Raw genomic sequence first — 126,545 nt, forward strand, 5'->3', positions numbered from 1 at the left:
TTATTTTTTTTTTTTAATTGTACCGAGCAGAGATGATGTCCTTATATAATCCCTGCCTCAAACCTGTTCACCTTTCACGGCTCAAATTAACTCCATGACCTTTCAAATATATCCTCGGTGGAGCATTATTTGATCAATAAATATTATCTTGGGTGGTGTGCATGTTGTATTTTCCTTCCAGGACCGAATTACATACAGATGTTTTTTTAACATTGAACTGTTGTTTAAAATATTGTGTTTTTACAAACTTCCATCTCTATTTTTTGTATAAACAGCACATTTTCAGCACAGTTCCATATTTTCCTTCCAAGTATTAATGTCCTTAAACCAACACATTTTCTTTTTTATAAATATCTACAGTTGAAGGACAGAGGTCTGTTCTTATGTCACTTCACATCTTCTTTCCATACAATCTTCTTTCAGCTGCTAAATATCGTTTCAATTCAATCCTCATTTTGAAGCATTTAATATGACTGATACTTACGTAGTAGGTCATTTTTTTGTTCCGGTCCTTTTGTTTACCCTCCATTCTTTCTGAAGGCTACTGCCTTTGAAATAACGTATCAATGTACAAATATACAGTCTTCCTGAATATATGCAAAACAAAGATATCAAATGAGTAGAACGTGCGCAAGTGTGCTACAAGTTTCCAATGACAAGCAATTTGTCCATACCAAATGTAAAAATATACTGAGCAATATGACAATTTTGTCTTGACTTTCGCAATATTTTACATTTATTTTTGTACAGATTCCTTGAACATTTATGACGATGCTGTATAAAATCACACTTACCTTATGCTTTTCCTTTTTAAACATTTTCTGGTAATTTGGTTGAAATTTACTTAAAATTAGAACATGAACAACTGTGAAATCCAGTCTTAAAGGTGAGTCATTAAAAGGCCCAATATTTTTAGCGGTGCTTCACAGCATCTTTTTTCTTTTTCTTTTTGCAAAATGCTGATTATATAGGATAGTCATGTCTCAGTGGTATAAATAACACTGGCTAATATCAAGCAAATCTGAGATGAAGTTCTGCAGGAGGTAGTTATGTGATAAATGAGGACTTGCAGTGAATAACAACACTTCATATGAAGTAAGACCTGAAAGTTCAAGCTTTTCATATGTTGAAATTATTTCCTCTAATAGTTTGATATTCATTTTCACACAGCACAAGAACTGAGAGGAAATTTATATTTTTTTTCTTCTCACATTTGCAATGCCAGAAACGCAAAAAAAAAAAGTATCTTTCCCAGCCTGATAAGGAGATTAGCTAATTACATTTTTTAAAATATATTAAATATTCTATCAGGGGAAAAAATGCATTGTGCTTTATGAAGTTAAATCAATTAATTTAATATATTCTATATGTTGGAAAGTAGTTACTGTAAATGAAAAAAAAAAAGCGCTATCAATAATCTGTATATAATCAATCCATCCATGTATAGTGTATAGTGTTTCAAAATTGGGGACTTTGCCACCAAATTTAGCGACTTTCTCATTGTTGCTGTGACATTTATCTTTTTTTTTTGTGACAAGGAGCTATTTTGGGGATATTTAAACACATTTATTGATTTATGTTTGATTTTCTTAAAATTAATTAGCAAAGGGAGTGTGTGTGTGTTTGGCAGACATTATGTCATTTGTAACGTTTTTTCTGTTCCCTCATTATCATTCCTCGTGTAAATTGAGCTGAAATCACAGCACAGCCATTGTCTTTAACTTATGTTCTTTTGTCAGATGATGTCTTGTTTATAAATCAGAAATCTTAGCACCATCTTATCAGTGCAGAGCAGCAAGCAGCAGATTGAAAGTAACTGCATAAAATCTTGGGTCGCATTGTCTGACAACAGAAACATAAAAATATGTCAATGAGCACAGTTTTTTGGCTGTATTAAAATAGGTTGTATAAAAAGCAAATTAATGTAAAGGATTGATACGACGTGATGTCACACATATGCTTATTAGCGCATTAGGTCTTCTTGAGATATTTAGCGACTTTTCAAGCAGGCTTTATAGGCATTTGGCGACCCCGGTGTCAAAGAGGTCTCAACTTTGTGTTCAGCCGAACTCTGCTGAACAATGATGGTGCTTCCTGAAACAATCCTGAGGCCCTGTGTGGAGAAACATGGCAGAGCAGGGTGTTTGAAGCTTTGCGGTGGGATGTGTTGGATTTGAGAGGAATATTAGAGGGATTGGGAACTAATGGGAGGGCAGAGTTTGGGAGCGTTCAACAATCCCACAGGATTCCGATTGATGGGGCCGGATTTGATTCATCTGCCCCAAGTATCGATTTGTTTCTGCTGTACAATTTTACAGCTCTCATCATGTTCTGTCTGGTTCCTTCCGTATTTCATTTTCACTGATTCTGTAAGACATTGCTCTGCTGAGCACAATTTCATCTCCAGCATTTTCTGACATCTAAAACTAGTTCTTTCTTTGATCAATTCACCGTGGTGGGAATATATATCCTCCCACTCCAGCAAACAACAGAAAGGGGACATTTATTTCTAAACAGTGACAAAGTAAAGGAAGGATTTATCTGCCAAATCTCATTTGTCTTTTACCTTGCGTTGGCACCTAGGTCTTAAGAGAGGTACATTTATCAAAAACAAAAGTAGCTTTCCCAGGTTTTTACTTTAAAAGTGTGATTTAAAACAGTTGTGATGCAGTCGACAGACAAGGTATAATTCACAAAACACTAATGTTTGACGCGCAAACTTACAAGTAGTTGACAGAAGAGTAGGCATGCACCTTTTTACCTTTTACCAATATTGTAAGGAAGACCAGTACCAATATAACGTTTAAGTTACTAATATGGATACTTCAGGCACAAAGATGTACATTTTAGCTTTACCTATATAGCGTATGACCCTACTGACAGCTCTGTACCATTTTTTCTGAGAGTGGCCTATTTTAATTTCAATTTCAGAACTCCTTTATTACTTCCTCATTTGTAAGTCGCTTGGATAAAAGTGTCTCCTGTATGAATACATGTAAATAAAATGCAAGCCTTATGAAGGGTGTGACAAGAATAGTAGGGGTTTTAAAATGGGTAGAATTGTGAAAATGGCAAAAATGGCAACCTACAGTGACCAACTAATGGAACTAATGTGAAGTGCACTGTGTTCCAAGTGTTAGTTCTGGCCAGAGCAGCAGTGCAGAGGTGCAGAACAAAAGATGCATTAGTAGTCTAGACTTTTGAGATATAAGCATCTAAAGTAAGGTCTAAAACGGAATGTTTCAAAAGCATATATAAATATATTTTTGCAAAATGTAAAAAAAAAGAAAAGAAAAGAAGGCTATAGTCCAGATATGTATTCTAATAAAACCCATTAAAAACAGAGTGCACATACAGTATATAGTATATATATATATATATATATATATGCACATCAACACAGGTGGCTGAATGTTTGGCTGTGACAGTAAAAACAGTAATATTGTGAAAAGCTGTTTTCGATTTGAATAAACTTTAAAATGTCATTTATTCCTGGATTGCAAAGTTGAATTTTCAGCAGCCGATACCGCAGTCTTCAGAGTCACATTATCCTTTAGAAATTATTCTAATATGCTAATGTCCTGCTCATACATTCACAATAATATATAATAGTTATTATATACTATTCATTAATAATAACAAGAGCAACCCAAACAGAAATGTATGCTTTTATTACAAAGATATAATTTAATTAAATATATTATATATACACAAAAATATATAAAATATGTTTAATATTGTAACAAAAAACACACACTTACAGAGATATTAAACTCATATTAAACTTACAACAAGAAAACAAATCTAAATAAATTATATGTTAAGATACAAATAAATGTATAAAGATTGTTCTTAGAAATTTAGGCTGCATGGCCTTACAGAATCAGCATTCATAGTCAAAAGTAAGCCAAAGCATAATTTGCTGTTTATTACTCTTTTGGATCAATAAAGAAAGGCGCCAGTTGGTAAATGAGGCTATAGTTGTTAGAGCTTTTGAGGGGTGTGAGGATTACAGCAGTAAGAAAAAAAAAAGACGAGTGTTCGGCCAACCCGTCTCCTTATGTTTCAAGAGGTAAGCTATCAATATTTCCTCCATCTAACTTGGTCACGGTGCAGAGAACATGCAGGTTTAGAGTTGCAGATGAAGCCATTATTGAAAAAGATCCAGACCAGCTTTGGAATGTCAGAATGTCCTATCCGAGTTGTTAGCATATTCCCTAGTGGGGTTGGCAGGGATCAGTTAATGAACAGGCTGCCGTGGCACTCTAAGTATTGACAACCTCTGGTCCAGCGGGGAAACTCTCAGTTGTTAGTCTGAGTGTGTGTTGTTGATCTTTTGTTTGAACACAGTGTAACAAAAAAATTAAATAAAAAATAAACTGCAGATGGTCCTGAGCCGGGGGTTAAATAGGATTTCAGTAAAGCTCGAGACCGCAGATTGGAGTTATGGCTCCTTTTCTGGGATGAGCTACACGGCTGAGTGGAGGTCTGAGGTAATGTTCTATTCATCAACTATGTTATTTGCTTTTGACTCCGCTATTAGATGCATTATTTACTTGAAGGTCAAGACATTTACAACTGTTGCCCTACATCAAACATTACGCTGTCTTTGAAGGATGAATACTAAAATCTCCACAGGAGGACTTCATTATATTTATTTGAAATATAACAGCCGTGAACTCAATATGGGAACATGCTCTGCGATGGCATTCCCTGTTCATCATTAAAACAATGGATACTAAGGCAAAGCGTGAAACAAAGTAGCTGTAACCTTTTTATCTTAAAGCAAAATTATAATGGCTCTTTCCAAATCTGGCGAGCATTTCATAGGCGCTCTCTAAATAACAGTTCTGTTTTACATTGCAGTCAGCAGATCATACACATTATCTATGATGTTCATTACCTCTACTGCTATAGGTCAGGCCTTTTTTAGTAGGGATACTTCAAATCGATTGGAATCTGACTTGAATTTCTGTATCCTAATGAATGCAAATTAGCTTAAGAAAGCAATTACTTGATTAAAGATTCGGGTTGTAAACTCTCAAATAGCACCACATGAATTTTCAGAATTAGCTTTTTGCTTCAATCTCTCTCCTTTGACACAAATTGTGCTCCTGCGGTAAAACTGGCTATTTTTGCATGTAAACGCTATTTGAACAAGTGTCACACTGTTCGGTAGATTGTAAACAACACGATTTTTATACGTTTGTGCATTACTGAGGGGTGTTGTAATTTCTCACGCAATAGCAGACTGAATAATGCTGTAGTTATTTAGAAACCTTGGGCACTGTGATTCGCAATGAGATTTATTAAATGGATATTCCTGGTTAAATTTGACTTAAGATCAATGGACAGTATGTGAGGCGTACGGTTGATAACCACAGAATATATCGCTGATTCATCCCTCAGTTTGAAAATAATAAAATACTTGCAAAACAAAGAAAATCTGACAGAGAAGTTGGCAGCAGGATGAATCATACTTGTGCATGTAAGATCATGTAACACATAAGACAATAAGACATAAGATACACACTGCACATAAGGCCCTGCAAGACAGCAGTAGATCACTTAACAATCCTGTCTTGGCAAAGATTTATCTAATTTTTAAATTGACAGCATTGGCTTTCGCAGTGCTTCATATTCAGATAACATAACACTGACACTGGATTGAAGTGAGATAACTAATCAAAAATTATTACTATTTACAGTAAAACTCCACGTGTAGGAATTATGTCAGCAAATTCTACTTGAAAAGCAACTCAACAATTGCATAAAAATTTCAAAAGCATTTTTGATGTAGAACTTTTGTAAATCCTTTACAAAAACACAAACTTCATATTTCTGGACCACAGCATTTATTACTGTTCAGTTGTTGTTTTTACAAACTAAAGGATGATTCAAAGTTATTTACCGTGGTGACTGAGCCTTGGGGGTAAATCAAAGCGGTCAATTTTTAACCAGGATATTCCTTTGAAGGCCTAATGGTTAGAGAGTCGGACTCGTAATCCAAAAGTTGCGGGTTCGAGTCTCAGGCCGAAAGGGATTGTAGGTGGGGGGAGTGAATGTCCAGCGCTCTCTCCACCCTCAATACCACGACTGAGGTGCCCTTGAGCAAGGCACTGAACCCCCAAGTGCTCCCCGGGTGCCGCAGCATAAATGGCTGCCCACTGCTCCGGGTGTTTGTTCACGGCGTGTGTGTGCACTTTGGATGGGTTAAATGCAGAGCACAAATTCCGAGTATGGGTCACCATACTTGGCAGTATGTCACTTCACTTAAGAAAACCAACCATTGGGTTGGAGGTCATAACTAAAAATAAAATGTATAATTTCGGCACCACTTTTCCTAAACACTCTTGCACCTCCCATTGGTTGCTCAAATAGACAGTCCTGTCCCCAAACTCACATCACTGGTTGAACCAATGTTGCTGATTTTTTATTTATTTTTATTTTTTTAACAAACTGAGGAACGAGTGAAAGTCATTTTCTGTGGTAAATTGTAAAAGTGATACATTTTTAACCAGCCTTTCCGAATTTTAGGCCAAATGCCTTGTCACATTCCTTTGGCGTTTTGGGCAAGAAATCCCAATGTGAGCAAACCTGAATTTGCTAATTTATTAATGGGGAGAGGATACGTCTGATTGGCTAAAAACGTGTAAGTCAATCCCTAGCAATCCCCAGGTTGCTGAAGAAATGCATGCTATATATATTTAAAAAAATCAACTTGACAGCACCTTTCAGAGAACCAAAGCAAGATTTGAGAGTCCACCAATGGGTTGGAGGTCATAAATAGATATGAAGTATATAATTTCGGCTCCAACTTCCTAAAAACTCTCGCACCTGCCATCGGTTGCTAAAACAGATTGTCCTCTCCCCAAACTAACATTACTGGTTGAAACAATGTTGCAGCATTGGGCCAGTAGGGATGTTTAGAAAGCACTAAGGTCATTACATCACAAAAGCTTCAAGACCTTCTGCCCTTGTTTCTTTTGTTCTTTCCACCCTTTCTGCTCTCGTTTCTTTATTCCTTGCGCCTATCTCCTGTCTCTCCTCTCTGAAGTCTTAAAGCCAGAGCCGCAGCTTGATGAATGAGCCTGTAGAAGCCGCATACGTCTCCAGACAGCCTCCAATCTGCATTGCGCGACAGTGAGAGAACGCGCTGGCTCTTCCACACGGTGAGCGATTCAAGCTGCCACAGCTCAAAAGTGATGAGAGCTTTTAAGAGTTATGACTCACATTAAATATAGACCCATAATATTCGCTAGGAGCCTCTTTGAAACTGTAATTTTGCAGGAAAGTTGCAAATGAAGGGTTATGATGAAACTGGCAGGTGAGTACAGTGCTCCATCAAGTCTCAGAGCCAGGGACGACTGATAGAGCAGTTCCCAGGCTCGCTGCCCTCCATTAAAATTCATTACGCACTTGCCTATAAGTGACAAGAGGAGCGCAACTCAAGGTCACTTTTTTAAAACAGCGATTAACAATACGACAAGATGCGTGTCTTGAAAACATATTTCAAGATCCACATATTTTACCGTCCACATCTCTCCACGTCTTCCTTGTAAATTTGAAATATTAATACAAATTATTTTTAAATATTTGCCATTTGTAATATGCCCATAAAAATTTTAATAAAGTGTATAAAAAAAAATATTAAAAAAATCCAAGACAATTTTCCAAGAATATGCAATATTGTTTTCAGTAATTTAAATAAGGCTGAAATAAATATTAGATGAAAAATTTAAACTTGAAAAACTTTGAGTGTTTTGGAGAGTACCCAAAGTAATCAGCGTTGTTTACGCTCAAAGCACGCACATGAATGTATTTGGCATAATCAGCGTTGTTTACGCTTAGGGTAAAGCGTGCGACTGCGTTGCGATACTCTCCAAAATGACGGAAGACAGTAACTCAGGGGAGAATAATTGTTGAATACAGTCGTTATTTTTGTTTTCGTTGCGCACAATAGGTATTCTCGTAGCTTCGCAAAGTTGAAGTTGAGCCACTGATTTTTACTTTTTTTTTTTAAGTTGTTGAGCCACTGATGTCCCATCGAATGTTGTACCGATGTCCTTACTACTTTTCTGGACCTGGGAACATTACAGTTGCGTTGCTGTCTATGGATGATCAGAGACTCCATCAAAAAATTCTTAATTTGTGTTCCGAAGATGAACGAAGGTCTTACGGGTTTGGAACGACATGTGGGTGAGTGAATAATTAATGACAGATTTTTCATTTTGGGGTGAACTAACCCTTTAAATACATATTATATATACATATATATTTATTTAAAGGGTTATTCATTATTTTTGAGCAAAAAAATGCAATGCAAAGATTTCAGAATAAAGAAACAATTTTGTGTGTGATTTATGCTTACTGTATTGAAAAAAAAAATGCTAAAGGTTAGGAAAAATAAACTTTGTAACTTTGTAAACGTCTTACTATTTTGCAGAATTTAAAATGGGAATGTAAAATGAAACATGTTGTGTTCACAAAGCGACCCCAGAGACCCCAAAACAAACTGGCCAGAAGCTGACAGAAACTATAAGGGAGTTTGTGAAATCAGCATGAATCTGTCAATGTACATTTGCAAGCTTTCATTTCTCATCCACACTGTCAAACCGCTGATGCGGCACGATGCAAGTCATTTGCATAAAGCAAACAGTAAAAACAAGTACTCTTGCAAGCCTTAATTTGTACAGCGTCCTAACATTTGATCTTCCTACAGTACATGATGTGCACCTGGGTAAAGACAACATGTCCACTTTCTTGTGTCACTTTATCTAGAAAGCATCAGCCAAGAACATCAATGTAATGTAAATGTGATGTCAAACCCACAGTTCACATCAATCCACTTAGCGGCACCACTAGTAGCTTTGAGGGAGAGGCCAGTAAATTAACATGCTGCGTGAATCAGGTGGAAATTGACTTTCAATGCCCAGAGTGACGGCTTTTATGTTAGCACCAAGACCAGCTTTTTCTCACATTCCTTGACAATGACGTTTTAAATATGCACTCTGTCAATCAGGAACCATTAGCATTCATTAAAGAGAGCAGGACAGACCACAACATGGCCTGAATGAAATGTTCTTTGCAGTGGACTATTATTTCTAACCCTGGTCATCTGCCGCATGCTTCCATAAGCATATGCTTGTGTACAGCGTCATCACTCAACCTGCCTGATGCAGGACAGTGATAAAGAAGGCACTCGTGACTGTAGCGCTGAAAGGAACAGATAACGTTGTAGGATATGGACATAAATGTATGCACTAATCTGCCTCCACTTGTTTTTGTTCCTTCATGCCAGGGTTTAAGAGCTGCCCATCAATCCTGGTCGCTCCTCCTCTTGATTTAAACAGAATAACAACTTATTTGAGGTGGTCTTATAATGTATTCACTGTTCTGTGGTGTCAGATGGAGAATAAAGATGTCTCTGTGATTTGCAGTCTTTCTGTCAGGAGGGAGAATGAGTAAGAGAGAGAAAGGCCGATGAAAGTAGGTTGAAGTCTATACTGTGAGCACAAAGTGAATTTAGACACTTAATATACACAAAAATGTATTAATGTCATTGCATTCGATCTATCAAGTGGAATCTGAAAGCAAATGATGCTGGAGCTTTTCTCCGAGCTAACTTCACTTTTTAAAGTCATTTTTGCATTTACTCGAACCCATCTGGTCTCAAGGTGATTTTTTATTTTTTATTTATTGGATGCATGCAGTCAGTTCCCCTCAAATTCACACAGGTGACCTAGCAGAAACCACAGGTGTTCGTCATATTAAATATGGATGTGTTCCACTAACGTTTGACAAGCACAAAGTGTCTTGATTTTGAACAGTACATATATTTTATTTTAGAATTTCAAACTCAACAAACTTCTCTTCATTAAATATTTTACGTAAAAAAACAAAAAACAAAAAAAACAACAATGATTGTGCTATCTCATAATACATGCATTCAAATGACAAAAATAAATAAATAAATCAGCCAAGTGGCAATAACATTCATACATTTTTAAATGTGGAATTATACCGCAAAAATGACTTTTTAATGAGTTGTTGTACTTTCCCAAAAAATTATTATTAGATAAATTTAGTTGACCAAAACTGAATTAGTTATCAGTGAAGTAAGACAAAATACACTTGTAAAACAAGTCTTGATATAATATGCAGTGTAAGTAATGCTATTTTGTTTCAATGATTTGTAAATGGTTCAAGTGGAAAATTAGACAGGATATAAATAAATCAATATTTGTCTGTTTGCTTACAGCATACTGTAGTGTCCAAATAACATTAAAGCCAGTATAGAACTGTAGTTTGACAACTGCATTAATCTAATATATTTTCCAATTCAAGTTGTTGTCAAAACTACATTTAGTGTGAGCAGTCTGCCTGTGTACACACACACTTTTATTAAAATATTGTTAGTTGGTTCTTTTCACTTTCAGCAATACACTTACCTCATCTACTCTTTCCACACATCACTTACTGAAACTGAAATTAATTACATGATAATGCACTTTGAATGAATGCTGTGATGCTCATTTTGTGTAATCAAAGGAATTGCAGTTAAACTAGTAAGCATGCATGTTTCCTTGAGATTTGAATGATCACATACTGTATGTCAAGTCAAGTTTATTTATACAGCATCTTTCAATTCATATAATTTCATAGCAGCTTTATAGAAAATGTCTATCAATGCTACAGTGACCTTGGGGCCTAATGAACAGGGAATCCTGCATTAAATCAAGGAATTTCCTATACTTTCTTTAAGCCCTGGTGAGCAGCCACAGGTGACTGTGACTTACAAATATACATGCAAGTTGATTCATACTTTCTCTACTGATATAAAGAGATGAAGTACATCTATTTGTATGAATGTAAACAGTCTCTGCAAGGCCAAAATTGGACACAGCCCAGCTGGTGACAGATTGACATATTAGCCTAGCTAGCTAATTAATCAAGTGATATTTGGTATCAGCAGATAATAGTGTCTGCTTGGTCAATTAACAGAAGACTGAGCACCTATAATATAATATTTTCTCAGAAAGTTCTGCATTCTTTTAGATGAGGGTAATTCTAAATAGAACAGGAAGTCTTAAACCCTCATAGGAAGCCGTGACTGCGTAATGAATGTGAGAATCTACATCCAACTTCATCGGCACCATTGGCTTTTATATTTTGTTCAAATGTAAAATACATCAAAGAGATTTCAAGCACTGCAGAGAGGTGTAGTATTAATCACTGTGGACGTACTGTGGGGATAGAAGGAAAGAGAACAATAGAGAGAGAATATTACCCGCCTTCAGTGATGAGGGACTCTTCCTGCTCAGAGAAAGATGGGGGGTAATGCCTCTGATGACTGTTGTTCCTATGAGTATGCCAAATAAACCGACAAGCCATCAATTCATTTATCAAAAGACAGTCTCAGGAGGCTATTTAACCACAAACAGATGCGACACACACGTCAGGGTATTGTTTTACAGCTAAATGGGAAGGACGGAAGGAAAGACAAAATAAAAGTGAAGGAAGACAGAAAATAAGGAGGAACGGAAGCACAAAAGAAAACAAGGAAATAAATGGATAGAAAGGAAGGATAAATATAAAGAAGGAAGGATGGAAAGGAATCAAGAGAGAAAGGAAGAAAGGAAAGAAGGGACATAAAGGTAAAGGAGAAGAGGAAGGAAATAAAAAAAAGAAGATAGAAGAGAAGGGTGGGAGGAAGGAGAGAAGGAAGAAGGGAAAAAAAGGAAGGAAGGAAGGAGACAAAAGAGGGAAGGAAATAAGGATGAATGGAAGGAAGGAAGGAAAGAAAGAAAGAAAAGGATGAAGAAGGAAGAAGGAAAATAAAGGTAAGGGAAAAGGGGAAGGAAGTAAAAAAAGAAGATAGATCAGAAGGGTGGGAGGAAGAAGAGAAGGAGGAATGGGAATGAAAGAAGGAAGGAAGGAAGGAAGGAAAAAAGGAAGGAGACAAAAGAGGGAAGGACATAAGGAAGAATGGAAGGAAAGAAAGCAAAGAAAGAAAAAATAAGGAAGGAAGGAAAATAAAGGTGAAGGAAATTAAAAAAGAAGAAGATAGACGAGAAGGGTGGGAGGAAGGAGAGAACAAAGAATGGGAATGAAGGAAGTAAGGAAGGAAGGAAGGAGACAAAATAATTAAGCAAGGAAGGAAGGAAGGAAGGAAGGAAATCAAGGGCGGGGGAAGGAAAATAGAAAGGGGATTAAGTAGGAAGAAGATAGCAAAAAAGGGAGAAGAAGGAAATAAATAAGTAAAGGGATGAAGAAGGAAGAAGAGGAAGGGAAAATATTGGAAAAGATAGCAAAGAAGGGAAGAAGGAAATAAAAGGGTAGGGAAGGAAAAGAGAAAGGGGACAAAGCAGGAAGAAGATAGCAAACAAGGAGGGAAAGAAGGAAGGAAGGAAAGGATGAAGAAAGAAGAAGAGGAATGAAATAAAGATGGAAGTAGATAGGAAAGAAGGAATAAAGGAAGGAAATACAGAAGGACAGAGGCAAATGAAGGAAATAATCCAGGAAGGAAAGAAGAGAGCAAATAATGAAATAAGCAATGAAGAAAGGAATAAAATAAGGAAAGGAAATGAAAGGAAAGGAAAGGAAAGGAAAGGAAGAAAAGACAGAAGTAAGGAAGGAAACAAGAGAGAAGAAAATAAGGAAACAAGCAAAGGTGGGAAAGACAAGAAGGAAAAAAAAACTATATTTCCATTTTGCCAATCCAGGATCAGGTCTGGTGTAGCCTATAGTAATAAAGGTGACTTTAATTCTATGTGGTTTTTGAATAGAAGTGTTGCCCAGCGTCTGGGCTCTGATCTTTAGGCCTGACCTCCTGTGAAGATGATGGATGGGTGAAGTCCTACACTGATCGCTGCATATCCATCAACTAAAGGCTCCCTTGATGAATTAATATGTCCTCTATCAACAGTGCATCTCCTCATGAGGTATTGTCCATCCGTGTGAAATGAAGTCCATGAAGAATATCGCATGGCAAGATGGATTAACTAGCAACTTGATTTAGTCAGCAATCATGTTCAAAACCATCATCAATTTTTCTTCAAGGAAGAGAAAAGCTGCAGCGATTCACAACTCCAGAGATAGAAAAGGACCCTAAAGAGGGCTGGATCAGTCTCTGTGAAAAAGATTATTAGCAGACACTGCAAGGTTTAAATTGATGAGAGGAAATATGAGTGTTCCACACCAAAAAAAAAAAAAAGAGTACATATGGAGCCTCTTTGTGGATTCACATTTATTTTAAGAAGTTTTTGAAGTTGCACTGGTTGAGAGTTTCTTGGCCTATCATGGGTTGGCAACAATGATTTGAATATAAAAGGGAATCAAGATGACTAGGGAACATTTATTTTTATTTTTTGGTGATAAATATTGCAACATAAAAAGAAAAACATGAATTTTCACCAGAATACTTGAATATTTTTAAAGAATTAATTATTCTAGAATGATTGGGGTGATTTTGATTGAGGGGAGTGAATCTGCAAAATAAAAAAAATAAATAAAACCTCACAAATTTTTGATTTTGTGAGTTTTTAATGCAACCCATCCTTTTAAGTAATTTTTAACCCATGGGGAAGTCGTGGCCTAATGGTTAGAGAGTCGGACTCGTAATCCAAAGGTTGCGGGTTCGAGTCTCCGGCCGGCAGGGATTGTAGGTGGGGGGAGTGAATGTCCAGCGCTCTCTTCACCCTCAATACCACGACTGAGGTGCCCTTGAGCAAGGCACCGAACCCCCAACTGCTCCCCGGGCACCGCAGCATAAATGGCTGCCCACTGCTCCGTGTGTGTGTTCACGGTGTGTGTGTGTGTGTGTGTTCACTGCTGTGTGTGTGCACGTTGGATGGGTTAAATGCAGAGCACAAATTCCGAGTATCGGTCACCATACTTGGCAGTATGTCACTTCACTTTTAGACAATAAAGTGAAAAAATAAATAATAAATAACAATCTCTTCACTTGAGTTATTATTGGCCACATTACCACTGTAAATAATAATAATAATAATAATTTAGTAATTATTTTATAAAATTATTAAAATAAGAAACATAATAATAATATTGTATTGTAAAAAAAATTGTCTTTCTGTCCATCTCACATTTTCAAGCTAGCCTATTTGTGTAAATAAAGATTTTAGAGAGAGATCAAAAACAGCTGTGGACTTAAAGGGGTTAAAGGGGTTGATATGATTCTTTACAGTCTTAATTAAAAGTCTATAACATACTTTGGTTAAAATTTCTCAATGGTAGTGTAAAAAACACCCTTTCAAACCTGTCAAAATCAGCTCTGTTTTTAGCAAGCCATTATAGTCCATGTTGCTTTAAATGCTAATGAGCTCTGCTGACCCCACCCCTATTTTCCATGGTGTGACGAGCAGACTGTAAACTACAGCCGCGAAACTGGCTAACTAGTACATTATTAGGAAAGGTAATTTGCAAAGATTCATAAAAAAAACCCTTATACGCCTTCTGTAGGTGAGGCTGGATCACGAATGATTCACGTGAACATAGACTCATTTAGACAGACTGGGGATCGGTGCATTCACTTCAAAGCGAAAGTAACGTTAATCCTCTGCGTCTTCAGCGGCTCAGATGTAGGGAGTAAATGACGACTGCTATATTCATTATTACATCCAGCAAAAAAGCACCTCAATCGCTTAATCGGAGACATCTTGTCTTCCCCTGCACCGGAGTCGACACAATGATGGACTGATGACAGCTCACTCAGGGCGGATCTAAGGTAAGGCGGTCTTGTCAATCAACTATCGTGGGAGGGGCCTGTACAGAACTATATCATTCTGACATGAATCTCAGAACAGCCTGATTTGATAAAGGGGATTTTAAAATAGGGATGAAAAAAAAAAACACTGGGTGGATTTTTATCATTATAGGATGGATGGAAGGTACACACACTGCCAACACACATTTATGTTTAAACAACTTGAAAAGGGAATTTTGCATCCGATGACCCCTTTGATAACATATGCAGTCTTGGCCTGTGATGTATCTCAGTCTCATTCCCTTTCAAGTCCAATAATTTTCTGACCCTCTTCGCTGTCTTTATCAACAAAATCCCAAAAGTAAAATAAGATTATGACCATATATAGTGACAAGCGGACGAGTGCTTTCTATCTGTACAGGGAGCACGGCATCACCAACACATCACGGGATGCCAATTACCACCGCCAGACACTTTCAACTTTAATGTTACCATGTACTGCTCAAAAAGCTTTTTTTCCTCGCTCTCTCAAAATAGTGGTTTGTTTTAATGGCTCATACAGCCACATGATTACAGCACAATTCCAGTTGGGAAAAGCCTTTAATAACAGAGGCACTATTTTACTCCGCACCTTGCCATCTCCCACCTACTAGAATTCAGCAGACACATCCATTCCCAGATTGCATGATTGATTGCTTTCTCTAAATGACCCACATAGGTCAGCCTGTAATGGACTGGCCTCCTACACAGAGAAGGGGTGCAATCTCTGGCCTTATCCCTGTGCCAGCTCACCTCACACCTTCATGAACATCCAAATCCAATTCTGTAAGCGACGGTGCTTCCAGAGTCTGAGTGACATTTTCACCCTCCTACTCCACACACATCTGAAGGAAAAATTGAAAAGCAATTTTAATGCATAAAACGATTTGCACATTGTAATTCGGGCCAATCCTATTAAATATGTCACAGTGTAGTTGGAGGGTCTGTAGTCCAGACTTTCAAATATTCATCTCAGTAAGATTGCAATGCAGTAACTGTTCTGTTGGGGGCTATTCTCAAAGTATATTATTTAAAATTTATATCACTGAAATATATATTTTTTCTTGCAACAATAGAGACATTTTTTGCTCCTTTTTATAGTGTGAAGGCTTAAGCACCATTGAACAACACAAATGTGACCCTGGACCACAAAAAAACAGTCTTAAGTCGCTGGGGTATATTTGTAGCAATAGCCAAAAATACATTGTATGGGTCAAAATTATAAATTATTTTATGTAAAAAATCATTAGGATATTAAGTAAAGATCATGTTCCATGAAGATATTTTGTAAATTGCTTACCGTAAATATATCAAAACTTCATTTTTGATTAGTAATATGCATTGCTTAGAACTTCATTTGGACAACAAACGGAAGTACCGAGTCAGTAGGCTTTTTAATATTAAAACACCCAGGATACGCACACGAAATGGGCATTTTAAACGATAAACTGACACAAAGACATTTGAATATGTGTATATGGTCCTCCTTCCGCACATTTGTAAACACTGACTCGGTACTTCCACCTAAGTCAACCGTGACCTTTTCCACGTCATTGCGTATTACGTGACGTCATGAACGCGCATCACAGAACAGAGCAAGACGAGCATTTGTGCTTATAAAACTTAAACTTTTTTATTTATTTTTTAAATGACCGATCGTTTCACTAGATAAGACCCTTATTCATCGTCTGGTATCGTTTAAAGCCCTTTGAAGCTGCACTGAAACTGTCATTTGGACCTTGAACCGTTTGGGTCCCAATGAAGTCCATTATATGGAGAAATGTTTTCATCAAAAACCTTAATTTCTTTTTGACTGAAGAAAGAAAGAAAGACATGGACATCTTGGATGACATGGGGGTGAGTAAATTATCAGCAAAAGTTTTTTTAAAAGTGAACTAATCCTTTAAGACTGGTTTTGTGGTCCAGGGTCACAAATATGACTTATTTGTCATTCATTAAATACTATTTGATTACAATATTTGAAAACATCATAAAGGTTAATTAACCAAAGTATGCACCATCATTTCACAAAATAAATCATTTAGGATCTAGCCGACTTGTAAACTTCACGTAAGATCAGCAGTTTGAACTGTGACCAAAGCTTGAAAATGCCACCAAAATAAATGCATTTAATTAATGAGAGATTTCCTACAGCAAGCTGGGACTGATAAACTTGAAGCCATTGAAAGACCTTCATGAATATGCATTATGTGCAAATGTGTGGCAAGATCAAGAAGTAACCTTTAACACTGAGCTTTAAATCATCATCAATATTTTTACCAACACCTATCATATCTGCTGCAGGTTGAGAACAAACAGCTTACTTAGTATTAATGCATGCAAATTAATGCTTTGTTTATTCATCTTGGAAGGCTTCTGGGCGTATACATTGTATCACTTGATAGACTTTATATTTCATGCATGAAAAAAAAGAGACAAAAGCAATTGGAATGATTTGTTTGGTTTCCTAAAACTGACTAACCCTGAAGTTGACCAACTCAACAGACACCATACATGCAGCAATGCAACTTAACGACTGTCTGAACGCTATGAAAGTCACTGTTTTACCTCGTCCAAGTGCGTTTTGGCACATGTCAGCCAAGCTATGAAAAGTATCAAAGAGAAAAAAGAAAGAAACAAAATGAAAAAGCCAACATTTATTCTGCCTGGGGTTTCATCTTTTTTTTTTTAACAATCAGGACTTTTGGGGAAGTGGAAAGAATGTCTTCTAGTAATAGGCTTATAAGGTTGACAATGTCAATTTATTCACAGAAACCAATGTTTCTATAAGTCTTCTCCCTCTGAGCTCTAATTATAGTGTTTTGATGCTATTTTCATGGCCCTTGACATGCACTTAAAAAGCTTTTATTTTTGCAGCCCGGGAAAGCATCTCTGGAGTCAAAAGAACAAAACATCTCTCCTTTGTTTCTTGCCTGTTTTGCCGAATTGTCTAATCTTTCACACTTTTCTAATGAAAAACAAATTTTCATACAAATTTTGGCTTGCTGAGAGTATTTTTGTGTTGCCTATTTTCTGAGATCTGCTGTGCTGTCTCAAAGTACGGTCCTTTTCAAAATGCATTAAATATCATGCACATAATACAGCTGCTTGCTTAAAAAACAAATATGAATTACTGTATTCTCCAAAAAGTTAAGAACTCTACAACAATCACTGATTATTCTTGTTGCTCTTGATTCTCATGATTCATCAAAGAATTTGGCATCAACATCTTACTCATTCATAAAGACGCATCTCTTTCAGGTTTCCGCATATAAACAACAGAACACTGACAGAGTGAAAGCTTGATATCCCAATAATGAGTTGTTGCCTTTGATCAGTTTCTGTCATCATTTACAAGTTATTATTCCACCTTTTTGACCCCAAATGAAATTGCCAGGAAACAAAAAGCGCCTCTCAAACCGCAGGGGGAAAACAGCAGCGAGAGCATCATCACGTTTTTTGACACTTACATTACAGCTCTGGCAGAACATTCCTAGCTTCCATGAGATCCAGATTCATTTGTAAGGGAAATGCGCATTGCAATCACATCATAACAAAGCTCATTTTGAATTTGTATGGATGTAACAATATAAAAGACTAGAGGAATGGTTATTATCCCCTGCATACCTATATGGTTTGATTACACTCTTTTGCGTATCACATAATCAGGAAGGGAATATAGTTGGCCACTTAAAATTGTACACTTAGATGCATTGATGCAACAATAACAAGACAACATTTGAATTCTAAGCTTGTCCGATATAGCATCGTAAAATAAGTTAGACCAGTGAGAAAATGGAAGCATCATCAAAGTGAAGACAGACAAATATTAAAGGTTAAATAAAGGCCTTGAGAGTCTCATCTGAACTATACGCACTGACTGAACCTATGGCGGCCTGTTATTGATCCTTTACAGCTTTAACTAGAGGAATGAAAGGGATGAGGCAATAAAAACAGCAACAGACTTAAAGTAAGCGTAAATAAGTCAAATACTGCAGTTGCACACTAGATAGTCTCAGTTCTTGTGCCCAATACATTATATTCTACATTTATGCATTTGGTAGAATCTTTGAGAAAGAAACTTAAAAATGCATTCAAAGTACACTCTAAAAAAATATGGTTCATTAAAGGTTCTTTACATGCAGTAATGGTTTTATTTAGAACCATGGCATTCTGAAGAACCATTTTATGCCGAAATGGTTCTTTGTTAGAATTTAGGGTTCTGTGCTGCCGCCCTTTTGTTTTTCAAATCTGTAACAGCCAAAGCACTTCATTACTGATTTTCTGGAGTTCAGTGATCCAACTACACAGACTTTCAACACACTCTCAACAGGTAAATTATTTAATTCTTCAATTTAAATACAAATTTAACTTTAAAATTGTAACCGGTTTCCAAACAAAAATGTTCTTATCTTTTTTTTTTAGTTTTCGGTCATATATAGCCAAAGTGTGTGCAGCTCTGCTAAGCTTTGGAAACTTCTCTCCTCTCCTCCACTAAGTAAACAATGACATGACAATGTATTTATAATTCATTTTGTTAGACTTTTTAAATTATTACTTTGGTTTATGTATAAACATACCCAGTTACAAAAAAAAAAATTAAAACTATCCCATCTTCAGGAGAAACCCCCTGCTCTCCCCCCACTCACCATCATGAACAGCACTGTGACTGCAGTGGAGTCATTCAGATTCCTGGGCACCACCATCTCTCAGGACCTGAAGTGGGATATTCACATTGACTCCATTGTGAAAAAGGCCCAACAGAGGTTGTACTTTCTTCGCCAGCTGAGGAAGTTCAACCTGCCACAGGACTTACTGAAACTGTTCTACTCTGCCATTATTGAATCCATCCTCTGCACTTCTATAACTGTCTGGTTCAGCTCAGCTACCAAATCTGACCTCAGAAGACTACGGAGGGTAGTCCGGACTGCTGAGCGAATCATTGGTACAACCCTCCCCACTCTCCAAGAACTGTACTTATCCAGAGTGAGCAAAAGGGCTGGTAAAATCACTCTGGACGCTCACATCCAGCACACGCCCTGCTTGAACTGTTACCGTCTGGTCGACGCTACAGAGCTCTGAGCACCATAACGACCAGACACAGGAACAGTTTCTTCCCTCAGGCAATCCATCTCATGAACACTCAACAATAAACGTGGAACACACAACTAATACATTATCCATTCACCACACTCACTTATTTAATTTTTATTTTTCTAATTTCTAATTTTTAATTTGCACATACTTGACCTGTACATACATAGTTGTCTATATTATATATTATGTTTTTTTTTTGTTTTTTTTGCTGCTCTGCACATTGGTTATTGGGTATTTGTTGTTATTTAGTTTTTATTATCTGTGTCCTGTCCTGTTGCTGTCTTTCTCTTGCACTGTGGAGCTTCTGTCACTATAACAAATTCCTTGTATGTGTAAACCAATAAAGCCAATAAAGCTCATTCTCATTCTCATAACTTTTTATCACTTTTTTCTTTTAAGATTGTGAAGGACTCACATACTGTCCATTTTTGCTTTTGGCCTTCATTGACATAATTGTTTTTACATAAACACATGAACACACTGTAACTCTAAACTCAATTGTGTATATCAGATGTATCACATCCTACAACCTCATCACCTGCAGAGAAAAATCACCACTTAATCACACCAAACTAGTAGACTTAAAGGCATCATATTGATTGAAATGTCTTCATCACATCTATTTTTTTTGTTCTTATTTTGTGTTTTACATCTTTATGTATTTATTCATGTTCATTGTCAATTGTCATTCATTGATGTATTCAGCTAATAACTGTTGTTATGAGCACTGACGATTTTTCATATCAATAAAAACATACTTAATTCACACATGCTGCTGTGTGGTTATTGTTGTTGTTGTTTCAATGTGAAACCCTAACCGAGGCTACACTCTAAGATGCATCATTACTGATTTTCTGGACTGTACACAGACTGTCAACACTCTCAACAGGCAAGTTATTCCTCTCTTAAAATGCCTATAAATTATAACTTTCAAATGCTAATTGTTTTTTCTATGTCTTTTCTCAGAGAACATGTACGTGTGACCAGCTCTATTCAGTTAAGGATATTCTCCTCTTCTTCACTAAGTAAGTAACAAAGATATTGAATTTATGATCCATTTTGTTAGATATTTTTATTACTAGGGTTTATGCATAAACATACCCATGCTATCCCATGACTTTATATTACTTTTTCCTTTTAACATTGTGAAGTGCTCACATACTACTTTTGGCCTTCATAAAAAAAAAAAAAAATCACATAAACAAATGAAAGGGGACACATTGTATATCTAAACTCAATTGTGCATTTCAGATGCTACAACCTCATCATATGCAGAGAGAAACTGCCATTCAATCACACCAAAATACAGATAATGATTAACTTAAAGGCATCATAGAGGATTGTGAAGATATGTTACAAGCTGAAGAACCCTTTTCTGGTACTGTTTAGATCCATTTTTCTTAAGAGTGAAGTTCATGCATTATCCGAGAATCAGACTCATGACCTTGGTGTTGGTCGAACAAAGCTCAAAGCTGTTTGAACTATAGGGATGCCCTTGAGACTTATGGAAAAAGAAAACTAAATCATGTATAAGGTATGGGGTTAATAGGGTTATGCATATGCTCAAACTTACTGAATTGATCAAAAGTGACAGTAAAAAAACACATTAAATGCTTTCAAAAATGTTCAAAATGTTGTTCTTTTGAACTTTCTATTCATCAAGGGGTCCTGAAAAAATTAATAAATTAAACATCAATCAGGTTTCCACAAAAATAGCAGCACAGCAATTCAACATTAATTATTAATGTTGTATTAATTTATTCAACATTAATAATCATAATGCTTCTCGAGCACCAAATGAGCATATTGAAGATTTGTAAATGATCACGTGAGACTGAAGACAGTAATAATCTTTGCCATCAGAGATGTATAAATAGCTATATAAATTGTTTTAAATTGAAAGAATAATTTTATATTACAGTTATTATATATTATATCAAATCAACACAGCCTTCATGAGCATAACAAGGGACATCTTTCAAAAACATTAAAATCTTACACACTCCAAACTTTTCCAAATTTCATTTGGACTATTATCTGTGAAAAACACAGAGAGAAACCGTGGTAAATTATGTAAAGAATAGCTAGATTTCTGTCTGTCAGGACTAATTCAAATTCTGCAGAAGATCTGTGATTAAAGCAAATAGTGAGTTTAGAAGGTATTATTGATGCAAGCATCCCACCACGCCTGTGAATGAGGCGTTTTTAAAAAAAAACACACTCACCATTAGGAGCGATACATATCGGCTCTACGTTAATGAGCATGTACGCAACGGGTGCACGCTCAATCAAACCCTTCTACCACAGTTGCTTTTAGTGACTTTGAACAGATACTTGATAAACTACAAAAACAAATGATGTCTGTAAACAACTCAATGCTGATTTTGGCTCATCGATAAGAGGAAAACACACAAGCAGTGAGTAGCGCCAAAGGACCTTGACACCGATGATTGAAAACGCGGCCGTGCTCGTACGTGGTGAGAAAACTTTGTTTTTTTTCTTCTTTGTCTTGCATCTTAACTTGCTGAGAGAACCAGCGTGAGATTGTCTGAAATAAATGATCCGTATTTTCCATCAGAGGCATCTCCACACCGTGGACAGATGGTCGGGGACGTACGTGTCTCCGGTAGTAGCGTCAGATTATTTTTTATTTGAAAAGGCATGGTGCAAACAGATGTAAGTTATCAAGATTATGTCTCTGTATTGAGACGTCTCCCGAAGAATAAAAGGGTTTTTGATGTGGTTTCAAACAGACTCTTTTTATCGAGATGGAACCACAAGTGGTTGTCAAAACAATGATTTTTCCTGTTGGGTGAATGAAAGAGGGAATAAATAAATAGATATAAAAATAAATAAATTAGTGCACAAATTGCCTATTTGAAATGATAATGACTGAGATGAGGCTATTGAGGTTGTAGCCAATATCTCCGTGATATCAGGGTCTTGGCAAATGCGAGCAGACCATTATGAACCCTGTCCAAATGCTCTCTGCATGCAGTGAACAAATTTCTCCTTGGGAGATAATTACAGAGATTAATCTTGTGTTTCCAGGCCGCTCCAAAATCAGTTTGTCATGCTTACCCAAGACTGTCTTCCAGCCAGCAGCCACTTCAGCCAGAAGACTTCCCCTCCTTTGAGGCATGGCCGGGCACCTGTCCTTGGAGATGTCAAAGGAACGAATCTCAGAACTGATTTAAAGTCTCTTACTTGACTTGGAGACTGACAGTTCAATCATTGGAGAGGTTTCAGAGAAAGGTTCTGGGTCTGGTGGAGTCTGACTGCAGTCCCCTCTTTTTGTTGTTATACCATATGGTGCCAAATGGCGCTTGAGTACAGAACTACAGAACAGTTCATCAATACGTAATTGACTGGCCGAGAGTCAGTCTCCCTGTGAAAGTGAGCAATCGGCAAAGAGTCCTACTGCTACCAGAGAGAATATTTTGACTGCCTGCTCTGCCAAATGCTTTCTGAGGAAAGTAATTTTCTCCATTGACTTTCATTGTTGTCGTGGATGCATTTGGATTACCGTTCGGCTCTATTGGCGTGTCACGACTGAGGTAACACTTGACATAACGAAAGGTCTTCTGGCAAGGGAGGACGTCTTGTAGATCGAAACGATTGAACCAGCCAAACAATAATAATAAAAACAAAACTTTTCAAACTGAGCGAGCGTTTGAGCATTTCTAGACATACCTTGCATATCTAGGTACCACTCTCTCTCTCTCTCTCCCTCCAGACAGAAATTGTACGTCAGCGGCAAATAATTTATTATAAGAAATTGTTGGATCCATCCGGAGTGGAAATGACACGGCGTATAATACAAGCAATTATGCCGTGAATGAAGCGTACTTTTTGCATTGTGTCAGAGGAAGATCTTTTGTTTTGTGGAGAGGATTTGGTCTGCATGTCAATAAGCTTACGGCCAGATCTTGTTTGTAAGAGCCTCAATTTGTTTTCTATCAGCTCAGATATAGTCAAAGGCCAGTTAGAGAAATCACACAAAATAGGCTCATAGGTATTGAAGATTGAGAAATCTCACAGACCTTTTTTTCTTTCAGACCTTGAAACTGCATTTTGCATTATTTGATATATGGGCCAATGATGAAAAGAGGTTTTCAAGCATCAAACCAATGAAAGTTTAATAGAGTTTTATTTTTTATTCCATATATTAGAATGTGTCTTATTTTCAGAGCAGCATATAATGACTATAATATTTATTTATTTAATTTATTTATTTTTTATCAGAAGATGCCTACTAAAATGTAATTCAATGTAACAATAGTTTATATAGCAAAAACATCTTGTCACAAATATTTAGAGCAATAATCATTAGATGTCATAAGTACATGGTCAGAATAAGTATGCTGTTTCATTCGACACTTTATTTTCACAAAATTAAAATAAATAAATAAAAAAACAAAGAAATAAAATAAATAAAGACTTAATTTGCATATAGTATGCTTTCTATGTATATAAAATCACTTTTGTTCATTTAATTTGATGCGGACACCAGAATGGGACGTCTCGTCTTTGACCCATATACAGACACATACGTGTTATTTTCGGTACTCACTTTAATTTTAGTTATATTTTCAACAATCTTGTTCTGTGTTTTTGTCATTATTATTATTATTATTTAAATACGCTGTCTTATAACATTTTAATGAATTATATTTATTAATTTGAGTTATTGTGTAAACAAAAATGAGAAATGTTAGCTATGATAAAATAAAATAAAAGTTTTACATTATTATTATTTTGTGTGTGTGTTACGAATCCTGGCCATGCACTTCAGTTTACTCACCACCAGAGGTCACCCGTTCACCACAGTGACTATTTTCACTCACAAGCACATTGGACTCCATTTCCCACCATCCATTGCACTCCCTAATCACGCACAGCTGTTCTCAATTATCACACCCACACCTGATCACCACTTCACAATCACCACCACTCTACTTAAGCCTGGGACTTGCTCTTGCTCACCGCCGAGTATTGTTAGCCTAGTCTGCATACAAAGCGTTTCTTTAGTAGTCTTGTCTGGTTTATCTTGCCGTGTCTGACCCTGCCCGTGTTTTTGGATTATTCTCTCTGCCTTGCCCTGTCTGGATTTGGTACGCCGATCGTTGACCTACGCTTCCTCCACGGATTGCTCTGTCTTGCCTCTGCCATACCTGTTTGCTGTCTCTCGACCCTGCCTGTATGACCACGTCTTTTAATAAAGCTTCGCAAATGGATCCGCACGTCTCACGTCTCGTCACTCCCGTAACAGAGTGTGTGTGTGTGTGTGTGTGTGTGTGTGTGTGTTTTATGGTTTTAATTTTAGTTAACAGGGTTAACAATAACCCTTACTGTTATTGCTGATATATGTGGTATTTTTATATACTATTTAAAAATTGCTCCTGAAGTAAACATACATGACCGAAGGGCCAGTTTACATCCTTACAATAAAATTCCAACAACCTATATTGCATATCCTATTAGTGTCCAGCTGACTAGACTAAACACAGAATATTTGCTAAAGCCTATGTACTTGCAGAGTGTTGATTCTGGACCCTGCATAAATTATTGTTGCTGCTTCTGTTTATCATGCAGATATTAAAGGGCTCATATCCTCATCTATTAGCCAAATCAGGTATCCTATTGGGGGATTCTACACAAACAAAGGCTTCTTTTGTTTCCCATGCTAAAACATAAAAAGGAATCATTCAAAGCAGATCCAATTAAAATGTTGACTTGATCTTCACAGAATGTAGCCGTACACCAATACATCTGGCAATCTACCCTCGTTGTGTGCTGTTCCTGTTGTTTTGAATTGAAAACCCAATGCTGTACAGTGTCATACAGACTTCTGAGAATGAGAGAAATGGAACTCAGAAGGCATAATTCAACACACAACATGCCGGATAACATCGCCTTGCGCTGCCGGTACCGCAGATCCAGTCTGATGGCTCGAGCACTTTGTGACCCTGTCTTCAGTAGGTCAGCATAATAGACAGCATACAATGCGAAATGTGTACAATGTACAGCTTTCTATGGGCACAGTAAAGGTCAGTATTTCGCCGTACTCTAAGAAGGCAGAAACCTTTCTCCATCAGCAAGATCGCACCTCGCACCTCCACGTGAATTGTTGTTTTGTTCACACAAAAACACGATTGTGATGAAATAAAAGATCCCCTCTTCAGTTGCAGCCTCCATTTGAATTGTTCGTACAGACACAAAATAAGAAAACCTAGCCTGACCTGAGATGGATTCTGCTGTATTGAGCAAAACAGACACGACAAACAAGACTTTTTTCATAACTTCAGATGGAAAAGGCCAGCTTCTGCTACCAAATCTGTAAAAACCTCGCTAGATTGAAGCACTCAAAGCAGACTGAATATCAAACAGTCACTTGAATTCAAAAAAGGGAAGTAATTCTTGAAAAAGTGTGCACAGAGTTCAGTTATACTGCAGTGCTACTTTTTCATTTAGTGCAGTTACATTTTTATTTATTTTTTTAGATTCTAGTGAATATCCTGTTCTCAAAAAGACCTGTAAACACAGCTGAAACATGTTGGAAAACTCCAAGGGCAAACTGCCTATCAAGGGCACTTTCTGTGGACAGGAGCAGCAATTTGTCATTTAGTTATTCGTCATTTAGTTGTATAGTTAGTTTTTCATTTAGCTGTCACTTTCTATTGAATGTAACTCAGATATCTAGGGTCACGGTGCCTGTCAAGGAGGATTCTGGGGGAAAAAAAAACTGTAGCCAAGGATACAGTGCCAATAGGGCATTCTCGGATCTCAATATTTCTTCCACTTGGTATCAAAGCATGACGCTTTTCATGACCATGACCATACTGTGCTTTATCACATATGACTAGTGCAGCAAACTAATTTAGCAAATTCCAATTCTCTATACACAAAGGAACCTGAATCTTTTCTTACAGAATTCGGGATTGAATAAATTATCAATATTTAATGTTTGTAACCAAGGCTATTGGATGCTAAAATCTATTTATAATCCCAATTTTTAAAGTGATAGTTCACCCCAAAATAATAAAAAAAAATGTGTCATTTTATCACATTCATTCCAATTTAATTTGTATAAAGCATAATGCATAAAAGGAAATATTTAGCAAAACGCCCAATCTGCTTTACATTTAAGGACAAAAGCAGCTTGGACATGAGGCTGAGTAAATTAAATTTCATTTATATTTTTGTTTGTTTGTTTGTTTTTAATTATGTGACCCAGAGGTCCTCAAATGTAAATAATAAGTATCTGCATTATGAGTAAAGTCCCATGCTAGCCTTATTTGCAAATATCGGCATGCAATCCTCAATTTTTTAACAAAGCCTCACAACCTGCCTGAGGGTTAAATAATGATCAAATCTCTCATGCTTCCTCAATTCTGCAATGATTAAATTATTAAAAAAATGAACACACACACAAAAAAAGCTCAGTTCCTTATTAATGCACTGGAGGAATGTGATCATTTCTCTTGGCTCTGGCTAATATTTCACAGTGTGAGTATTAGAGGGCTTGACAACCATGCATGCATCTGAATTAATGTATCCAACCTCCACAATGCAATTTGAAATCTTTTCTCGCACAAATGGCATGTGTCTCCTTGATCATATGTGCCTTTGTGCTGTTTATAAAGTCCCTTGTTTACATAGCTGGGCAATGTGTAATTATTTTATTAACGGCTCGGGTTATTATTGATCTCTCAGTCTATCAGGAATTCATTATTTCCCAGCATCTCAACCTCTTGAGGTACAAATACCTGCCAATTAAAGGCACCGAGATGTGCTCAGCATCAAAATTACCCAGACAGGCATATCAGATCTCAGTCTCTGTAATGATTCAAGACTAGGCATTCTTATAAGAGTTTGGAAAAATGATTCAGTGCAATCAAAATGCAGAGTTTGGTCATGCTTAAACTGAAATTGACTATTAATAAAGAACGGTATTGATAATATATAGGTGATTATGAAACATAAGGTGCACTTATTTCTCCTTAAGGGATTGTTTTGAATTTTAAATGCCGCAGAGAGTCTAAATGTGACCCTGGACCACAAAACCAGTCTTAAGTGTCAATTTTTGTCAAATATTTATACATCATCTGAAAGCTGAATAAATAAGCTTTCTGTTGATGTGTAGCTTGTTAGGATCGGACAATATTTGGCTGAGATACAGCTATTTGAAATCTGGAATCTTAGGGTGAAAAACTAAATATTGTGAAAATTGCCTTTAAAGTTGTCCAAATGAAGTTCTCGGCAATGCATATAACTAATCAAAAATGAAGTTTTCATATATTTACGCTAAGAAATGTACTAAATATATTCATGGAACATGATCTTTACTTAATATCCTAATGATTTTTGGCATAAAAGAAAAATCGATAATTTTAACCCATATAATGTATTTTTGGCTATTTTTAAAAATATACCCCAGCGACTTAATTTTGTGGTCCAGGGTCACAAATGTTTTACACAGGGGGAGAAAACAAAATCAAATATTCAAAATATAGCATCATAATTGCAGGAACATCACATGCTTAATGTGATGACTATTGACTGATGTAACAAAGAAGAATCTGCTAAATAATAATACGCAGATGCTAAATTGTTGTAAAAATGATGTAAAAAGTCAGATTAGAGATGTGGATTCATTGTTTGGGTCATCAGCGTGTCATTTCCCTCTTGGCTCATTCTCTGCCGCTTCATGCCAGTGACCTTTAGCATGTCTGGGTCGAGTTTGTGGACAGTGTCTTGTCCTTATGCTGCTTTCAAACAACACATGGATGACGGCAGACGGTAAACCAGATGTCTTTGTTTTCAACGAGCGCACAAGCGCAAATATTGCTGCGCTCAGCGGACAGCTCAGCGACTGGAGTGAAATAGATAGCTAGCGAGTCGGCTGCTTTGCTAATCACTTGTATATTTGACTGATACAGACTCAGTACTGTTGTTATCTCGTCAAATGGCTGGCCTAACATTATGCACACAGTAGTTTTTGGTGATAGACAAAAATCATTCATGAGGAACCTCTACTGGCTGACATACAGGGTTTAGATTCACTAAAAGGCCAGTTTACCCAAAACTGATCTGTCAAATTTGCTCATCTTCATGTTAAATAAATAAATTAATGAATTGTATATATTTATTCAAGTTATTCATGCTTCACAATTTAGGGTTGTCAAGTAGGAATATTAAACATTTTGAATGAAGCATAAATTCAAAATAATAACACATTTTATTTGAAATATAAACAAAGCCTAAAAATGACAAGCAAATGGTTAATGAAAGTGACGTGACATACGACCAAGTATGGTGACCCAAAGGTGCAAAGGTGACTGCAATACTGTATGTACCTACACAACATAAACAATATTATTGTGTCAGTGCACCTTTAAAAATGAATAAATAAAAATATTGAAACTAAAAATCTTATTAACTATGTATGTACCATTTGAAAGTTAATCAGTAAGAAATTAATACTTTAGCATGTATAGAGTAAAATGCAAAATATGTATATTTAAAATAAACACTGCTCTTATGAAATGCCATTCTATAAGAACCTTTATCAAATCAGCATTTTAGAATGATTTTTTCTTTAGAAAATTCAGCTTTGCGTCACAGGTATAAATTTAATTTTAGAATATATTACAACAGAAAATAGTTATTTGAATTTGTAATTATATATATATATATATATATATATATATTATATATATATATATATATATATATATATATTATTATTATTATTTTTTTTTTTTACTGTATTTTTGATCATATAAATGTAACCTTAGAAACACAGGCATTCAAAACGTTCAAAAATCTTCCTAACTCCAAACCTTTGAAGAATAGACTTTCTTCACAAAACTGTGGATCTCTGCAGAACTTTCAAAATCCAACTAAACGTGCCGTTCTGTTTTTCCAAGTAGAAATTGAATCTGTATGATCTGAATGGAACAAAGCATTACAATACTAGTTCAAAGAGTGACGCTCCTAGTATTTATACAGTGATACTCAAATAACTTTCAATCAAAAAAAAAAAGAAAAAAAGTACGGCATCTGTAATGCAAGATAAACCAATGTGTTGAAAGTTACCGCCGCACCAAATAAACACTGTGTGTTTGTATCACAGCGCAGTCCAGTGCACATATATGTGAACATAAATATCTCCTCAAGCAGGTGGTCTGGTTTAAAACAATAAAATCTTCCAGAGATAGCATTACCTCAAGGGCAGCTCAGAGTTAATCCAATAAGAGTAAACTGATATGATCTGGCTCCGCAGCACTGCAGAACACACACAGAAAACATTAGAGGTCAGAACGCAACATGGAGGGACGGGGCTGCAATCTGGCACATGTCAATCATTATGCCAAGCACAGCTGCTCTCTCCACCTCCATTTCAGAAGCTGAATTGAGATCTTCTTTTCTCACCTGATGCCCGGTGTCCCTGGTCAACAAAGATCAGTTGGATAATTGCACTGAAAGTCTTATATTAAATTAACCTTTCACAATGCACGGCACATCTGCAAAAATCCCGATCCTATATTGCATGTTTACTTAGGTTATATGTTAACATATGGGTTACCAAAAAATATATTGTCTGGGTATGCCAAAAATGTAATTATTTACTTTAAGCTGTTTGGACTCATTCTGACGGCACCCATTCACTGCAGATGATCAGTTGGTGAGCAAGCGATCTACATTTCTCCAAATTTATTCTAATGAACAATCTCATTCACATTTTTATATGCTACTGTGCCTTTAAGAAATCTTTATAACTGCTCTGGACACAGTAGGCCAGATACTTTATTTTAACATCCAAGAGACATCACTGACAAACGTGAGCAGACATGTGTTAAACGTTCAATTATAACGTTTATTATAACTACTATTATATATTTTTTTTAACTAGCAAGAAGTTACAATATGTTTTTATAGTGCAAATATGTTTTTCTTTTATTATAAGTCAAAGGAAAAAAAAAAGTGATTTCTCACAAGTCTTTTTTTTTTTCTTTCAATATTTTCAATGGGAACATAATCGAAAGGAAACGCGTGTTATTTCCAGTCACATGCCAACCTAAATGTACCAGGGTGAATAGAATTCAATGATTAACCAGCCGTCATAGAAAGTGACAAAAATATATATTATTTTTTTTTCTCCACCAACACGGAACAAAAGAAAAAAGCTGAAACCTGAAGAATGTGAACAATCAGAAGAATGGTGAAAACGCACCTGCTGTGCCGCGAGAACGTTCCGGAATGAGATGAAGTCTTCTTTAAAACAATAATTGTCTTCCTGAGAGTGTGTTGTCTCAATTATTTGATGTTTTAATATTCTGGCTGTAAGACGTGCCAGCTAGGAATGCTTTCAGAAGCTAATGTAATTGCAGGTAGCCATGACTGCACTTTGTGAGATTATGGATGGTGAACTACACAGGGAATAGACAAGGAGAGAGGTCTGTATACTACAAAGAGCATTAACACAATACATTTAATACACACAAAGACAAGCAGAGAATGCACTATATATACCTACTAGGCGCTAGTTGTTAGTCATTTCTGTGTTTTTAATTCATCTTAGGGAGATCATGTCTTGCATTTCAAGCACAAAGCGCAGGCCACATGTTCCTCTGTGGTATGCGGTTATTGCAATATGCCTTTTGAAAACATGTGGGCGGTCTGCAAAAGCCACAAAGTCCTGCCTCATTGACTCTGGATGTACAGAAACCTGACTGCCATAGAGATTCTGACAGAATAGAAGAAAAATAGAAAGAGGGAGAGAGGAGAAATGACAGTTTTGAGTGCTTTTATGGAATGGGTGCCCTTTTCAATTTGGAAAAGTGAGATTTCGATTAAACTTCTGTAAGATTCTGTAAGACATGCTTTCATTAAAAAAGTCTTTAAGTGCTGTGCCATCTCAAGCTATAAAAAATACAAATAAATGTAAAATAAATACATAAATTTAAATAAAATAATTTAAAATACATTTAAATAAATAAATAAAGTGATGGACTGAATTTGTTATACTTTTAAAATTGTTAGTGCTCCCGTTATCAAATGTCTCATTATTATTATTATAATACAAATGGAATTTCTGTTGCTATAGACAGACAGACAGACACTTACAAATCATTTAAAACATTTATTTACACAAAAATGCCACATTAAGTGATGCTTTTTAAATAGAATAAGCAATAATTAATTACGAATTACTATATTTAAGTTAGCAAAACCTTTTTTGTGTGTTTAATGCGTTTCATCAAGAGTTGTGGACATGAATGTTTCTTCTTCTGGAATAAATGTAGTAAAGTCAAGCATCTGTTGCAACACTATAGACAGAAAATGCAAAAAAAAAGGTAGGCTGCAACCAAGCCTGTTCATAGTGAATATAATGAACTCTGTCAGCTGTGGACTTGTGACAGAGGTAAAGAAAAACAAAAATATATTAAAAAAAAATCAAGCATAAATGTTGAAGAAAAAACTTGCACTGGCATTGTAACTTGCGAGGAGAGCTCAGCTGCAGACTGGGAAACAGGCAGTGACTTGGCCACCACCGCAGACCCACCAGCTGGAGGGCATTTTGGATAAGGGTCACAATACATGATGAAAGTTATCCTGAATCTGATGACATCTACCCTCGGTCACAGGCAACACACACAGGCTGAAACAGGCAATAAAGATACACATGGATTTAACGGTTAACGAGGACAACACACATCCATACCATACCTCACCTCACATATACTGCAGCAGAAAGGCACATTTCAAATCAAGAAACCATTTGATGGAAACACCACAGAAAAATCCAAGACTAAATGGGTGGGTAAATAAATAAATATCTGCAGTAATGACACTGACATTGTCAATGCAGTAATGGCTGGTGGAACCTGACGGAGGGATAAACAAGGTGCATTTTCTACGAGGATGCTGGGACAGCGGGCTCAGTCTCTCCTCTAAAGAGCGATGACACTGCGATCGGACAGACACGGGAGAGTGAGGGGAAATTAAAGTGGCTGACCTATTTGGGCAGCCAAACTGCCGCATACCAATGGAAAACAATGACTGACAAGACCAAAAAGGAAGGAAGTGGACGTGGAGACGGAACACATGCTGACGCATTCAGTCCTTGAACAATATGTTTGGACTGGAGTAAAAAAGGATTTTTTTTTTTTTTCTGGTACTTCAAGGAATAGTTACCTCAAAATGAAAACCCTGTGTTTATTTACTCACTCTTATGTTCCAGCACCTGAATTATGCTATTTCGCTTTTTTTTGTTCTCCTGTGGAACACAAAAGGAGCCTATTGGCACCACCTGCGCTTGCTCATTTCATTAATTAAAAATTTCAGAAGACTCTAGTCTAGATATTATATTAATACTATATATTTATTCCTTTATCATGACTCTAATCAAATATGGAGTTTCTGGTGCATGTTGGATGTCAATGACATTAAATGTTACTGGTTTGTGCATGTCACGTTGTGAATAAACATCATTCACATGGACTATTTAAGTCTTTTTGAGGATTTATACCTAGTTACTGTAATATGGAAGCCTGTTTTTGCCATGGAATAAAAGTAAATTACAAACGTAATTGCAAATTTTTATCTCACAATTCTGACTTTTCTTAGTTTATATCACAAAACTTTATAAGATGTAAATTCAATTCTTAGCCTGTATAAATCCCGAACTGCAAGATATAAACTTTTATGAGAAAAAAGTCAGAATTGTGAGAGCAACTGTAATAAATACCTTTTTTCTTGTTTTATTCTGTAGAGGAAAGCTTCCATATTATGAACTGTGGTATGTAAAAAATATATATTTTTGTTTGTTTTCCAAGTAAATAAAACAAAGATTACTGAAGAGCATTTTACAAGAAAATACTCAGATATTTTCTAATATTTATACTCAGACAGTTTCATGTCATGTTTGGTTTAATGTGTCACTTGCCATTTCTTTTTTTGTGAAATTGACTTGGAGTTTCTTTGTGAATATTATTTCTACACCATTATGAAAAAGGCTGCTTGAATATCCTTCATAATTTCTCCTTTTTCTTCCACTGCAAAAATAACAACATAAATGTTTGGAAAGAAATGAGGCTTAGAAAATAAACTTTTTTTTTTTCTTCTTTAGGTTGTATTCCTATAATAATCTGAACACTGTTCATATCTCCAAAACTGCATATTGAAAACTTAAAACACATTATATGCTTCAGTAAATGCAACCATGTGTGCATTGCACAGGTTCCCCATTTACACAAATATATAATCCTTTACATATTAATTAGCAATCAAACCAACAGATGAATTTGATGCTTGAGTTGTTTGATTTAACAAGCAGTGTTGCAGTCTTTGGCTGGGTTTCAATACTCTGCCAAGGCACAAAAGAAAAATACGACAAGAAACTTTGTAAATCCTCTATGGTAACAGCAAATAACCAAAGCAAGAGCATAACTGCCATAAATTACCTCCAAGTGTGGTGTGTCCATGCACCAGAGGGATGCTGAACAACTGGTGTCCAGGTGCCATGGAAACAACTTGGAAATGAATATACTGACACTGTGGGGCTGGCACAAGACATCAGGAAACGTTCCTTCCACCTCCCCTCGGCTCGGTTGTAAACATGGACACAACACATCATGCAAATTACTGGGCTCGACTACTACCCAAAAGATCGCAAATGGGCCAAGAACATCTGTTACTGTGAACGTACACCAGCACAGACCTCCTGCACCACTGCAGCAAAACCAATTTTATACAGTCTTTAAAGTTTGCTCTGAGCCATTTCCCAATGAGCGTAGTCTGGTTTCGGACGCATCTGTCCAGGATAATTTGTGTTATTAAAGAAAATTAAAGCTGTGTACTGTTTGTACTTAGCAGTGATGATATAAATGTAAAGCACATCCTAGAAAAAAAAATAATAAAATACTTCCCAAGTAATCTTTCCTCACTGAGTAGTAAAACATGTCTGTTCCCTTTCTTTTGTGTCTGCAACAGTAAAATAAATCAAAAAGAGTTAAAGAATGCAAAAGGTCTCTGGTATTTAGATAAGAATTTCTTCTTATTCATTACCCAGCTGAACTCCATTTTCATGGATCAAACTAGATATGGTTGATATGGCAAAAAAAAAAAAGGAAAAAAATCTTATCACAATTTTTTTCAGGCAGGATCACAATCCATGATCTTATCACAATTAGTTTTCATAAAAGAAGAAAAAAAAGACTGATAAGACATACAATGCTTTTACTTTTTTAACGGCATCAGCTGTTTTTAATAACATTTTTAACTTTAAAACTTTTTTTTTCTACCAAATATTTTAGCTTCACAAATTAGGATCGCTATATTCAATACATTTTTAAATCAACAAAATAAACTAAATATATAAAAAAAAAAAAAGAAAGTTTTTTACTTATCTCAGTAATAGTCTAATTTAAATGTGCACTAATTATTTTGCTTTCTTAATCTTCATTATCGCCATCATTTATCTAAAAATATAATAATTGTAATTAATAGTCTTTTTTGTATTAATTTGGGTAAAATGTATATTTAATATGTGCCACAAATTCTATTCATTTGCTATCTGACAATTATTATAATTATTTTTAAGTTATGACACTCAGTTTCAAAGAAATGTTTTTTTTTTTTTTTTTTTTTTTTTAAAGATGTACAGGTCACACTTTATTTTGGGGACCAATTTCAACTATTAACTACGACTTTTGCCTCAAACTCCTAATTTGCTGCTTATTAACAGTTAGTAAGGTAGTTGTTAAATTTAGGTATGGAGTAGGATTAAGGGATCTAGAATATGGTCATGCAGAACAATGCATTAATATGTGCTTTACATATATTAATAAACAGCCAGTATGCCAGTAATATGCATGCTAACAAGCAAATAGTTAATATGAGAACCGGACCCTAAACTGTTTCCAACATACTATATGCTCTGCAGTCTCACCGTGCATGAATAAATGCATGTTTTTTTGACTAAACCTCCTCAGGAAATGTCAATATTAAGATGGGTGGTCAAAATTCTAACTTTAATTCAAACAGAGAAATAGAAAAATACAGTCAGACAGCTAAACAATCAAAAAGAGCAAATAGAACTTAAGCAAAAAAATAAAACTTCAATTCTAAAGCTATTAGTATGTCAAGCCCACCCACAATGAACAGGGCAGAGGACAAACCTCCCCCCGTCCCACTGTCAGGTTTATTTTAGCTGCACATACAATTTACCTTGTGCATAATAAAATTGGCCTTATCGAGTCTGTTCCATTTGCCAAGGAAGTTATTCAAATTCTGTATTAACATACCGCCACGAAGTGAAATTGATGGAACATGTCCAAATCTGTGCATGACATCTACCAATATATAGATCAACAGCCCAGTCAAAACAGGTTCCTTCATTAAACAGGTGATACAAAACTCCATCAGCGACTAATATTCACTGGCAGTTGGCTGAGATTGGATTTTTACATTAGTGTCAAAATTCATTCTCAACTTGCTGTGGAGGAAGTTCAATTTTAAGATTGGGCTACAGGGTTTTGGAGGTCAGACAAAAATATTTATATTTTTGTAATGCCTTATTTGTGTGTGTGTGTGTGTGTGTGTGTGTGTATACACATTCACACATACACTCACTGGCCACTTTAGGTACACCTTGCTAGTCCTGGGTTTGACCCCCTTTTGCCTTCAGAACTGCCTTAATTCTTCGTGGCATAGATTCAACAAAGTGTTGGAAACATTCCTCAGAGATTTTGGTCCATATTGACATGATAGCATCATGCAGTTGCTGCAGATTTGTCGGCTGCACATCCATGATGTGAGTCTCCCGTTCCACCACATCCCAAAGGTGCTCTATTGGATTGAGATCTGGTGACTGTGGAGGCAATTTGAGTAAAGTGAACTCATTGTCATGTTCAAGAAACCAGTCTGAGATGATTTGAGCTTTGTGACATGGTGCATTATCCTGCTGGAATTAGCCATCAGAAGATGGGTACACTGTAGTCATAAAGGGATGGACATGGTCAGCAACAATACTCAGGTAGGCTGTGGCGTTTAAACAATGCTCAATTGGTACTAAGGGGCCCAAAGTGTGCCAAGAAAATATCCCCCACACCATTACACCACCACCACCAGCCAGTTTCCTGTTCTTAGCTGACAGGAGCGGCACCCGGTGTGGTCTTCTGCTGCTGTAGCCCATCTGCTTCAGGGTTCGACGTGTTGTGCGTTCAGAGATGGTATTCTGCATACCTTGGTTGTAACGAGTGGTTATTTGAGTTACTGTTGCCTTTCTAATGCCACTAACTACGTTGACTGACAAACATAAATACAGAAAATGGCACTCACTCATAAACTAGTGTGTTTAGACAACTTTACCCTGCATGTTGTAAGATGTAAGTCACGTGACATGTTGAACTGGTCCCATCACTATGTGTCGGAAAAGGACTTGAATAAATCGAGAGTCGAGTCACAGCCAATGAACAGTAGTGTTTTACATAGAGGAAACTCGAACACACAACTCAAACTCAGAAAATTACAACAAAAACAGGAACAAACACCAAAGTAAAGGTGGGAGAGCAAACAAATGAAAAGCAAACACCTCTCCCGAACTCATGTCACATCCAGGTCTTTATACGCGCCCACTAACGTCTGATTGGTCCTCAAATCATCGAGTAGAATTGATGATTGACAGAAGCATGGTCCAATCACAGGTCCTGTGAAGTGAGAGTGTGTCGAGAGAGAGAAAAAGGAGGAAAAAAACCCATCTCTCCCCGAACAATACGGGACGTAACAGAGCTTAACATATACAATGATTTAAAGTGATGTAATTCCGGTCAACAAATGCATTGTTCTATCTGAGGCAGACATCCATCTATTCTCATAGGCAAGAAACATTAATTTCACAAATGAGATCTCTTTTTCTTGAGTGTTTTTTTCTAGACAATAACAAGATTGAATGGAGAGCAAACAGAGACCTTCTCAGATTTGTATTCTAAGAAAAAGACCACAGTAATCTGACAGATGTCTCCTCAAGAGTTGTAGAAGAGATCTCAAACTGTGCTCATATTTGCCAGAATCCCAAAGTCTGCAATGGGAGATGTAAATATGAGTTCAACTATACTTTCCACAGTCATTTGATAGCTTCATAGAAAAGTTGTCTCAAGTGTATCTATTATTTCAGGAGAAATATCTGAGACAAAATTGCCATTAAATTAAATTAAATTAAACAGTACATCAGAACTTAAGTCTCCTGATTGTTACTACAACAGCCTCTGAGAAAACAAACAAACAAAAAAAACTCATCAACCATACAACTTTAAAAAAAGGTGCTAGCTATCAGTTTTTCGAAGTACTGCATACTGATAAATGCAAAATAAAAAAAATTAAAAAAACAATTTTTGGATAAGCTACCAAAATGTAAATACATGACACCCACTTGTCTTGTTTATTTGCATCTGTTTTCATTGTTTTATAATATATCACGCAGATGTGTCATCTATAGCACTGAATAGCTAATTCTTTATGTAAGCATTAGTTTGGCATATGAGCCATGCTGCAGTCTATGAACAATTCGAGTTTTAGCAGCAGCTGACCCTTCATTATTGCAATCCCCTGTAAACCTCTGCATCTTGGGTTGCTTAACAAAGGCTTACCAATCAGATCATCGCCATAGCCATTTCAAGTGTCACTCACAAGGTCAAATCTCACTTTTTGCGTAGGTACTTATCATATAAATTACCGTTTGAAATGTCACCCCGCCCATCACTATCTCACGATGATTAGAAGGAAATCTGAGGGCTATTCACTTCCTTCAAACTAGAAGACTTTTAAAACAAATCTTTACGTGTCTATATTATTAAGATATTGTTTTAGACAATTGTAGCAAATTAGCTCAAAAGGGAATTGTATATAAATAATTACAATTAATTATGATTACAATTATTTATATCGGCTGAAAGAAATAACTGTAGCAGAAATAAATTGCAATCAACTAATCTGTTCGTCCAGTGAACATTCAGTGCAAGTTCATATCAACTCTAAGAAAGGATATTTTCTTGGCCACAGAAAATACTTTCCTAAGTACTAATACATTAGAGCATGTAATAAGGATCAACAATCGTAAATTGACATTAATTTGCAAGGCAGAATCAGAAACTCATGTAATTTGTGCACAAGAGTTTTATTAACTAAACACTAACGCAAACTAGTCTAACAAACAAACATACAATCACTCATACATGGGGAAAAGGGCAAATGAGAGTTGATGGATGAAACCATCAGGAAACCTGAGAATGAAGCTATGAAAAGAGTCAGTTAACCACCTGAATAAAACCATCAGAGCCATTTATAACGGGGTCTATAGCTTATACTAAACCTCGGTTAAATGTACCATACTTGCAATGCCTTTGGTCGTTGAACGAGTGTCCGGGTGCAGTCTCGGATGAAAGTTCTGATGGTTTAAAGGTTTGATGGTGTTGGAGTTCTTCAAGTTCGTCCGGGTTTGAAGGGTGATGAACTCCAAAAGATGTTATTCTGGCTCGGTGATAATTGGGAGTTTCTTCCCAGGTAGAAAAGGGAAAAAGAGCTAAGAAAGAGATCTGCTGAGATCCGAGGATTCTTTGTTGAATGGACAGTCAAGGCTGCAAGGCCAGAAGATTTCTAGCTCACATCCTCCTCATCCTCTTAGGATCTAACAGAACCGTAGACTGCAGGGGTGTCATTGATGTGAGAGCTTTATCTGCTATAGAGGTCACACCTCTGGGGTGTCAAATAGCCAATGGAGTCCTGAATTTTGGGAAGGAATGTTTTACGCCTCTGTCTCTGAACATGATAATTTGCATAGGTAATTTGCCTGGGTTAATGCACAAACTACTAAAGATTCTTAGGACACTAATATGTTACATAAGTATCAACATGTAATGTTCACTCTCAATTAGATAATCCGAAGACGAATTGATAGAGAGGCCTCCAGGGACCAGGAGACATAACAGACGACCTCCAGGGCAGCACCCGTTCTGGGACCCATGGCAAGTAGGGGTTTGATCGGGCTGGCGTTCTGGAGAAGCGGGGGGCACTCTGGAAGCGCGGACTCTGGAGGAACGGGCCCTGGAGAGGCGGGCACTGGAGGAACTGGCCCTGGAAAGGCAGGCACTGGAAGACGCTTCCGAGGAGCTGGCATTGGAGGACGCTCTGGAGGCGCAGGCACGGCATGGTGAGCAGCGACCGGCAGGCTTACCATACTAACTGCCGGCGGGCTTGGGAGAGCCACGGACGGTGGAGTTGCTTTCCCTGTGGACGGCATCGGGCTGGTTCTGGCTCGGAGCAGGACACTCTCCAGACACCGGAGAATCCCTTCCCTCCATTTTAGTCCTGTGGTGTCTGGGAGGCCCACGGGATGATGGAAGTTGGCCTCATGCCAGAACAGCGAGAGGATGGTGGTGCAGAAGTCCCGCGAATACTCCACAAAGGGGAGATCTCGGCGTGCAAGGGCAATGATTCAAGCAGCCACTTCCATAGCAGTGTCAGTGTAGGTTCAGTCTTCTGTCACAACACGTAGGAGCCAGGGAACGAGGAGGCAAGGAACTTCTTCAAAACATAGACTGTATTAACCAAAACTTTGGGAACACTGGAGCCACGGAAAGACATTCACAGAATGACGATTGTGACCGAACACAGAGGCAGGGAAGTAGAGGACTTATAAACACTGGGGAAAACTAGATAATTAATGGCACATGGCTGGGGACTAATAAACTGATAAACCTAAACGGGGACAGGAACAGGAACTAACTAAATATGGGCACGAGAGGAGGGGAAACACAAGACACAGGAAGACAGGACTGACAGGAATGCTTATGAATGAAGAAAGTATAAATAAAAACTTTTTTTATTTTTATTTAAATTGACACTTTCATCATTTGGAAATAACTTGACATAGAAAATGTAACACAATATGGATTTCACAGCCAGGGTCAAGCACTGATTCAAAAGCTACCAAATAAATAACTAAATGAAAAATCTTATATAAAAACCACAAATCAATAGTGTGAAATGACCGTCCAGTTCTCCCCAGACGAAGGGTTGTGATGGGCACAGAAACTGTGTGAAAGGCTGTCCTGTGGCCTCTTAAATTGGACAGGGAGAACGTTTCCACCAACACCTGATCACAGCTCAGCAAGCTATTATTAAAAAGCCTGCTGCACTAACTAGATTTCCTTGCACTGGATCATAGCAGCGACAAGGCTGCTGTCAGTCAGGGAGTGGAGATGATGACCCCGTCTGGACTACATAACCTTTTGACCACAACCAGACCATAACAGTCCCAAACAAACTTGATTTTATTTCATTCACTGAAAGCGCTGGCTTTATCCATGCTGTAGCGCCAGTACAACACAGACTAGGCAATAAACAATGGCTTTACGTTACATTTATTCATTTGGCAGAGGCTTTTATCCAAAGCGAAGTGATAATGTATTCAAGCTATACACCCGTAAGTGGACACATTCTGAGGAAGGCTTAAGGCCCAAACGCATCAGTGTGCAGAGTTTTAGTCATTTTTAATGTTTCTATTGTGAAAAGGGGCTTTTTAACTTTTTTTGTACTGGGAGTACTGGATATCTTTTCTTGTAATAGTTGGAAACTTCTTTGCATCTGGTAAATAGTGTTGGGGGTAGTGCATTACAAGTAACACGAGTAACATAATCAGATTAATTTTTTCAAGTAACTAGTAAATTAATGCGAGATAACAGAGTTACTTTTTCCCCCATTTATTCACTGATGTGTCTACTGTTCTCGTGTTAAGAGTAACTGGGAGTGAGGTTCAGAGGAACTTCCTTCAGCCGAAGGCTTATTCATTTCACTTTTGGTGTCAAAGGGCCTTTACAGTTGCCAAAAATGTCACTTTTGAGTTTTTTGTTTTTAAACAACAAACAAGCCCAGCCCAGGTAACAAAAAGTCATGCAAAAGTAATGTAATGCATTACTTTCCATAAAGAGTAACTAAGTAACACAATTAGGCCTAGTTACTTTTTAATGGAGTAACACAATATTGTAATGCATTACTTTAAAAAGTAACTTTCCCCAACACAGCTGGTAAAGATGTGTAAGGGGCATCTTCACAACCTTTCACCAGTCTGCAATCAGGAAAACCTAGAGACAGACAATTCGCAATCAAAATCATTTACTTCTCCTTGCTATTGTACAGGTCAACAGCTTCTGCAAGACAATTAATAACTACACCCTGACCCGCTGATTGTTCAAAATTATATGGTAAGAAGGACATCATCTACACTTTTAAGCACTGAATCCATCTCCATTGCAGACTAAATATGTAGAGGTACGGCTGACAAAAAAAAAAGAAAAAAACAAAAAAAAAAAAACAACAAGAACCAGCTAAACTATGAAACGACCTCCACCCTCATTTTTCTGCTGGACATAATTATACTCCTAATCAAATTTCACTCATACAATGGAGGACAAGCTGACCGGGCCCTCGGCCTCCAACTGAAAGAGCCTTCTCAGTATTCAATGCACATAACGATCAGCCGATCAAGGTGGGCTGAAAATACTTTTTTTACAGCCTTCAGCACAATTACTTTCAGTTAAACAGGTAGGAACTTCCCTGCATCGTGGCCACAAACAGCATATTAAATTAATGATGGAATAAGACACAATGACAACGAATACATCACAGAAATCCCTGCCTATTAAAGCTCCAATGTTTTGAAGTTTTTACACTGCCGGAGAGTACAGTAGCGATAGGCCAGCAATCCCTGCAGTCTTCAAAGAAACCTATTCTCAATGAAGTCTAATTAAAGTTTTAGAGCTCTACGCATCTTTGGCGGCATACAGGGGATGTGTGTGGGATATTTGTGTTTCGTCATATCTGCAGTGAGGACTAGACTGTGAATTGAGAATGAAAGATGTCCTGACATTTTTTTTTTTACTTTTTGTCGATGGTGCAGCCAGAAATCTCTGTGGGAGATGATTTCCCCCCGAGGAGTTGGATGGATGCCTCAGGCAAGGTCTCTGAGGTAGAGTGATAGTACCTACAGGCACACAGTTTCCATTCAATAGAAGCCTCTCTCCTTGCATTTTTACCACAAGTGGGAAGATTAAGTGTTTTTTTCATTTCCCTGTCACTCTCCCTTAGTCCTGCATAGGGACTGAGGTCAAATTCCTCAGCCGTTTAAGGATGCGTTTAACTCGATTTATTGGAAGATCATGACATTCAGGTTCAGTTTTCTCCTCCGGCTCAGTTCAACAATTCTGTCAGCGGCTGTGCCGCTGAGATGCTTCAGTATGGAGTTTTATTACACATTTTATTGAAAAGAGCTCATGTAGAGAATTCTAGGAATGAAGGTAGTAGTGTTGTGAAAAATACAGATACTTCGTTACAAAGTCGATACGTACATTTTAAAAAGTAACGATGCCAGCCTTTCTGGTAGTACTGAGTAACAAGTTGATCCAGAACCCGCTAATAGGTGACTGCTTTCAAAAGAGTGCTCTGTGAAGACTATCAAAGGTTTTCTATTTACAATCAGTTTTTGCAGTGTTGAACATTTTAACCAATCACAGTGTGTGATAGCGTGAATGTAATAGCCAGGCACACTTACGAATAGTTAGGCTATAACCAACAAAGCATAAACGATGTAAATAAGTTCAAAGTGAACCAAACAGCTTAACTGATTATAACGAAGGCTCTTTTTGCTATACAGTATACAAACATACGATCCTGAACAAAAGACCGGGGGAAATATTACAAGTATTTGCATTTCGCTCTGGTGGATCGTAACCAGGTTGTAAGTACTGCTTCAAAATGCCAAAAGAAGAAACAGGAGCAAGAGACAAAAACTAGAGAATAGGCAATTTATTGAAAACTGCATTTAAACTCAAACAGGCTGTTCATCAGCTGATCAAAAGTTTAAGACCATAGCCTTAAAAAGTTAAAGTCAGTGCAAAAATATGGCTTTCATATCATTGTCCTTCAGGCAGTCACACTGTCATGATCTCCTGATGGCAAAGGTTTCTGTCTTTGAACATGGCAGGACGGTTGAGCTGCACAAGTAAGGATGCGCACAATGCTCCATCGCTGCCAAGATTGGACATAGTAAGAGAGTAATTTTACATTTCTTAAAAGATCCTGAGAGTTATGGGACAAAAAAGTCAAGTGGTAGACCTAAAAAAGATCAGTGAAACACGCAGGATGCTCCTAAAGAGCAACGTTATTCTCCTGGAATAGGTCCTTCATCAGGTGGTTGTTGTGAACTGTAGCGTTGTTCTGTAGAAAAACCCAGTCATTACCGCACAAACAAGAGCCCTCAGTCAAGAGGGATGCCCACTGCAACATGTTCACATAGCCAGCCACTGTTTGACGCCCCTGCACAACCTGAAGATCCATTTTCCCATTGAAGGAAAAAGCACCCCAGATCATGATGGAGCCGTCTTATGATTATTGGGCTGGAGTCAGCATCAGTAAGGCCTTAAACTGGGTTGAGGATCGGCCTGTGTCTTCACTGACAGCCCGTCAGATCCTCTGGCTCAGTGCAGGTGAAGATTTTTTTGGGTCTACCACTTGACTTTTTTGTCCCATAACTCTCAGGATCTTTTAAGAAATTTAAAATGACTATCTTACTGCGTCCAACCTCGGCAGTGATGGCGCATTGTGCGCGTCTTTGCTTGTGCAGCTCGACCATCCTGCCAAGACAGAAAGCCTTTTTGCCATTGCCATCAGGAGATCATGACAGTGTGACTGCCTGAAGGACAATAACATGAAAGCCATATATTTGCGCAGATTTTAACTTTTTAAACCTTTGATCTGCTGATGAACAGCCTGTTTGAGTTTAAATGCAGTTTTTAATAAATTGCCTATTCTCTAGTTTTTGTCTCTTGCCCTGTTTCTTCTTTTAGCATTTTTAAGCAGTACTTGCAACCTGGTTACGATCCAACAGTGCGAATTGCAAATCCTTGTAATGTTTCCCCCGGTCTTAAGATTTTTTTTCAGGTGTGTATATATACTGTGTGTGTGTGTGTGTGTGTATTTAAAAAAAAAGTATTAAAACAAAATATAGTTACAATAGTTTTTGGTACCAAAATTGATACAGAGAACCATGGCATTTTACTGGTATTGGTACTGAATCACTGAAACTAATTACAGTATTTATACTATTATTATTACAGCAGATGTCATTGTATCTTCATTACAAACCTTTAGATTTCTCTTTTGCCATTGCCTTGAATGAGCAATTCATTTTTTATTTATTTATTTTTTTTGCTCAACCAAGTCAAGTACCTTTTTTTAAACAAGCAAAGCACTTGACCTACTAAATTACCATACTCTTTTGTCTGGCCAATTAAAACAATTAAGAGTGTCTAATGACTGTACTTACACCTTGATTTCATCCAATATCAACAACTGTAATAAACCGACAAGCCCTCGCACTTGACATTGGGGCTATTTCTGTAAAAGTTATTTCATTAAGAATTAATGCACTTAACTATGACCACACAGCCCGTACATGCTTGCAAAAAAAAGCCTGTTCATTGTCTGTTGTTTAGCAACATCAACAGCAAAAGTATGTTTTAAACTGCAGATGTAAGTCATACTGCCATATTCGGAGTGTCAATGATCCTCTGTGGTCTGGCATTAGATTTTTGCAATATGTACGGAAGGCACAAATAGTCTAGTGCTTAATTCAGTGTACCCGTGGCTGGCTTGAAAGTATGAGTAATGATGGCTGGACGCTATTAGCTTGTAATTGTGCAGCTTGGGCTGTAACTCACTCTCATCTTTTATGGGAAGTGTAATCAAATGGTCACTCTATCGCCACAATAAATCACACACTCTCCTCATCGCTTTCCGCTAATTTTCATTTCATAACTGCAGCTGCTCTCTGCAGTCAGTGATGCATTGAAAAAGACTAACACAACAAGTGAAATTAAAACATTAAAAAAAGATAAAAAAGAAGCAAAATCGCTATTCACTTGACAAATTAATATATGTTGCATCAGCTGAAATATTGTAATAAATTTTTTTTTTAGCTTTTTTCCATCATTCTTACAACCTCATAGTAGAATCACAGGTTTGTACATACTCTCAGATTCCAAAAACACCCCTTCATTTGTCAATTTCTAGCAAAATCTGAAGGTTGAAACACTTGTACTGTATGTATATATATATATATATATATATATATATATATGTGGGTGTGTGTGTACATCGAGAGAAAGAGTGTCACCTGATGCCAATGAAGAAGGCAGCAGAGCTTATTTTACTAAAACGATTATAGGCTAATTTCTGAACAGAGCAAGTAATGTTCAGGAAATTTGGCACATCTTTCTGTGACACTTAATAATTTTAGCAAGGCTTGGCCAGTCAATGTTGATATATCAATGATAAGGCTCTAACAATAGGACTCTTAGGCCCGGTTTCACAGACAGGGCTTAGACTAAACCAGGATTAGGCCATAATTCAATTAGGACAGTTAAGTAATTTTATAAACATGCTTAGAAAAAAAAACATTACTGGGGTGCATCTTGAGGCAAACCAAAGGCACTGATATATTTTAAGATCAGTCAGTGCAGGTTTATTTCAGTTGAAACAGCTCAGACTTACATTTTAGTCTAGGACTAGGCTTAAGCCTTGTTTGTGAAACCAGGGGTTAGTATAATTTACATAAAGTTTGCACAAATAAATTAATAAACCAATCCAGCCATTATAAAATGTTAACACTGGCTGATTTCTGGGTCTATTTAAAGGGATAGTTCACCAAAAAATGAAAAACATTCATTATTTATTCAACCTCATGTAATTCCAAATCCATAAAATATTTTATTTTGTGTTCCACTGAATAAAGAAAGTCAATGTGTTTAAAACTGCATTAGGGGGGAGTGAATACAGACAGAATTTCTTTTTTTTTAATCAACTGTCCCTTTAAGGGCTGACTCTGGAAAAGCAAGTTGTATGCCATTTATACAAAAGGTAGCACTATAAAATGGGATCCCTCATGATTTCATGCAATAAATATATGATAATTGTGCATGAGTTACTAACAAATTCCTGTCAAAAAGAACAATTATTGATGTTAAATTGTATGCGCTGACAGGCTAAAGAGGTCATTGTGCTTAGACCCCCATAATAGCAACGTGAAGATATATTTTAAAGCTATTTTTGTGGTCCTAATCTACTCAGGTTCAGCCAAAGCATGTTTTCTTGATCAAATCAGTCCTTATGAGGTAACAGATGTGTAATGGGGGCCAGCTTACTGTAGCATTACAGGAGCTGCTCTGTGTTTTGCGCGTTGATTGGGGCCAATAAGGTAGCGCCTGTTCAAGGATGAGGACAACCTGTCCTCTGGCACTGGGTCCTCTTTCCTGGGTGTAATTAACTTTGATTTAAAGATGGAACACAGACATATTATTTAATATAACTGCTGCTAATGGTGGCAAATTGTACTAATAATCTCATGGTGAAGTTTATGGAGGTCAGGAGAAGCAGCAGCAGGAAAGGATGTCAGAAAGTGCTCCACTCTCAGAAGGCAGACATTGACTCACACACTAGATGATTCCTGAAACTGAACGTAATGTCAAACACAAAATGAAAAATATCAGCACTGGTGGAACGGAAATGAAGGGCTGATGACAAATGAGCTATAGACACATAAGACTACAGAACTGCACCCAAAGAATATTGAGATACTGAGAATTATTATTCCTATTTTTGTCTTTCTTTTCTATGTTGCATTACATTTTATGTTGTGTGTGTGTGTGTGTGTTCCTTTTTTTTCAAAGAGAAATTGGGTTTAAAATAAGATGCTACGCATGAAGCCATTACTGGCACAATAATGGAGGACAATTCTCTGAGCTATCTGGGATGCCATTCAGCAGCCTTGATTGAGCACCGCTCTAAAGACACAGGTGTGATTGCCTCAATAGCCACATTACCACGAGAAAAACTCACAGCCAATTTTTTTTTTTTTTTTACCAACCACTGAAAGTTTGAAAGCCCAAGATCACATTGACATTTCATTTTTTCCAATAGTGGGGGGCTTGTTGTCACAATGCAACCTGTTTAACCTTAAAACAACTGATTATAATAATTATCATATTTAAATTGACCTGTTTGACAACCTCCCCTGAAACTCATGATAAAATGGGACAGATTGTCAAATCTGAATTCTTGGACTATAGGCCAGTAATAGGCTTGCATTACATATATTGACCTTTAAAGACACTTTTTGCCTATTCACTTAATTTTGAGTTTTCTCAACATATAACCTACTGAAATTATTTGCTTGACAGACAATATACTTTTTTTTTTTTTTTTTTTATGTTTAGACATTATTTTAAAATTTGTACGTGTTAAACCATTGTACCATTCAAAAGTTTGGATTCAATAAGATTTTTACATGTGTTTTAATTAATGATCTTATTATATATATATATATATATATATATATATTTGATTTAAAAAGCAACACTTTACTTAAAGCCTTTATGTGTAATGAATTATAAAAGTAGTTTTGATGTAAACTATCAGTTAAAAGTTTTAGAACAGTAAGAACAGCTTCAATATTATTGTAATAATATTACAATGGTAATACTTTACTTAAAGCCTTTACTTATAATCTATTATGGTCACACTTTATTTTATTCATCTTAACTACTTGCTTATTAGCATGCATATTACTAGAATATTAGTCATTTATTAGTACAAATTAAGCACATATTAATGCCTTATTCTACATCCCTAATCCTACCCAATAAACTTAACTACCTTAATAACTATTAATAAGCAGCAAATTAGGAATTTATTGAGGGAAAAGTTGTAGTTAATAGTGAATAAGTGTTCCCTATTCTAAAGTGTTACCTGTATTACAAATGGTTATGAAAGGGTATAATGCATTATAATTACTCATAATGTGCATCGTAATACATTATTGTCAGTCATGTGTGTCCTGTGAAATGTTTCTTGATCAGCAAATCAGCATATTATAATGCATATTATGATTTCCGAAGGGTCGTGTGACTGAAGTAATGATGCTAAAATTTCAGCTTTGAAATCACAGCAATAAATTACATTTTAAAACATATTCAAATAGAAAACTATATTCAAAATTTTACTTCGGATCAAATAAATGCATGCTTGGTGAGCAGAAGATACTTCTTTAAAAAACATAAAAAATCTTACTGTACTAAAACTTTTGACCGGTGGTAGTGTATTAATTATGCCTTGCAATTCACCTTATAATGCACTGTATAATCTCATAAATTAAATAGGTCATAATTATTCACAACAAGATATAATGCATTACAACGCACATTATGAGTAATTGTAATGCATTATACCCTTTAATAACGATTTTTAATACATTATAAGTAAAGGCTTTAAGTAAAGTGTTACCAAAATAATATTACAAAAATATTGAAAAATTTATTTATTTCTGTGATGCAAAGCTACATTTTCAGCATCATTACTTCAGTCTTCAGTGTCACATGATCCTTCATAAATCATTCTATTCGCCAATTTGGTGCTCAAGAAAGTTGTCTTATTATTATTAATGTTGAAAGCTGGGGTGAAACGGGGTGGTGATGGCGCAGTGGATAAGACACATGCCTTTGGTGTGAGAGACCCGGGTTCGAATCCACTGTGAGACACCAATGTGTCCCTGAGCAAGACACTTAACCCCCTAGTTGCTCCAGAAGCATGTGACCTCTGACATATATAGCAATTGTAAGTCGCTTTGGATAAAAGCGTCAGCTAAATGAATAAATGTAAATGTTAAGCTGATCAATATTTTTGTGGAAACCATAAAACATTTTTTTTTTTTTTTCAGGATTTTTTGATGAATAAAAAGTTCCAAATAATATAATTTATTTGAAATTTAAATCTTTTGTAACAATGTAAAAGTGTTTATCACTTTTGATCAACTAAATGTGTTGTTGCTGAGTAGAAGTATACTTATCATCACAAACAGACAGAGACAGACAGACAAATATATAGATGAATAAACAGATAGACAGACACTACTAAAGCATAACACTATCCTATTGCAAATAGCTGCAGGGACAATTCTTTGCGGTCTGGTTAAGCAGTTTTCTTATTGTTCTGAAGTAATGTTGCGACACAAGCTATACTAAACCAGAGGCCTCGCTGGTGTAATAGAATCTAAATCTAATGTGTGGGTCTTGACTCTTCTATGGAATGTGATATTGTGGTATGCTTTCAGGCTATGCTAACAAGAACCTCTAGAACTCGATACGCCTAGTTTAGTCCCCGAGTGGGCAGTTCATGTCCCATAGCAACAGTGTCATACTTCATGGGTGTGAGCGTGTGGGTGTGCGTGTCGAGCGCCGGATATGAACCTGATATTCTTTGATTTGCAGGTCCCTCTTTCTCTGAGGTAATATCTGCCCGCTTATAGCTCCAGACAATAGCTGCTCGCTAAAAAAAAAACACTGGAAATTACAATGCTAATAAAATCAATATTATGCAGTTATTTACTCTTGAAAATCCATCGCATAGCTTGCAATGTGCTGGCATCATTTGAGACACACACAAAAACAATACACATTTTGGAAATGATGACACACCAAGAGAAGTGGACTAATGATACACTAACTTTGTCGTTCAGGAAAGGCCACCTCATTACTAAAGTATATTCACTCACAGACCTCTATCTCATTTAATTATCATTAGTGCACATGAAGACCTGTACACCTTACCGTTAAGTTAATTATGATTAATAATCCTGCCAAGCGAGGCATACAGCCAAAGTGAGTCATGGATGTCTGCCAAAACCAGTGCAGCACTGGTTAATAAGGATGTCCTAACTACTCATTTCAGATAAAGTCAAACATAATAGGCAAAGTAAATCTCTACCAGGTCCGTCCATGTTCAGTGCCTCTGCAACAAACCAGAGGTCTATTGATTATACAATATGCAAAATTCTTCAGGTGTATCTTTACTGTTTGTATGGAGAATAAAAAGAGTGCACAAATTAATCATAAATGGTACATGATGTGCTACAAACCATCATTTCTTCAATAATCCTGTTGCATAATTACAAAAAGTCCATTGGAATAAATATGAATAACTGTATTTCTGTGTATGTTGTTTTTTTTTTTTAGTTCTATCATATGCTATCCAGATAGCATTAAATTATAAATAAGATCATGCAATTATTAACAAAATAATAGGAACATAACAGGCAATTATTTTCATCAAGAATACAAAGAATGCAAGGAATAAGTGAGTTCTTGTAGCTCAACTAGAAGGGCATGGCGCTGGTAACACCATGGTCATGGATTTGATCCCAGGGAACAGATAGCATTAAAACAGATAGCATTAAGGCACACAAACTGATAAAATCAAAGACATTTTGGATAAAACATTTTGGCAAAACTTTATTTTAGGGTCCCTTAACTAGTTGATTATTAGCATGCATATTATTAGAATATTAGTGTCAGTCCTCTGTTGTGTCTGTCATGTGTTCCCGCCTCATGTTTCCTTATTTGGTTTGTTTCCTGTCCTTGTTTCATGTGATTTATAAGTTCATTCTGTTCAGCTGTGTTTGTCTCGTTATCTATGATTTACCTGTTTATTTATAGTCCTGTCTGTTCAATTTGACTTCGTCTAGTCGACTCGTTAACCCCGGTGTGTGATGTCCATGTCTGCCTTGCCATGTCCTGTCCTGATGTCTTAAGTAAAGTCTATTGTTTGAGTTACACCCTCGTCTGCTTGTTCCTGTTCCTCCCTCATGTGTGCACCGTGACAATTAGCCACTTATTAGTAGTAATTAAGCACATATTAATGCCTTATTCTACATTATCTTTTTCTACATCCCTAATCTTACCCAATACCTAAACTTAACAACTACCTTAATAACTATTAATAAGCAGCAAATTAGGAATTTATTGAGGGAAAAGTCGCAGTTAATAGTGAATACGTGTTGCCTATTCTAAAGTGTTATCAAAATGTTTTATTAAATTAAATATACAGCGATATTTATAAACGTAAATAATACTACTTATGTTCCTTTAGTACATAAAGGGATCTTTCAATACAGAATTTAATTTCTCGGTAAAGAAAAGCTATGCAGATCAATGAGACACAAATGTACCTATATATATATTTTATATATAAAAACTCAGGTTGTTGATACAAAGCAAACCACAATGGCATTCACAGGATAACTTTGAAATAGTCATAATAGCTTTCATTTGGAAAGCCTTTCAACGGTCCAGGAAATGCGTGTTTGAATGTGACTATTGAATTTAGCGAATTCATATTCGCTATTATTCTACATAAAGCCCAAAACGTATTTTTGTAGCTCTGCAGTGGTTACCAGCTTTTACAATGGGCCATGAAAGAATGGGCACCTGCATTATAAAACACTGCAGCAGTCTGGAAGGTAAATTATCACTTTGTCTGTTCTCAAAATATTGCAGTTGTGAAGTTATAACAGCAGGCAAATTATCCATTCATATTCTGCTCTCTATATTTGGCCTTTATTGTGCCTGGGAAGTTATTACCTGTTCACAGGACTTTACATATTTGCTTAAAGTGAAGATATAGAAAACATGATTAAGTATGGAATGGATTTGATACAAACCAAATGCAAGCTCTCGGAGGTGAAAGAGGAAGTACAGCACGAACACTAGGAATTAGAATTTCATTGCATTTAACGAGCAAATTGAACATTTATTATTTCATAACTGTATTCATACAGAGAGGCTCAGTTCAAAGAAAGTGTTCAGAAATGCAGAGATCATTACTCTAGCTGTTGAATAGTTTCCAAGTAACTGATTTAAAGGTGCTCTAAGTGACTCCAGATAGCTTTCTAACTTTTTAAACAAGCATGAGCTGTTATTCTAACTCTTTTAGATCGTATAAGGCTGTCACAGAGAGACAGGGATATTGTATGCCTGCTAGTTCACCCCCCGCCCCCCTAAAAATCATCAAAAAAAAATCAAGGTATGCAATATTTTACCATACACCTTTTTTTCTGCTCAGCGAAGGTTTTAATTACAATTTGTGGGTGGTTTTCATTAACATGATTCAGTCTGTCCAACATTATGATAAAATGTTAATTGAGTGATTAATTAGTTTGGATTTTAGAAGTGAACCACTGTAATCCATATGGTGCCCAAATGTATTCATGCTAAGACATAATGAGATCTATTTATGAGCAGCATGACAGTAACTAAGCCCAAAATACTGCAGTTTTTACATCTTTTTGAAGTTTTATTTAAAATGCATTTTATGCAGCTGCTCAGCACAACGCACTTATGTTCATTTTGCTCTTGAAATGCAAAGAAACTCTGATTCTCATCATATATATATATATATATATATATATATAAATAAATAAATAAATAAATAAAATTTGCCTCCAAAAAATTCCCAAGCTGACAGCTGAATTTTAAGACAAAACTACCAATAACACAAGCACAGATTTCTAAAAAAATACACTGTTTCTACCTTTCAACACATACACACAACTTGGGTTGACTGATTTAGCTCAGCTTTCCCTTTTAGCAGACCACATATATCAATACACGATAAGCGATCTACCACAGAACACAAAGCTGCTAATTGTTTTCACTGCATCTTTTATTTAGGGTTTCATCCAGTGTTTCTCTGTGAAGGGGGACTCTAAATCCTGCACTTCCATGCTTTATTGCACTTATGACATAAGGCTCTGTTTGGATTCACTCACCTCTGTGGTTTCGAGTACATGAGATAAGGAATCAAAAATGAATAATTCATTTTTTTCTTCGCATGGATTGCGATTGATGTCGTTATCTAGCTTGGATATCCTATACCATTTCTGTCAAGGATCAATGAGCTTGATGATCAACATCTCATATGTTCAGTCATGACATTGTGGGTCACAATGGGAAAACGAGATAACCTAATCTTCTTCCTTCCTGTAAGTACAGGAACTCTACATCCACTAATGCGGACATGCGGATTGGATGTCAACATTCACTTACAGCTTCCCTCCTACCTCCCTTTCTTCTTCCTCTCTTCCATCAGTGCTACACAGATTGAAAAGTAGTATTTTCATCAAAAGCAGCAACAAGGGAAATAATATGATCAAAGAGTCCCAAAGAAGGTTACAGGCAGTAATAAAGGAGGAAAAACCCTCAGTCTGGAAATTAAGCATTTTCTAATCAAAGGACTCCACACACCTCACTGTTGTGTGTTTAACTAAGGATGTGTGTGTGTGTGTGAGAGAGAGAGAGAGAGATAGATAGAGAGAGAAAGAGACAATTCAATTCAATCTCATAAAGAAACAAAACTTCAGTGATTTTTCTCCTGAACCACCATTGCACCACTGCGGCGCCATAGTTAAATCTTTCTCTACTGCCGTTTAAAAATCTGTCATCATTTATTCACATTCATGTTGTTCAAAACCTGTATGGTCCTTTGCGGTTTATCATTTCTTTCAAGAATATTCAAGCTGCATTTTTCAGTGCATTTAATTCTCCCAAAATGTCTTTCCTAAACCTGACCACTTTTTAACAATGTAAAAGTAGTAACTGGGGCAACTATACATATAACATTTGAATTACAATATACTGATATATATATATATATATATATATATACAGTTTCTAATTATACAGTATCCCGTTATTTTCCAGCACTGCCTTAACCCTCTTCACCTTCAAGTTCACCAGAGCATCACAGGTTACCACTGGAGTCCTCTTCCACTCCTCCATGACAACATCACGGAGCTGGTGGAGGTTAGAGACCTTGCGCTCCTCCACCTTCCATTTGAGGATGCCCCACAGATGCTCAATGGGGTTTAGGTCTGGAGACATGCTTGGCCAGTCCATCACCTTTACCCTCAGCTTCTTTAGCAAGGCAGTGTCGCTATCATCTTGGAATACTGCCCTGCGGCCCAGTCTCCAAAGGGAGGGGATCATGCTCTGCTTCAGTATGTCACAGTACATGTTGGCATTCATGGATCCCTCAATGAAATGGAGCTCCCCAGTGCCGGCAGAACTCATGCAGCCCCAGACCATGACACTCCCACCACCGTGCTTGACTGTAGGCAAGACACACTTTTCTTTGTACTCCTCACATAGTTGCCGCCACACACGCTTGACACCTCCCGAACCAAATAAGTAAATCTTGGTCTCATCAGACCACAGGACATGGTTCCAGTAATCCATGTCCGTAGTCTGCTTGTCTTCATTAAACTGTTTGTGGGCTTTCATGTGCATCATCTTTAGAAAAGGCTTCCTTCTGGGATGGCAGCCATGCAGACCAATTTGATGCAGTGTGCAGCGTATGGTCTGAGCACTTACAGGCTGACCCTCCACCCTGTCAACCTCTGCAGCAATGCTGGCAGCACTCATATGTCTATTTCCCAAACACAACCTCTGGATATGACGCTGAGCATGTGCACTAAACTTCTTTGGTCGACCATGGTGAGGCCTGTTCTGAGTAGAAACTGTCCTGTTAAACCGCTGTATGTTCTTGGCCACCGTGCTGCAGCTCAGTTTCAGGGTCTTGGCAATCTTCTTATAGCCTACGCTATCTTTATGTAGAACAACAATTCTTTATTTCAGATCCTCAGAGAGTTCTTTGCCATGAGGTGCCATGTTGAACTTCCAGTGACCAGTATGAGAGTGTGAGAGCGATAACACAAAATTTAACCCACCTGCTCCCCATTCACACCTGAGACCTTGTAACACTAACGAGTCTCATGACACCTGGGAGAGAAAATGGCTAATTGGACCAAATTTTGACATTTTCACTTAGTACTTTTGTGGCCAGCGATTTAGAAAGTAATGGCTGTGTGTTGAGTTATTTCGAGGGGACAGTATATTTACACTATTATACAAACTGTACACTCACTACTTTACATTGTAGCAAAGTGTAATTTCTTCAGTGTAGTCACATGAAAAGATATAATAAAATATTTACAAAAATGTGAGGGGTGTACTCACTTCTGTGAGATACTGTATATATATATATATATATATATATATATATATATATCCCTTTTTAAGCAACAGCTGACCCATGGTAAACAAAATGGTAACGTTATTATTGAATGATGCCTGAAATTTCATTAATTTTAACAAATTTACGTTTAAGTAAAGTGATAAAATCTTTCAAAACCAACTGAATATGACACCCAGAAATCACAGAATGAGACCGTTATAATGTCAAATTACTTGAATGTCATCAACAGATACAACAACAATGGACACATTTCATTATTACTAATATACTTAATATATAATCAATATGAAATTGATGTCATCGATTAAAGACAATAAAATCACTTCCAATATTCATAAAATGCAAGCATTTGATTTTACATAAATGTCATACAACTACATTTGTAGAACTTCAAAAGACTTCAAAAAAGGGACCCTAGACAACAAAACCAGTCATAAGAGTAAATTTTTCGAAATTGAGATTTATACATCATCTGAAAGCTGAATAAATAAGCTTTCCATTGATGTATGGTCTGTTAGGACAGGACAATATTTGGCCGAGATACTACTATTTGAAAATCTGGAATCTGAGGGTGCAAAATCTAAATATTGAGAAAATCGCCTTTAAAGTTGTCCAAATGAAGTCCTTAGCAATGCATATTACTAATCAAAAATAAAGTTGATATATTTACGGTGGGGAATTTACAAAATATCTTTATGGAACATGATTTTTACTTAATGTCCTAATGATATTTGGCATAAAAAAAATCTATAATTTTGACTCATACAATGTATTTTTGTCTATTGCTACAAAAGCGGCTTAAGACTAGTTTTGTGGTCCAGGGTCACATATGTGAGTAACAAGGTCTATGTTTATGGTGCTATAATAGTGCTTTTGAATTAAATTATTACTTTGTGAAGTGGTTAGGCATACAGTAAATATATTAGCATAATTTAATTATACTTGTGTTAGTAATTCCATTTGTCATTCAAACATTTGAACACAAAGATTCCAATAGGCTTTGATGGAAGCCTTTAAACTGAGGTGGGAATGTCATGAGAGCTATGTTTCCGTGTTGCAGGATAAAACTCACTACAATGTCATTTTCCTTATAAAACTGCCCTATGGAAAACGAGTGTGTTTGTGATGCATCTATAGGCATGATCTTTGGCTCTTTATCAAAGTATACAATAAACATTCAACCATCAGTCATAACCTTGCCATAAGTGTCAATTATTTTATAAGGCAATCCTCTGATTGCTTCCCATTTTAGAGGACACGGAAATAGAGAGAGAGAGAGAGAGAGAGAGAGAGAGAGAAAGAGGAGAGAAAGAGACTAAAATGTAAATTTGACCTTTCTTCATTCTCCAAATCTGATCTGAGGTCAGTGTTTTATCTCTTGTAACATTTATCTGCATTCAGTAATGACCTTCCCATCATGCTCTACTGGAATACTGATGGGACTTAAACTTAACTAGCTGTCAGAGGCCATGAATACTCACACTTAACATGATCATGTCCTGCAGTATGTAAAGCTGTAAAAAATCCTTACTAGTCCCCATTATGTCTGCAAGCAGAGAGTTTTCAGTATCTGGTAGTCTAATCTTCAGCAATCCTTTCCGGTTCTCTTTATGAACACTAATGGTGCTGTTTCAGCTCATTGCAGATGATGCCATTTTGTCTCGAGGCTTATTCTCTTGTCATTTTTTTTCCCCTCACTCTCGTTCTCTGCGACTGTGAGGGGATCTATTTTTGAATTATGCACTATGATAAGCAATCTAATATTGTAAAAATCTGAGGTAACGTTTAGAAAGTTAACCTAGACTGCCCAGTCACTTGGCTAATTAATAATTATAAGCCAAATCCTTTGTCATAGTATAATTTTCAGTGTCAAAAGGCTAGTAAATGAAGCACTAACCCATAAAGATTTCTGAGAAATAATGAGAGCCTTAAAAAAAATCTGTATAAGTCTGGCATGCTTTCAAAGCTAAAATTTGTCCAAAAGATATGGTTAGCTGTTGCTTTACCGCATCCTTTAAATGAGATAACACTCATACTGAGTTTAGGGGCCATTTGGAAATGCATCAAGGCTAACATTATGCACCGTAATGATAAATAATCTACACTCTGGTCAAAATTGAAGTAAATTGGTAGTTAATTGAAGCTGAGTAGATGACTGGAACCCATCCAATTAGATCTCATTACTTCAGCATTCTCTTCATTTTCTCCTCGACGGTGTGTAAATTGGAAGCTAATGATTGTAAGTTTTCATATGGCAGGTAGCCTATGTTTAAAAAAATAAACTCAACAGGGTTTACGGAAGTAACATACAATTAAAAGTTTGACCACTCAAAACTACACTTTCTTCCCAAAGTAAAAGACATGTTGATACATGTGTTGTTGTGAATTATCAATCATTATTTTCGTATGCCCTCAAGAGACCATTCTGGACAAGCTACTTTCAGAATTTCCCACATGACAATTTCCATGAGACACATGTCACCATAAAGCCATGTCAATTTCCTGAGGCTGGTTAGACTGTCTTTGATACGCTCCATCACAGCAAAATAATAGTGGTTGACAGACTCAATGAAAATAGATTTGTTTTTCTGGACTTCCTAACCTAAGAGATTTAAGTCATTTTTACTGACTAGGAATGAGAGTGGTTTAAATAAATTAATAAATGAATAGAAAATTATATTTGAGAAATACATGTATTATATCATTCACTGAATCACTCGTTTGGGAATCGCACTATGTTGGTTGATATGATGAAAGTTGTATGTCTTTGATTCAGTAAATGTAATCGGCTCATAGGATTCTTTCTCACGAGCAGTTTGAGAAAAGAACCGAAAGTCTTTAAAATCACGCTGGGCTGCGTTTCCCAGAAGCATCGTTAGCTAATGGTCGTTAGTTTCATTTAACTCTATTGGCAACGACGGAACCTACGACAATATTATTTTTTTGTTTTTTGGGTTTTTTTGGGAAACGCACTCCTGTTCCGTTTTTTAATTACATCTAGTCAAGAATAAAACAATTTTTGGTTGCGCTTTATTTTACAGTACTTGCACTTACATGTACTCACAGCGTACCTACCTAAGAAAGCACTGGTAATATAAGGTAACTACATGGGGTAGGGTTAGGTTTAGGGGTAGTACCTAGTTTTTACCTAGTTATTGTAAATACTATAATAAGTACATTGTATGTACATGAGTAACAGGACTGTAAAATAAAGTGCTACCCAATTTTTTATTACCAATTTTAGTGCAATGTGAAACTCTAACTAAAAGGCAAATAAGAAAATAAACAAAACCAACACAAAAACCCCACACAATTACTGTTGACTACTGTGACATTCTACCTAAACGAAGACTCTTCAGGAAACTATACAGCACCATAACAATGTGACGTAACATCAAAACTGCTGTAAACAAACACCGAAAGGAAAACACACACAAATAGCACGACTAGAGCACCATTGTTACGGGGTTGACGAGACGTGAGACGTGCGGATCCATTCGCAAGGCTTTATTAGCAAACATGGTCGTGATACAGGCAGGGTCAGACAGGGGCAAACAGGTATGGCAAGGGCAAGACACAAGAGCAATCCTAGAGCAAGCGTGGGTCGACGATCGGCGTACAATATCCAGACAGGGCAAGGCAGAGAGAATAATCCAGGAACACGGGCAGGAATCAAAACACAGGAACACTAACTAGGAGAACAGGGAAACGCTTTGTAATGTAGCTAGGCTAGACAATACTCGGCCCAGAGCAAGAGGAAGTCCCAGGTTAAATAGTGAGTGCGTGATTGTGAAATGAGCATCAGGTGTGTGTGATGAGTGAATGGTGACAGCTGTGATCTGTGCAATGCATTGTGGGAACTGTAGTCCAGTGTGCTGTGTAGTGTGAGAGTCAATGTGGTGAACGGGTGACCTCTGGTGGTGGTAAACCAGGAGAGCATGGACCAGATTCGTGACAACCATAGCCAGTGACATTCCTTGTAATCTTGTAAAGAAGTTTAAATAACTTACATTCTGGACGCAAAATTGTCTATTGTGTTGTCTGTTTTTTGCTCCACCAACTAATTTTATTCCAAACGAACTCACAGTTCACCATCAAGTCGCCAACACATTGTGGTCTATATGTATTCAGGCTATCAGTTATTTTGAATTAATCGTTTGATTGAATCCATAAATGACTCACTCCTTAAAAACAATACCGTGAATCGAGGTTTTTGAAGGAATCATTTTAACAAGTGAACAATTCACTCAAGACAGTCAAGTATTCGTTCCTGAATTAATCAGTGTTTATGGAGGCAATAAAGAGTCCCTTATTTTGCTTCAGAATTAATTTGAACGAAGCGGTTGATAGGTGATTGAATGATTCAATGGCTCACTCACAAAGACTCGTCGCCATCTACAGGCTACACAAAATTCCAACCTGTTGTGCATAAAAAGAATGGAAGATCTTCAGTTCTGCATAATACATGCTAGCTTTAAAGCAAATTAAGGTTGACTGCGTGAATGTGTGGTTTCTTGAAACAGATAACAAAAACGTGTGAAAGACTTTACTCGCATTCACAGTAACACTCAGAGTAGCTCTGTCCGCGCACGTGTGGCAAAATGATGAGAAGCCTCAAACCAGGTCATTTACAGGTAAACATGGCAGTGATATACGAGTTCCATCTCACACACTTACGACTCTATTCCACATTATGATAGATCACCTCCTCCAGATTCACATTGTCCTGTCAGCAATGACAATAAAAAACGAGGCACACCAAAATAAAATAAACAAACCACAAAAATCCACATATTCCAGTCAGCTATAACTGTAACAAATGTGGTGTGCTAGAAACACAGTCTTGGTCCACAGTGAAAATTTAAAAATACTGCCGACAATATGTTCCTCCTGTCTTTACCTCACGTTGTCTTTTTCCTACACAGTGTGGAAGCTCAGATGAGGAGCCCTTTATAATAATGACATGACAGTTCTGAGACAACAGCTGTTATCGGGATTGTTGATTTGTGGCTATAATGGTGAGTGTTGCTATCCATCACAACCCAGTGTTCAAGATGACAATATGTAGGCCTATGAACATTTTTCATACAAATAATCACAACAGTTTACCTCATACCAGTATAAAAAAACAAACCTCTGTTCTGCACAGTCCAGCGTGAAATGAGCATGGCATTGCCATGTTTTACTGAACATGGCATCAAAGTAATATATTTAGGAACATTGTTAAAAATGATTTTTTCCATTTAATAAATAAAACAAATTTTATTGGAGTACATTGTACAAGAAAATCTCAAAATGTCACATTTGATTTAACACGTTACTTGTCGATTCTTTGTAATTAGTTGTGAAATGCACTAGCAATTTCTGAGAAAGTTTTTTTTCATGTGTAGATGTCATGATATTCTTTGTAATACCTAACAATCTTATACTATATTAGTGTTTCAATCAAACAATACCATGGTATTTTTCAAAGTGTTTCCATCACTGAACCACAATAATTTTTCTAAGAGCATTTTTCTTGTCAGGCCCAGCAGTAGCTCAGTAGTGTCAAATAAGTCAATAAATATATAATTATTCTTGTGATTTTTTTTCTTTCTTAGTAATTGTTAGGTTGAAAAGCTTTTAAAAGACTAAAAAGCCTTTTTTCTGTCCACTCTGTCATCTTCCCTTCAGATGTGTTTGATCTCTACAAATAAGCCTATCAGTGCTGGCCTGGCTAATTACGCAGTCAGGTCTAATTCACAGTGTTCGGCGGCCCCTTGCAGTCATTGTCCTCACATGAATATGAATTGACAGCTGAAGGAAGGTTGAAATGAAACACGCCTCACTGCGGCTGACGGTGCTGGAAATGAGAGGTGAGGAGCTCCGAGAAACATGCAGCGACACCAGAGCGTCATTCATTATTCCAGCAGCGCTTGTCCTAATGTTTTCTCCTGCAAAACTTGAGGAGAGCAGCCATTAGTCAGCATAATCTCCATGAGAGGGCCCGATTCTCCCCCTATAACTGACAGCCTGATGTCTCATCTGATGTGCTTTTACACCAAATCATGGCTCTGGTAATGTTTTAACATGGACAATTTAATAAGGGAAACATCACTTGAGCATGTGGGTTTGGTAAACTCAGCTGAAAAAATATATTTGTGACCCTGGACCACAAAACCAGTCTTAAGTGTCAATTTTTCGAAATTGAGCTGAATAAATAAGCTTTCCATTGATGTATGGTCTGTTAGGAAATGACAATATTTGGCCGAGATACAGCTATTTGAAAATCTGGAATCAGAGGGTGCAAAAAAATCAAAATAGTGAGAAAATAGCCTTTAAAGTTGTCCAAATGAAGTCCTTAGCAATCCATATTACTAATCAAAAATTAAGTTTTTATATTTTTACAGTAATACATTTACACAATATCTTCATGGAACATGATCTTTACTTAATATCCTAATGATTTTTGGCATAAAATATCATTTTGACCCATACAATGTATTTTTGGCTATTGCTACAAATATACTCCAGCGACTTAAGACTGGTTTTGTGGTCCAGGGTCACATTTATCTTTAGAGTTTTTGTGCGTGGACATCTGCACCATGGTTTAAATCACAATGTAAGATTGATTGTCTGGCTCTGATGCTAGTGACACAAGTGATTCCATTGAGGGACATATGAATCATCTAAAGAAAACATCTGTCACGACTCTGTCACACATCTTCTAACAACTTCAACCTTATGGATAACTTAATTTTATCTATGCTTATATATATAAGTTTGGAGTTGGGAAAGACGTCTCTTATGCTAATCAAGGCCGCATTTATTTGTAAAAATAAATAATAATAATAAATACATTTTTGATCAATTGAATGTGTCTTTGCTGAATAAAAATCAAATCAAATTTTACCAGCACCAAACTTTTGAATGGTAGAGCATACATACATATAAACATATTAACATATGTCAAAAAACACCTTAGGTAGTTTCAGTACATCTTATTTTAAGCCTGAGACATTCAGAATTCATTTTCAATCCCAGAAACCCCCTGGAGCACTTGACAGCAACGGAAGCATCTGGTGACGACGCACCAGAAATCTCCCAGTAGCCAACAAAGACAGTGGCTGTGCTTTAGGGTCTAATCGCCATGCCAACCATGTCTTCCCAGGATTATCTCAGCATCTGTGTTGGTTTACTCACATGGAGGCAATCCTCTCTATTAATCCACACAAGCTGAGCTAACCAAAGGTTAAAGAGCCAACCGCAGATTCACAGATGATTTTCCATAATAGACCTACAGTATGCGGATTTATAAACCAATTTTGAAAATGGCCTAGTGGTTAACGCACACGTCCCGACACAATGAGCTGTGCTGCTCTGCTTTCAATGTGTCTTGATCCTGCTACCTATCATTTCCTGTCTGCAAAATTAAAGAGAAGAAAAGGCCGAAAAGTCTAGAGGCTCATTTTGACACAATAAAAATCAACCAAGAAGACTGATGTGATTCTGAACATAGGTCTGTACCATTATAAAAGTCTTTGTGAATGATAATGGCTCATAATTTATTTATATATTTACTATTTTCCTTTTTTTATGAAACTTACTTTATTGTTTTCTATTTGTTTTTTTAATTGTTAATATTGTTTATAATCTGACCTATAATGCACTTTGCATTTTATGTCTAAGCTGAATTTTATGTCTAAAAGGTGCCATGCAAATAAAATGTGATTTATTATTTTAATAAATCAGTATTATTTTAGTGTTGTTTATATATTAGCTAGAACAATATTTATTAATATTTTGAATTAGCTTTTTGTTATATTTTCAGTTTAATTGTAATGATTGTGTTGTGCTTTTTTCTATAATTGTTTATTAGTTAGTTCTATTTCACTTTTTTATTTCAGTTTTAGTTTCCATCTAATATTTAGCTAGTATTTTGTTTCAATGAAATAACAATTTTGAATCATTTTGGTTTTAAAGAAAAATACAGAATCAAAGTGAATCAGATTTTAAGTAACTGAATGAAATGATTCTTTAAAGTCTTCAAACGATTCAAACTGACAACTCAGAGACATTTTATTACAGAGAGCCAGTTCATAAGTGTCCCTTACACATATCTGACTATACTGGTCGTGCTAAATATTTGTTGTTGTGTGCAACCTGTGAGGACAGCTCAATAGAAAGATGTGTTGCCTATTTTTTGTATTTGTATCATTCTGTGGCTCCCAGTGTTTCTCTTTCATTACAGGTGCATCTCAATAAACAAAAAAAAAAGTTGACTGAAGTTGACGTGAACAAGTTAATTTGTTCTTGTAAGTTATTTCAAAAAGTTAAACTTTCATATATTTTAGATTCATTGCATGTAAAGTAAAACATTTCAAAATATATATTTTTTTGTTTTAATTTTAATGATTAGAGCTTACAGCTCATGAAAGTCAAAATCAGTATCTCAAAATATTAGAATATTTACATTTGAGTTTCAATTAATGACCATCCCTACAGTATAAATTCCGGGTATCTCTTGTTCTTTGAAACCACAATAATGGAGAAGACAGCTGACTTGGCAATGATCCAGAAGACGAACATTGACGCCCTCCACAAAGAGGGTAAGTCACAGAGGGTTATTACTGAAAGGTGTGGCTGTTTACAGAGTGCTGTATCAAAGCATGTTAAATGCAAAGTTGACTGGAAGGAAGAATTTGGGTAGGAAAAGGTGCACAAGCAACAGGGATGACTGCAAGCTTGAGAATACTGTCAAGCAAAGCTGATTCAAACACTTGGGAGAGTTTCACAAGGAGTGGACTGAAGCTGGAGTCAGTGCATCAAGATTCACCACGCTCAGACGTCTTCAGGAAAAGAGCTACCAAGCCACTTCTGAACCAGAGACAACGTCAGAAGCGTCTTACCTGGGCTGTGGAGAAAAAGAACGGGACTGTTGCTCAGTGGTCCAAAGTCCTCTTTTCAGATGATAGTAAATTTTGCATTTCATTTGGAAATCAAGGTCCCAGAGTCTGGAGGAAGAGTGGAGAGGCACAGAATCCATGTTGCTTGAAGTCCAGTGTGAAGTTTCCACAGTCAGTGATGATTTGGGCTGCCATGTCATCTGCTGGTGTTGGTCCTTTTCTGAAGTCCACAGTCAACGCAGCCATCTACCAGGAAATTTTAGAGCACTTCATGCTTCCTTCTGCTGACAAGCTTTATGGAGATGCTGATTTAATTTTCCAGCAGGACTTGGGACCTGCCCACACTGCCAAAGGTACCAAAAGCTGGTTCAATGACCATGGTGTTACTGTGCTTGATTAGCCAGCAAACTCGCCTGACCTGAACCCCATAGAGAATATATGGGGTATTGTCAAGAGGAAGATGAGAGACACCAGACCCAACAATGCAGATGACCTGAAGGCCGCTATCAAATAAACCTGGGCTTCCGTTACACCTGAGCAGTGCCACAGGCTGATTGCCTCCATGCCATGCCGCATTGATGCAGTAATTCATGCAAAAGGAGGCCCAACCAAGTATTGAGCACATATACAGTAAATGAACATACAATTAACTAAAAATGTTTTTTTTTATTGGTCTTGTGAAGTATTCTAATTTGTTGAGATAGTGAATTGATGGTTTTTTTTTTAAATGTGAGCCTAAATCATCACAATTAAAAGAACCAAAGACTTAAACTACTTCAGTGTGTGTGCATTGAATTTATTTATAAGACAAGACAACACGAGTTTCACAATTTGAGTTTTGTATTACTGAAATAAATGAACTTTTCCACGACATTCTAATTTATTGAGATGCACCTGTACATCCTATTCAGACTGTAAGCACTACTCAGCTAAAACATCATTTCTTTTGCTGTGACGCTGTCGATTCAGTGGCAGCACAGCTGAGCGATGCAGGAACCACAGTCAGTACTTTAGTGCAGTGTTTCATCTTTTACGTTGACATGAACCGATAATAAAAACAAATGTCATAAAAATGATCATTAAATGATACTTTGTGTAAAATGTTGTGCTTATCTCTCAAACTTTATTCCATATGATCCGCAGTAACGTGTCGGAGTCCATCCCAGATGAGCAAATCAAAAGAATATGTGCAAAAGAGAAAAGATCAGATGGATGGGCAGGAACAATACAATGCGCATTTGTAAAGGTACATAGAGATAATTCATATATATATATATAAATAAAATGATAGATGGAAAATTAGAATCCCAAGAAAGAGATTGAAAAACTCACTAGTGATGGATACGGTGCTTTGAACCTGACTTTTAAAGTCTTTGAAAATGAGTTACAAGGACTGACAGACTACAAAAGTTTACAAACTTCATGCGACTCATATTGACTGTCTTTATTCATCAGAGTGCCATCCAGATCCTAAGAAAGCTATACTGTTACAGTAATGCCCTTTTGCTCTTTTTGATGGTTGTGAAGGATCACTGCGGTGTCTTTATCATCACTATGTATCAGTTTCACTCAAATCACATTACTGTCTTGTGGCCGTAATCAATAATGCTCATCTGCGGTTGGCCACTTCAGAAAAAAAAAAAAAAAAAAAATCATAAATAAATAAATAAGAGCATATAAAACAGCATGAAGTACTGTGGGATCCAGTCTGCAGTGTTTACCAGCCTGATGACTCAAAACGACTCTGACATTTCTGTTTGTTTGGGAAAATAAATATATGTTTATGTTGGGGGGTAATGGTTCCCCTGCAGTGTCCAGTAATAAGCATAAAGGTGGAGAAAATGTAATTGGAAAAATGTAGTAATAAGTGTAAGTATATGTGTTTGTGATTTTCATGTGAACTCTGCATTAGCGTTTCCCTACATCATCATTCACGGTCATGAAATTCCTGTGGTCTCGATTCCTCATGCACATCTGTATAACTGTGCTGGACACATGGTAGCTCTGTTTTTAATTGTTTATTTTATTTATTGTTGATAAGGCCTATAAATGTGTCATTACTCAGAGAGAATGAATGTGGCGCTTTTTCAAAAATAACTTTGGCCCAATACTGCCCCCAACTGGAGACATTACACACCGTGACTGTACTCGTCTACAGTCTAAACTTCCCACGCTTGGCCATCAGCAGAGATGAGATGGAAGAGGGAAAAGAGTCTGTTAAAGCTCTGAGATCTGTATCACATGTGTGATGCTAAATGACAGTCATACAGCGTCATGCAGCTGTTGTGCCTCATGTGGTAATGTATTCCACTGCATAAAAGGAGATGGTAAAAGAAATGTCTAATTTCAGATATAGCCTATAATAGTTTTGAGGTTAGTCTAGCTCATTTTTTTCGTCATGCAATAGCTTGAAGCCCCAGACTTGCAAGGTACACAGACTGCTACCTTGCAATATCCTCTATGCATAATACTGCTTTCTTCATTTAAAATATTGTCTGAATCAGGAGAGAAATATACACAGATCAAGTACTTATATTGGTGGATTTTGATGCGAGGGAACAACAGGGGATGGACTTTTTTTTTTAATAATTTTTACTAGGGGACGCACATTTAAACATTTTAAATAAAAAAAAATCCTTAATGATTGATGTATTTCTTACAATTACACAGCTTTTTGCTACACAAAACATTAATTGATTCATTATTGTGATTTTTTTATCAGCTGTTTGGACTCTCATTCTGACGGCACCCATTCACTGCAGAGGATCCATTGGTGAGCAAGTGATGTAATGCTACATTTCTCCAAATGTGTTCCAATGAAGAAACAAACTCATCTATATATTGGATGGCCCAAGGGTGAGTAGTTATATATATATATATATAATTTTTTAATGAACGGTTCCTTTAAACAGAATTGGATCTAGAAACGAAGAGTTTCTTCTATTTTTGTTTTTTTGGCACAAATATCTCCGGAGCTGTACAGGTCACCCATCATTCCCCACAGGCTGAAAATAAACATTGTGTTAACAGTATCTCTGTAAAAGATTTCCAAAAAGGTTTGTCTTTCCCTTTTTTCGCAGTGATTGTGCATACTCATTAACAACAGAAGTGCATACACACATTCTGTTTAAATTACAGAAGATGAGAACTTGGCACTACTACAAAGCAGTGTGTTACAGCACACATATTGTGTTAATTGAGCCCATCACTACTCTGAGACCAGCCTCTATGATATTTTTTTTTTTTTAAGACAAATATAAAACCTGCTTTTGTGCCTTTTGTAAAAGTAATGTAACATGGTGTACTAGCCAGGCTTCCAGCAACGAGTAATTTGTCAGTCAGCCACAGCCAATCATGTTTTAAAGTTTTATGTATCATTATATTATGTTTGAAGTATTTTAGGTTTATATACAACTCAATCAGTCTCTTATGCTCACAAGACTGGATTTATTTGATCAAAAATAAGTTAAAAACAGCAATATTATGAAATAGTATTACAATTTAAAATATCTGTTTTCTATAATACCATATTTTAATCATGTGAGGCAAAACTGAATTTTTAGCATCATTACTCCAGTCTTCAGTGTCACATGATCCTTCAGAAATTATTCTAATATGCTGATTTGCTGCTCAAGAAACATTTCCTATTATTATCAATGTTGAAAACTGTTAGGCTGCTTAATATTTTTGTAATTGAATAGAAAGTTCACAAGAACATCAATCTGTAATAATTTGTCATTTTTATCAATTTAATGTGTAGACAGACAGACAGACAGTCAGACAGACAGACAGACAGACAGACAGACAGACAGACAGACAGACAGATAGATAGATAGATAGATAGATAGATAGATAGATAGATAGATAGATCCAGGTGGATATGTTGATCTGTATTGACTTTTAACTCTTCCTAATTGTCCCATGCTCTGGTAATATATATGATCCTTCAGTTGGTCTTTGCAGCATTAAAAAATCCAGCTTTTCTCCATCAGTTCAGTTTATGTGAGTTGATGGACTGATATGAATCGGAGGAGAGAGCTGGTAATGACGTTCCTGCTGAGTGCCTGGACATGGTCCACCCCGCCCCCAACTCTTACCTCACTTTTGCCTCTATCCTGGTGTTGATTTACTTATTATGGGCTCTTTCTCCTTCATTCCACTGTCATTGAACCCTGATTAGATCAAGCTCAGATCGCTTTGGACAGTTAGCATCAATGAGTCCATCTATCACACAACGTCCATTAGCTGTGAATCGCTACCGCCATCTATTGCCTGCGGTTCTAACGCCCATGGCCCTCATCTCCTTGACCTCTTCCCTTTTGCTTTCTCACTTTCCACCTCTCTCCGACGTTGGCAGTGTATCTCTCTAACCCCCCTACCCCCTACAATCTGTGGCAAGCAATGTCAAAACCACAGCTCCAAGGGAGTAAAGCCTCTTCTTCTCTCTCTACCCTTCTTTTATTCCGCTGTCTTTCATCGGCGACGACTGAGTGGCAGCCAATCATGGGCTCAATCCTGCTGCCACAATCTCCCTGACACTCAAAAGGAGAAAAAGAGAGGGAGAAATGCATGTGAAAGGAAAATAATACACAGACAGACCAAAAAGGAGACATAATGCAGGTAAAAAGACAAGTAGAAATCGAAAAGCATTTAAGACAAAGGGGCTAGAATAAAAGCGAGAGAGCAGTTAGACATCTGTCTCTTTCTCTCTCTCTCTCTCTCTCTCTCTCTCGCACAGTAAGCTTCAGGACAATGTTCAGTCTTACAGAGAAAACTGAGAGGGAAAGTGACAAGCGTGGAGCTTATGCTAAGGAGATATAGAAGTGTGCCGAAAACACAGCAGAAAACAAAGGAGTTTAGACGACAAAGGTAAAACTCTCTCTCTCTCTCTCTCTCTCTCTCTCTCTCTCTCTCTCTCTCTGTGTCTCTCTCGTCCGTCCCTCCCTCCCTCTCCAGCTCTGTTGCTCTTGTGCTCTCTCGGTCCCCCACTCTTGCTCAGACGGATAAGGAGCGTCCGGAAAGAGAGCAGTCATGTACGTAATTTTCTCTCTCGCTCTCTGAATCTAAAGGTTATCATTAAGACAGATGTGCCCTGCAGAGTGGTTGCTGTGGAGATCATTTTACACTGGAGGAACTATTTGATTAAAGAGTGGCTAAGACGGATTTAAAGCAACTGAGAAAGACGTGGTAAAAGCAAAACGAGAGTGTGAGTAGACGGCTGATTAGTTGCGTTTGCAGGTGGTTGAGAAAATGTGTCTAGAACCTAAAGAGAGGGTTTGGATGTTTTGGTGAATGTTAATATTAATGCTCAAGCACCTACTGTACGGGATTTATTGAGGTTTCAGTAAAGTGAGTTTATATTGTGGGGAATTGAGAGGGAATTCCTGGCTAGAAACTGATCGAATTGTTTTCTCATGTTGTTGAATTTTATCTCTAGACATCTGAAGTCTTGAAAAGTAATTTTTTTTTTCCTGAATCATTTTTAATATTTTGCCAATATGGAGGTAAAGTTTGTCGAATTAAGATCAAATGGAGAATTATTGTTAGTTATGATGAAATCATTTTGATTGAAACGGTTTGGTTACAACCATATAAGATTGCTCTATGTGCGTATAAAATAAATATTATACATTTAGATGGCAAACAATGTGTCTAAAAACTTCATATGGGTTGGCAGAGCTGCTCTGTGGTAATTTTATTTGACAAACGCTCTGTTATGAATCCCGCAATTATACAAATGCTTTTGCTTGATTCTGATAAGCAGATTATTGCCTTGACCTCTGTGTCATTTGGCAGCTATTTCACTGGCTGCCTCAGTTTGAAGATAAGCTATGTGTGTGTGTGTGTGTGTGTGTGCGCAAGAGAGAGAAAGAGACATGCAGGAATATTTCATAAATATGTATTGCATTGGACACAGCAAGAGTCTACCCCACTGCTCAAGCCTAATCACTCACTCTCAGTGTGTGTGTTTCTTTCACACACACACACACGCACGCACACACACACACACACACACATGCATGCATGCACACATAAACACTAGGATATGCTGCTTCTAAATACAGCCGGTCAACTGGATCTCGGTATTGGAAGTTATTAGTGATTGGTCATTATTGTCCAACACAAACTAACCTCTAAAGTGCTCGTGCATTTCTGCTTTCTAAATTAGCCACACTTGCATCTCTTTCAATGCTAAACTATTCACTTGGAAACACACAAAAGACTGTGAATGGAAGATCTGTCATTGGCAGCACACACATTTAGGAGAAGAATGTCTAGAGAGACATTTACAGGCTTATGTAACTCTTCTTATCTGTTTTATATGGATTCGTCTTCTGGAAACAATCTATATGAAAGAAAAAAAATCACATAAAATCTCAATCTTAAACTGAATGCAACTTTTCCTAAAGTCTCCTGCTTTTCAGATATTTTTTTTCCTGTTGAGAAAACATCCTAATAGTCTCCCTTGGAAGAAATCTCAACAGTGTCTCAAACTTTGCTCAGATTTGTGAGATTCCAAGGTCAAATTTCAATATGAACATGAAATTCTAAGCTATTATATTCATGATAATTGTATACCTCTATACTTTTGCCTGGATTTCAAAGTTTATACATAAAACATAAAACTGACAATCTCCTGAGCTATGAAAGACCTTTACATTAATTTACATTAAAACATTAATTTGGGATTGATATATAAAAACATCAAAATAAACATATATAAACATCAAAATACAGAAAAGTATGTTTTGTTTTGTCCTGCAATGAACATAACATTTATATTAGCCTGAAAATGAAGGTAAAGAGCCAATCAGAATTATCTATCCAATTCCTAGATAATGTGCAAATATTTTAGCATTTATTTTCAGCATTTTAGGCTGAAGACACATGATATACACAGGGAAACAGAGAGAAACACAGATAGAGAACTTCAGTGTTATCTGAGAGAGAGTTAGCTCCACCAAGTGGCTCAAAATTCAATGCTGAGCAGCAGTGAAGCCCAGTCTTCACCATGGTTGATCTTCAATCATTTTAAACCTTCATGACTTCACTTTCACAAACAGACATTTAAAACCCTTCAATCCTGATTCTACAAGCCCCAGCCTTAAATTTAAAGTGAAGGAAGGGCTTTGCTAAAGTAAATGTTACAAAAAAACAAACTCTATGTCCATCTTTATCTGACCGTGGCAGAGAGTTTGATGCCCTGCAAGTAATCTGGACAGACCGTGAGGGTGCTTCGATTGTCAGAAATCAGACAGGCCTCGGGCAATATTTCAATCTTTCAGAGCGTATGCAGTCTATATATATATTATTAATCGGTGTCCATCCTGTTTCCAGAAGTGAAGTTCTCCCGTCAAACTTAAAACCTGAATGAAGTCTCCATCCTTTAACGCTTGAGATGTCAAGGTCACGAAAACGAGAAGCGCCGAAAAAACTTCCCCAGCAGTAATAAGCACGACAAATGCACAGACACAAACCTCAGTATCCCACATATGGCTCCAGACATCCATCAGAACACAGTCAGGTGTGGACAGAAATAACCCAGTTTCCCTAAATGATCCGTGTCTGATATGGTCTTAGGGGGAATATACTGAGGAGAGAGAGGGGGGGGTGTTTGGAGGCAGATAGCATGAGTGAACGAAGCTATGTTGAACTCTGGCAGATGTATTCCCCAAAGACAACGTTGCCCCAGACTGCTTTTATAAACCTCGGGAGAAATACAGCACTACCTTGCAGACAGGACTACGGCAATTACATAGAAAGACTTTGGCGGGTCTGTGCTCGCGCTAGTGGTCTGATCCTGCAGACTTGGGCTGTATATCACTGTCAATAAAGTCTGCAAATTGCAAAACTTGAACTTTGTCGCCCATTTGCAAAATAGAGCTCACAAATGTTTCCAGTGTCTCACACTGATCAACGGGGGTCAGCTGTGGGGAGTTTTCCAGATGAACAACTCGCTGTCCTCTGCCAATTAATTCATAATTGTATAGCATTACCTCATTATGCCTCGACTAGCATGTCTATATACGCCCAAATTCACATATACACACTAATTAGACGCTCTTAATAGGACAAGTGAGAAGATTCTTCCTCCTCGCTCGACTCCCTCGCGCTTCCTCCGTGCCTCCCCCTATAGTATCACGGATCCTCCCTTACTGCCGCACATAAACAAGTTTTTAATGCACTAATCAAAGTGAGATAATTAAGTGATAGTCCTAAACATCTGGCAAGATAGCTTGTCTTTGTTGTATGGAAACAGGCAAAATAATAATAAAAAAAAAGATTCGCTGGCCTAATGCTTAATAGGCATGCTGTAGAAAAGATTAATATCCAGAATGCTATTAAACCTCAAGGACAGCCTTGAATGATAATTAGAAAATGCAATCATGAGAATCGCCACGCATAAATTGGTGCACAAAATTTTGTTTTTTTTCTTGCCACAACGTTCTTGACATTGCAGTGGAAAGGCTAAGATTGCACGATAACAGGATTTTAAATATATATATATATCTCTGGGTTTCTGGCACCCTGTGAGTCCTGCAGTCATCATACAAGCACACAATCTCCTGTCTGGGCCTTTTCACAAGCTACATCCTCTCACAGCTGTAGTGTTAACATCTTCCCGACTGAGCTGGATATATGCAACACCTCTCTCTCCTTTATTATGTTGTTAACTTGCAAAAATTTTGTACAGCGTGTGACTTGATAACTCTACTCGCCATGCCTAATGAAAACAAAAGCACCCTGAGGAGAAGAATGCCAATTCTTAAACAATGCTTATGAACAATGGGAACCACAAATTGTTTTTGAGACTTCAGCACATGCAGTAAACATACAGTATGCATGGATACGATTTTTTATGTCTTGAATAAAGCCTTCTCTCTCAGATTTTTGGTAATCTCATGTTGTAATCTCAACGACATTATAAACTGTGTTTAGATTTCATAGCATACCAAAGTCTGAAATAAAAAGTAGCATCAAATTCTTCCAAAATCAAAGTATCTGAGCTATGCTGCCCACATTTCAAGCTTTATTCTCTTTTTTAAATTAGAAAAGAAAAGAAAAGAAAAGAAAAGAAAATGTGTTCTGAGACATAACTCTCTTGAGAACTCTATTAGACAGCATACATAATCAAATTGAACCACAAATGTTTAGAATAGATCTCAAAAATGTCTCAAACTATGTTCAGATTTGCCAATAGGCTATACCAAAGTTTGCCAAATAAATAAATACATAATCACATTGTATTCTTCCAAATGTTATGCTTTTGAAAAGCTATGATAGCTATGTTATCTACATATTAATGTACAACTCACCTACTGCATTCAATAATTGTATATTTAGTGGCTATTAATTTCTTATTTTTTAAGGAGGGATTTAAGGGAAATCATCTGAAACATAACTGCGAACTCTATTAAAGAAGAATTTCAATTCTTAAACAGCATTTATGGATTGGAGGACTGGATTGTGGATATGAGCCACAATTCATTTTAGCAGATTTTGGAAACTTTAATACATACAGTACATACATAAATGTGTCTCTTACTTCTCAGACTTGTTTTTTTTTTCACAGTCAAAATTATATGTGCTGCTTTCCACATACATTGTATATCTTTATCCTCTTATTGTACTGCATGTGAACAGTTGTGGCTATTTATTTCTTCTGCGGGATCATAGGAAAACCATAAAAGAAAAATACATGATACTTGAATGAAACTAAGAATTCTATTAAATTTCCTGAGCTAAAAAAAATGAAAAAGAGTAACCTTAAACAGCATTTATTGATTGAAACTGCTGTTCATTTTAGCAGACTCTGGGGAAAAAACTAACAAAAATAAGCATGCAATACATAAAATATATGTATAAATAATAAACATAAAATGACAAACATCTCCTGCTTCTCAGATTTTATTTTCTTCTGAGAAAAATGTTAAGTCTGCATTAGGCTATACATTATCTGTGCTGCTATCCACATTCATTTTATAGCTCTACTCAAGTGTGAGCAATTTGTGGCTATTTTTATTTTAGGAGAAACATCTAAGATAAAATTGATGATTAAATGACACATCACAGAGAACTCCATTAAATCCATCAGTGCTATGAAAGAGCAAACTCTGAGAGGGCAGCGCCTGCTTCATCAGGCTTTGAAAGAGCGTGCAATAAACATGCATGAATCAGAACTCATTTTTATTACTCTTTTGTCCACGTTCGCCCTTGAGCAAAGACCGTGGATGGAAAACGTGTCATAGAAACCGTTAAATCAATCAAGTCGGTCGTGGACCATGACACTGACAGATGGATATTTATCTGGATCTGTCGGTCAAGGTCACGCCAGAGACTTGAGCAGGTTTTTTGATGCCAGCTGCTGATTACATGCCCCTGTATGATCAGTGCGACCCTCACTCTAAAATCAAATGTGGGCGGCACTTTCCACGCACAGACCATCTCAGTTCGTGCCAATGCGTGATTCATACCGGATGTGAAAGACTCAGCTTGGTCTCGTGAAAATAAAAATCATGATTAATTCATAAGGACCATCTGAATGTCAAAGTTGTGCCCTACCAGATAACCCTGTGCTGCATTGAAACATATGTCTGAATGGAAGATTGGGCCACAAAAGGCCTCCTCTGCTGGGGCTGACAAAATTCATTACTTGCATTAGCGAAGCCAGTGATTTCACAAATTACAGTAGTCTGCACACTTTCAAACACTGCCTAGTGAATAATTCCTGACTTCATCCATATCTCATTAAGTAAATTATTTTATTCGTATTCACAAGACAGTGTTCATTTACATGCATAACTTCAGTCACATCAAATAGAACCAGAGCCCTAATTTGCTCTTAGACAAAGAAAGGAATCGCTTTGTTCGCCAAGATGGCCTTGCTGACACCGTGTGTGTTTTATTTCTTTCCCCCTCTTTCCCAAGCCTCCTCTTCTTTTCTTTTCTTTGATTCAGATCGTTAAACAAAAACGCCACAACATTATGAATCTGCTCCTCGTTTGCTCACGAGACCCCTGGAGACGTTTGCCGTAATGAATGCCTGTCAGGCTAACCTGGCTCCTTGGCCTTTTCCTGCAGACTCCTGGAAAATGGGCTTTCGTGAAATGAGGGAAGAAAGATTTATTAGGATTAACTTCCAAAAGCCAATAAATTATGCATACATCCTCCAAATTACCTATCAGAACTAGTCCTGGAGGAGAGACCGCTCCAGTGAGCCGCTGCCTTTGCTTCTTTTACACTAGTTTGTGTTATAGAAGTGGAAGTTCTCAGCATTTTGAGTTTGCTATCGATTTTTTGGCTATTGCCACGTTTTGGGGGTAACCGCAAATCTATGCAGAGTGAGGAAAGTAAATGTTTAGAGACGTTCAGGCTCATGAAGTTCATCAATTAGAGACCACCGATAGACTGCTGTGTGTTAAAATTTGAGTCACTTAATCCTTTGCGAACAATCAATATTAACGATTCGTTTTCTAGTTAGCCAACACGATTTTAGTCAGTTAACATAAATTTACAGAGTGCCGTTCTAGGCTGTGGCACTCGACCCTGGGGTAATTTAGCAAAGGTGTAGCTTTCTGCTGATATTGCGTTGAAATGGTTTCTTAATGATCTTTTTCTGTCCATCACAGGCCCCAAGAAGACAGAATTTAGGAGAATTAAGGATAAGATGCCCCATTTCATCGCTCCCACCATTCAGCAGTATCTTCAACGCAGAGCTCTGATTCTTAATTGATTCCTTATCAAGGACTCTCCAGGAGTGATCGGATACAATGATAATCAATCAACTTACTTTCCTCCTGTTGTTCTGCTTGCTGGGCTGGAGCGGTGCACTGATCCGGCCGGTGCCTGGAATTAGCACGTCGGATCGGGATGGAAAGACTCTACAACGCACTAAAAGAGGATGGATGTGGAATAGTTTCTTTCTCTTAGAGGAGTGGACGGGATCTGGAAAGCAGTATGTTGGAAAGGTAAGGGCTGTTACTGTGTGTGTGTGTGTGTGTATTTCAGAATAACTGTGAGGAATTAGAAATATTCTCAGAGTGAATCATGTGTAAGTGGAGATGATTTCTTTGTACCCCTTATGAAAAAGTACCATGGCATTTCCAGTGTAGGTTTGGATATTGATCCATGATGGTAATACCATGGCATTCTTTCAAATAATATCTATCAGATAATACCATATCAAAATATCATACTTTTCCAAGTATATCATGGTGTACCAACCCATTACTCTTTCTAAAGTTTATTTTACCAAGTATAATAACATAAATGTGCATATAAAGAGTGCATTTCAAGATTTGTGCATGTTACTTCTAGTGGGTATTGGGTTCGATTTCCAGGGAATGCATGAGCTGATAAAATCTATACATTTAATACAGTGGATTTGAGAATTTGCTAGATGTACAAATGGGAATCGAACCCACGACCATGTGGTGGCTAGCATCATGCTATACAAGTGAGCTACTGTGCAGTATAATATGAGCAATTTCTGTCAGTCTGACCATTAACACACAACACAAACAAGCACAAGGGTCAGTTACGAACATGAAACACGAACATCAAATGAACTCATACCTAACGGATAATGCTTTCAGCATGATAACTAATGATGTATTAGAACAAAATCAATGCGAATGTAGGCTATTAGAATGAATCGATGTGTGGGATACAAAGTGACATAATAACCCTCTTTATATTAATGACCACATCCTGATGTTCCAAAACCGATATGCTTGTGTGGGTTTAATTCAAAGTCTTACATTATAACCGTGACCTGATAATAACAGCTGGTGTCCCTGCTTTCAACATGCCCGACTGATGCATGCATACGTGTCATTTGTTGAAAGGTGGGCCTACCATTGCAACACGATTTGGTTAAAATAAAAAAAAAAAGCCGAAGTGCAGCTCTTGTGGCGTAAGATCAGAGCGAAGTGCTTGTCAAGCCACCGGCGTCAGATGGCAGAGACAGCAGCAGTTACATCCCTGGTGCATGGGAGGAGGGGGTCGGCCAATTTTACGTCAAAGATGTCTGCTTTCCTCACCGCATTCATCTTCTACAAGTAAACATGTGGTAGGTTCGGGCTGGAGAGAGGAGTGGTTGCACAGACAGATCATCATGTCTTCCTCTTATGGTGCAGGGTTGTTTTTGTGGGGAATAATGCAAGAAAAGAAACATGTGCAACAGAAAGGCGAGCAAACAAGAGTGGGTGAGGAGAAAACAATAAATCAATCAAAAACGAGAATGAGATTCCGCCCTCATAGCATCACATTTTACGTGACCAGGCAACAAAACAGCGCTGACTGCGAAGAGTCCATCGGTTGAGGAAGTGTCAGACTCAGCAGTGTCCTGGCCTCCTTCCCAGAGCTTTGATGCTTCTCTCTTTTCTCTAGCTCTCACTCCTTCTATCTCTCCCTCTTTTTCTTGCTGCTGCGTTTCTCTGGCATGACAGCAATCACATGCTTTTGGCCCGCTTCTCATCTACCGTCCACTCTCGTTCCCAATTAAAGTGCCAGAAAGACACAGGGCTCCCATAAATACTGTAGGAGGGTGAGGGAGAACGAAACACCCACATGCTGGTTCAGGGAGACCACTGTGGAGCGACTTGATCATCCATTTCCCCCAATTTCTTACTAGTGTGTGTGTGGGTGACGCGTGAGAAGTTGTGTAGCCCAATAGACGGGTACTTAGAGCCCCAGCGAGAAGCCATCAAAGCCGTTGATGGTTCTTCTCATAAAGATAATTCAGCAACCTTTACGGAGCCTTGTGGGATACCATATTTATGTCTATCCGAGCAAGGCCTCCACTGGCCCCTGACAAAGACAAGCCCTAAAAGAGGATTTATTTTCCAGTGTGGAGCCAGAAATAATCCATAAAATGGGAAGAATATTTCCAATAAAACAATAGTGCTCTTGAGACTTGCTTCATTGCTCTTTTTCTATTGTGTAGTCTATAGCTATGCTCACTACACATCTAAATTGTACGACAAACAAGCTACAGTTTCAAGTAGTTCAACAGTCAAGCCACTTTTTAAAAGTAGCTGCACAACTAGCTACAAATAAAAAATATGTTTTTTTTGTAAATTGTTATTCTCTATATTGTAATATCTGGCATACAACAATGAGGAAAGTATACATTTACAATAACTACCACCAATAAAACTAGAAAACAATTTATAATAATAAATTATAAATAATTTATACATAATAAAATGACACTTTTTAAAATATTTGTGGTATATATATATATATATATATATATATATATATATATATATATATATATATATATATATATATATATATGCACATACACATGGATACATACATGGATACATACACCAAATATATTATTTCTAAGTAATAAGTATTATAATATTATACTACAAACTTATAAAATGGCACACAGTGATTATATGCAGTAAATCAAGTAAATTCATTTTAAAATATTGTCTGAATAAACCGATTCACTAAAATTAATAAGAATAATAAGATAAGGTTCATACGAGAGACAATATTAGATCTATCTCACTTAATGTGGCAAAAATTATATATACACACACACACACACGCATACACTCTATATGAATAATTCAGTCACATCGTCATCACTGCAACTGGGATGGATATGAAAGTGATAAATTCAATATTAGCACTCATGCTCTACAGAGAAAATACACTATAATGTATAATTCAGTTAGTGTATGGTGTGTGAAAACAGCTTCTGCTTTGAATTAATACGAAGCCGCATCAGGCAGAAATGCAAAACAAACAGGATTAAAGAGGCAGTTTTCTAAATGCAATTTCATGATGACTCAAGCTTAAAACTACTGTGAATTCTTTCAGATTTCAACAGCACAAACCATTATATTTATAAAAGAGAATACTCCCAATCCGGAAACATCTTACTGGACATCCACTGGTCATTATGACCGCTCAGATGCCGCGGCCCTGTTGTGCAGAAAGACGCTCAGAAGTGCTAAAGCCCGCCATGCATTTCGCCGCTTTTGTGTCCTGAGTTTGATGTGGGCGCAGCGGCTCACATGGCGTGCCATCAGCGCTATTGATGTGAACTAAATCCTATTAACCTTCTCCAAGCCCCATAATGCATTGTGCAAATAAACCCGTTCATACTGTCCCGTTTTCCTCTTCTTGTGTCTACCTAACCCTTTTGATCCACTTCACGTTAATACTTAATAAAAAAGTAAATTAAAAAAATTTCTTGATCTTGATCATTTTTGCAAGTTTTGATAACGAAAAGTCATAGAGTGATGGCACACATTTGAATGTTTAAATATTTAGCACAGGTTCATTAGGACTTGTCAGGATTATAAACTCATCTGAGCGTGGAGAACCACATCATGAAGTGATAGAGGGGAAACTCGTGCTAATCTGACAGTTGTAGCACTACTGCAAGTGTCAACTAATTATGTGATGTAGAACGGCAATTCTAAATATTAAATGTTAACTGAGATAACATATGTATATTAGGGGCATAGCTACGTTTAGGCTGAATATCTTTTCTGAATAGAATGTTTTGCAAATTTAAAAGGTCACTTTTTAAAGGGGTCATATGACGTTGCTAAAAAGAACATTATTTTGTCTATTTGGTCTAATGCAATGTGACATAATTACTGATTATAATGACTTATGCTGTCTTTTTATGCGTTCCACTATTCTGGAACAGTGTTTTGAATACATCTTAACCACTAATTTTTAGTTGTCTTCTTTTGGAAGCCCAAACAAAGTGCTTTTGCTTTCACAACAAAACAGCTTCTCCAGGACATGGCGCCGGCGGCAGGGATCTTCAGGCAACTTCAGGGATCTTATCTATGCACAAACAGCTTGTAACACTCCAAAGAGAAAGGAAAACTTGAAATCGCATCATATGACCCCTTGATAAGCTATGTATGGGCCATTAACAGAAAAGCTACAATAGAAGTATACAAGTATGTCAATTTAAATAACAATCATACCAAAAATTCATTAAATTTGTCAAAAATCACTGTAATCACTAAGGTTGTATCCCAAACAAGCTGTAGATACTTCTCTGAGTAGATACTTCTTGAATAAGTACATACTTTGCAACAATAAATATTATGTTCCATATAATTTTAATGTGTGTAGTAATGATGTAATATTGTCGAACTACAGTACACTGCCATTCACAAGTCTTATCCTGTGGCCTCATGGGATAGTCCATTGGATGCACACTTTATGATCTTTCTGGAAATAGTACATCACCGGGGTGCTTTTTGACGAATGTTTTATGAATACTGTGAATCAGATAATCACTATTGTTGCCTGCTATATAGTAGGGAGGTAAGTTTCTAAAATAAATTACATGCTCTTACTGCACTTATACTGCAATTTTACTTCTTATTCTTTTTTTTTTTTTCTTTACAATATGTCAGGTGTGGGGGCGAAGGGATGAGAGCGAAGACTCACTTGCAGGAGGAAATAGGGCTTTATTAATTATAAAATAAAATCAACAAACAAAAATTACCCCATAGGGGAAAACAGACTGGCAAGGCAGGACAAGGCTGGGCAAGGCAAGGCAGGACAGGACAGGACTAGGGATGGCTGACGTGAAACTGACGTTTCGACACGATGTCGAGATCCCAAAGCGCAGATGTTTCGAAACACTGCTCCGAAGCGTGATTCGAAACACCCATGTCACGTGACAATGGTGATTCGAAGCTAAGTGTTGCGAGACGTGTCATACCTGCTGATTTGGCGTTTGATTGACAGGGTCGGGAACAAATCACACAATTGCACATCTGTCTCAACCTAACTCCCACAAAGTATAAAAGTAGAGTTAACGCATCTTCACTTCGTGGGTTTTTGTGAGAGGAGAGAGATTTTGCTATATAGTGATATGTATAGTGTAATTTGTTTAATTATATTTAGGCTACTTTAACAGTTATTATTAAGATATTGATAGATAGGCTATAGACATTGACAGATAATTAGGATAGATATACTGATACATTCATATAGACATAGCCTACATATACATTCATATAGCCTAAGTTAGATAGTGACAAACACATCAAGCTACAGATAGGATATCATAGGCTAGTTGATAGATAGATTATTTCATATTGAAATTACATAATAATGGAAGCTCCACACAAGAGATGCCGGCCCTCTGTGGTGTGGGAGCATTTCAATTTGGAGACACAAAATAAAGTGAGATGTATGTATTGTGATAGGCAGCTAGCCTACTGTAATAATACGTCATCCATGATGCGCCATTTGAGGAGCACTCATCCTGCCCTTTTGGGGGGTGCAGAGTGTCCCTTTCTGATATTTTTCAAAGGCTGGAGAAATTCTATGCAAAAAAAGAAATAGGCTAAGTTCATCAACAGCAGAACAATTAATATTTTTAAATAAAAATCTCTATATTTTAAAAAAGGAAGACATTGTGGCTTGATGTATTTTATTGTCTATTTGTCATTACCAAAGTAACACTTATTCACAAAGTGTTCATTCAGATGTCAGACCGATGTTTCAAAACTTTACAAGAAGAGAACAATAAAACACACATTTTAATTGTTTATTATAATTTTGTAAAAGTGACTGCTTCACCCAGGATTCGAACCCACGGAGACATCATTGCAAGCGAGCACACTAACCACTCCACCACATCACCTGGTGGCTTCACTGACACAACATAGATCACAATTTGTCAATTCGCTCAATTGTTTCTTTGTCGACGCTGTTTCAGAGCAATACTTGAAAATGCCCACTAGGTGTCACTGTAGAGACAGGTATCGAAACGTTTCAAAGCCTCGACACATTTGCTTCAACTGCTTCAGTGTTTCACGAAGCCTCGCTCTGCCCACCACTAGACAAGACAGGACAAGACAAGACAAGACAAGACAAGACAGGACAGGACAGGACAGGACAGGACAGGACAGGACAGGACAGGACAGGGTAACATCGATGACGAACCGGCACAGGACTGCAAACACAAGGAGATTATAAGGGGAGCAAATGAGGAGGGTAACGAGTAAACACAGGTGGGGCAAATTAGCCAATAATCAGGAAACAAGGTGGGTGGGGTCAAGACAATTGACATGAGAGCAAATGGCACATGGAACCAAACAAAAACACAAGCACATGGCCAGCAAAACAAATCACTAGCCATGTGCAAAACAGGACACGAACACGCAACTAATACAAGATTCAAGATTCAAAAGTTTTATTTGTCACATACACAATTATACAGAGTATAACCAGCAGTGAAATGTAGGTCAGGTCCACTCCAAGGACAGTGCAATTATAAAGTATACAAATATTAAGAGAAGAAAAGTAGAAAAAATAAAATAAAAGAATAAAATAAAATAATGTACAGGGTATTTAAATAGCAGCAATATGAGGTAGAGAAAAATTATGAATAGCTTATTGATATGGTGATATTACATGGAGTCAAGTGATGTTATGACACAGAGTTAGAGTTTAGGAGCCTGATGGCCTGGGGGAAGAAGCTCCTCCTAAGTCTCTCAGTTTTTGCCATCAGGCTACGGAAGCGCTTACCAGATGGAAGCAAAGTGAATAGACGGTTACCAGGGTGATTTGAGTCCTTGAAGATTTTAACAGCTCTATTTTTGCAGCGTTTGAGGTAGATGTCCTGCAGAGAGGGACTAATAAGAAGACTCATAAGCTGCGTGTTCACAAAACATGACAAACATGAAAGCACGCATCCAGTGAAAAAACACAAGCTGCGTGCCACACAGAACAAGACAAAACAAGAGAAAAAAGCACGCGGCCGAAACCTAACCGCGTGTCGAACAAAACACACACACAGAGGACAGAGGAGAGCACGGCCTGAGCGAACTCGAAATGGCACGCACCCACAGCGAGAACAAACCTGGAGCGTGAGTGTCCGAACCCTGACACGAAACCAGAACAGAGTCTGAACAAGACAGGAGTGCCGGGATCCGAACACCACGCCCCAACATGAAACAGAGCACGCAGACAAGAGAGCGCGCAGCTCGAGCACACTCGAAGCCGCGCGCTCACCAGAAACAAGACAAGGAGGGAGTGTCAAAACCATGAATAAACTAGACCGAAGTGACAGAACCCTGACTCAATATATGTATTTATGTGTATAAATACTTACATATATATAAATGGGGGGAGGGGGTTTCCTTTTTATTCAAAACATTCCCAAACCAAACGCATTAACTATACCATGACATATCTTGATTGTCACCTAGATTTTGATGGTCAAAGTAGCCTAATGTAGTTACGATGCATAAAAACCTGTCTGTTTACTTAAGTAACATATATGGGTGTCATGCCATAACATATTTTTAATACGACTGACTTTATATTTATTGTGAATATTAAAAACATTGTAAGCTTGGCTACTTATCATAACACTTCCATTGTACAGAAAGAGAGCAAAGAACATTTTCACTGACACTCTAGAGTTCAAGCACTCTCAAAAACTCCCATTAAAATCATTGAAGCCGTTTACACTGTGAAATTAATATCTTATTTACAGATTCATACACACATCTGCACTTTGTTGATTCTAATGAGATAATTCACCAGAAAGAGGTATTCAGTCAGCAAGGAGTGAAAAAAACACCGGCATTTTAGCGATGACTCGCCTGAACGCCTCTGATTGGTCAATGCATAAATACTTATTGTAAATATATTTTTATTTTATTATTCATTTAAAATGAAGAATAATAATTATTATTATTTATATATAAATTATATAGGCTACTATGATGATCATTATTATTATTAATGGTATAGATATTAATAGTATTAAAACCTCAATGACTGCATTAATACTCAAATTAACCAATGGAAAATTGAAACTCTGTTTTCAATTATTTATGCATTAATGGCTTTGCATTATGAAAGTGCACTAATGGGCAAACTCATTCTCATTATAGCTATATATCAGGCAATGGTCCTGATGTATATTATACCTCAAATTAAATACTCTTAATACTTATTAACCATGAAAATAGGAAGAAAATAAAACCCCAAACCACATGGCCGTCTGATAAAACTCAAACACAACGTACAGAAATCTGCAAAGAAGCACGCTGAACGAGTTGGATAAAACCTGATAAAGATCTTGTGGATGTTTTTTTTTTTTTTTTGTCACTCTCTGTCACAGAAAAGTCAGGCCTCACAGGAACCTCCAGCTATCTAAGTAGTTGCAGTGCATGTCCTTATCCACTCAAATGAACCAGCGGAGTCCACAGCCAGCAGAGGAGATTAAAAGAGAGAGCTTTGCTGAGTTTGGGTTCATGTGCTTTTCAACTCCTCAGAAAGTCTGCATGCGATGCAATCTGTTGTAAACCTTCACGAGTGACAGAAAAAAACTGTAAAAACTACAGTGTGAACCATGTGGCTTTATGATTAACATCGAACAGCGTAACCACAAAAGGGGCGACCGAGGTGAGGCGAGAGGAAGATTGCGGTGCAGCGTTTGTGTCTAGTTAGTCAACTCAAATGTGACTCTGTCCTACTCTGAGCGAGCTCATGATACACACAAAGAAAGAAAGGGTGGGGGGAAAATACATAATTATTCTGTATCCGTTCTGGGCATGGGCTCTCATTTTCACAATCTCCTCTCTGCAGTACTAAGCAAGTGTTCACCTCTGACCTGACAAGAATTGTCAATGATTTCTCCCGTGCTCGGCTGACAATCCCTCTGTGTGTGTGCAAGGGATTTAATTCCTAAAGCTGTTCCGAGTCAAAGGCAAATTTTGTGCTACGCGAATTAGCAAAGGCAAATGAAAGCAAGGCCGGGATAAATCCGCGCTGCCTTTACTTCATATTCAACTGTCAGCTCATTATAATCAAGAACATCCTTCAAAAATAATGGAAAATGCACACTTTTGCTTGGAATACTGGCACGCTTCGTGTATTTCTCCATGTTGCCTCTTTGGGGACACGCTTGGATTTTTGACTGGCAGAGATTATTTAGGCAACCTCACGCCGGAGACATATTCCTGCCAATAAACAAAGGGTATCTGTTCAGGATTGCCGGTGCCACAGAGAGCGCGGCGTTGTGCCAAAAAGTGCTCCCAGAGCAAAGGAGCAAGCGATCAGTATTCACTGCCATGCGGCACTCTCCCTGTAGTGCATTTGAAATGAACAGAGGGATTGTGGTTAGGGTTGAATCAGGATCTATGAGGCCAAATCAAATCACTTATATTTTTTATGAGTCACTGCGAAAGGCCGCCACATGGCCGACAGACTCCTTATTCAGAAATGTCTTTTAATTCTTCCCCAAAGTCCCAGAGGTGCTTTGGCTTTCTCTTTTTTTTTGGTTGTTTTTTTGGAGCTGGCAGTAATTAGGACACCTCGAGTCTTCCAGTGAGCAGCCAAATGGAAAACATTGGCTAGACTGTGGAAACGAAACATCTGGTGTATTGTGATATAGACCTGTTGGGAAATAAATAAATAAATGGGGTTTACAATCAATTAGGCAAGTTACTAAGGTGCCTGTAGCTATAGCAGTCGTACATGTGCCGTGTGTTCGCGATACGTGATGATGTTTGTCTGAAATGGCGTAAACAACCAATGGAGCAAATGTAAACTTGTACTTTTAGGAGAAATAAAATGTTCAGGTGTATCAGCATGTTAATTAAACTCTGCACTCCAAAATTTTAATTTTCTTGTTTTCCTGTACAAATATTGAAATGTTCTTAAATTCATGTAGCTACATTCGTGTAGGCCTATTTGAGAAACAAGATCACATAAATTGTTTTCTGAAAAAAATAATAATAATAATAATATGTGAGATTTTGCTTAAAACATATTCTACGAATATCTTCAATTGAGGTAGGAAAAATAAATTAAGTTTATTTTTCTTACCCCATTTATAGATGTTTTCCCCTTTCTCTTGTTTTAAGTATACAAAGACTGTTTATGACAGAATTAAAATAAGTAATGAATAAATAAATGAAAAAAATGTATTAATAAAGAAATAAAATAAAAAAAAGGATATGATTTTTATCTCACAATTTGGACCCCCCCCCCAAATTGCAAGTTTATATCTACTACTTTTATTTATATTTTGCAATTATGATATCAGAATTGCAAAATACAGCATACATTAGGAATTCTGACTTTTTTGCAATTCCAGGTTTACATCTCGAAATTCAGTTTTTTAGTTTGTTCGGGGTTTTTTTGTTTCAGCCACAGAATAAAAATAAATAAATAAAAAGGGTAAAAAGGTAATTGCGACTTTTCTCTCAAAATTATGACTTTTTTCGCAATTGCGAGTTTATAAAATCACAAATCTGACTATTTCCTCAGAATCTCGAGTTTATGTCTCATAATTCTGAGACTATATCTTGCAATTCTTAGAACAAAAAAACTGAGTTGTTAAATTGCAATTAAATAATAAATTATCTTTTTTTTCTTCGCGTAGTGGAAACAGGCTTGCATTATAAACTCACTTATTTTTGACAAAATTTTCCTCTTAAGTAATTTTGCTTCTAAAGCAATTTTTGAAAATTTAGTTTTAGATATTTATTCTGTAAAACAAGATAAAACTTGTATATATAATATATAATATATATATATATAATTTTATTTAATTTGTTATATTTTTTATTGCCATGCAAAAGGGTTTGTTGATCTACTTCTATATTACTGCTTCTAAACATGTCAATGTTTATTCCGGCTCTCCGTTCTCTGTGCAATATTTTTAGCGAACAGTTCCTGGTCTCTGACTGCTGAAATAATATGCAACGGCTAAAGACTCACCCGCAGCACTTTATAGAACAAGACAGGTTGTTATGAGACGCATTACGCCTTCGCTAAAGCAGGGCCAAAAACATCTTTCACACATCGCCTTCATTCCTGCAGGGAATTTCAGGCTCGACCAGAGTCCACCTCAAATTAATGACCTAATGAAGCCCATTGTTGTTGTTCTAGCGTGTGTTTACCTCAGAGATTAATGCAATGTTTTATGTATACCCTTTAAGCGCGCGTAGACACTCGTCTGACAAATACCAATTAGCCCAGAGAAGCTGGGGTTTGTATTGGCTTTATGCGGTTGTCTGCGTTCATTGCATGTCTTTGTCTCAGATGTCTTTTTATGGATTTCAAACACACGTCTGTGTGGGCCATGGCAGCGCAGAAGGATTTCTTCACAATAAAGGACACAGAGAGACTAATTATGGTGCTGTCAAGGGATTTTATACATAGCGGAGATGAAAATGGAATCTACATCTTCATATTGGCTTCCTCTAGTTACAACTAGCATGAAAGTCCTCTGTTTTCCAGAAAATACTCTATGGAGGTACGCCGTAGCTTTGTTCAGGAATGAAAGAAAGAGAATTAAACCGTGCTTCACCGATATAATGTATAATAAGTGTCGGCGGTGAATAGCATACATTGACATACGAATTAAAGGCCTTCAGATGTTTATTTAAAAACATCAAGGTTGCACAAGGGTATTTCAGACTGCGGCTGATGTCTTCTGTCATGCTTTTCTGTCTGGGTTAAATGTTAACTCTTCCCTAAACCGTGCCAATTACTTGAGCGTTAAGAGAATGCGTTCATGTTGCTATATTCTGATTAGTAATTTCTGAAACATTGTAGTTCACAATCAACACTTATGAAGAATTATTAGAAATTCAGTAGCACCTTGAAAACTCATGAGTTCTGCGGAACCGTAACTCGTCACTTATGCCTAAACTATAATGTTCTGTATTGCCATCTATGGTTTTCTGAAGAACTTTTAACATCCATGGACCATTTCTATTGCACAAAAGGTTCTTTATAGTGGAAAAAATGTTTTAGGTTATTGGTTTATTAAAAAGTTCTTAAACGTATAGGGGACAAAATGGTTCTTTTAAGAAAGGATCACTGAAAGGTTCTTTGAGGAACCAAAAAAATGGTTCTTCTACTGCATCACTGCAAAAACCTCCTTTTGGAAGCTTTATTTCGAAGAGTGCGAATAATCATTTGAGCTTTGAGAAGGGTCCATGAATGTTAAAGATTCTTTAAGAAACCAGAAATCCCCATAATATATATATATAAGAGTGCAGCATCATTGATTTATATTACTCCAACATATGATAGCTTCTACATAAAAAATAACAAAACAAACATTTTATATTTGACATTTCCTTCCGAAAAAAAGAAAAGAAACAAATGCATCTTGAGATGTAATTTCCTCCTAAAAATTGGTTCAGCCCCCATCACACTTGGGTCTAGAGTCGCTAGCTGTAAATATGTTGAAAATAATTAGATCTTATCTCTAGTTATTTATATCTGCTTTGGCTTTCCTGCATGCTGTGTCCCTCACTCGCTCTGTCACTCAGGAGAATGTGGACCCGTGAGATAGAGCGCACAAACATTTCATTAACAACATGCTAATGACTCGCATGCTAATGTTTGCATAGATTACTGGCTTGAGGCTGAAAGCAGAGACGTTCCCTTTTTTCGCTCTCTGCGACTGACAAATTCTGGATTTATTTATTTGGACTTTTCTGACATTCTTGTCGGTGACTGTAAACATTGAGGCTTTGTCATCATGTCGCAGGAGATTGATTAAAAACACAGGCTTCATAGATGTTTCACAGATCAAGTCCAGGTCACTTGAGAGACAAAGGCAGTTTCATAAAGCATGCAATGTTATATTCTTAAACCTTTAACATTGCATTGTGGCCTCTGGTATGCAAATAATAATATAATCTATAACTATATACATGCATTGTTTTCACAAAACCCCAATGGAATAAATAAGTGACCACTTCACAAGCACAAGAATATTTCAATAATATTCCAAACTTGGTCATATACGTCTTACTCTACCAACGTTTTTATTACTCAGTTATGAACATCATCTGTGATATTGATTTATTCCTGTGCATGTCCATAATACAGTAATTTGAAGAGCTCCAAAATAAGAGGTCAACCACTCAAATTTGAAGTGAGGGGAGACAGATATGAACAGTTAAAGAAATGAGCATAAATCAATATACAGATAAAACATCACAACAGTCTTATATTTAAAAAGGTTACTGGCCTACAATTTCATCCTTCACCCTCTTGTCTGCTATTGCAAAAACATGAATGAAAATGAATTATTTGGCTAAAATACTGACTTTTGAGTGTAATAAACAGCAAACGTGATCATGTGGGAATATCCCAGTAGCTCTGTACATATGGAAAATGGTGTGTGTGTGTGTGTGTGTGTGTAAGACTGATTCATAATGTGGTATGAAATCTACCTAATCACTGATTTGGTTAATGAGCTGAATATAGGCAGAAACTGGGAAATAGCCTAAGGAGCCACATCACAGACCACACTATGCTTGAATAACTCATACTTAATAATGCTATTCTTTTTAACTTTCTATTAATTAATTAAAAAAAAAAAAAAAAATAGGATAAGACATGTTTCTTGAGCATCATATCATCATATAAGAATTTTCTGAAGGATCGTGTGACACTGGAGACTGAAGCGATGATGCTGAAAAAAAATCAGCTTTGCATCACAAGAATAAATTACATTTGTAATATAGAAAATAGTTATTTAAAATTGTAAGAACATTTCACAATACTATTTTACTGTATTTTTAATCAAATAAATGCACCCCTGGTGAGCATACAAGATTGTTTTCAAAAACTTTCAAAAGGTTATTGACTAACTTTGATTGGTACTGTATACAGTATATAACCATTAAATCCATCCATCCATCCATCCATCCTGCAACTGTATTTAGTGACTGATGTCTTTCAAAGTGCTGGACTTACAGCCGAGTCAACCAAAGTGCACTCCTACTGTCTACTATAACTCCCAATAGTTTTAACACCTAATTTTTCAAACAAGTAAAGGTGCTTTTTATGCCCCTGCACTAAGAAAGAAAAAAAAACTACAGACGTCTGGTGTGTGCATATATCCACTGACCCACAAACCCCCTGCAGCGACAGAGTCTGCAGTGTCTGCTCGTCACAAATGAATGACAGCACACACTGCACAGTCTTTACAAGATGGGGAAATTACAAAACATACGGTACTACATCTGCACTCATCTAACATAACAAAGCAACATTTTATTTTGACTATTGAGCTAATGCCTTTTAAAACTGTTTAACATTGCATTGTTTAAACATCATATTGCTTATAACTAGATGTTAAAGGATCAATATTATAGTTTTGACATCTTTTTGAGAAGATCAAATACTGTGCTTTATATGCGGCTGTCAAATCAATACATATTGCATAATGTATTACTAAATGTGCACTTACATAACCATTCAATAGTTTGGAGTCAGAAAGCTTTTTAATTTTACTGAAAGAAGTGTCTTATTCTCATCAGGGCTGCATTTATTTGATCAAAAATATAGCATAAACAGTAATATTGTGATATGTTATTACAATTTTGAACAATTGTTTTCTTTTTGAATATATTCTAAAATTAGGGCTGTGCAATTAATCAAAAAACTGTTTTGATTTTGGCCTCCATCGATTATAAAAATACAATAATGGAGATAAAACGATTACTGTGCCCCATTCCGCCCCGTTTCCAGCGATCTGCTATGTCAAGGTGCGCACCTAAATGGTCAAACAAATGCAAAAATGTGTCAAAATGCAGTGCTTAGTGATTATTCATGTATACCTTCGTCGGTCATGTAATAAATTAATGTAAAGAGTTGAGAATAAAAATTGGATCCGTGCGTCTCTTAAAGTGACAGCAAGCTATTTTCCTGCTGCGACTGTGTGTTTAATATTAATCAAACAACAAAAGATAAATTCAAAATCACATACTGCTCTTGAGTGAAGGATTTTTGTAGCTTTAATAAGAAACAAAGAAAATGTTATTCTTACAGTGAAGACTATGCTGTTTTATTTTACATTTGATTATTAATTTCTTTAAGGCAAGCCAAGGCAAGTTTATTGATATAGCACATTTCATACACAGTGGTAATTCAACGTGCTTTACATAAAAGAAAGTGAAATAGTCATTACAAATAATAATCACAGCAATAAAAACAGGGAATTAAAAAAATATTATTTTTTAAATGATATAGAGATTGATTTAAAATGAATTTAAAACAGTTAAGAATAGAAAATGATTACATAAAATACAGTGCAGTCAGTTTGGACGTAGCACAGTGCTCATTCAACAAATGCACAGTTAAACAGATGAGTTTTGAGTCTGGATTTAAATGTGGCTAATGTTTTAGCACATCTGATCTCTTCTGGAAACTGGTTCCAACTGCGGGCCGCATAATAGCTAAAATCGGACTCCCCTTGTTTTGTGTGAACCCTTGGTATTTCTAACTGACTCGATCCTAATGATCTGAGTGGTCTGTTCGGTATATATTCAGTGAGCATATCAGCAATATATTTAGGTCCTGGGCCATTGAGTGACTTGCCATAAACGAGTACAAGTACTTTAAAATCAATCCTAAATGTAACTGGAAGCCAGTGTAAGGACCTGAGGACTGGTGTGATATGCTCCGCTTTTCTGGTTCTAGTCAGAATCCTGGCAGCAGCGTTCTGGATGAGCTGCAACTGTCTAATGGTCTTCTTGGGAAGGCCGGTGAGGAGACCATTACAGTAATCCACCCTGCTGGTGATAAAGGCATGAACAGGTTTCTCCAAGTAGTAGGCTGTAAACTGCTTGAGACTTGCATAAAACAAAACCTTAAAGCACAGTTTGTTTGTACATTTGTATCTTTTTATTCTATTGTATTTGTCCTTTTTATTATTATTACTGACAGTTTAATTATTTTCAATCATTTTGAGCACATATTTGATATGTATCACTATCTTTAAATAAATCACTCCTATAAAGTTTTGGTCATATGATCCTCTCATAATCGTGTTAAATAATCGTGATTACAATATTGACCAAAATAATCATGATTATGATTTTTGACATAATCGAGCAGCCCTATTTAAAATGTAATTTATTCCTGTGATCAAAGATGAATTTTAAGCATCATTACACCAGTTTTTAGTGATCCTTCTGAAATCATTCTAATATGATGATTTGCTGCTCATGAAACATTTATCATCAACATTGAAAACAGTGGTGACGATTCATATTTTTGTGGAAACCATGTTATCGTTTTTCCAGGACTGATGAATAGAAAGTTCAAAAGAATCACATTAATTTGAAATAAAAATCTTTATAAGTATGGTCTGATATTGAATCTCAAATGCCAGAACAGGGTATGACTTATGAGGCATACTATGGTGAAGGTTTGCCTCATGAATATTAATTACTTGCATGACTGGGCAGTCTAGAAAGGTTACCAAGCAACGTCAGCATGGCCTAATTAATATTCATGAGATTAGCCATCACCATGTCATAACAACTGCTGACTGGACTGCAAATTTAATGTCCATTGCAGCATTTTAGTCCATTCTGTATATAAATATAAGGATATAAGTACTTCATATTTTATATTTTTCTAGTTTTTCACACAAACCTTCAGCTGCATATTTTCGTGCATTTAGAATTCTGAGTAAAATGGGAATTCATATTAAAGTTGCCACACTGTTTGACTATGATTGAACAACATTGACATAACTTATTCTCGAATTTCTAATGCTGGAGCGATATGTCACTTCTAACCACTGGAGAATAAACCCCCCTGATGTAATCCCATTATATACACTGTGCATCTGCTAATACAGTACATTTGTCAGATGTCAAGTATGGGCTCTTCAAGATTTATTAGATTTCAGTATAAACAACTCAAAAACCAGCTTTTATTAGCACTAGAGTGTGAAAATGTGTTGTATATCTACCATCTGTATTTACACACTGATGCTGTCACGTTGCCAAAACAGTTGTTTTATACATATTTCAAAACTGTATCTCCAAAATATTGCCTTTTTCTTTTTCACGCAGTGAGATTTGAAGTGTCATCAACAATTATTGTAATTTAAACTGTGCGGTTATGCTGTAAATATGGATAACTGATACAGTCCATAATGGCTGACGTCATTCTGGTATCGAATGGCTTTTTTTGTGAGCGAGCGGTGTATGTTTCTCTTCTCTCTCTGTGTCAGCGGTGACAGCACAATCCCAGGAGACCCGAACGATCAATAGAGTGTGAACCAACTCTGAGACAGGGGTTCACAAAACTAATCAAACTTGTGTTACGTATATGTCACCTCTACACAGCCCGTTCTGACATACTGTAAGAGAAATATCTCTGTAAACAGTGCATATACACTTGCATAAGAGCCAGGGACATTTCTACTGTAAAGTGAAACAAATACACTTTTCTCCCTGAGGTAAAAAAGGTGGACTATTTTGCTTTTGTGTGTTTTGACCATTGTAAATGTTACTGTAATGAACTGTATCATACAACTCTAAATTACACTACCACTGAAAAGCATGAAGTCAATAAGATTTCTTTCTTTTTTTCAAGAAATGGTTACCTGTTTTCAGCAAGGAAGCAATAAATGGATCAAAAATGAAAGTAAATAAGATTTCAGAAAATGTATATTTTAAATAAATGCTGTTCAAACAGTTCTAGGAACCCCCCCCCCCCCCCCCCCCCCCAAAAAAAAAAACAAAAAAACAAAAAAACTTAAATACTTAATTAAACAGCACAACCAATTTCATTACCAAATCAGCATATTAGGATCATGTGACACTGAAGAAGGAAGTAATGTCTGCAGAAAATTGATCTTTAAATCACAGGAATATATTACATTTTAAAATATATTATAATAGAAAACAGTTATTTTAATATTCCACAATATTACAGTTTTTCTTGTTTTTGTTTTTTTAAATGCAGCCTTGGTGAACAAATGGTTCTTCCAAAAAAAGATGATTGGACACCCTGCACTTTCAAAACACTAAGCAAATATGTGGACCAAAAAATTATGACATACATGACCCTCTCTCTTTGTGTTATGATCAAACATAAAATAACAAATATGTCTAATTGACTCATCAGCTTGCTGATGGGAATTGAGCACCAATCAGGCAGCCACTGGGGAGGCCAGAAAACTCCAAACACAACACTATAATGAAAAAGCTTTTAGTTGAGAAAAAGAGACTTTTTTTCCCATGCAGAACACAAATGTGATTCCTGTATTTTAATATGAAGGGGTCCCAACCCCTAATAAAGTCTTAAAGGTCTTTATTTACTCACCTTCATGCCATTCCACACCTGTATGACATTCTTTCCATGGTAATCTATTTGATTCACACACTGATTTGTATGAAGAACAGAATAAAATTGAGAAATTTACTCACTGAAAATCTTGACATGCGTCGTTGTTCTCCATGTTGTGCTCATGAGAGAAGAACAGATGGTTTTTTCATGAATGAATCTTATTGAGACCTTGATGAATCAGTTCATCCAGTTCACAACCTTACTGCTTAAACTCACTGGAAGCGAAAACTATCAGTGAAACTCAACAAAATGCAGTTGGTTCTTCAAACAAAGCGTATGTATGACTTCAGAAGGCTTAGAATAGAGTGCACAAGTCATGTTTGGTATTTTTAGGGTGTCTTAATAGTATTCTTGCATCTTTTCTGAAGCTAAATGGATGCGGCTAGTATGATTCCTCTATAGTTGTTCATGGAAAAGATAGAAGCATAAGGGTTTGCACACATGAGGGTGAGTATGTATATCTCTTAGAGAGGTGCATTTTGTTGCACTTTATTTTGTTACTTCACTATGCTTAATAAAATGAACTTAAACATTTTTAACAACTGGTATGGGAGGATTAAGCATGTCATAACTAATATATGCAATTGCGAGTTTATATCCTGCCATTCTGACTTTATAACTCGCAATTGTGAGTTTATATGACACAATTCTGAGAAGAAAAAAAATTGTGAGATTGTAAATCTTGCAGTTCTGACTTAAGTTCTCAGAATTTATGTCTCACAATTCTGAGAAGAAAAGTTAGAATTGTGAGATAAAAAGTCAGTTACTTTTTATTTTTATTTTTTTTAATTCAGTTTTTTTTTCAGTAGCGGAAATGGAAAAGTAACAAAAATGTATGGTTTCAGTTTTAGTTAACTATAATAACCCTGTTTTGCGGTAAACGAAACAAAATCGCAATTACTTTTTTATTGTTTTCATTCAGTGGTGGAAATGTATTTCCACCATGCTTCCATATATTTTAGTTTATTACAGTTAACGTTGACTTTATTTCAAGTATCAAGAATGTATGGTTTCAGTTTTAGTTAAATATAATAGTCCTGCTTTACGGTAAACATGAAACAAAATCGCAATTACTTTTTTTTTTATGTTTCATTGAGTGGTGGCAATGAGCTCCATATATTTTAGTTTATTACAGTTAATCTTTACTTTATTTCAAGTAACAAGCATGTATGGTTTAAGTTTTAGTTAAATATAATAACCCTGTTTTGCGGTTAAACATGAAACGAAATTGCATTCACACAGGCTTGCCTCCTATAATCGCCTATGCCAGGACATAAAACTACTAAAGTAAAAATAGCCATTTCTCTGAGCAGCATACTAGTGTGCTGTTAATGCAATTGTGTGTGTAATAGATACCTAATTCCGTTCCAGGAAATAGAGGAATGCTGCTTTACAATGACGCAACCTCCAAATTGAGGTTTTAATTGTTACGTGTCAAATTATCTACATCCTGATAACAGTGGTTAGAAAAGCCTCTAAAATCGTTTCCAATTATAGTGTACATTTAGCCGTAAGTGGACATATTATGAAATTGTAGGGTGCAATGCTTAGCATGCCACTCTTAGAACGGAAGATGTTTTTTGGTTCTTCTTATTTGCTGCTTAGGAAAACAAGAGCTGTTTTTGCAGCTTCTTTCGGGCGTTGATTGTTCATTTATTAAATACGAAACATTTTATGGCACCTATGATGATTGGATATTTTGTCCAGGGCTGCATGGCTGGCCTCTTCTGGTAAAATCCTAATCAGGAAAAGAGGAACTGCAATCAAATGGAGAGGGCTGTCGGGCTTCAGCTTGTTGCTAAGAGACAGGTGTAAAATGAAAGTTCTGCTCTGAAGGAGCGTTTTGTGTAATTGTGACTGTTCGGAACAAAACCGGTCATATCTTTCCTCCAGAGTTTGAAGGTACAGGAGTCTATTGACAGTTTTCTGAGATATCTGCCATATGCCGTCAACCACGGCAAACACAGAGCTTTCTACACAGTAAGTTCTGCGCTCCTGCAGATAATGGCGTGATGGCCATTCGGCGCTCTGTGTTTGCTGTTGAAAAGGAAAAGAAGAATTGTGAAACTATTACTGATACTGATGTGAATGAAATACTTAAGTCGAAATTTCAAGGTGCACCCACAAAGAAAATTAAACCGAGCGCCGAGGCCTTTGAGCAAATTCACATTCTTATTCACATATTCATGACTCATTTAAAAACATTGCTCAAGAAACACATTACTACTTTGGCCAGCAAGGGCTTAAACTACGTTTAGCAAATTATTTAATTTCTGTTTCCATTTGCACAAGGTTTAGGGCCACCGCCTGAACATTTTGCCTTGACAGACTGAGTATATTTGTGAACAATTTGCCAGTCGCACGCTAAGAAAACAGTTCATTCGGGAACTGTTCATTCCAATAAAACTCTCTTTGCTCTTTTCAGCTTCACTCCGACATGGACACGGAAGATGGAAATGTGAAGTACGTCCTCACCGGAGACGGGGCCGGAACTATTTTCGAGATTGATGAGAACTCGGGTGATATCCACGCCATCAGAAGGCTTGACAGGGAAGAGAAAGCAATGTACACACTGAGCGCCAAAGCCGTCAACAAAACCTCCGGACAGGATCTGGAGAGGGCCTCGGAATTCATCATCAAAATCCATGACATCAATGACAACGAGCCAAAGTTTGCCAAGGACACCTACGTGGCCAGTGTATCAGAGATGTCGAATGTTGGTGAGTATGAGTTGTTGGCTCAAGATGTTCTGCCAAATTCACAAAATAAATTATTTTAAGGAGCAAAAACATAATAATATGGAAAAAAACTTATTGTGATGGGTTATATAATGCTTTTCTGCTTATATAGGTTTGGACAAAAAAAAGTGTGAGTAGTTTTTATATAGATTTTCTCAAAACGTACTCACCTTCAGTCTATCCAAGATGCAGATGAGTTTTTCTTCATTTGAACAGATTTGGAGAAATTTAGCATTACATCACTTGCTCACCAATGGGTATTCTGCAGTGAATGGGTGCCGTCAGAATGAGAGTCTAAACAACCGATCAGAAAAACATCACAACAATTGACAAGTATTGTTAATGTCTTTTGGAATGAATGAGAAACATAACTTCAAACCTTTGCTTCTAGCAGAACTATATAGGTCTATAATCCATAATAACGCTTCCTCCAGTGAAAAAGTCCATCTCCTGTTGTCTCTCACATTAAAACAACATATGGGTTTAGGATTGTTTTGACTAGTAAATGGTGCTTAATCTGTGCATATTTCTCCCGATTCAGATGAGTTGACTTTTTCATCGGAAAGCAGTATCATAGATAGAGGACTAGCCGGAAGCTTTTAGCCTTAAAAACAAGAAGCAAAGAAGCAGCTTTTCACATCGCTCTTTGGACTCTAATTCTGACGGCACCCATTCACTGCAGAGGATCCATTGGTGAGCAAGTGATGTGATGCTAAATGAAGGAGCAAACTCATCTGAAATGTACAATATCAACATTTTGACAGTATCTAAAATGTGATTATTTACTTCAGAAACACACATATTTACAATCCCACTGGTTGGAACTAGAATTGCAGTTCTCCACATTTTACATACACAAACTCATGAATACATCAAATGACAACTATTATGCAGATTTTTACATCCAGGTGAATCTTCTTTTCATTAATGCCAATCACATACTCACTAACACAAGAATTTCATTTACGTCAAAGTGCCTCCATAAAAACATCCAAAACTAAATAAATGTACTTTTTTTTTCTTAAATATGTAAAACAGGCTTAACAACAAAATATTTCAGAAGGATAATTTGAAATGATTACATGTTGAGCGGAAAAACTGGATGTGTGTTTGCCAAGCAGTCAAAACTGTCTCCATCATGACGAGCAAAGTGACATTGACCAATAAAGAGTTTCGCTAAACGGAAAACACTTTCTTACAGCCACTTAATCAACGCTGATTAAAACTATGACAAACATTCAACTTCACGTGATTTGCAGGGAGGATAAAGATCTTACAATATCCTGTCTGAATTCATTCAATTATCAGTGATTTTAAACCCATTAAGAGCGGCAGAGAGAATCAAAGTAAATGAACGGGATGCAGCAAGCTGAAATCAATTACTCTTCACGAAGCAACAAATTAACCCGCAGGTTTATCTCAAATGAATCAAAACTCATTTGCAGTTCCGACAAAAACAAGGCAGCCGGTTTTGATTAAAGATTTTGTGCTATGATATGATAATCATTGTGGATCTTAATCATTGTGACCTGGCAAATGAATCAAAGATTAATCACTAGGAAATGAGGAAATTATGCTTGAAGTTGTTCTGGTGTACCTATTTGTGTTTGTCAATTCATAAAGCACTGTTTGAGAACGCTTGACACAATGTGTCAGAGGTTAACAAAAAGAAACTAAATCTTTTCGCATTTTTACTTTTGCCATTTTGACACCTTAATAATAATTAAAGGGTGAGATTTAATGCCCGCTAGAGCACGATCTTCATTATAGAAATGGCCCATCACATATAAATGCCTGTGACTGAGAGGGACACAATAATATTAATAACAACAACAACAACAATAATAATAATAATAATATATCCCAAATTGTTATTGTTATTATTATTATTAAATATAATAATAAGGGGAAGTGACGTGTGGCGCCCCATACTTGGAATTTGTGCTCTGCATTTAATCCATCCAAGTGCACACACACAGTAGTGAGAAGTGAACAAACACACACACACACACACACCGTGAAAACACATCCGGAGCAGTGGGCAGTCACTGCTGTGGCGCCCGGGGAGCAGTTGGGGGTTCGGTGCCTTGCTCAAGGGTCTCACCTCAGTCGTGGTATTGAGGGTGGAGAGGGCGTTGGATATTCATATTTTCATATTTATATTATTCATCATATTTTTCATGATGTAGGCTGACAAAAGAACGAATAACCAACCAGTGCTTCAGCGTACCACTTGACATGATACTGTCTTTCTTGGAGAGATCGTTTTTCTGTGGCCTTATGTTGTAGATGCTTTTTTCCATAATATCTGTTAAAAACGAGAAATATAATATATTTAGACATATCAATTATCATATTAGTTATCACATTTATCCTTGTAGAGAAAACAAAGTTGGTCACTGGTTACCTCGCTCTCCCTTACACCAGAAAAAGGAAGAAACGGGACACGAAAATGAGCTTGATTCAAACTAACCTGTCCTCGTTGGTTAGGAAAGGTTAGTTATCCCCTGCTGGTAGATGGAATGACTAAACCATCAAAAACAGCATTCTCTTTCAGTGACTATTCAGAAGTAGATGTGTTGTCTGATGCAATGGGGAAAAAAAAATAAAAAGTTAGCAAGCAACATGCTGTCAGAAATCACAAATATTTCATTATATTATAGCAGATGCTTCACTAGTCCCCACTATTTTTGAAGCATGAAATGGACTAATATCTTTCCCTGTCTGCTGGCTTTCAAGTCACAGCTCAGTCACTAGTGAAGGGTTTGGGACTGTATTCATTGTTGAGGTGTCATCGGCCAATCAGCACTATCGTCACGTCCTTGCCATGACATTTTCTATGCGACATCAAAACTAAATGTGCTATTAAAGCATAAAGGTATTCAAAATTCTGTTAAGTTCTAGATGTCTCATTGGAGAATAGATCTTAATGCACCCATGTTTGTTGAAAGATGGATCCCTGAGGCGTGAAACACTACCAGTCATCCTTTCAGACGAATGCAACACCACTCCACTCAAGCTTCAGGGACTCTCAGTTGGATTCTTACATTCTAGCGCCTGATCTCCTTTATGCCTCCACCGTAGAGAGTCTCAAAGCAGCTGTGTTTTACAAGCAATGTTGTTTAATTCAGATTCTTAACATGATACATGGCAAATTCGCTGTCACTACCGATATTTATTTCCCTCACAGATGTAAAAGTATGTCACGTTACAACAGTTCAACTGTGGTCAGAGTTATTTATTCAACACAATCTGGTAAAAGCAGCCTTGTCAATGGACCACAGTCTTTTTCCCTCAGGCTTTTGCACTTGAAACCCAAGCTCAGCCTTTGTTTTCCGTTTCTCTTTCCGTCAGGCTCGTTCTTCCTTTCATAACCGTATTTCTCCGTGGGGTTCAAAGTTACATCATCCCCGGTACTCCGTAACATAAATGGGACACCGTGCTCGTTTGACACTTCGCTTGAGCTCTTCCTTTCTCCCGACTGTGTACGAATTCAGGGACGGCTCTGCTTGCCAAACCGTGAGGTCACGGTGGCACTCGCGTTTAAGCTGAACAAACCGGCCATGTGTTGCGAACGTGCCTGTCGTTAATCAGATCTGGCCATCCATGAAGCCTGAGACTCTGTTTCCCTCCGTGTTATCGGAATGGGATTGGAAGGCGACAGATGTTTCCGCAATCATTAGTATTCTTCAAGCCGTTCGCAGAACGAACGCCGCTCGGCGGAGGTCTTGTTAATGCCAAGGACGCCGCTGATCCATGGCAGAAACAACATGTGCATTCAGTCCACCTTCAGAGGTGAGACTGAAAAGTCGCGAAGTCACCTCTAAAGTCTATTGAGAGAAGCAACAGTAAGATATCAGTAGTACACAAATGAGAACTGAGCAACCTCTGAGAAAACTACTCACAGGAAGCCGTGAGTGTAACGGAAAGCACCGTTGTTGGCAGCTACGAATGAGGAGTGATTTTACCCTTTATGTGGCAGGAGAGAAGTTGTTGTCTCTAGTTATAATCTGACCAGGCCAAGATCAGACTTTTATTTGCAATGGTGTACTACACACTTGAAAACACTATAAGACTAGCACATGGGATGAGCGATACAGCTGCAAAAAGAGAGAAAAATACTGATATTTTACAGGCTTTTGATGATATTCAAAATTATAATTGAAGATCTGATTGATCCGAAATGGCCAGATATAGTAGAATCAAACATATGCAAAATGTATATTCAGATTTAATATAGATTTTATTTATTTTTCGTTCACTGAATGAATGCAATAATGTTTAAGTATATATGTATCAATATAATATTACACCATTAAAAACATCAATATATATTCAGTTTTAGGTTAAAAAGTAGTCTTATATAGAAGTCTTAAGTCTTATATATAAACACACACACATATTCTGTGAGTGTGTGTGTGTGTGTGTGTGTGTATAATATATATATATATATATATATATATATATATATATACACACACATTGTAATTATATTGTAGTATAGTATTAGTAATATATAAAATATATACTAAATATAAAATATGTTATATAAAATATATGAATTAAAAACACTTATTTAACACTTTTGATCCTCATGTATTATTACAAAAAAAAAAAAAACACTTCTACACACTGTAGATGGAAAATGCAGGTTAAATTGATTCACAGAAATGAATCAAATTTACCAACAACAATGACGTTTGTTTTGGTACTGAAGTTAAAATGAGCTTTTTCAACATCTTTAATAACACTTTCATACTGGCGAGTAGTGAATTAAGGAAGGATTGCTAAATTATTGTACTTATAATATCTTGTTAATCACCAGCAAAAACATATTAAATATTGTGAATATTTAATATATTGCTTAGCCTATATTAGAACATTACTTTAGAACCAAAAATAAGCAGCCAAATGAGTTGGTTTACTTTACTCCATGGCCAAATTTCAAAGAACTTTTCATATCAGAGACAATTTTTTTTTCCCTCCTACAGATGTCCAAAGCTGTGTCAAGCTGAAAACGAGCCCCCCAAAATCATGTTAGTTCTAGATTAATTGGTCTAATTATAATGTTTCTTTGAGCAGATTATTAGTCTGACGTTTCCCAGCAACATACAGCAGATTCCATCAGAGCGGAAAATGAATGGGATGACACAGAGACAGCGGGCAAAAGAAAAACTACAATTAAAGATATGTCCATCTCACCGTGCAGTTCGAGTAATTATAAGACTAGGATTTAGATAAGAAACGCACAGAGATAAAGAAGATGAAAGCACGAGTGATCATGCATTCGCCTTGATCACTGCTCATACTGGGAGGGAGGGGGTCTTTAGCCAGTTTTACAACTAGGAATTTGTCGTTCATGATGCACCTTTAGGATGCGTTGCTTTGATCATGGTTGAGGTTTTAATACAGGATATGGGGATCATGTTTCACAGTCATGTTAGTACTGAAATACCTCTCTCTATAATTCTCTTTTGCTCTGTCTCTCTCAAGGTGCATTCGTAATAAGAGTTACAGCCGCTGATGCAGATGATGAAGCATATGGAAACAGCGCCAAGCTGGTTTACAGTATACTGCAGGGCCAGCCATATTTTGCAGTCGAACCTGAAACGGGTAAGTTGGGAAAAGATGAGAGAACAAGCATGATTTGAAATTATTAAAAGATGGGATACAATACTAAGGTGATACAGGATTTGCTAACATGCTTTCATACATGTGTGGGTGAATCGCATAATAAAGCCTGTCGAGAAAAGATGTTTTGATCATATTTCACCCTAAAAGCAAAGGATAGGACATTATAATTTGCATAAAGAAAACGAAGACATAATTTAGGACAATTAAGATTTAGAATTCCTTAATCTGTAATAATCCTATTACTGTATACAGTATTTTGCTTTATTAAAGTAAAACAAATAACACATTTATGAAATCTACTTTACAATCTATATAAACAACAGACTTTTAGATTTTAATAATAATATAGTTATAGCTATTATGTTTTTATTATTTTAATTTTGTATACTGTATGTATATAGATAGATAGATAGATAGATAGATAGATAGATAGATAGATAGATAGATAGATAGATAGATAGATAGATAGATAGATAGATAGATAGATAGATAGACACACTATCAGTCTATCTTTTTTTTAGTTGGCATCATTTATTTCTATTCTAATGTAATAACGTATTTATTTTATTTTTTTATTATTATTTTAGTGAATTTAGAATGATTTAAGTGTATGGTGCTTTAAAAAACAGATACATTCTTCTCTCATGTACTAATAATCTTATCACAACATCATTTGAAGACTGACGTCCTACTCAATTAAAACTTGCTCTTTAAAATACCCCAAGGCAGGGAATTAATTTCCTTGGCTGTGTTTTCTTTCCATCGTCCAACCTTCTTTTTTAGCATGGCATTAAGATATAAATAATGAAGTCAGAGAAGCTCATCAGATAACACCTAACAAAACCTGCATCCGTACATCCTGTCAGGTGTCATAAGGACGGCGCTTCCGAATATGATTCGAGAGAACCGGGAGCACTATCAGGTGGTGATTCAGGCTAAGGACATGGCTGGACAGATGGGCGGTCTCTCCGGGACCACTACAGTCAACATCACTCTCGTGGATGTCAACAACAGTCCTCCTCGATTCCCCCACAGTAAGACAGCAAACACTCACATGCATATGTTGACATGAAGGAGACATCTTGACATCAGTATTGGATTTTGAATTAGAAAGGAACACAGATGCAATACAGAAATAAATTGTTCTTCAGTCCTGGTCCACAAATTTTTTTTTTTATTTATTTTTTTTTTTTTTTTAAATCTATCACCATAAGGCCTATAGTGTACCTTTTTTTAAAATACATTTTTATATATTTTTTTTTATTTAACTATTTTGTAGTCAAGGTAACATTCATAGTTTGTTTAGACAAATCTTTTTTTAGCTAAAAATTCTGATTTTTTTTTTATTCTATTTAATTCCATTTCTTTGATTGCATATAAAATGCAATTCCAAATCATGTTTGCTACCTCAATTTGAATCAAATTAAAGAACTGTACTGAACTTCAAATTCAAAACAAATCAAATTTTGACAGAAACCTTTATCCAAAGCAATTGGTAATGCATTCAAGCTATATTAAATTAGTGTGTGTGTGTTCTCAGGGAATCAAAACCTTGACCTTGGCGTTGTTAACAGAATGATCCAATATTTGAGCTACAGAAATAATGTCCCTTGCTGTAAATCTTTAACTGAAAGGGTTTAATATACAAAGTAGCCATAAACTAACACACAGAATGCAAAGATTTCTGATCAATCCACAAAAGATAGTTTGCAAATGGAGGCCTTAAAAGGTAGCAATTGTAGGTCAAATAAAACTAGATTATGACTCATTTCCATGGAACTTCATTAAAGAAAAAAATGCTATTGAAATGTCTAGAACAAAAGACCTAGAACAAGCCAGAAAGAGCATTTCAAATGAACAGGAGTTTTACTGCCAGTCAACTATTAATAATTGATTCAGGTTAGATTATCAGAGTAATTATGAACAGAATTATGCTTGGATTTGCAAACAGATAATTAGCATATGTAATCAACTGTTCAGATGGCAAGTTTTGCAAGTGATATTTCATAAGAACCACAACAGACCTACATCATGGTTCAGACAAATTATCGTGGAAATGCTCAGGGCCCGTTTCTCCTGCTGACCAGGATGAGTCACAATGTGAACCCAGAACAAAATCTCCACAGAAAGAGGCTTTTATAGAGTGAGAGAGAAGGGTGGATAGAGAAAAAAGGATAGAAACCAGAAGACAAAGAGATGGAGAGAGAGAGAGAGAGAGAGAGAGAAAGAGAGCACAGTGAGAGCTTCATTTGGGGTGATAATCCTTCTCTCTTTGCCACAGTTTCAAATCCAATACAAGAGCCACATCATAAACAGCTTCCACAAACTGGGTTTAAAAAGAACCTTCTCCATTGGCTCATCGGAGCTGAAATTCTATTAAAGAATAACCACTGAGAGGCAGCACCGCTTTTCCCCCGAGAGAAGGATAAACAAATAGACAAATGCACGCCGAAGCGCCTCGCTCGAAAACATAGAGTTCGTACAAACACCTGCCTGTTTACTCAATTGATTTATTTTGCTCTCCTTCTCCAGGTACCTACCATCTCTCCACTCCAGAGTCGGCCGGAATCGGATCATCGGTGGGCCGGATCAAAGCGTACGACGCGGATGTGGGAGAGAACGCCGAGATGTGGTACTCCATCCTGGATGGCGACGGGCAAGACGTGTTCAATATCATCACGGACAGCACCAGCCAGGAAGGGGTGATAACGGTGAAGAAGGTAAACAGACCCTATATCTAATGTTTGAAACATCATACTGTAAGTCGGCGGTTGGAAATAAAATCCGCACCATCCGCCGGTCTTTCCCTCATTCTCATTCTCTCATTCTTTCGTATGCACGCATACGAAGCGAAGTGCTTAGAAAGTAATCCCCTAAATCGAAGCCTTCGTGTCCTATCAACTTTACAAAGGTGCTTAATTCTATTCACAGCCCAAAAAGTCCCTTTTTCCCTTTTGTGTGGCACAGGGATCTATTTGCCTGCTGAAATCTGCCTATAGCTTATTTCCTCTCTCTGTCAGGTCAGGCTTTGACGAGGCTCAGGCAATTATGCAAATCTTATTGCTTAAACTGGAATGAAAGATAGCTACGGAAGAAGGCCTGAATGGGCGAAAGGTAAAAGATCGTACCTTGAGTCTTTAATCGTTTCATAATTAAAAGGCTGCATTAAAGCACGATGCCCTGCCTTTATGAAAAAGACATTCAACTCAGAAGAAAAGGGAGAGCGATAAGCACTCGTATGCAAAAACGAGCTTTAGATTTAGAAACGTTTAGGGCGACATTGCTAGAGCATGTCGTTAATCTGTTACCGAACAGACCTGAGCTTAAACATATCAGAAAATTAAGCCTTTCTTTATTCAGAAAGGTCGTGAAGACCAGACTTACCATCTAATCTTTGCTCTTGTAACCTTTCTCCCGTTCAGCAACTAGATTACGAGAGTAAGAGGTTGTACTCACTACGCGTGCAGGTGACCAACACGCATATAGATCGACGCTTTGAGCAACTGGGGCCTTTCAGTGACACGGCAATTGTCCGGATCACAGTCACAGATGTGGACGAGCCTCCGGTCTTCAGTCGGGCCATGTACATTTTTGAGGTGGACGAAGACACCCCTGTTGGCAGCTCAGTTGGCACGGTGTCTGCTCGAGACCCTGATACAATCAGCCACCTGGTCAAGTAAGTAACTCTTAAACATATTAAACTTCACAAGCATAAACAAATAATTCTACGTTGCCGTTAGGAATCGTTATTAGCTCAATTTTCTAATCATCCAATAGCAAGACCATAGAAATGCCAAGCCGGGGTGCTCACATTACTAAGAATGGGAGAAAATTCAACACGCAATATGACGGAATAAGTCCCGCCTTCTAAATAAAAGAGTCACTACGGATACCATAGAGACACGCTGCGTCTGAAATCGAATACTTCCCTACTATATAGTATGCGAAAAACTGTACAGTATGCCAAAAGATTAGCATGTCCAAATTCACAGCATTTGCAAAACGGTAGGTGCAAAAAGTAAATGGATGACCTACTAGTTCCACCATGATTCTCAAGTGTGCATTCAATGGACACTTTACTGTTGTATCCCATAAGGCCACGGGAGAGGATTTATTAATGAAAATGAAGTGACGCAACTGACTGTAGGTCATGTGATAGTAACAACATGGTGGATGTAGTACATTGGAACTTCATTCATACTACCCATATAGAATGTACTTTTTCAAAAGTCGTGTAATGAATTCAAATTCATATGTAGTACTCAGTATGCGATTTGGATGCATGCTTGCATCTACATTGGCTGGTCTGGCTGAAAATATAAGCTTATTTAATGCTATTTGAGCATATCGAACAACATTCATGAGACAGGTGTGTCAGATTTCAGATTTTAAAAGTCATTTAAATATGAGTTTTTGAGAGTTCAAGACTTCCCCATTCAAGTAGATAGGACTTGTTCTTGCAATTCCCAAAATAACTTCCATTTGGCCACCGAGTGAACAGACTTTTCTTGAAAGGGACTTTGACTAAGGTCTAGTATATGCCTATTAGACAGAGTATCACCATATTTAATTTTTGACAGGTCTGAAAATGAGGCTGTGAGGGATAGAAGTGCAGTCCGTTCAATGGATTGTAGTGTTGTTTAACAACATACCAGCTGTTCAGCTGACAAATTGCAAACGTGAGTTGTGAAAATGATGTGATCTCGGACCTTTAAAGTGCTGTATAAATAAAGGTGACTTGACATCTAACCTGACTAGGGCCTATTAGCATTAGAACAAGGACGATAGGACGATTGTGCTGCTGCATTTTGTGTGATGTGTAGTGATTATTTACATATTCAGTATATATGTGTGTGTGTGTGTGTGTATAAAATATGAATTAGACCAACTACACTAACTTATATAATATATTAATAATATATTATTTTACACTGAATTATTGTTTATTTTAAATACTATTTAGAATATTTATTTTACTTATAAGATCAGCATTTATATAATATATATTTTAGAGTATTATTTAGACTCATTTAACAATTACAAAATTTTAAATATTAAACTTAAAGAAAACTGTACTATAATAATGCATAATTAGCGAGGACATTTTGAGTATCTGAAAGTTGCTTTTTTTAGCATAATGAAGGAAATGGAAACTTGATTCTGCTTTATCTGACCCATTTAATGTTTTGATGCTCATACTATCTTTGCGATGCATTCTTTTGCACTCATTATATTAGTTTCATTACCATCCAAAGGCTTATTCAGCTAATAAGGAGGCTTCTGTCAACAGATAATCTTAGCCATTGTAACAGGCAATTTAATGGTCCAGTAGAGATTTGAACAGAGGGACTCAGTAATTAAATGCTTTTGAATATGCAACGAACAAACAAGTGGTTGCTTTCACCTTAGACACAAATAAAAGCTACAGCGGGGGAAAACAGCAAAATGACACCTTGAAAAGTGTCTCCCAAAGCATCAGAACATAAAGTTCATTATGGTGTATGAAAATCAAGCAGAACACGTCTTCGCCTTCTACATTTTGGTTGTTGATCAGATGTTTTGTGCTCGGTTAAATCCAATCCATCAACATGTTCCCAAGCGTGCGCGCGTGTATGTGTGTGAAGATGGGGGAAAAGCAAATTATTCATGGGGCCTCAGTTGGTGATTTCCCTCCGGAAGTTTGGCAAGATGAATACAGGCGCTGTTTTATCTCCCCCTCCCTCCTTTCTTTTCTGAATTCAGACTTTTATAAGTCACAAAGTTGGTGTGAAAGAGTGCGTCTTGTCTCTCGTCTCCTGTCCGTGTACGCACTGTGAGCGATTGTCTGAAAATCTTGTCCTTCTGGCTTACTCATGCATGTCACACTCAGTTGCATATTTAAATGTCAGCAGAATATTTAAGCTGACATTGATAAATGGGTTTAATAGGAAATATTTCCTTTTCTTATTTCATGAAAACAAAAGGCAGGGGATCAACAGAGTGATTAGCATGCAGGCTCTTTCAAACAAGCCACTTCAAAATTCACAACACGCAATATGCGGTTAAGGATAATTGATAGTTGCTAGTTGCTTCGGCTAGGAAGGTGTTCGTCACAGCTGGCTATTCGATGCATAACGCATAATTGATTACTAACAAATTAGCACTTACTGGCACTACTATTCTGATGAAAAATGAAACAAATAAATTGAGCTTTAAATGCTCAAAAAGTTGCAGCAAGACTTCTGAGGTCAACAACCATCACTACATAAACTAAGATCTGACCAGTGTACAATCAATCAAACAATCAATAAGGTTTTATCATTTACATTTATTAATTTAGAAGACACTTTTATCCAAAGCGACTTACAAATGAGGATAATAGAAGCAATCACAATCGACAAAAGAGCAACAATATGCAAGTGCTGTGACAAGTCTCAGTTACCCTAACACAGTATGCAAGTTTTTTTTATATATAATAAAAAGAAAACAAGTAGTTTGAATAGAGATATAATAGAGATTGCAAGTGTTAGATGGTCAAATATATATATTTACAGATTATATATATATATATACACATACACACACACATACATACAGCAAACATCACAGTGGAATAACTTGTAAATAAATCTCCAAAGTGATCTAAAATAATACTAATACTTAAATTATAATGACATTTAATGACTGACATAAATGACTGGTGTTTGGAGTCATGGGAAAAAAATCAGTTTTGAAACATCATAGTGGAATTAATAGTAAATAAATAAATAAATAAATTTTTAAATGCCTAAATATATAAATAAATATATCTCCAAAGAGATAAAAAAAATGTTCAGAATATAAAACCCAACATTACTAATTTCATAAGTATTAAATATTATATTTATTCATATAGCTAACTTTTTTTATTACATAAATAGTTCAATAAAAATTAATTTGTGTGTAGTCAAGGGTTTTGAATTGATTGTGGGCTGAATACACTTCCATCTGGAAGGTCCAACTTCTGGTGAGTCATTGTGGCAGAACTTACACCATAAAAACACCACCAGCAGAAAGTAATTGAGGCAGGGGATGATTACAAGAATATTTTCAAGTCATTGAATCTCCCCTGGAGTACAGTTAAAATCAACAATTAAGAAACGGAAATAACCATGGCATAGCTCTAAATCTACCTAGAGGAGGATGTCCGTAAACAATGCGACAGTGTGCAAGAAGGAAACTCAAAAAAGGTCACAAGCGACAGTACCTGAGATTGGAAAGACATTGGACATCGTTTAGCCGTGTCCTTCACCAGTCAGAGTGGAAAAGGGAAAGCCACTGCTAAAAAACTGTCATATGACATGTCGGCTACAGAAGGCATGTGGGAGACTTTGAAGCCAGCTGGAAGGTTCTTTGATCTGATGTGACTAAAATTGAGCTTTCTGGCCATTAAAATAAACACCACGTCTGGCATAAGCTCAACAATGAGCATCAGCAGAAACAGATCATCCCCACTGTGAATCATGGTGGTGGCAGCATCACGCTGAGGGGCATATATGTTTCTCTGCAGCAGGCCCTGGAAGGCTTGTGAGGGTAAAATGAATGCTGCAAAATACACAGAAGCCCTGGAGGAAAACTTGATGGGTTCTGCAAGACACCTGCAGGAGGAGATTTGTTTTTCAGAAAGAAAATGACCAGAAGCATGAAGTCAAAGCTACATAAGAATGACTAAAAAAAACTCAACTAGTGTCCTGCAGTGGTCCGAGTTCAGACCTCAAACTGAGAACTTATGGGTGGACTCGTGATGTCCATGCAACCTATTAGAGGTGAAGCAGTTTTGAAAAGAATGGAAAAAACTACAATGACCAGATGTGCAAAGATGAAGGTCGTTTGCTAAAATACTGACTTGAAGTACATGAATAATGACGGGGTTGTGCGTCATTCAGATTTGACTTGAAAAAGCATTTTGAATTCCAAATCAGTTCTTTAGTTTGAATTCAACAGGTATAAAAATAAGTGTATTTTTTATCCAGAAAAAGGAAATGCCATTGCATTGAAAAAAGGTGTTGGTTTATGATTTACATTTAAACAATTTTCACTGAGAAATGTTTAATTTCACAAATATTTACTAAGAAACCACAAGTAACACAATGAATTAAACAAGACATTTTGAAGTATAAAGAATAAAATTGTATTTTCTTGTAAAACATACTTCAGTAGGTTTTGTTTTATTTACAACTTGGATTTTTTTAATTGTAATTATTAAATTAGTCATTTCAGTAAACTTCACTTCCTGTTTTTCGTATTCCAGTTCAATAAGGTTCCAGTTCAACTTGAATTGCTCAATTTCATGCTCAAGTCCAGTTCAACTTCGTGAATTGCTAAGTTCTGCATCAAATCATGATTTTATGCTTAATAACTTATGAAGATTTTTCTGTTAAACTCTGTCAAAATGGCAAATGAAATCCTCTGTTATTCAATGCTGTAAAACAGCAGAACATAAAAACTTCCAAGAGGGCGAATACTTTTTTTATAGATGCTGTAAACCATGCTGTAAACCAGTCCGGACCGGAATGAGAATTCAATATCTGGTCTTTTCAGTCTTAAAAGGCAGAGGTAAAATGTATAGTTTGTTGTCCTCAGCGTGTAACTAACATCAATGCGTTTGACGAGGGCAAATTTGTTCTCTAATAGAGATGTCAAATCCAATACGTCCAATCGTTTGAAGGAAAATTAAACCAGTCTGGGTTGATTTATTTGGTGGACCGCACAGGCACTGTTCTGGGCCCTTGATTATGGGTGTGTGATGTACCCTTTTTCACTTCCTGGGGCCGTGTTTACAACGCTTTAAAACACCGAGGACGTTCCGTCCCTGTGCCTGGGCATAATCAGAGCTCCATTGTCTCGCATTCATTACCGTCATTCTTGTTTTCAGATACACCATTGATCGCCACACAGACCTGGAGAGACTGTTTAACATCGATTGCAACAATGGGACCATCAGCACACTGCAGGGTATGGACAGAGAAACTTCCAAATGGCACAACATCTCTGTTTTGGCAACCGAACTCAGTAAGTTTGCATTATGAGCGTTTGATGATATGACATGAGATAATGCCTCAAGGTTTATTTCAAATCATGAACTAGTTATGGTCAGAAATTCATTTTCAGGTTTTTTGTTTGTTCAAACCTGTTAAAATAATGTGCTATAAGGTGGACTAAAAGTTCTAGAGCCTCAAGACATTTTTAGAAATGGCTTAAAGCACAGCAATTCAATAAATGACTGATGACAAAAATCAAACTGTCACCTTGAGTTGTGGTTTAATCCATGCTTTCTGCATTCTCTGTAGAGGAAAATATGCCTGGGGTAAAAGGCTGAAAGACAAATAGAGAGAAACAAAATTAGACCTCTTGAATGCAAACTGAATATCTTCCACAATTGCTGAAACGCATTCATCATTGGCGTCTAGGTACTGCCCTGCAAACCAGAGTGCCGGTGTTTATCAAAGTGCGCGACGTGAATGACAATGCGCCTGAATTCGCCATGTACTACGAGACCTTTGTCTGTGAGAATGTCAAAGCTGGTCAGGTATGCCGCAGTTTCATGTTTATTCATTGTTTCACACAAATATTTCACTAAACGCTTCTGCGTGCTTTGTTTTTCTTCTGTTCTGTAGAGAACTACTTTAGAACTACATTCATGACTAGGATGAATTTTGTTATATTACACAGTTCTATGGTGAATTAGAATGAAATGAAAACAGTGAATCATCTTAGCTTATTATGTTTCCAGCTCATCCAGACCATAAGTGCTGTGGACACTGATGAACCTCTTGCCGGGCACAAGTTTGTTTTCAGTCTAAGCACCATCAATCCAAACTTCACCATCTTCGACAATGAAGGTAATTCAATGGAAAAGCATTTCTGCATCAGAATAAAAAGTAAAATAGTGAGATAAGTTTTAAATAAGAAATACATTGTAAAATATAAATGCTGAGACAAAAGGTTGCAATTCCAAATATAAATTTAAATTCAAACAAAAAATACTGTATAACATACACTACCATTCAGTAAGATTTATTTGAAAGAAATTAGTATTTTTATTCAGTAAGGGCACATTCATTTCATCAAAAGTGACAGCAAATACATTTATAATATAAAACATTATTTTGCATATTAGAATTGTAATTGATTAAAAAAATTCAGCTTTGCATCACAGGAATTAATTACTTTTTTAATATATTAAAATAGAAGCATATATTTTATACTGCAATAGTGTTTCCAGTGGTGGGCCATGCATTTCACACCTAGGCCTTACATTAATTAATCCACCTCTTAATACCATCATAGTGATGCCACAGCTATAGAAACCATACATATTACACAGAAATGCAGTATAACAGGGCACTGCATCACAGACAGGTATCTCATGTAGCGAGAATGAATGCTATTACTAAAGCAAGAAACCCAATTAATAAATTCAACAAGCTGCCGCTGCTGCGCAACGCACATCATCTCTAGCTGAAGCATTAACCTAATAAAATGACACAAATATAGTCCACCCAATGTTCTTACAGACATGTATTAACTCAGACATATTTATGCCTTAAAGATAACATTGGTATAAAACAAATAAAGCGATTACATGTGTTTTGAATTTGACCTAACAATTTAACGTGTGTTTTAACGTAAAACTGAGATATTATTACAGAAACTTAAACCTGGCTTTATACTGCATCTTGCAATTAACATCAGAATACAACGCATAAAGTGATAAAACAAATCAAAAATTAAATTTAACCTACCATACGCTAGTGTTTTTTCATCTTCACGAGTCTTTCACAGCACCGGTGCCAAGGAGGTGTGTAGATGTTTTTCACTGTCATTTAGTAGGCTACTTTAGTATTAAGATTTACGGCAAATATTTTTCAGAATGCACTAAAAATCTACAATAACACACTGTACACAGCATATACGGTAAGAAACCTGAGAAACAGTAATAATACTGTGAAAACAAAAATGATTTACAGTGATGATGTTGGCTAGCTTTGACTAGTACGAGAAAATGCCAACATTATCGTAAGCCTGCTAGATGGGCCTGGTGCTGCCAACTCGAAATCTTTGCCATTGATTTTAAGCTACAGATGCCTGCACTGTTGATTCTGAAGGCCTATAGGTAGATTTCTTTGACCCTGGCAACACGATTGCTGAAATATGATTGGATAAAAGCTCTAATAAAAACATACACTACTGGAAGCAGCGCAACCAAATGAAAAGCTATGAAATGAAGAGAATAGACTAAATAATTTAATACACATTCATGGAAAAATATATATTAAAACGAAGGCAGTGATTCTGATAGTGTTTAGGCCAGCAGAGAAGGCTTCGCTGGCCCTGAAGGCCCACCACCGAGTGTTTCTCATTATTATGAAATGTGTTTTCACAGAAATTTAGTCACACAACTGAGGTAAAAAGCTGCAATTATTAGCATATAAATGTTTTAATAAATGGTTAGATATGAACTCACATATGCAAACCACAAAGCCACAGTTAGGATAAATAAAGTCAGGTTTGTGAGATAGAAGTTACAATTAAAATGAAAAAAAAAATACTTGCCTATTAATTTTTCTTAAAGATGTGGAAAGCAGAATTATTTGAGGAACCTGTTGGTGTCATTAGAGGCACACACAACACACTTCACCTTGCAATCAGTTACAGCTCTTTATTGTTAATATGTTTGTACTTGAAAACAGGATCAGCATAAGGCATAGTACACTACAGATGCACATCTGTCATGCAGGCAAACTACAGTTTATGTGTTTTAATTAATTTTAATAAATAAATATTATTCTTGATGCCAAAGACACAACAATTAGATTGCTTGCTAAAACGCAACTCAATACTTAAGCTTTGAAAGCAACATAGTCTATTACACACTAGTCACTGTATCTCTTTTAATCTTGACATCACTGTCTTGTAGACAACACAGCGCGGATCCTGACCCGCCGGGGTGGCTACAACAGAAGAGAGATGAGCTCATACCTGCTGCCTGTCGTCATCTCAGACAATGATTACCCCATCCAGAGCAGCACCAGCACACTGACGGTCCGCGTCTGCGCCTGCGACAGCCGTGGGAATGTGCAGACATGCAGTACCGAAGCCCTGCTGCTCTCAGCTGGACTCAGCACCGGAGCCCTGGTGGCCATCTTACTCTGCATTTTAATACTACTGAGTAAGTGTTGAACTCCTGTAAATATACAGCATTGGGACATGTTTAGCTATTTAAAAACATTTATACAGCCCTGTATGGTGCCACTCTGAACATGGTGCCCCTGGGCAGATGCCAATTGTCCATATGGTTAATCCGGATCTGATTTAGGCCACCCTGAACATAGCAGCCCTCTTTACTTGCATAATTTTTGTTTACTCTAATGCATGCTATGAACCCTCCAACCATATGTATGTACCATATAAGCGCTTGTAACATCTCAGCGATGAGTCTGGCAAGCAGAGCGTAATGCATCCTGACCTCTTGCCCTGCTATTCTGATGATGTGGACATCATTCTTGAGATGATTATTTTGTTATTTATTCATTTTTACTTTGAATTTTCTCCAAATATTTCCTTCAGACAATCAAAAAGTAGGGCACCCCATTAAGACATTACTGTAGGTGCTCTCTCTCCCGTTCTTTGCTTTTCTCAGAATGTGCAGCGGTGTGGAAAAATAGCTTTCATTATTAAATGTATGCAATTGACAAAAAGGCCTTTGTGTTCTTCCGGGGCTTAAGTAGGTCGCATGCTCCTTCTTGACGTCCTAAAATGCCACTTGTGCAAGGTAATGCAGTATGAAAGCGCAGCTGGTTCTGAACAGCATGTGTCTGTGTTGTTTCTGCAGAGAAAAGGAAAAATGTTATGCTTAAGTTAAAACATCCATCAATAAGTAATTGTTCAAACTGCTGGTGAGTGCATCCCTCTAGTCTCTAATCTAACCTGAGGCAATCCGTCTTCGTTCTGCATTTTCTATTATCTGCCGAATCGGTAAAAATAAATATTGCCAAGCGATTTAACTTGGCTCTCAAAGTTCTTACAAATTCAACATAGAACCTGTTTGCAGCTGTCCTCTTGAATGCGTTACATATTCAATGTCTAGCCCAACTTTTCACCCAGTGATTTTCTTCACTGATGATGTCTTAAAGTACAAAGCGAAGCAGCAAGAGATGTTAAAAACTGTCAAACTTTATGAAGACATCAAAAATGCTTAATAATTTATTACTTTCAAGTCATGGTGCCTCAGTTCTTAAACTTATTTAAATTCACCAACAGCATCCTGAGACCCATGAGTTGTGTTTTTCTTTTTGTGATGTACTTTATCAAAGCTGGTGTTGGGGAAGCTGTTTTAAAATGTTAAGCTACAAGCTTCTCAAAACTCATAAGTAGCTAAACTTTTGGAAAAGTATGTAACTTTACTGCTACTTTTAAACAACACAAGTTACCTTACTAAAAAGAAGAATATTTTTTTACCACCCATGTTTAAATATCAACACGTTCTATATTCATGAGTACATAAAGTCCAATCATAAGTCATAAAGTAAAAAAAAGCACTGTTCTCAAATTTATGTGGTTAAAAATTTAGGATAATTATGATTTTTTAAATGTTTTTGTAAGATGTCAGGTTCACAGTGACTTGTTTTATTTGATAAAAAGTTGCAGTAAATACATATTAATATAAATCATATTTTTCAGAAACCGTGATACACTACCATTCAAAGGTTTGGGGTAAGATTATAAAAAAGGGTCTTTGGACCTTTTTATTAATTAAAGAATGCTGAAAAAAGTTAAGCAGTTTCCAACATTGGTAAAAAATAATAACCATAATTCATAATTGAGCAATGAGCATAATTTATAATAATTAAGAACCAAATCAGAATATTAGAATGATTTCTGAAGGAGTATATGATACTGAGACTGAAATAATAGCTGCTGACTACATTACATTTTAAAATATTAAAATATGAGCTATATATATGCACAGGTACATGGCCCCTTTAAATTCCTTCCCAAAATTATATGTCCATATGTATATGTTTCTACCCATTACACAACACAGACAATTGTGCGCCGTGTGTTCAACCACTTCTGCCATCTCATATTCTGCTGTTCCCCTGCACAGGCACCATCTAGTCCACCGCCAATCCTCTCTGGGCAAACTTAATATGGATATTTTCCCCTTTATCCTTCTCCATTTTCAGTATCTTCCCCTAAACCTGTCCACTGGCGCTGAGTGGACAGGTTACAGAGGACAGAGCCTTTCCACAACAAACTATTGCATCTTTCTGCTTTTTGTTCCCCTTTCCTCAGGCTCCTGCTCTCCATTTGCCCCTCATTTTGCATCCTTTCCTGATGCACCCTTTTCTGATGAGCTGGCTAATGCAAAGCCCAGAATATACACTAATAGAGGAAGTAGCTGGTTTACGCGGCCAGAGCGAGAAATATCCGCATCCAGCCCACACTCTTCCACCACCATTTCCCTTCCAGAACACAGAATGAGCCCTGCACACACCACAGGCCCCCAGGCTGGGCAGAACACAGCATGTTGCCCCCCCACCGTTCCTTCTTCATAATTAACACCTGAGTGGGAGGCAGGGGCGAGCTCTCCGTTTACCTGCTGGGAGGAGAGAGCAGCCACTGAACAGGAAAAACAAGCTGCAAACTACGGCACCTGTTCCCTTTTTAGGACCATAATTCCCTCTTCTCATTTCTTCTAGCTCAAAATACTGTATGAACATTATGTGGTGAATTCACCAAACAGTGGTAGCACTTGGCATGATGCACTTCAGCTCTAAGGCCTGCATCATAAACAGTGCCAACTGATATTTTTGCAAAATTAATAAAATATCATATTTTGTTTCTTTTAAAAAGGTGCAAAAAAAAAAAACGAAATCAAATATTCTAAGCAAATTAACCGTTTTGACAGTTTAGTTGATGAAAATTGAAAAATGACAGAAAAAAATGTAATAAAATATATTGTTCTGCAATTTATAATTCTATGAACACTGCATTCTATAAATTATATAGATACCTATAATTTAAATTGTAGGGATGTCATTATAACAATAGACTATACATTTGAATGATTCCACTCATTTTGCAAAACACAATTCATAATTATTAAGTAATAACTTCATGAATTATAACTGGGGCTGTCAAGCGATTACATTTATTTTATCAAATTAATTACATTAATGTGTTAAAATGACAATCCTAATTATTAAAATTCTTAAAAAAAAAAAAAAACATACTAAAAACAAAAGGCATTTTACCCAAGGGGGTCTAAATTTAAACAATCAATAAATCATTCAGTCAATCACTCAGATTAATAATAATAATAATATTTTAAAATAATCATTACCATGACCAAATCATAACTCAATAAATTAATAATCATAGATTGAAAATAGAACAATAATAGACATGAAGCACCGTAGTAAGGCTTGACACATTTATCTTGTATTATTATTATTATTATCTCTATGCTCTTACTCAAAAACGTACTGTTAGAATAATAAAAAAAAAACGATATGTCAAGCCTTACTGCGGTGCCTTATATCTGTGCCCTTTGGAACCTTGCAAAATTGTAATTCACAAGAGAAAAACGCAAACCCTTTTTTATTTCTTACACAATTTTAAAACTGCAAGGTGATTGCTCCAGGCAGTAGAAGTCTTTATCTGCGTTACAGTGTGTGTCTCTCTTCTGTATTCATGAGTACCTTAAGCGCATGACACCTTTTGAGACACACTCCTCTGTATCTCAGCTAAGCTCTCTGTAGTGCTGCGCGCTGCTCACTGGGTTCTTATTTGAGTGCTCTGCTTTAGCCATCCAAGAACAGCCTGTGATTCTCCAGCAGTCCTTTCTTCTCGCCGCAGTGATTGAGATTAAGCACGCTTTCTCTATCTGTTTCTCTGAGCAGCTGCAAAACTGCTTTTTTTAGCTGACTCAGTGCTTCTGTTTTCGGTGACTGTGACAATTTTATTGTCCTAGCCATCGATTGTCTGGTCCATGATTGAATTAACTAAACCTAATCATGAGTCTCACACTTTGCTGTGTATCTTGCTTGTTGCCATAGCAATTGTACTATGTATCTTTTTACAATGGCAATGACTTGTTTTGTGAGTTGTGAACATGCAGTCTCAATGGAATGATGGGGAAGCTACTTTGAAATGGTAGCTAGCTGAGGTAAAAGCTATTTCAACAAGCTACACAACTCTGAAAAAAAATGGTGTAGAAACTATTTTCAATCAGAAATTGCTAGTAAATTTCACAAATGATTACACTGAAATGATAGGTAATTTATTTATTTATTTATTTCATTTTAATTCATTGTAATTCATTTAGACTGAATTAAAGGGGTAGTTCACCCCAAAAAATGAAAAATCTGTCATTATTTACTTACTCTCCATTTGTTCCAAACCTGTACTAGTTTCTACAGGAAACTACATAACTCAAAATATGATATTTTGAAGATTGTTGGTGACCAAACAGTTGACGGTATTCAGTATGGGAAAAAAATATATATAAACGAATGCTATGGAAGTCACTGGCTACCGTCAACAGTTTGGTTACCAACATTCTTCAAATTTTGTGTTCAGCAGAAGAAAGAAATTTATCCAGATTTGGAATAAGTGAACTATCCCTTTTATTTTTATTTATTTATTTTTTTGTAGAAACACAAAAATGGTATTTTCTTGCAAAACAAACTCCAATAATATTTGTATTTGTAATACTTATTTAACTCTGCAAAACCAACTAACTACAAGTAACTTTAATTTGTAGTTATTATATAACAAAACTATATGATGCATTGAAATACGATTACATAATCAATTTACATCTCAAAAACGTATTAATGAAGGAATCGGAATCAATATTTTGCTGTAAACTTAGGACCTAAAATACCACATACATATCAATTATTATTTTTTATTTGTTTTTATTATTCATGTAAATTAATCATCTGAATGAACCAACTCACTAGAATAAATCAGACATAGCTAAACAAACACAGTGTGACCAGTTTAGTCTGAATTGTAAATGGAGGACACTTAAGAGCCTTCAAAAAAAAAAAATACTTACAAAATCTTTCTGACAAGCCAATTCCAGTTGTGGGGCTTTTAGTCCATGTGTGGCAGCTTTGAAGCCATTTGTATGCTACCGCACTCCTAAAAGACCAAATTAAAGTAATCATTTACAAGAATTATATTTTGGATAACAACATTGATCACTCATCCTCCACTGTAAAAAAAAACAAAAAAGGAGTAACACTTTATTTTAAAGCGACCTTGTTACACATGTACTTACTGTTATAATAACACTCAATTATGCAGAATTACATGCAAGCAACCCTAAGACAAACCCTAATCCTAAACCTAACCATATGGTTCAGTCTTCCTATTTCAAAATTTCACATTTAATTAAATGTTTCACTCGCCGTTTCATTGTAATTACTTGTGCAACACTTTCTTAGATGAAATTGTTTCAAAAGCAATTTTATTTTCAGCATAGTCAAGATTTTTTCCATACAAATGCTCTCTAGAATGAGAATGTCCCTAAAAAACTTGTGATCAATTAGCTAGGAGTGAAATTATCTGTAATTTAAAAAATATAATCACAACAAATTTAGTTTTTCTCCCTAAAACTAAGTTATTTTGAATTCTGAATGAAATAACGTACCAGTTTTAACAAATTTTAATGTATTCACCCTGCAAAAGCCTTTAGGAAGCACTGCTTCGGCTCTGTAGTTACCAGAGTGTCAGGTGTCTCAGTGACATTCAGAATGCATGACTATCACAGAGCTTTGTTAAGCTTGATTTGCACCATGCTGATGATATCATTTCATTCGTCTGTCTCTGTCTCCATAGTGATTGTGGTATTGTTTGCGGCCCTGCGGCGTCAAAAGAAAAAGGAGCCCCTGATCATCTCAAAAGAAGATGTCAGGGACAACGTGGTCAGCTACAACGACGAGGGTGGCGGAGAGGAGGACACGCAGGCCTTCGACATCGGAACCCTGCGGAACCCCGAGGTCATCGACACCAACAAACTCCGCCGGGACATAATGCCTGAAATGCTATTCCCCTTCCGCCGCACGTCCCCCATCAAGGACAACACGGACGTGAGGGACTTTATCAACGGACGGCTGCAGGAAAACGACTCGGATCCCACAGCGCCCCCTTATGACTCCTTGGCTACCTACGCCTACGAAGGCAACGGCTCTTTGGCGGAGTCCCTCAGCTCTCTGGAATCGGCCGCCACCGAGGGGGACCAAGAGTTTGAATATCTGAGTCACTGGGGTCCACAGTTCAAAAAACTGGCGGATATGTATATAGGGCAGGAGTCCCAGAGAGAGACTTAAAGTGGATATGCAACACAGCACACTTAAATATATCTCAGAGCACTAAATTAACACATACATACTGAAGTCTCCCTCTGTTCTCTGCTGTGTAACGCATATAGACGAACCTACAAAGACTTGAAGATCGCGCTCAACTACTGGGAACTCTTTACATAGACGTTCTCTTTTCTCTTTTTCTACTTTAACTTTGTCCTTTCTTCTTCTGGTCTCTCGCTCTCTCTTGCTCTATCTATCTTTCTTTCTTTCATCCCAAAAGAATCAGTACAGATGCATTTTAAGATTAGGGATTTGTTGTAATCAATGGTGTGGACAATGTGTTTTATAACCAAGGTGAGTGATAGTAGCTTTCTACACTATCGATGTTTATGGCAAAAAAAAACAGACAAAAATAATTAAAAACAAACTTAGCTTTTATTGCAGACCAAGTCTAAAATAGGTGCAGTATGTGTATAATATGTTTTACAAGTATGATCATTATGTAAACTACTTGATATCTCTGTTTAAGAGGCAGTTTTCCTGTGGAAGGTTTATATGGGTTATGTCAAACTGTGGATTCATTTCAGAACATAGAGTTAGAGCTGTACAATGAATTGTGTACTTGTAGAATATCAGTCATTCTGTTCATGTCGTTTGAATGCTGTCGCATTGTTTTATACAGTATTTATATTTTTATACTTATTTTGATAATAAAGTTTTTAAAATCTTTTCTCTTTATGGTTTGTTCACAATTTAAACCTGCATTGTATTAAAATACATTTTCAAACCAATACATATTATCTGGACAATGTAGGGAAAAAAAGAGTTCCAGATTTCCAAAAATAATTAAATAAAAAATAATTATATATATATATACACAAACAGTATCTCACAGAAGTGAGTACACCCCTCACATTTTTGTAAATAGTTTATTATATCTTTTCATGTGACGACACTGAATAAATTTCACTTTGCTACAATGTAAAGTAGTGAGTGTACAGCTTGTATAACAGTGTAAATTTGCTGTCCCCTCAAAATAACTCAACACACATTAATATCTAAACCACTGGCCACAAAAGTGAGTACACCCCTAAGTGAAAATGTCAAAACTGGACCCAAAGTGTCACTATTTTGTGTGGCCACCATTATTTTCCAGCACTGCCTTAACCCTCTTGGCATGGAGTTCACCAGAGCTTCACAGGTTGCCACTGGAGTCCTCTTCCACTCCTCCATGACGACATCACGGACATGGTGGATGTTAGAGACCTTGCGCTCCTCCACCTTCCGTTTGAGGATGCCCCACAGATGCTCAATAGGGTTTACGTCTGGAGACATGCTTGGCAAGCCCATCACCTTTACCCTCAGTTTCTTTAGCAAGGCAGTGGTCGTCTTGGAGGTGTGTTTGGGGTTATCATGTTGGAATACAGCCCTGTGGCCCAGTCTCTGCTTCAGTATGTCACAGTACATGTTGACATTCATGGTTCCCTCAATGATCTGTAGCTCCCCAGTGCCGGCAGCACTCATGCAGCCCCAGACCATGACACTCCCACCACCATGCTTGACTGTAGGCAAGACACACTTGTCTTTGTACTCCTCACCTGGTTGCCGCCACACACGCTTGGCACCATCTGAACCAAATAAGTTTATCTTGGTCTCATCAGACCACAGGACATGGTTCCAGTAATCCATGTCCTTAGTCTGCTTGTCTTCAGCAAACTGTTTGCGGGCTTTCTTGTACATCATCTTTAGAAGAGGCTTCCTTCTGGGACGACAACTATGCAGACCAATTTGATGCAGTGTGCGACGTATGGTCTGAGCAGTGACAGGCTGACCCCCTACCCCTTGAACCTCTGCAGCAATGCTGGTAGCACTCATACATCTATTTTCCAAACACAACCTCTGGATATGACGCCGAGCACGTGCACGCAACTTCTTTGGTCGACCATGGCAAGGCCTGTTGAGTGGAACCTGTCCTGTTAAACCGCTGTATGGTCTTGGCTACCGTGCTGCAGCTCAGTTTCAGGGTCTTGGCAATCTTCTTACAGCCTACGCCATCTTTATGTAGAGCAACAATTCTTTTTTTTCAGATCCTCAGAGAGTTCTTTGCCATGAGGTGCCATGTTGAACCTCCAGTGACCAGTATGAGAGAGTGAGAGCGATAATACCAAATTTAACACACCTGCTCCTCATTCACACCTGAGAACTTGTAATACTAACGAGTCACATGACACCGGGGAGAGAAAATGGCTAATTGGGCCCAATTTGGACATTTTCACTTAGGGGTGTACTCCCTTTTGTGGCCAGCGGTTTAGACATTAATGGCTGTGTGTTGAGTTATTTTGAGGGGACAGCAAATTTACAAAGTTATACAAGCTGTACACTCACTACTTTACATTGTAGCAACGTGTCATTTCTTCAGTGTTGTCACATGAAAAGATATAATAAAATATTTACAAAAATTTGAGGGGTGTACTCACTTCTGTGATATACTGTATGTATATATATACACGCACACACACACACACACACACATATATATATATATGTAATATGTATATGTATGTATATACGTGTGTGTGTGTGTGTGTGTGTGTGTGTGTGTGTGTATGTATGTATATGTGTATACATAAAATACATAAATTGAAACATTGAAATATCAACATACTGGAACAGGAATTCCCAGCCACAGGTGACTAGTTTGCATACAACGACAACTTATAAACGAATACCCATGAATACTAATGCGATCATGTTGGTTGCACACAGAAAAGTTCCCTCTCTTGAATCAGCTCTGTCCTTAATTGAACCCAACAGGGTTTAATCCTAAAAACACAGTTCGTCTTCCCTGCCCTCGATAACAAATGAAAACTGAAGTCATTAGCCAATTAACCGATAGATGAGCTGTCATTCCAACCCATCTAATGATAGTTTAAAGTGATAAGGCATATTTTAAATATACCGCAGTGTCAATATGGGCGGCTGCATTTAATTAAGGGTTTGATGGATTACGACACATGCTAATTATCAAAAATGTAGCTGCAGTCTGTGGCTTTATGATCTAAATGAAGTTTCTTCAAACCAAGGCTTTTTCCATTCAGATGGACATGTTACGTAGATCATTTAAAAAAAAATTAAATAAATTCTGATGTTGTTATTCTGATATTAGTTTGTCCACAGGCAGAACCACAGCATGTCTGTTCTCGTTCGAGTGTAAAGGCCTTTAGTTGCGGTCATGGCCAAGCTGAGGTAGAGTATAATTGGCATTTTATTTCATTAACTCTAGACCGCTATTACACGGGTAAGGTTAACTGAGAAATAAGCATCTATTAGGACTGCCGCTGCCCTCTTTTCTATCCTGACCTTGAATAGCTCAATAATAATAATCGTTCTTTTGACAATGTAACTATTACAATCTTCTCTTAATGCCATAGCGTTTCCCATTTTCCGCCTTCCCTCGGAGGAACTGTAAAATGTGTGACCTTCCCTTCCAATGATAGGCTGCAGCTCCCAGTGAACACAGAAATTGGTTCTGAAAAGCAAAAAATTAAAACACTCCTTCTGTACACGGTCAGGGAAATGTTTCTATTTCAGTGAAAAAAGATGCAAAGCTCTCATATTGTTCTATATGTAGCTCCCACATCCATCGTATTTGTGTAGGCAACATCACAACAAAACAAATCTGTAAAAAATAAACAATAAATATAAACTGATGTTGGTAAACTAATTGTGATGTTTCAGTTTTCAATATATACAGTAAAAAATACATTTTCGTACAAATTTAGTGTTAAAAAAATCTAATTGTGAATTATTACAATGGAAATGTATATCATTTTCAAATGTAATTGAAAAAAATGTTATTACTACAAATATATATATATATTTGTAAAAAAAATTTATTACTTCAAATATATATACAGTATATATATATATATATATATATATATATATATATATATATATATGTATGTATATATATATATGTATATATACACACATTTTACTATATTTTACATTGTAATTTATTCATGTGAGGCCAAGCTGAATTTTCAGCATCATTTCTCCAGTCTTCAGTGTCACATGATCCTTCAGAAATCTTTTTTTTTTTTTTTACTGAATGTTTGATCGAAAACAAATGCAGCCTTGGTACGCAGAAGAGAAAATCTTACTGATCCCAAATTGTTTGACTGGTAGTGTGTATATATAAATACATATTTGAAAACTGGACTGTTTTTTTTTTTATGTGTGTGTGTGGGGGGGGGGGGGTGTACATTTTCAATGCATTGTCTATATATGGTATAAAATGTGCGACCTTCACTTCCAGCTTCCAGTGATCATTGAAATTGGTGCTGAAAAGCAAAAAATTAAAGCACACTCCATCTGCACACTGTCAGGGAAATATTAAAGTGAAAGAAGAGGCAAATCACTCTTTTTCTATATGGAGCTCCCAGGTTCATAGTAAGCAACTTCACAAGAAAACATCTGGAAAAAAAATATGACAGAAAAACTAATTAAAAAGACAAAAGACATGCTATTCCACAGTCACACGTGATAAACTAATTGTGACGACTAGGAGAACGTTAAACTGCTGAGAGAGGCAGAAGCAGAAATGAAGACATTTTGCTTGTGCCTGCACAAGTTAGCGAGTCATACGTTTGGTGGAACCTTTTATCTTTCCATGCTAAAACATTGTTCAGAGTGTTCACCTCCCCCAATCCCCTACTGGTGGAACTAGACTTTCAATCCTCACTTCAAATACAAGGGAAATTGCTTAAAAGGCAGAAAAGTTTGTTAGCAAATGCATTTTTCAAGTTTGAAGTTCTTTAAACAAAAGGATGTTCTATAAAACACTATTATTTAAATTAAGAACCATGTCTGGAAGCCAGCATCGGATCAAAGAATGCTTAAGTACTGGAGTGTACAGTTGATCTTGCATCAGCTACAAATAGGGGTATTA

General features: G+C 36.8%; 1 protein-coding gene across 1 annotated transcript; it reads left to right on the forward strand.

Annotated features, from left to right (window-relative positions):
* Nucleotides 1-40,262: 40,262 nt before the first annotated feature.
* LOC306857481 (cadherin-10-like) lies at nucleotides 40,263-121,615 on the forward strand (the record flags this gene model as incomplete). The annotated part of the gene is made up of 12 exons (XM_079397460.1): nucleotides 40,263-40,391; nucleotides 96,772-96,858; nucleotides 97,304-97,598; nucleotides 103,110-103,229; nucleotides 104,117-104,284; nucleotides 105,783-105,970; nucleotides 106,673-106,926; nucleotides 112,144-112,280; nucleotides 112,679-112,797; nucleotides 113,002-113,110; nucleotides 115,189-115,440; nucleotides 121,125-121,615. 12 exons carry the CDS (start codon nucleotides 40,263-40,265, stop codon nucleotides 121,613-121,615), a joined length of 2,349 nt encoding a protein of 782 aa, XP_079253586.1.
* Between the last annotated feature and the right edge of the window lie 4,930 nt (nucleotides 121,616-126,545).

The sequence above is a fragment of the Barbus barbus genome, assembly GCF_936440315.1.
Source record: "Barbus barbus genome assembly, chromosome: 38".
Classification (NCBI taxonomy): domain Eukaryota; kingdom Metazoa; phylum Chordata; class Actinopteri; order Cypriniformes; family Cyprinidae; genus Barbus; species Barbus barbus.